Source organism: Ursus arctos, unplaced genomic scaffold, assembly GCF_023065955.2.
Source record: "Ursus arctos isolate Adak ecotype North America unplaced genomic scaffold, UrsArc2.0 scaffold_9, whole genome shotgun sequence".
Taxonomy (NCBI): domain Eukaryota; kingdom Metazoa; phylum Chordata; class Mammalia; order Carnivora; family Ursidae; genus Ursus; species Ursus arctos.
This window is the reverse complement of record NW_026623111.1, coordinates 45,963,595-46,107,773: the sequence shown is the minus strand read 5'-3', so window position 1 is coordinate 46,107,773 and position 144,179 is coordinate 45,963,595. Positions and strand designations below refer to the sequence as shown.

The following is a 144,179-nucleotide window of genomic DNA, read 5'->3' as shown; positions in this document are numbered from 1 at the left end:
AAGAATTGAGATATTTAAATTAACAGCTCTCTGTCATTATATAGTAAGAAATAAACAGCATCATCTATGTACTCTTCTTGCCAAAATGTTTAATCTAAATTTAATAAAGCCCACATCTAATGTCTAATTTGGAGAAAATATGGAGGTTACAGAAGAAAGTAAAGGTCAAAAGATGAGCAGGTTAATACTGATGTCATGACAGGGGCACCTGGGTGGCACAGCGGTTAAGCGTCTGCCTTCGGCTCAGGGCGTGATCCCAATGTTCTGGGATCGAGCCCCACATCAGGCTCCTCCACTAGGAGCCTGCTTCTTCCTCTCCCACTCCCCCTGCTGTGTTCCCTCTCTCACTGGCTGTCTCTATGTCAAATAAATAAATAAAATCTTAAAAAAAAATACTGATGTCATGACAAAAAATAAAAGAGAGAGAAACGTTCATGATTTAGATACTAAAGAGACATAATAATCAAATACAATCCATTGTTCTTGAATACATCCTGACCTAAAGAATTATGAAACACATTTTGGGGACAATTGAACAAATATGAAAATTTTCTGGGACTATTATAGTTAATTTCTTTATCAGTAAGTAATGGTATTATGTAAATTCATGGAATATACTTTAAAACATAACTCATGGAATATACTTTAAAACATAATTCATGGAATATACTTTAAAACATGTTAAAAACATTGATCAAAAACTAAAGGAATTATCAGACAAAAAATAAGGAAAAAAATCAACATTTAGAAAAGGGAGAAACTTCTGGATTTGTAATGGGCTTTCTCAGTCAAATATGGCAATGTCAGAGATTGTCAGCACCCCCATTTATACTATGACCTTACAATTTTAGTGTGCTCTAAACAATTTCTGTGACTATTTGTATCTTTGTGGATTTTTTTTTTCTTGGGAGAGCTTCTCTCTTCCTACATATAAATTAGACTGGAAGTGCTACAGAACTAAAACCTCCTGTGAGCTGCCTTCAAAACGTCAATAATGAAAATTAATATGTTAATAGCACAGTTTCCTTGACCCTCAAGATGAATAATGCCATGAGTTTTATACCAATTCCCAAAAGTTTCCTGTAGGATTGAGTTTCAGTTGCCCACTGCTTAATAATACGCTTTTGTCTGTCTTCCTTTTTTTCATATATTAATCTCCATTTCCCTGCAGGATTGCATGTGAATCATTGTCTCTAGGTCTGAATCTGTGGCAACCCAGAAAAGATTTGGTACCAGAATGGGTCCTAATAGCAAATTCTCAGGATAGGATTTTGAGTTGGATCCTGGGCTGGCCAGATGACAAGGACAATTATGCTGCTGGTAAATGGGATGGTGAGACTATATCAGCCCTGACATATTGTAACATCACAATTATTAGGACTCTCATCTACGGAGATTTGGGATGTGACACATATACAAAATGCCTTGGCTAACCTAATGTGTCTAGAATTTGAGAGGTATGGTAGCAATAGTAATGATAAGGTCTGAAGAATTGGTTGGTTATACCAGTACCATAAATGTGAAGAAAGGGAATGGCAGGGTTAAGCTAGCCAATCTTCAACTCAGAAGGATGGTGAGAAAGCCAGAGGCCTCAATGGCAGCATTTAAAAAGAACTTTACCTCCAAAACTGGAGCTCAATTTGGGCAGAAAATCAAACCCAAGATCTGATTGTGATGGTATCTTTATTCACAATTGCAGCATGTCTCTGAGACTAAATCAGGATATCATCAGGGAAAATGTGGGATCCTGGGACCTGGGGTGGGAACATTTGAGTGCATGCACTTGAAGACTTTAAATGCTCAGATTCTCCTCAGTCTATTGGGCTATTGGAAGTGGCCGCCTCCCTTTTGCTAGAAATTCACTGTTTCTACCCTGTCAACTATGTAGAGCCTTACCTGAGGAGGGAGACTTCCTCAAGGATATCCATACTTCCCTCATGGCATCTAAGTGAATAGGCAGTGAAGAGTCGAAAAAAGCTAATCATAGAAGTACTCTCCCTGCTTTGGGAGAAAAAATATTACTCGTGGAAATAACTGAAGGACCTAAACCATAAGTATGGCAGGAACTTTAAGGAAGTATCCTGGAGTGGATGTTGAAGTTGCTGAACTGGGGTTGGGGGTGGTGTGGTAGAATATCAGGCTGGATAAGAGAGATTTCACTGATGTGTTGTTATTCACAGGTATGCCCTGGCAAGGATGTCTGGAGTCAATCCTAATGTACTACTGGGATGTCTATGTAAAGTTTAAAAAAAAAATGATGACCTACAGCAAATACAGTTTTAAAGAATTGCCTTGTCAGAATGAGAAAGCATTCAAAGGACTCAGACAGGTGGGCTCACTGGGATGGATTTGTTCCATAAGAGTAGAGAACCTACCAACTGCATTCTCCAAGAGATCCCAGAATACTCTCCCTTCACTAAACCAAAAGGAAAAATGTTGGTAAGGTGGTCACTGCCATTACTGAGAAGGTCTGTGGTAGCTGACCTCTGTATGTAAGGGTTCGTATCTCTTCATCTCCAGAGGCAGGATAGAAGTAATTAATAAAATCCGCGGCAAAACCACAATAGTGGCTTTGCTGCTGACCTCCGTAGCTCTGTGTTGATGGCAGCGGTAGTTTTCATAACTGAGTGCCTTCTTGACTTTAACTCATTGCTAGAAGGGAATTTGGGGACCGCTGTGGAAGGACTTTGCAAAGCCAAAGCATGTGTACACAGTAGCAATTCTTTTACAGGGGACTCAAAATACTGTCATATTTTCCCCACATAGCTAGAGGAGGAACATGTGGAGTCCGGAAGTAAAGTCCTGGATGAGGTCTGTCTCAAAGTGGTTCAAGGGGGTCCAAGGACACACTTTATATTCCTTTACCTGATCCTGAAGGACAAAATGGGGTTAAATATACATAACAGCTTTCAGAACCCCGAAACTTGTTGTCCAACCCATCCAAGATCTATACTATAGAAAAGTATAAGTGAAAACTCCCGAAACAAGACCTTGGCCAAGAAATAAATTAGAAGCAGCACATCTTAAGTAGAATGGCAGACATTTGTGCCTCAATAGAAGACTCAAAGTAGGTAACATGATGGTCCCCATCATTACATGCCTAAGTTTTGATTATTATTACATTTCTTAGTTATACATCTGGGAGTCATTTAATTGTTAATAAGCCCTCACAACTTTGTAGAGTAAAATAAAAATTTAAATGGCTTTATATGCTCATTTTATGTTACTGAGGAATAACGAGATTCCTATTTGCAGGCATTATTTTTAACTGCTGTTGAAGTGAAAATACAAAATCTATGAATTCAAGAGTCAAGTGCCATTTCTGAAGATGGAAAATATTTTTCCATTTGTTGAATTTAAATATACAAAAAGTTGAACATGCATTTGAAAATGTCTTTGTAAGGAGTTACCCTAGAATAGAATGTAAAAATGATCAGTCTTTTCTTCTGAAGACCCAGAAACTCCTTATCTGTAGGTGATCTAAAAGCCAACTATTTTTATATGCAAGAACCAGTGCAAATGACTAACAGAGGACCATTGTGTTGGGCTGTACTTTTACAACTGCATTTTAACTTCTTGCAGAGTTCTTAAAGAATGTACTATAATGTGCATTGCCCACATAGAGGAAAAATGCATACTTCTATTCTTAGATGAGTGTTTCATAAAAGCTCTTTATTTTTTTTTTTCTTTCTTGGATCAGCTTCCGGTGGCTGTACTCCAAATCAATTGTGGGCTTAATGGTCAACTAGGCTAAAATATGTCATATACCATTTTTAGAAGTTTCCCTTTGTTCCTTAGATTCATTTGATATTTTAAAAATATCTATTACAAACAAAAACGCATACAATAGGAGCACCAGTTTATCAGGTGAATAAATGTTTACCATGTAAGAGACATGGTGGGTTGCTTCACATTTCCCTTCCTCTTTTGTATAGAGCCCTATATTGCTCAGGTAACCATCTCTCCATCACAGAGCCTTGTGCGCCGGAGGAAGCTGAGATGCTACCAGCTCTAGGTGAGGGCCCAGTATTTTATTTTTATTTTTAAATTTTTTATTTATTTGAGGGCCCAGTATTTTAAAAGTAAGTTCATTTGTTTTCCAAGATAACTTTATTTATTTATTTATTTATTTATTTATTTAATTTATTTATTTTTAAAGATTTTATTTATTTGTCAGAGAGAGAGCACAAGCAGGGGGAGCGGCAGGCAGAGGGAGAAGCATGCTCCCCGCTGAGCAAGGCGCCCGATGTGGGACTCGATCCCAGGACCCTGGGATCATGGCCTGAGCTGAAGGCAGACACTTAACCAACTGAGCCTCCCAGGAGTCCCCCAAGGTAACTTCTGCTTAGAGCTTCTGGGAATAGTTTTCTTGTCTCTAGAGAAAACCATAAGAAGAGATGGTTTCCCACCCCACCTGACCCTAAATGGTGAAATCCAGAAGAATTTTAGCTATTTTGGAAGAATCTTAAAGATTATCAATGCATAAAATGACAGATGGACAGATGAAAGATATGGAAAGGACAATGAATCTTAATCAAATCAAGTTTGCCATAGTTTCAATGTGTGTGAGGCGCTGTATTTTTTATAAAAGAAGGTAGTTTATAGCTAGATGAGCCCTGCATGTGTAATAACCACATCTTCCATACTATCACTTCTTGTATTGCTCTTCTTTCTATTTCATATCTTCCAGGGGCTTATGCATTCACTTCCAAAATCAACAGTGTCTTGATGGCATTACGCATTATTTAAGGAATCAAAATTTGTATCAGAAATCTTAGAATCCCATATTATCCAGAACTGTTTTTTTTTTTAAATAGTGAAATATGGCTCAATAGTAATTATGATGACTGATTATCAATCTTACAGTGTGACATAAAATGTGCTGGATACTTTTCACATGTTATTTTTAATTGACTATCACAACCTCATAAGATTGGTGTTATTTCCTTTATGCAAATGAAGAAGCCCAAATCCATAGAGTTGAGAAACTGGTTCAAAGTTAACTAGAGTATTAAATGGAAGAATCAAGGTTTGAACACAGTATCTGTCACTCTAAAGCCCTTAGAATTTCCTCAATGTCATGACTTTAATAAAACAGGGGACAACTCAAATTAGGTGTCATCTGGAATTCCAATGAACTGTTTTGGAGGTAAGAAAAATGTTCTATTACTCATTTGAGGAAGTGAAGTGCACTCACCTGTAGCGAAAATTATAGCATGATCTTATCTGTATTTTTTGCAATCAGGTCATAAAACAAATAAGCGTCAACATTTCAGTGGCTTATATCAACATTTATTTCATGCTCACACTAGCTTTTTATCTTTAAATTTAAAAGTGTGGAGTGGCTGAGGCCGCTCTATTCACAGCTGCAAGTTGGATTCAGATATACTCTACCTACCTTGCCTTCTGGGGCTGGTTGCAATCTGGGACATGCATGCTTTTCTCCTGGCAGATGGCAGAAGCACAGGCCTGCAGGGAACTCACCGTGCTGCCTAAACCTGCTGCTGAGAAAAGGCACACTGCTGCATTCAATTGGACAAAGCGAATCACATGGGAGCTGACAATGGGGTAGGTGCCTGTGCTACTTTTATGGTGGTGGCGGAGAGGAAGGGAAGATTATTTGCAGAGAAATAATGTAATCTACCCAAATTCCGGCATATTTTACACATTAGCTACTATGTCTAAAATCTAATGACTCACTTGCATTTTAACTATACTAGTTTTTTATAATTAGTACATTGAACAACTTATGTCTGTATAAAAAAAATCTTCAAAGAGTATAAAATGATGCCCACATCCCTATTTTCCTGAAGAAAACACTGAATTTTGTTCATATTTACTTAACCTATCACATTTATACAATATTTCTAATCTATTTAGAAATTTGATGTAGTGTATATTAATTACCAGCCATAAAAAGCCAGACAAGGGGACACTACACATCTCCTTTTCTCCCTTCCTTTGCTGTTGAATTTGAACAATAACCACCATGGCAAACCAATTACATATTATACACTTGTAATTATCTGAGTTCAGTAACTCACAATTATGCCATTTTAAGTGGAGGTTTGAGTCCAGTCAACTCTTTTTACATAAAGAATTCTCTGGTTAGAAAAGCTAGTGTGGGGGCACCTGGGTGGCTCAGTCGTTAAGCATCTGCCTTCAGCTCAGGACCTGATCCCAGGGTCCTGGGATCGAGCCCCACATCATGCTCCCTGCTCTGCTGGGAGCCTGCTTCTTCCTCTCCCACCCGCCCTGCTTGTGCTCCCTCTCTCACTGGCTGTCTCTCTGTCAAATAAATAAATAAAATCTTAAAAAAAAAAAAAAGAAAGAAAAGAAAAAAGAAAAGCTAGTGTGGCCACTCAGTTCCATTATTTTGGTGGCTTTTTCTCCTCTCTTCCTGCTTCCTGTCTGGAGCTCTCTTCTGTCATTTGGTGTGACTGAGCAGTCAGAAGGTTTGATCTTTTTCAGGGCTCTTCCATCGCTTTCCTCGAGTCCTAGCGTCCTCACCGCATTGGCACTCTGGCGGCAAAGGAGAGCCCAGGGTCCCCTTCTTATGCGAACGTAGGTGTGATAGCTGATGTTATCCCTCAGTAAAACCTCACAATGAGCAATGATCAAGGAGCCGAGATGCCCTTCAACAGATGACTGGATTAAGAAGTTGTGGTCCATATATACAATGGAATATTACTCAGCTATCAGAAAGAACGAGTTCTCAACATTTGCTGCAACATGGATGGCACTGGAGGAGATAATGCTAAGTGAAATAAGTCAAGCAGAGAAAGACAATTATCATATGATTTCTCTCATCTGTGGAACATAAGAACTAGGAAGATTGGTACGGGAAGAAAGGGGGGTAATCAGAAGGGGGAATGAAGCATGAGAGACTATGGACTCTGAGAAAAAAACTGAGGGCTTCAGAGGGGAGAGGGGTGGGGGAATAGGATAGGCTGGTGATGGGTAGTAAGGAGGGCACGTATAGCATGGTGCACTGGGTGTTATACGCAACTAATGAATCATCGAACATTACACCAGTAACCAGGGATGTACTGTATGGTGACTAACATAATATAATAAAAAAACATTTAAAAAAAAAAAAAAAAAGAACTCCAAAGCGCAGTACCAAGAGGTTCACTTTTTCAGGAAACATCTTTGTCACAACTTCTAGCATAATAAAAACGAATCTGTGTACTCGAGGCAGAAGAAATCAACAGAAGATATATTAACATTTTTATGTTACCTATAATTCATGCTGAGATTTTTTTTTTTTTAGTAGTAGTATGGATAAAGATGCTTTTTGTTATTGTCTTGGACGAAATTGATTAAGTAAGAATGGTCAGAGGAAATAAACATATAAAAGAAATGATTTTAGCTTACTAATTTGCATGTGATTTCACCTAAAATTCTAAAAGAATAATTGCAGAACAACAGGGCCTATGTGTCCATCTATTTCTCCCTGCCAATTTTTCTTAAAAAACAACAGAAAAAGATAATATGTGTAGTCTCATTTGCAAATAGATGAAACGTTAGTGAATTTTGTGATAAATTTCTCAATAAAGCTTGCTGAATAGTTCCATTTTTAACACCTGGCTCATTAGATACAAATGTACTATATGATAGAATGTAATTAGTGGATTATCTCACATAAGCCAATTAGATTCATTGTGCTTAGTATAGAAATAATTGTAATTTATTTTCAAATTCTATCCTTCAGTTTGTGCCATAGAGAGATTTTTTTAAAACAAAGTATGACAAGTAAATATAAGATTTTCAGATGGATAAATATTAAACAATTTCTGTCAATGTTCCTTGATAGAATTTTTTGTGAGAAATAGTAATGATCTGTTTATTCACAGTCGTGCTGCCACTAAATTCACTAAGCAACTTCCCTTAATTAATACTTCATAGATCTGAGAATTCTCTTAATAAAAAATATTGATATATCAAACATTGTAATTAAATTATCTTGTATTTTTTTCAGAAGGTTAAGCATCACAAATATTTATTTTATTCATCTTTCCCAAATTTTATAATATTTTGTGTATGATTAAACATTTTTACCAGTGGTAACTTGCCTTTTCATTTCTCTGCCTTTGTCCCACTAGGATTTTTAAATGGCCCAGGGTTATAACAAGAAAGTCCTATCCGGGATGTAGAAGGAAAGTGATGTGAAGTGGTGCGTAGCTGTCTTTGTCAGAAAGATGATTTTCCACACACTATGAGACATCTTCTCAAGGACTGGACACATACCTACAAGTTAAAACCATTAACAAAGGAGAGAATTTATTTGGGGGTGGTTGTGGCACAACAGGGATAGATTTAAAAGGAATAAACATCTTCACAGGAAGAGTTTTGGTCCATGAAATATCTCTACACAGAAACAAATTTAATGGAGGTATGTTCTTTTTCCTTAGAATAAAAAACTACGCCTAAATCCAAAGCCAGATATAAAACAAGATTTCCATGGTGGTAAGGTGAGAGGTTTTAGTTGAGATTTTAGGTTTCAAACCCGCACTTTAGAATTTTCTGGTAAAACCTAAGGTCATAGTCAATAGAATAAAGCCTCATTAATTGATGAATTAATGATCTGACTTCTCAGTGGTCAGTTCAAGTTCATGAATTTGCCTCATCAGTACTGCCAAGAGTTTTGCTAAGCACTACTGACCACTGTAGAACTTACTTTATTGGGAACCCCATAAATTATAGATAGAAGACATATTAGAAGCAATTTAATTGAAGTTCTAGCAAATACACTTTTTGAGAGAGTTTTTTATACATTCTCCACAGTATTTCAGTGTATATGTAATTATCACTAAGATTATTATTTCCTAGTTTCTACTCACAATATAGATTTTAATGTATTTCATACTTTTTTTTTAGGTCAGCACCATATTACTAATACATATTTAAGCATCTTTCTACCACGTTTGTGCTTCTGTGATGGCCCTTGCTTTTCTGTTCTGTGTATCAGGTGACACACATGATGGTATTATTAGCATTATGGACAGAGAATTCTTGTTGTGGGGAGCCTTCTTGTGCAATGTAGAATAATTAGCAGCATTTGTGCTTTCTACCCACTAGATGCCAGTAACCACCCCATCAGTAGTGACAAATGAAATTGTCTCTCCAGACATTGCAAATATCTTCTGCTGGGGGAGAGCCAAAATGGCCCTTGCTGAGAACCACTGGTTACATACAGATTTTCAGATTGGCCCTGGTACAGATAGTTTCCTTCTTTTCCCAACATTTATGGCACAAGTAACTCAACTGGTCACACAATCTATGCACCTAAAATGTTTGACTAAAATCCTTGGCTCTGAAGTTACAGGACCATGTGAAAGGGAGGGCAACCATTTTTTATTGACAGGCCTTTGTTCTTAACATTAAATTCATTTTTGCATATTTTGAATAAAGACATATTACAAAGCCTAATCAGGCAAGCTTCCATTGGGATAAAAGTCAAGTCAGTAGTTACATCCTTCACCATTACAGCTGAGAAACTCAAGAAAAGTGGAGAAAATTATTCTACCATGTTTAGAAAGTTCATAATCTTAGTCCCCAATGCAAAGGTTCCTACAAGCATTGTATTCCATTGATTTCAACGAATTTAATCCCTACTGAGTATCAGGTTTCAGGCTTCATAAGTGCACATCCATCTTTATAGGTGATTCTCAGAATTAGTAGCTATTTTATAGGTAATTACCATTTATGTAATTAGATTAAGAAAGTTGGTAATTTAAAAGATGGCTAGAATTGAGGAGTGACCTATGAAGCCTGACACTGCCATCATGTTTCTTAAATTTTCTTAAACCTCTTGAAGAAATGGGAAAAACAGGTGAAGAAGTCACTAAAATTATAGTCCGGTTTCAAAGATGAAGGTTCAGTAAGCATTTTACTTTGTAATTTCCCAATATTTGAGCACCAACATATGCTGGAACTGCTTCTCTTCAAATAAATGTGTGGTAGATATCAGTATTGTGATTTTATTTCTTTGGGGAGTTAATTGATGGGCACTATATACAATAATAGATCCCTGTTCTTTATTGCCCGCGTGTTGACTCCTGTCTGATGGAGCACCCCGTTGTCTCATCCACCTGTTCTAATTTGACATCCAAATGCTCTTTTCCCTGGGGCTTCTTTTCAAAATATTTGCTTAGAGGAAAGGTGATGCCTACTCCCAGTTTTGACATTCTAATAATATCCTTACTGAGATCTGGGGCCATTACAATGTCCTTTTAGAGGTGATTGAAGTTGCTATGCTATTACATCCAGGAGTTTTCTGCTAATACGCCCACCTGGAATATATAACGTGGCAAAGTAGTCATTGACCAGAAGATTAATAAAGAATTTTAACATTCATATATAATGTATGCATGATATACACTATATTACTGGTATATATTTTTAACTGAAAAGTATGTGAAATTATACTAATTAAAATTTCAGAGTCCTTGGCTTTTTCCAAGAGTAGATTCTCTTTATAAATCTAGGCATATATAAGTACAATACTGCATAAATACATGAAAAGGGGATTTTGCTTTTCAAATTTCAATAAATGAGACACCATTCTAATTAAACTGCTTAAACTGTGCTTGTGTCTAATTTGTACTGAATTTTGCATCTAGTTCTTATCAAGCTAAACATATTTTTCTTTTTAAAAATTAAGAGAGAAATAACACTGAAACAAACGGTTCTATGGACCTAACAATATTTCACACTCACTCCAGAAAGATATGAATATGAATATATGTATATTTGCTGTTGTTTTAGCCCATATTTAAAATACTATTTTAGCAATTTTATTAATTCTTTGCTTTAGTCGGCCTCCTTTCAAACTTATTTTTCCCTATATTTTGTAGGCTACCAATTTTGTTCATAAGCAAGGCCAGTTTCACATGGAATTGAAATGTAGAGCCAAATATGTAAGATGATTAAGGAAATAGGAAATTTCCCAAATATTGTAGAATATCATCCTCACTGATGAGCAGGGTGCCAGAAATCACAACTTTAGTTATTGATCTGGTCTAAAGTGCAAGCTATTGAAAATAGCTTTGAAATACAAAGATATAATGAAACAGGGCTATTTATTAACTTACTAGTGTCCATTCTTGAATAAGCAGGTATAAGTGATCAGACTCTCAAGCTAATAATCTTCCTAAAGTATGGGAGAGGGACATTTTGATGTTAATTTAAAATTGCTTGAAAATAGGAAAGGATAGGCATTGCGGTGGAATAGCAAGGGCAAATAGAAAGTAGAATGAGGTGTTTTTTTGGTAGTTTTAATGAAAACAAAGTCAATGTTGACTAAGCAAGATGATTGTTCATTTACTACCTGGTATAGGACACAGTTCAATCTCCTTCATATGGAACACGGGGTCCTCTATAACACCATTCTTTCTGGCTTTCCATTATGAAGAACACCAGGGAATCTACCTCGTCACATTTTTTTACATCCCTCCCTCAAGTTCAATTAACAAGGGAGTTAATTCCTGTGCTAGGAGTAAATACTTCCATGATAAAATGCACAGCAATTATCTTCTTTTTATTACATATTCTAATTAAATTTCCTTTATTAATATTGCAGAACAAAGGAAATAACTGAGGATTTCACAATTTTGACAGGTGATTTTATATACTGTCAATTTAAAAAATTATGACATCATGTTTCTGTCCCTGGCTCAAGCTGTGATGTAGCTGTACATGTCAGTATATATAAGAATAGAATTATCTACTCATATTTATGAAATTATACTTATTTAATATTTCTCACTTGTGGTATTGCCTTCTTGGCCTTTCCCACATTTTTTAGAGTCAGGTATTTTTACTTGGTACCTTGGAAAAGAATATAAAAGGAAAAAAAAGCTAAAAAGATGAATCACTTTTAAGACTTCAATTTTCAAAAGTCTGTATCCAGAAGGGAATAAAAAAGATATAAAACTTTTGAGAAAAAATTAAGAGCAAGGATTCTGTTACTCCTGGCAACCAGCCCCTCACATTCTCCTCCCACATACCCTACAGGAGAATAAGATTCCCTGAGCAGAAACAAAGTAGAGTGAAGCAAGTAGTATTGTTAGAGAAAGGAGCTCTATGCCCTTTTCTTTGGCCAAATCCTGGGTAAATTTTTGATTTTCAAGCATAAAGGACACCTGTTTCTCATTTCCTGTGAAGAGCCCTTGGGAGATAGTAGGAATGTAACTATCAGAAAAGTAGCCATATAAGAGCTAAAAAGAATTTCAGACTGTCCCAAAGCTTTGGCAGAAGATAGCTTTAAAATAGGAATTTGTACACCAATAATGGAAAACCAATAAGATCAGTGGTCAGGGGCACCTGGGTGGCTCAGATGGTTGGGCATTTGCCTTCGGCTCAGGTCATGATCTCCAGGTTCTAGGATCAAGCCCCATGTCAGGCTTCCAGCTCAGCAGGGGGTCAGCTTCTTCCTCTCCCTCTCCCTCTGCCTCTTCCCCCTGCTTGTGCTTGCTCTCTCTCTCTCTGTCTCTCTTGCTCTCTCTCAAATGAATAAATAAAATGTTAAAAAAATTAAAAAGACCAGTGGTCATCTCTGGAGATGCTAGCATAGACATTATTAATTGGACAATTATCTATTGAATCTCTATTATGTGCCAAACATTTTCTTTTATAGATAGTGAGGCACAGCAGTGATCAATGCACTCAAAATCTTTGCCTTTGCAGAAATTACATTTAAGTGATAACTGGGTGGCATTCAGAACCAGCTATTCATCCCTCACTCCTCAGCGTGATGTAAAGCTTCCAGAACTTGAACTGAACCGTCAGGGAAACAAGAGTCTGTGCACGTGAACACGGAGAATGGACTGTGATAAAAATGACACCACACTTGCAGACATATGGCAATTAAGTTGTTTTAGAAAATCAAGTTATCAAAAAAGTAATCGGATTATAATTCATTGAATACCTGAGTTTGTGTCCTGAGGATTATATCTCCTCCTGATTAGAGACACTATTGTGCTAGAAAACTGCATGAATAAGACATTTCTGTTAGACACTAATTTATGACACTGGTGGTGGTGTGATCATTTATTGAGCACATTCAACAAACACAGTGCACAATGTAGAAAGTAGGGTGCATTCTCCCAGTATTCATAAACTTCTTTAACTCTTTCAAAAAATATATGTGAACACTAAAAAATTCATTCATATTCAGAGTGAAAAGGCACAGCATCAGTTCTTCAGGATCATCCAACCCAAAAAGTATTAGGTATGTATCACATTAAGACACTTTAAAGCACAATAACTTCTTCCTATATCACATTTATATCAGCATAATTTTGTAATTTGGAAACATTTTCTGAAAAATAATTCTCATTTAATAAGGTTGAATTTTATTTTTGCCATAGAAATGATATTAGGGATACTATCAAGAGTCTTATATAAAATGTATAGAAATGACAAACTACTTCTTTTAATTGAGATATAATTTACATACCACAAAATTATTTATTTTAAAGTGTATGATGCACTAATTTTTAGTATATTTGACAGGTTATACAACTATCACCTTTATCTAATTCTGGAATATTTTATCACCACTACAAAAAGAAACTCCAGACCAAGTAATAGTCACTTCCCATTCCGCTCTATGCTTATCTCTAGGAACCACTAATCTACTCTCTGTCCCAATAGACTTGTCTACTCTGGGTATTCATTACAAATTGAATCACAAAATAGGTGGGTCTTTGTGACTGGCTTCTTTCATTTAGCATAATGTTTTCTAGATTTATCCCGACTGTGGCATATATCGGTACTCCATTTCTTTTTATTGCATTAAGTGTATTCATGCCATTGTATGTATTATACCACAATTTATTTTCAGATTTATCAGTTGATGAGGATTTGCATTGTTTCCACTTTTGGCTATTTTAAATACTGCTGCTATAAACATCCATGTATAAGTTCTTGTGGAAGCATATGTTTTTAATTCCCTTGGCTATAAACCTTGGAGTAAAATTTCTGGGTCATCTAACAACTCTATGTTTAAATTTTTGAGAAACTGACAAACTGTTTTCCATAGACGCTGCATCATTTTACATTTTTATCAGCAGTAGGTCAGAGTTTCAATTTCTCCACATGCTCATCAACACTTGTTATTTTCCATTTATTTGATTATAGCCACCCTGGTAGGTATAAAATAGTACCGTCCAATTTTCATTTGCATTTGCTAACAACTAACGATGTTGGATATCTTTCTATGTGTTTATTGACCATTGGTATATCTTCCTTATAGAAATATCTATCTAAATCCTTTGCCTACTTTTAAATGAGTTATTTGTCTTCTTATTGTTGAGATGTAAAAGATATTTACATATTCTGGATACTAGACTCTCATCAGATACAGATTTGTCTTTTCACGTTTTTGATAGTATGCTTTGATGCACAAAAGCTTTAGATTTCAATGAAGTCCAATTTATTTGTTTATGTTGTTGCTTATGCTTTTGTGTCATACCTCAGAAACCATCGACTAACCAAGGCCACAAAGATTGATAGATTTTTTTTTCTTCTAAAAGCTGTATAATTTTAGCAATGATTTGCTGTTTTTTTTTGTTCTTGTCCTTGTTTTTGTTTTTTAGCAATTTTATGTTAATTATTATATATGGTGTGAACTAGGGATCCAAATTCATTCTATTGTATGTTGATATGCAGGTGTCTTGGAACCATTTGTTGAAAGCAGTGCTATCGGCATTGAATGCTTTTGACTCCTTTGTCAAAATCAATTGACCAGGGGTTTATCTCTGAAATCTCAATTCTATTCCACTGTTCTTTATCTCTATCTTTATGCCAGTTCTATGTTATCTTGATTACTCTAATTATGTAGTTAGGTTTGCAACTGGAAAGTGGGAGTCCTCTAATTTTGTTCTATTACAAGACTGTTTTTGTTAGCCTGGATTCCTTGAACATCCATATGAATTCCAGGATCAGCTTTTCCATTTCTGAAAAAAAAAAGTTATTGAAATTTTTATGGGGAGTGTATTAAGTCTATAAATCATTTTTTTGGATTATTGCTGTCTTAATATTATGTCTTCCGATTTGTAGTCAAGATAAGCATGCCCATTGTTTAGGCCGTATTTAATTTATTTAAACGATGTTTTATTTTAGCTTCCACTGAATGGGTATTGTCCTTTGTTAAACTGACTCCTAATTGTCTAATTCCTTTTGATAAAATGGAATTTTCTTAATTTCATTTTCAAATTGCTTATTGCTAGTGTATCAAAGTACAACTTTTTTTAAATATTCAGCTTGTGTTCTGCAATTTTGCTAAATTTTATTAGTTCTAATAGAGTTTTGTGGATTTGAGGAAGTTTCTTATATATAACATAATGCCATCTGCAAATAGAAATAGTTTTACTTCTTCCCTTTCTTCTTTTTCTTGCCTAACAGTCCTACTTAGAACCTACAGTACATTGAAAAATAGCATAGGGGTGTCTGGGTGGCAGAGTCAGTTGAGCGTCTGGCTCTTGGTTTTGGCTCAGGTCATGATCTCAGGATTGGGAGATCAAGCCCCACATTGTGCTCCATGCTCAGTGCAGAGTCTCCTGAAGACTCTCTCCTTCTCCCTCAAATAAGTAAATAAATCCCCCCCCCCCAAATAGCATACATGTCGGCAGAGTACTCTGTTTGTCTTGTTTCTGATCATCAGGGGAAAGCCTTCATTCTTTCACCAGAAAGTAGGGCTTGACTTTTAAGAAAATTCTCTTCTAGTTTTATTATTTTTTTTAAGATTTATTTACTTATTTATTTGAGACAGAGAGAGAACATGAGTGGGGGGTGGGAGCAGAGGGAGAGGGAAAGGTAGACTCCCTGTAAACAGGGAGCCCAGTGCAGGACTTGATCCCAAGACCCTGGGATCATGACCTGAGCCAAACGCAGATGCTTAACCGGCTGAGCCATCCAGGAGCCCCTGTCTTCCAGGGTTGGTTTTTTTTTTTAGTATTTTCATCTGAAAGGGTGCTGGATTTTGTCAAATTGTGTGTGTGTGTGTGTGTGTGTGTGTGTGTGTGTGTTTTGATCTGTGTCTATTGAGATGAACTTTTTTTTTATCTCTCTTGATTCTATTAATATGGTTATTTCAGTGATTCCTTTTCTTATACTGCACGAATCTTACATTCCTTAAGTAGACCTAACTTAATCAAGGTATGTAATCTATTTTATATCCTGCTAGGTTTATAGTGCTAGCTGTTTGTTGAGAATTTTTGCATTTTTATTAATGAGGGATATTTGTCTGTAGTTTCTTTTTTTTGTAATGCCCTTGCCTAGTTTTGGTATAAGGGAGTACTGGCTTTCAAAATGGGTTAGGGAACACATTCCCTGATCTTCTGTCTCTTGAAAGTGTATAAAGGATTAAGGTATTTCTTCTCTAAGTGTTTGGTGGAATGCACCACCAAGTCATCTATCCCACTAATCTTTTTAAAATTTGTATATATTAAGATTTACTCTTTGTACTGTAGATTTCTGAGTTTTGACAAATGCAGAGTATTGTGTATCCATCAAAATAGTTTCATTGTCCTCATAAATTCCTTTTCCTCACTTGTTTAACCTCTTTGCTCACTCTCCCCAGCCCAGAACACCTAGTGACCACTAATAGGTTTATTCTTTCTATAGCTCTGCTTTTTCCAAAATTTCATATAAACAATATGTTGCTTTTTCAGACTGGCTTCTTTTCATGTAGCATTTAACAATATGCATTTAAATTGCATCCAGGTCTTTCTATACATTAATAGTTCATTTATTTTTATCACTGAATATTATCTAATTAGATGTATTCCTCACACTTTGTGTATCTATTCACCTGGACAGATATGTTGGCTTCTTCCAGGTTTTGATGATTTTGAATAAAATTGCTATAATTACTTATATGCAGGTTTTTCTGTGGAAATAAGTTTTAAATAAGTTTGGTAAATATTTAGGAGCATGATCACTTGATTCTACAGTAAGTTAATGTTTAGCTTTCTCGTTCACTACAGTGGCTGTACTAGGCTTAATGACCACCTTCGGTGAGAGTTCCTATTGCTTCATATCTTCACTAGTAATTGGTATCGTTTGATCTGTTGTTGCTATTCTGATTTATATTTTAGCCATTCTAATATGTAGGTAGTAGTATTTCATTGTGTTTACTTTGCATTTTCCTAATTACAAATATTATTGAATACTTTTTTGATATGCTTATTTGCCATTTTTATGTGTTCATTGTCATTTATATGTTCAGAACTTTTGGCCATTAAAATAATTTTTTTATTTCTTATTGTTGAATTTGAGGAGTCCTTATATATTTTAGATATGTTCTCTGGTTTTATTACTCATAAAACTGGGATAATAATTATAATCTCATCAATAAAAGGTTGGTTGAAAAATGCATGTAAAGATTTAGTAGAGTAACTGCACATATTAAGTACCAGATAAATCTCTTTGGCTGGCAAAGACTTTATTCCCATTTTACCTGCCCAAAGACTAGCACTGTGAGGAGATCAACAAAATGGATCAAATTAATTAATGAGCATGTCTGAAGTAGGTGGGATTCATGCAATGGTTTCCTCTAGGTAAGTATGGTTTCCAGCAAATGATGTGTTGGAATAGATGTTTTATATTAAAATTCATAATAACATAGTGACAATATAATTTAAAAAAACAACCAAACTTATAAATTTTTAAAAACATATTTCGAAACACTTTCTCGTAATTAAAAAAATTAAGGGGTGCCTGGGTAGCTCAGTGAGTTAAGCATCGGACTCTTGCTTTTGGCTCAGGTCATGATCTCAAGGTCATGAGATTGAGCCCTATGTTGGGCTCTGCACTGGATGTGGAGCCTGCCTAAGATTCTTTCTCTCCCTCTTCCCCTCCTCACTGCTCACTCTCTCTCTCTCAAAATAATAATAATAAAACATTATTCCCTAGCTCTGTGCAAGCAAATCCTAAATCTTAATATTTAAGCATATGCTGAACCAATCACACTCGCAATTATTTTAGAGTTTCAGGTTGCATAGTTGCTTCCTAGATAAAGTAGGGACAATTGAAAGCTTGGAACATAATATGAACCACTAGAGATCAAAGAAAATATACAATCAAAATCAAGTATCTGATTCCTAGCCTGTATCAACACAATAGTAAATAAGTATTGGGTAGAAAATGAACTGAATCAGTTTGGTGAGGATGCTGGTTCTTAATTAAGCAAGTAGTTCATCTATGTGACACACTTCATGAAAACATATAAAAACACACGTTTGGGGGCTGATAGGATAATGGGAGGTAATCTAACACAGTATCTTCGTTTGAAATATTTAGTCACATGGAATCTGAGCACTAAATTTCAATGGTGTAGTCCATGTCCAAAATTGCACAGTAATTAATTGCAGAAAAGGTAGTAGATCTGTGGTCTCCTCTTACTCATTTTGTCCTTGGAAAGATGACTTCACAATTCAAATACTCTCATTAGCCTACTCTTTCAAGTTAACAGGAAAGAAGATGTATTTCCCGAAAAGTAGTTATGTTGCTTTGCATGGTATAGGTGTTATTCCAAAAAAGGAAAGTGAAGAAAATAGCTTCTTCAGTTAAAGCAAAACAAAAACTGTTTTTTTTCCTTTTGAGGGATAAAATGCAGTAAAAATTAAAGAAGCATAGGACCGACTGCAAAGTGATATACAGGTTATGAGCATATATTCTAGACAGAAAAATTTTCGAGGGGCGCCTGGGTGGCACAGCGGTTAAGCGTCTGCCTTTGGCTTAGGGCGTGATCCCGGCGTTATGGGATCGAGCCCCACATCAGGCTCTTCTGCTATGAGCCTGCTTCTTTCTCTCCCACTCCCCTTGCTTGTGTTCCCCCTCTCGCTGGCTGTCTCTATCTCTGTTGAATAAATAAATAAAATCTTTAAAAAAAAAAAAAAAGAAAAATTTTCGAAAGAATATTGAGCTGCCAACAACAGCGCTGAGAATTTGTTCACAACTTAATCACCTTAAGCCTCAATGTTCTCATCTGTAAAATGTGTATAATAAAATTTTTATGAGCACACAGTGAGATAATGCATAGAAATCACTTTACACAGAGTCTAGGGCATGGTCAATGCTTTAAGTAACTGTTGCTTCTTAATGTGACTTAAGTTAAACAATCCTTTTTCATCTTACATGGGGTAGGAAACTCGAGGACTTATTTCTGATATGTGTGTATATTTGTGTTTGTGCTTGCAAAGTGTGTGTATGTGTATACTCACCATTTATAATCATATATTTTTCTTAAGGTGTTTTACTTGGTTCACTTCATTCAAATGTCTATAATTTGTGAACATAGATATCCAAAAAAAAAATATTGTTACGACAAACTACTTCAAATTGAATCCAAAAACCTCAGTCCTTAGAAAGTGGGTAAGACATTAAACATAAAAGGATGCACTTGTAAAAATATCTTTCTTTTGTCATATATGTTACATTTCTCAAGCTATTGGCTCTAGAAAAAAGAAAAATTGACATCATAAATAATTGAATGTTCCTTGAGCTAGAACAGTCCTTAAAAGATCATTTGATATAATCACTTGCTTTAGTCTGTCCGATAAACAAATATTTATTGAGCCTCCAGAAAGTTCAGAGGACCTAAACTGCAGGAATACAGAAGACTTTAGCTCCAAAAATAGTTTCTTATCTGTGTCATAGGTAAGGAAACTGGGGTTTGTATAAATTAAATGACTGTACTAAGTCTGAGAGGCTACAAATAATAGTAGAGACAAAACCTAGTTTCTACTGCTGTGCAATTGATAGACTAAACTGCTTTGCAAATGTAGTCTTAAGGTAACCTCAGTGCTTCATTCAATGATGTTGATATTGCATGATACTGTTTATGGATTATACTGAATTAACTCCTGTGTATAAAAGAAAAATATGTTTTACTCAAAAGCTTTTAAAACTTCTCTAAAGGCAACAGAAAAGAAAGTGTGCATATCTATGCATTTAAATTATACAACATATATATGTGTCTCTCTCTCTATATATACTTATATACACACTTGTGTGTATATTGACATACACATGCACACACACATATACACATGTTCTAACACATAGATCCTATGATACGATAGAGTGAAATTTCAGGGAACTATGCAAAGATCTACTTATCCTACTCTTCTACATGGTGATAAATGGTAGAAATACTATCAAACCACAGGATGTAAGAGCATTTACCGCAAACAGCTACTAAATGGGACAGAAGAATTGTTATGGACACTGAGAAAGTAGCAACACTAATAAATATTGTACATTAAACCCCTAAAAGGTAATGGAGCTAGACATTGCCTGTTACTCTCTTCAGGCAAGATTCAAGTTGGAAGCAAATACCTCATCATTTAAATGCGTTGTGCTGTACATTCTAAACCACGGGCAATATCCAGCAGTGAGATCATATTTAGGCAATAAAAATCATCTGAATACAATTACTTAAGCAAGTGAGCATAGGCACCTTTATCTAAATGACCAAATGCTAGAAATTGAGAAGCCAAGATGCCTTTTCTTAAAAAAGGCAAAACAGACAAAAAACACAACACAGTATTTACACACACAAAAACTGGCTTGTACCTTTCATGTTCCTTGAAAGTTGGTTTTGGTTTTTTTTTTTTTCAACCTAGTCTGTAGCTCTGTCTTTGGCTTCTGAAATAATTTGCTGTTGCAAAGCTATTTTTATCTTAATAAAACAATTTTCCAGTATTATGCATGAAACTTTGTTTAATCATGTTTTCCATAAAATGAGGCTCCTTTCCTTTATAAAATCTTTGTACACATCTTGCTTGACTTTCATTTTTAAAAGGTATGCCTGCGTATTGTACAGCACATGCTATTTTATTTAATAGTAATTTAATTATTTTTCTCAGAAAATGGAAAAAAAGACTTTTCACTTCCCAGTGATAGCTAAATCTGCTATGTTTTTGTATCCTTTTGTAGATAAATGATGTAAAACTGAAATGACTTCATAAACTGAGCTTACGCCTAAAGAATAGAAAAGTGTAGAGGATCCGGAACCTACAAACAGCAGACATTAAGTTATGCTCTACAATAGGCCACAAGAATCTACAATGATAAACATTTTTTGTACCTTGAACTTCAATTTGATACTTTATGGCATATGGCAAAAAGGAGAGAATTTGGAATTATAAGGCCAAAATCAATATATCACATTTTATTAAAATAGCTGGAAAAATCAAATAGTTAAAATATTTTTAAAAATTAAAGAAAAAGAAAATGTCAATATGTTTTGATTATAAATGAAATAACTGGAAGTCAGTACAAAACATAGTTATTTTATTCTCAAATCAAAATATACTGAATGGAGAAGGTACTTTTGAAATACTTTTTTTACAATTGTAAATGAACATTTTTTAATAAGCTAAAAAGAAATGCATCGTATGTGGAACTTGATTAGCAGGAGAGAGGATCAGATCATTCCTGGACAATATTCAGAAATAGACTATTCCAGAAAGAGATGATGGCTGTCTTGAAGATGTCCAATAAGTAAATAATTGATATGAATTCAAGCAACAGGTGCTCAGCATGAAAAATTGTAATGATCATTGAAAAGTGTAGCAAGACATCTGTATATCTCATAATTGGCCCCAAGAAAGATCCTGTTAATCATTCTAGCTTAATAGCATTCTAGCTACTGCCATGGAGACTTTGGGATGCATATTCTGGGGCAGGATTTATAACTTATGTCAAATACATTTGCTACCACTTGGTTCTGATAGAAATCATAGCTCTTAGTAGGCAAGTCATGCTGCATTCCACAGAATTCTATTCCTGGGCCTTACTAACTAGACTTATGCTACCTGGCAGGTACCTCTGACCCACAGAGTGCAAAGTTAACCTGGTATATCCTGCCTAAGGTAAGTAGGCCAACCAAGTTCTCCAGTGATATGAGATTTCTCCAGAAATCTCTTAATTGATTAAGAGATACCAAAATAACAAACTATTTATAGAAGACGTTATAACTAGAAAGAGGTAAGAAGAACAGCCATGAGGTAACATTAGGAAGTCATCATGAAAGACATACATTTTTACATATCCAGAGACACAGTAAAGGAGACGATGTGGCTTTCAAAAGAGTGAGACCCCCAGAGAAACCAGACCATCCCTGGAGTATACAAATTGAAGCCTTCTGTGTCTTAAAATTAATTCCCCTTTCATCTTAAGGCAATGTGAAAAATCTGTTTCTTTTATATAAGAATATTAACTAGAGCAAGAGTTCATGACCCAGAAATATGGGGAAGGGTCAAAAAGTAATATAAATGATGAGGCTCTTGGGAACATCACAAAGACAGAAGCTAAATACGCAAAGAGGCAGAGACAGCCAGTCCCTAAGCTTTGAGGCAAAGTTTAGAATGGAAAAAGGGATGGATTACTGTGATGTAAATCTCAGAATCATTTTATTTACTTACTTAGGCCCTTGCCCTACAAACTCTAGAAATTAAAAATCTGCTGAAGAATGGAACTGAATCTACCATCAAGTGTGTAAATTGTGCCAGACTGGCTGCATAATTTGTGGGGGCTCAACTGAAAATGAAAACGCAGGGCCCATTTTCACAAAAGCATTAGGAATTTCACAAGGGCAAGAGAAGCCCTGAACCAAAAGTGCAGTCTTTCTTACTCAGGTTCCTGTGCAATCGCACAACATTCACGAAGCTGGCCTTGAAGGGTGCGGCATTCTGAGCAGCTCACCTTGGATAAATCACTTTACTAGGATGTCATTTATGCATGCCCAGGCTTCTTCATCTAATATCCTTATTGTCAGTATGAAGTGACTTTAGGTCTAGGAACCCTTGCTTTTTTTTTTTTTTTTTTTTTTTTTTTAATCAGGTATCCCTTTTCTAACTCGAGAAGAGTCACAATAGAGTTAGAGTAATGCCCAGGATATTCTTATTAACAGATTTAAAATTCTGTTCATCAGGTTTCATAAAGTTCTCTTAAATTCACCTGAATAAGAGCCTGAGATGAACTCAAGAGAGAACATGATCAAAGTAGAATTTTGTTACTGCATTTGAAGTAAAAAATTAGAATTTCCCTCAGGTATCTATAGGTATCTATAGTCCCCTAATTTTCTGAAAATGCACTTATAACTTCACTACTCCTGGTCTTCAAAGTTCAGTCTAAAATCACTTATATGTGGCTTAAATATTTGTGAATAAATTATCCTCTAATCTGCTAAGTCTAACTGTTAGATAAAGCTTTATTTCTGCTAAGGATACCTTCCGGATCTATGTAAGTCATCGGCCCCACTGTATTTGATTTCTTAGGTTCAAGTGGAATATTAATGTATATTGTTTGATGACAATTTCTTTGAAAAGAGAGTTTTTGTAATTTGCAATCTCTATTGATTCTGCAGAGATGAATTGTCATTTTCTGTGCCTTGGTCCTTAGGAATGAAAACTATCTTAGTTAGAGATACCAAAAAAACATAGCCTAACACAAAACTCAGTTGGTAACTTTCTACTAGGGGCTGGAATACCAGAGAAATTTGGTTGAGAAAAGAAAAAAAAAAAAAAAAAGAAAAGAAAGTGAAGCTGGGAAGGAGAGGACTAAAATACAAAGTGGTACATGACTAATGTCTCTAAAGCTTCACCACAAACAGTAAACTGATTGCTTATTCACTAGGGATATCTTCAAGAGGGAGGACAAGGGATTTAAGTACATTCCATCTCCCAAATATTACCTCCAAGATACATGAATTCTTACACACTTCCTTGTAGTTATACTCTTTTGAGAAGGCACCGAAGTTGTCTCAAAACATGATACTTTATCTGGATCCAGGTGCAGAGGAAAGAGAGTCCCACAGAGCTGAGAGCAAATCTAGGAAGGTGAATAAATCATGATGAAGCTTCAAGGTTACTTTAGCCCAAGACTCATTATTTAGGGAGGGGGGAATACACTGTGCCTTGCCATTTTTCTTTGTAGGCAAAGTAACCTTTTTATCTGTAATCTGAGTATAATATAATTGGCAGTAAATACTTTTTACCATGAATATACTTGAGTCGGTTTTAATTTATTCATTTAACAAGATACTTTTGACTTTCTTCTGTGTTCACTGGATTATGGGAGTGATATAAAGATGAATAAGTCGTGGGCTCTACTCCAAATTTTAATTAGTCTGTCTTAGAATTGCCTCTCAAAGATCCGCAGGTACAAATTTACCCTTTCTCAGACTGGCTTTTTATAACGGAATGGAAGATGGAGAGGAGAGGGTGTGTGTGTGTGTGTGTGTGTGTGTGTGTGTGTGTGTGTAGAGGGATTGACGATGTTATTATTCCCTGTTTTTTTTTTTTTTTCTTGCTTGCTTCTGATTTTAAAATAGCTTTAGGGGGTATATTCATTTAACGCCAGTGACTAAGGAGAGCTATACTAAATCCAAATTTCAAATGATAAACAACATCATGTTTTCATATTATTTGAGAACAAACCTTTCATCAAGGATTCTGGGATTGTCTGGTCAGGATTTACTTTTTAAATATAAGTGCTAGAATCAACCCCCTTCCTTACAACTAAACTGGCTTTAGGCCTTACTATTTTTGGATTCTCTTCTATAAGCTTTAATCAAGGGACTATTCAGCATTGGGAATCACAGTTACAGATGCTGTTTATACTGAGTTTATACTGAAACTGTTGGGGTAGCTATTCTTTATTGTTATTCACAGTTTAAGAATCACTATTAGATTATTAGTGCATTTGGTGTAAAAAGCAGATCCTTTTTGATAAAGTGCTGGACTCTTAGTTACCTGTAGAAAAGTATTATAAAGTAAGGATAATTACTGTATTAATTTCCTATAATTCCTATTAAAACTTACTACAAGGGTGCCTGGGTAGCTCAGTTGATTAAGCATCTGACTTTTGTTCAGGTCATGATCTCAAAGTCCTGGATTGAGTCCCCATGGGCTCCATGGGGAGTCTGCTTGTCCCTTTGCCCCTCCCCCTGCTCATTCTCTCTCTCTCTCTCTGTGTCTCTCAAATAAATAAAATCTTTAAAACAAACAAAAAAATTACCACAAATTTGGGTTATAACAACACACATTTATTATTTACAGTTTTAGTGATTGAATTCCAGTATCATCTCACTGGACTAAAGTTATCTAAAGTTATAATATTGATAGCCTCACTCTCTCTGAAGGTTTTAAGAGCCAATCTGTTTCCCTGACTTTTCCAGGGTGGGCGCTGTTCCCATTCCCTGGCTTTAGGCCCCATATCACATGGCCTTTTCTCTCGCTGCTTTTGTTGGCAGATGGTCTACCTGTGATTCTGACCCTCCTTTCTCCCTATTGAAACAACCACTGTGAATACATTAGGTCCATCCAGATAATCCAGGATAATCTCCCAATCTCAAGAGGTTGCATTTATCAACATCCACAAAGTCCCTTTCTGCCTCATGTGATAGAATATTCACAGGTTCTAGGGATTAGAATATGGACATAGCTGGGGCCATTAATTAGTTTACCACATTAACCAAATTCAGACAATAAATAACTCCTAAGATTTACTGTAAGGCCACAGTAAATCCCTCTTACATCTGATTTAAGTGGCAAAGTATCAGCTATTTTCCTATAACCTCCATTTATGTTCTGAGTAGTAAGTAGTCAGCTCTTATCAGACTTCCCTTTCACACATCAATGAACTTGTGGCTCTGAACATCTCGTTTATTGGATTCATTAGCTGAAAGAGAATCAATAAAACAATCTGTAGAGTATGCTTCACTAATGGGCAAACACAGTTAGTTCTGTCATAGAATATTCTTACACTGAGAATTATATATGTAATTATAAGTCTCTACTTCTTCGAACATATAAATAACTAAATCTCCAAAATGCGATCCCACTAAATTGGAATCATAATTCACTATCGTGTATCTTCTCTCTTACCTATCTTCTGGTCTTTCTGTCTTTCAGCTCTCCTCTCATACATCCATTATCTTTTCTTTAATAAGCAAGACGAAATTCCTCCTCTAAATTGCCTATGATATTAGCCATTCAATTGAACTGAAATTTTATCCCAATGTCTCTTGCATTCCAAATTTGACCCTATAGATCTCTTCTGTTTCACTCCAGTGAAGTGAATTTTGTGGCTTGCCACTATAAACCCTAGACCAAAATAAAATCTTGAAGATTTCTTCTATGCTTGTCACAGTCCTTAGCTTAGCCATATCAGGCCACGGTTGTATGCCTTCTGTGCAATTCCTGGGACTGAAATACATTTGTCTTCTTTGGCTAGAAGAAACCTTTCAGTTTATCTCTTGTTCACTACAAGACATTCAGGTCTGGTTTGAAAGGCAAGAGTTTGTAGCTAATTTCTTAAAAATTGCACCGGCGATGGATTTTGTTTTTAGGAATTTACTATAAAATTTTAACATTTGCCTTCTTTAAATTGTTGTCTCGTGTGTTCTGAACTTCATGGGTCAGTAGTGTTGAGGAGACAAGATGGGGTGAAGTGTAGTTCTCGGTGCTGTTGCATCTTGGCCAACTAGACCAGCACCACTGAATAAAAATCTAGTAAGAGCCACGTTAGGGAGCAAGAATTTCCTGTCCCTCCAAAGTCCTTCTCATTGCTCTAAGAGTCAAGTTGACATGAGACAGATTAACAGGAGGAAATCAAATTTCATGTTGTACTTCTGGGGAATCCGCAAAGACATGGAAATTCCAAAGACAGGCAAAATCTAAGGAGAAGGAGGACTTCAAAGGAAAGAAATGTGATTCACGGGCAATAAGAAGAAGAGCAGATGTTTAGTAATTAGACATTTGCCCTGCCATACAGGTGGGTCACTCAGATAAAATTTATCTGTGGTAATAACTTATTAAGGGAAAGAGCCCCCAATTTTCATTCTTCTAGGCAGTTAAGAGAGGGGCAAAATTCTTCTCTTGAGCTCATAGGGTCTCAATTGCCTTTAGGGCAAAAAAGCCTACATGCCATAGTGGCTCATTTTGGGGAAGATTTGCTCTGAACATTTTCACATGTTATTTGACAGCTTATATATTGTTTAAAATTATAATACTTTTTCCTATATATTTTTAAGCTTTATATGATCCAAAATAATTAACCTATGCTATGCTTTATCTTAACAAACCTTGTAATAAAAGAATATAGTTATTAAAATAACCATTTTTAACTATTTAAACCAGCTCAATGTTTATTTACCTCAGGAAGCTAAAATTGTATTAGGTCAAGTATTATTGGCTCTGCCAGTGACAGTCTTGGGAATATTTTCAGTATTGCAAAATCCTTTTTCTACCACCTGTCTCATGAAAGGATGATGCCTAAGAAATATCATCATCAATTTTTCTTTGACAATAAATTCAGTATGTGATTTTAAGTTTGGTATGAAATAAGTAATCATAAACGAACATACAGAAAATGTCCCAAGTAAAACCCTATGACGATTAAAGGACTACTGTTCCCATATACATATACAAAATTTCCTTAAATTAAGGAAGGAGGTAAGCTTATAGTAATGATAGTAATGATAATACAAAATAATAACTGGCACAACAAAACCAGCAATTATTAAGCTCTTACCATGTGCCAGATTGTTCCAGGCACTTTCTTTCACTTCATACTATTAAAAGACAGAAAAAAATGATAGGGGGAAAATGGAGGAAAGAAGGAAAAGAAACACTTATTAGAGAAGAGGAAAATCTAACAGAGAGAGGAAGAGAAAGTGGAATAAGCTAAGAGGAAAATGTGAGAAAGCACATACATCTTAACGCTTCGTGAAGTTGGCGTTCTTAGATCTTGAAATGAAGACCAGCTGCCAAGGCTCCGACACAGCACTGGAGGCGGAGTATTTTTACAGCACCCTCCCACTCTGCTTAGGAGTGGAGGCCTCTGCAGCAAGCTGTGCTTACGAGCCAAACATAGCAGGGAGAAAGTCATCAATTACTCCCCACTCAACTTGCAGGGCCAGAGCCTGCCCTCTTGAATGTGTAACTCCCTGCAACTTGAAGGAAAGTTAGGTGCGTGTAATTGAGGGCAGGAATTGACCCCAGGAGGCTGAGTGAGAAATGATTGATGGTTTGAACTCCAGTAGTTCTTCCTGCGCTAATGGACTTCAATAGGGTCCAAACTAGCCCCTGGAGATTTGGGTTCCTATTTTCTCCAATCTCTGCCACTTCGTGCAACATTTCTTCCCCTCTCTCTTGTTCACAATGCCTCAGAGTTCTGGTCAATTGAGTTGTTCAGTTGGCTGAGTGTTTATAAAAGACCCATCTATTCTTAAATAATTATTAAATGTAAAGAATTTGCTTAGCAATTCAGAAAATAAAAGAAGAAGTATTATATGGGCTCCACAGTACTCGATGGATAGAGGACAACAGTATTGCTGTTATATTCAAGATATAAAGCTACGGATATCTGTCTGTGATCAGGAGTTCGGCTCTTTTCTGGAACGTCAATAAAACTTACAAAACTCCACATGGATGGTATTTAAAATATTTGCTAATTGATCTATAGTGGCAAAGTAATTATTATTGTTTTTGAAACATTAACACAGAGCATATTTTCCTAAACTTATAATTGACTTGCCATTTTAAAAAGAACTATCTTTGACGTATGTCACATTTATAGTTTCAGATCTCTCTTCCTCACAGATCAGTACGTTCCAGGAGGCAAGATTGTGTCTCTTTATACTGACCACTGGCTATATGGTACTCATTTCTGGTATTTTTTTTCTAGTACTTTTCCCTGATACATAGAAAGCACTCACTTTTAAAAATTAAATTAACCAATGGATAATGTATTATTTGAAAATCTACTACACGGGAACCACTTTTTCCCATTAATTTAAAGATCCAATTGCAATCATTTCATCATTTGGAGACAGATGAAATTCTGGGAAAACACTATATCTGAAGTCATTAGTTAAATAAGGACATGAGATAAATCTATTTCTTCTCTAGATGATAGCCATTCTTTCAGACAAAGATTCTTTTATATCAGCTGGAGCAAGCTAGTAGAAGCCTGGTCAAGGGTATGGCAATCTGTTTTAATTAATGAAGTCCAAAATCATTAGATGTGCCAGGGTTCAACACTTCAAAAAGAAAATAAATTGTGTTCCTTTATATTTGAAATACAAAGGCAATTTCAGAGCATGAGGCGTTTCTTGCATGGCTTATAGTAATATACGGGCATGGGACAATTCTATGAGTGGCTTAGAAGTAGGGACCACTTTATTTTAAAAGTGTTAGTAAATTAAAGCAAGTTTTAAAAATTTGTTTTGGTGTTTGTTTTTCTGTGGTTTACGTATTTTCCCCCAGAATAAAAACTTTCCACGGGTACTGGTACAAACGCACAAGGTACGTGTATTTTTTTATTCTATTTTTGCTCTTTCTAAATTTTGAAAAGTTACATTATCATTGTCTTTCTGACACTGGGCACTTTTCCAGGTATCTCTTTGTTCCTCATTACACGTTTTGTGCAAGCTCAGTTTCCATAGACACCATGAGTGCATACAATATCCCTAGCAACTGTTCTCAGGTTTTTTTCTTTTAACGAGACAATGTCACCATTTGCAAATGAAGTTGTGTCCCATTGTTTCAAGAGATGTATAACAGGTGCTTCTTTCTTTTAATTTTAATTTTGAAAAATTCAAGAGATGTATTGATTGTGCCAAGTTGCTGCACTTTACTACACTACGCATCCTTTTATTTTTAAATAGCACTTCCAATTTATAGAGTGTTTTGCACAGTATGAGCTGATTTTGAGCTGTGCAAATATTAATAAATGTCACTCTCCAATTCACTTACATGCAGCTAGGTTAAGAGTACATCAGCTTTCAACCACAGCAAAAACTGAGACAAATGTTGCAATTCAAGAGCAATGCATACTGAACAGAGAGAAACTCCTTGAATAGCAACCTTGAACTAATTCGGTTTATCTCAATTCAGTGTAATCCCACAAATATTTATTGAGTATCTACTTCCGGCAAAGGACTATGCTTGGCAGTGTTGTCGACATAGAAGTAAACAAGTTATGGTCACTGACCTTAAAATTTTTATTGCCCATCAGATTAAACAGGCATGGACACAAATTTAAAATATTAGGCAAATTGTGTTATAAATTGTTGTTAAAAATACAAATAATGCTTTGTAACACAGAGGGAAGTGATAGTAATGCTGATAAAAACATTTTAGAATGATTTATTAGGAAGCTGACATTGGGCTGTATCTTGAAGGATGGATACAGTTTCAACTGATAATGACACCTGTTAAGGACAAGAAATGCTTTGAATAGTGAGAACAATGTGAAAGTAGGCAAAAAGGCAGCAAATTAAAGAAAGTAAACAGTAGGGATGGAGGGGTTAAATGGCACGACTGTTACAAGGTGGAAGGCATGGTGGATGATACAATGACATGCATGGCAAAAAATGGATTTGAGATGAGATCATGGTATCTATAAACAGTCTGCAAAGAACTCGGGAGAGTCCATTTGTATATTTTAAAAATCTTAGAATAGAGTCTTATTAAAAGAGTTATAGGTACTTATCTTGATCATGTGTATCATTTTTCTTACTCAATCCACCAGGCTCATTTAAAACACAGACTTACATATTTTCAGACACACAGACACCTGTTAAGATCACTATTATTTAAGCTTTATGGCTACTTCTGTAATGATCATGTTCATTTATAAATAAACTTGGCACCCTCATTTCTGTAAAAGTCCTTCCAACATCTCACCTACCTGAAATTTATGAATCTGCAAATCTCCCTTATGAACACAGTTAAGAACCAATCAATAAAGAAAATATAGCTAGGTAAGAAAAATGGATGTCACACAGTCAATGCAAGGGATTGCCTGCTCCTTTCAACAAGGGCTGCTTTCTGGATATTGCTTGAGTTCTATTTTATCTTATACTCCGTTCTAATGTGTGTGACTACTTGGCCCTTCACCTCAAGGAGCAACACGTTAAAAGAGAAAAGAACTACATAAAGGGATCACTCAAATTTAGTGGGAAATGGCAGCAGTTGAAAATTAAACCTAAGAATTATACAAATAATTTTTAAAAATTCAAATTTGATAGTAATTTTGTGGCTAGGCAAATAGTTGGACTAATTCTTAAATGTCTAATATCATCACAGAGTATAATTAATAATATGTAATGCTCTATATCCCCTAAAAGAAATTATAGTTCTGTGATTATTAGAAAAATGTCCTTTAGTTAAATGCTTAAAAGTAAAACCATTTAATAAGTACAAAGGTAAACATCAGATACTGAAATCAAATCATGCCTACTTCCAGATAAAAATTTAACAAAAGAGCTTTAAAAAAATTGGACCAAGTGTTTCTATTCATACACTCATAATCCAGAAATACTGCTGGGTTTTTTTTTTCTCTATTTGCTTGAATGTGCCTGTTTTTGTTTCACATTGTTTCCCCCACTCATCTCAATATCTAATTTCACCATCCCCACATATTTCCAACTATGATTAGCATGGTGCTAAGACACATGACATAGTAGACCCCAGTAAACGTAAAGTGAATGAATGAGAGGATGGATGTCGCCAGCTTCTGCTCATGGCATTAGGCTGTGTTCAGATCATTGACTCTGTTAAGAGGAAACTACACAGTTGCAATACAGAGCTACTAAGTCTAAATGCATCTCCTGTCTTAAGAACATTCAGAAGTAAATGATGATAGGAGGAGCTGTTAACATATGAATCTCATCTATTATGTTCTTCAATTTAATTACTGGAAATATCTGTGGCAAAATATAATTGGTTGATTAGACCACTTACAGAATTCTTCCAACATCAGTGATAGTCTATTAGAATGTCTCTGCCAAGTTTGAATCTCAGTATATAACTTTTCTTTTCTTCTATTATTTTTTTCTTATAACACATTTTGGGGGAAAAATAGATGACAGACTGTAGGAGAGAAAAACAAATCTTTGCAGCATTAAAAAAATTTCATTTTGCTTCCTTTATGAGTATTTTGCAATTTCAATGTTTTATATTTTTAGAAAATGTGAATAATTATTTAAAATAAATGTATAGTTACCTTGTATCATCTAAACTAGGAGAGATGAGCAAATACATGACCACACATGAATTATGTGTAAACTATAGTTATTTTGTCTGTTTATTTTTGTTGAAGTATAGTTGGCAGATAGCATTATATTCATTTCAGGTATACAACATAATGATTTGATATTTGTATATATTGCAAAATGATCACCATAATAAGTTAACATCTGTCACCATATGCAGTTACAGAAATTTTTTTTTGTGCGATGAGAACTTCAAAGATTTACTGACTTAGCAACTCTCAAGTATACAATACAAACTCATTAACCTTAGTCGCCGTGTAGTACATTACATCCCCATGACCTATTTATTTTACTACTGGAAATTTGTATCTTTTGACTCCCCTCACCCTTTTTGCCCACTCCCTACCCCCACTTCTGGCAACCACTAGCCTGTTCTCTATTTATAGGCATGGGTTCCTTTTGTTTTGCTTTGTTTGTTTTAGGTTCCACATTTAAGTGAGATCATATGGTATTTATCTTTCTCCGTCGATTTATTTTACTTAGAATGATGCACTCAAATTCCATCCGTGGTGTTGCAAATGACAAAATTTCATTTTTTATGACCGGATAATGTTTCATTGAATGTATATATTACATTTTCTTTATCCATTTATTGACAGACACTTAGATTATTTTCATATTTTCGCTATTGTAAATAATGTTGCAGTGAACATGGGGGTGCATATTTTTTTGAATTAGTGTTTCGTTTTCTTTGGGAAAATACTCTGGGATAGAATTGCTGGATCACCAGAGTGGCTGTAGCAATTTTCGTCCCCACCAACATTGCACGAGGCCTCCCTTTTCTCCACGTGCTTATCAACACTTGTCATTTCATGTCTTTTTGATAGTAGCCATTCCAAGAGGTGTGAGGTAGTCTCTCATTGTGGCTTTGATTTACATATCCCTAATGATGAGTGATGTTGAGCATTTCATCACTCACCTTTCGGCCATTTGTATGTCTTCTTTGGCTTCTCTCCCTGTTTTTTTTTTTTTTTTTTAATTGGATTATTTGGTTTTTTGCTATTGAGTCATGAGAGTTCTTTATTCTTTATATATTTTGAATATTGACCCTTTATTGAATATACAACATGCGAATATTTTTTCCCATTCCATAGGTTGCTTTTTCATTTTGTTGATGGTTTCTTTTGCTTTGTAGAAGTTTTTTAGTTTGATGTCGTCCCACTTATTTATTTTTGCTTTTGTTACCTTAGCTTATAGTGTCAGATCCAAAAAAAAATCATCACTGAGACTGATGTCAAGAGGTTGGCCATCAATGTTTTCTTCTAGAAATTTTATGGTTTCTTGTTTTACATTCAAGTCTTTAATCCATTTTGAGTTAATGTTTCTTTCGTGTGGTCTAAAATAGTGGTCCAGTTTCATTCTTTTGCATTTGGCTGTCCAGTTTTTTCAGCACTATTTATTGAAGAGACTGTCCATAACCCATTGCATATCCTTTGTTGTATATAATTGACCATATAAACCTGGGTTTATTTTGTGTGTTTATTCATTTCTTTACTTTTTAATCAGCACAAAATAGTAGCAAATATTGGCAGACAGAAGAAACATCAGTGTCAGCCTGTACATGACTTATACACATGTTTTGAATATTCAGCTTATTTAAGTCTGGTTCTAAATTTATGTATGCATGCTTGATAACTAAGAAAAATGGATAAGATCAAATTATAAATAACAGAAAAAAACATGCAATTTTTTCCCCTTTTAGCTAGAGCTTCATGATATTAAGTTCTATGTACTCACTAGTACATAAATCTTCACACGTTTTGGATCTCTGGCCTGACAATATAGGTCATGGCCTTTGCCAAAAATGTGAACAGCCTTAAGCAGTGTTACAGGCTCATCGAAAGATTGCTCACAAGAACAATGTTTTCCTTTTCTTTTTTTTAAATTAAAGCCTGCCTACATGATAACATAAGTAAATTCTAAATTTCTGACTTCTGCCCATGTTTTGCTAGTAAGTGTATTTGTGCTTTAAGTGAGATGGCAGTTTGTGTTTCCTTCTGATTCTAGTCATGCAGGAACACCTTACAACTGTATTTTAAGAAAGCTTGAAACTATATAGTTCACCTTACCCAAAAAATCTTTTACTAATTCCTTATTGAACTGATTACAGGGATGTAATTTGCTGACAGGTGATATTTGGCACATCAAACAAAAAATACATACATCTTCAAGTTTTCTCTCTTAGACTGTCAGCTCATGTTACGAAGACTAGACTCTGTAATGTCTAATTTACAAATCACTAAGGGACTGAAAATCATTCAAACCCCAGCAAAGGGTTAGTGATGATATAATTATCATTTTGATTCAGAATTCCTAGATTTACAGCCCAGATCATTGTCCAGTACCCTACAGTGTTAATCTAATAACTAAAGAAAGGTTTCTTTGCACACTGAAAAACGGTAACTACAATAATTTGAGTCACCACACCCTAGTCATTGTTACAGATGGAGTGTGCGCCCATGAAAGGAGGCTAGGTTCTTGCTCCCAATTACCCTCCCGAGGACCACTTTCAGATCAACCTCATTTTGTAGCTTTCTTTTCTTTAAAAGAAAAAAAAAAAAAGAAGTACGGGCCCTAGATATTCTCCTCATGTTGCCTTCCTTTCCCGATTGCTACTTTCCTCTTCTGTACTTGAGTATCTGACTCCTACCTAGAGGTTCACACGGTGCTAAAGAATAGGAAGCGAGATAGCTATTTCGCCCTTAACGGCTATCTCTAAAAATGAAAACTCACCCTTTTGTATTTTTAAGAGGGTTTAATGTTGGTAACTAGAAGAACATAAAAAATAGTAGATAGAAAGAAATAATGGATAAAGCAAGAATCAGTTGAAGAATTATTTAGTCCTAGGAATACGGAGAAATAACTAGTTGGTTATTCCTGAAATTTACTTGGATTTTTTAAATGAATTTAGGTATAATAGGCACTGTTAGGCTCTCCTGTGTATTTATAGCACCTAAAGCAACATCTTGCACATAACAGGTGTTCAGTAAATAATTGCTTAATAGCTAAATGAAGACCTACATAAATGACTTATCTTCTCATAACTCTGTGCCTTGCTTTCCTTTCTATACATCCGGATTTGTTCTCCTTTGGGAATCAGCGCACTGAACCACATCTAAAAATATATATATTCTTTGATTTCAGGCCCATGCTGAATATAAATCTCTGTAATTTTATTATGTGTCCATTTATCTTTGTAACATTTTGCTTTCTTAAAAAGTTTTGACCGACCATTATTTTAACATCTACTTCTACTTTGAAGCAAAGCATTATTTTTTCTCCTATTGTTCCAAATAAAGCTTTTACAAACTGTGTTCTTTAGAATATTAGATACAAATGTTGTTTTATGAAAAGAGATTTTGTAGCCTAGCCATGAACAGCACTACCATAATTATGGTTCTGAAAAGACTGCAATGAAAGAGACTGTTTAACTATGTTTAAACTGGTTCCCTCTCTATATTTGACCAAAGACAACTTTTTCCCCACAAACCCAATACTCCATTCCAATGAAAACATTGCTGTACATTTTTTGCCCTGTTCTTAGGTCATATGAAGAATGCTTCACAAAGATTCATGTACAGCACATACTTTGATGGACAAGTTCATTCAAAACTTACAAGCTATATCAAAACTCTCTCCACTTTTTACCACATCCCCAAGTTTTTGAGGACCTCCAATTCTGAGTTCATTTGCAGAACAGAGATGGAAGGCCACACTCTGATTCTACAAATGATTCAGACCACCAACTACAGTTACGCCCACAGATTCTTTTTTTTTTTTTAAGATTTTATTTATTTATTCAACAGAGATAGAGACAGCCAGCGAGAGAGGGAACACAAGCAGGGGGAGTGGGAGAGGAAGAAGCAAGCTCATAGCGGAAGAGCCTGATGTGGGGCTCGATCCCAGAACGCCGGGATCACGCCCTGAGCCGAAGGCAGACGCTTAACCGCTGTGCCACCCAGGCGCCCCACTTCCACAGATTCTTAATATCATGGATACCTTCTCTATTTTTAACTCTCCACACACACATCTCAGATTTATGTAATTACAGCTTAATAACAAACTATTAAATCTATGGTAAAAATAATACTCACAATTCACCTGGAACAAAAGAAATCTATTTTCTCACAAAGTCTTAATATATTTATTCTCAAACACAATTTGTCCAGAGTTAGCTCAGGGTCACTGTGAAGAACACAGGAGGCTCATAAGCAAATTGATATTCCACAGGTGTTTCCAGGAGATTGACAAAGGATCTAACGGATTTAAATAGTTCTGTTCATTTGTACCTTGCAGATATGAGTGGAATAATATTAATACACATTTTGTGCTACAAGCTGAACTACAAAATTTAGAAAGGTTTTAGAAAGAATTTACGGAGAATTCTTACCTTTGAATTTCTACTATTTTATTTGATGAACTGAAAGCAATTAGAAAAATCCGAAAATACCTTCTAATAAGACTTGTATTGAAGTGTGGGTCATCATTAGCATTTCTTATATTAACCCTGAGTATTTTCCAAATTAGAACTTGGGACACATGTTCAGAGAAGAGAAGTGTACTTTCAAAAATTAGAAAAACCTTCTGCTATTGGAACTACCCTAGGAAAAAAGGACTACACCTATAGTGTCATAAAGTACAGATGTAATTGTGCGGTCTACAATTTGCTGTTGTGAGTTAGTCTCATTTAAAAATTAGTTATCTCCTTCCATATTTAACTCTTTATGACTTTTTTCATTAATCATTTAAAAATCACTGATAAATTTGTCAAGTTCTCTAACCACAAAATATGAATCACCTTCTATTCATTGGGGATTTCTTTTTAGTAAGAAACCATTCTTATTGGCCTGTAAGTCCTTAAAGACTCAGCGTAGCTCTGACTTACGGCATAGCTATTGTCTTTGTCTTGCTTCCCGTGCAGCAAGGTTTCGGCTGGTTATCCTACTGACCAATTCAGGAAGCTGACTGACTGCTAGCATGGCTATTGCTGTTACAAGGTATCAAAGACTTGACACTCAAAAATGATTTAGTGTGTGTGTGTGTGTGTGTGTGTGTGTATTTAATGATAAATCTGGTCACTTCTCTTTCTGCCCCACTGGAGCTTATATTCGGGTTTGGGGTTCAGACAATAACACCACACATACACATATGTATGCATGTTTGTGTGTGTGTGTGAGTATAGTAATATGTAGTAACGACAAATCCTTGAAGAATGAACTAGATTGAGAACAGAGAGTGAATGGGGCTGTTACCATGAAATCGCGTAATCAACAAATGGTCCTCTGAGGTAACATTAAAAATAAAAGCCAAAACCAAAACCCAGAAACATCGATGAATGAAGTGAAAGAGCAAACTATGTGGTAATTTTGGACAATGGTGCTTGAGTATGGGTAACAGTAAATAAAAACCCACTGAGAAAGGAGCAGCTGTAAGGAACAGCTGGAGATCCATGTGGCATTTTGATTTCCTTAGAGGAATGAATGGTCACTGCCTGTCTCCTATAGATATTATAGCACTGTTAAATCTCCAAAAAGTGTTTAGGTCCTTAAGGGAACAGCTTTGCCTTTGAAGTGAGAGACAACAGTCCTGACAAAGTCTTTTTTATGGTTCTGAATTATTTTCACATTTTATAGTGACTTGTTTAATGCCAGCATAAAAAACAGCAACAACTTCATTATTTTATTGAGGCATCTGCAAACAGCAAAACGTTACCAATGCTATTTTTAGTATACAGAACAGGATTTTTGGTCAACATACTTCCTATATTCAAGTATATATATCTTTAAATTTGTTGTATATAATGTTTATAATAAAAAATATTCTAAAATAAAAGGATGAATTGCTATAACAACAATCAAGGTAGAGGAGGAAGAGGAAGCTGAATGGCTTATGGCTTATGCACTTATAATGTAAAGTTATTATTTGTTGCCTCAATGTCCTCTGAGTTTTGGCACCTGCCTTGCTTGTGTTGAATTTTTACTTTGTTATTGCCTATCTCTGGATATCAGTCTCCAACATACGTGTTCACATGTAAGCCTCATGATGACGTCTCCATTTTACCCATTTCCTCCTTTCTATAGTGACCCAGTTACAATCAAAGGAGAAGGCTTCCTGCATTCCACAGCATCCCCACCCACCGCCCTGACTAATGGCACTTGCCTACAGGTTCTTGCTCTGCTTCTTTCCTATCTGCCATGACCAAACTCCAAGCTTTGGATGACTTTGTGGGGTTCCTTGGGCATGCCTGCCTTTGGACCCATGAGTACAATAAATCCTTTCAATGTCTCTCCAAGTGTAATTCCACAGCCATGTTGAAGTGATGCTTAAAGATTCCACAGAGGGGTCTTATGCCCCCATTTACAACACAATATTGGACCTTATTATATAAATAAAGTGTTGAAAGTGGTGTTGCTTTTTATAAATAAATGTTTACCTTTGGACATACAAACCAGACAATGACATTTGAGAACCCTAAGAACAATACATGTGTAATTACATGAATAAGCAAAAACCTCCCTCTTGATCTACAAGGGATTGAATGTAATTTGTGAGAACAGAGAGAGAAGAGAATGTTGTTCACAGGAGAGAGCAGTCTGGAGAGACAGATAGGAAGAGTTCAGGTCAAGTGGTCAAATCAGGTCAAATCAGGAAAAGTCCTGGTCCCAGGCATTCCCCAGAAGCCAGTGGTCAAGGCAGAGTTAGATGAGAAGTCAAGATGTAGAACTCACATAAGTGACTAAATGACAAGGCCATGGGGAGCAAGCCCTACAAGAATTTATGGAACCAGGCCATATGTGATACTAGAAATCCAGGTAAGATGAATATCAAAAACGAGATAAGCAGTTAGGAAAAGAGAACAGTGAGAATGAAAAGTTGAAAAAGCCATGTTGCTTACTTCACACGGAAAACTTGTAAAGACTTTGTGTGTGATAACAAAAGCCAGTCCTAAGAAATAGCCTGAATGTGGTCTGAACATAGGAGTCAATGAGTCGCTTTAGGACTACAGCAACCTGGTTGGATTGGGGGATGTGTTATAAAGAGTAGTTTCTGACAAGAGGTGAACAAGAGTGGATTTATGGACCATCACCTGAGGCTACAGGGAGTTGCGTTGTAGTCATAATGTATAGCCAGCCATACAACCTGTCTGAATTCGGTGTTTACCAGTCACATTCCCTTTAGAGTATCTTTAGAGGAATCAGGAAATCTGGCTGTTTATTTAAATGAGAGAAGATATATATTTGAAAAAAGACCTTGTAAGCATTTCTCTGTGACTTTAAAACAGTTTGCTTCTTCTCAGTCCCACATGGAATGAAATTAGACTTTAAATCTCATTATTAAGATTGAATGCTTTACCTGGATTATTTGTGTTGAAGGGAATATAAATTCTCCTCTCCTTTACTGGGTTTTGGAAAGCCCAGCTAAGGAAGCAGACCCGTGGAAATGAGGAGGTTCTAACCTCATCAGTTTAAGTGGAGACCATTTAAATAATTATGTTGCACCAAGTAATATATTCTTGTGTCCTATGAATCAATGCCACTTTTTTATGTCTTTTCTTTGCATTTGTATTGATAACTTCAATATCCCTTTATTAAAGTGACCCCCCAATATATCAAAGATTAATAATGTCATTCCAGTGTATATTGATTATGATTGGACTCTTAATATTGTTATATACTAAAAGAATGCATACTACCTAAGACAGCACTTTCCTCTTTATTCTCATTATTCATATTTGGAATATACACTTTCGGTATATATATATTACTGGGAAAAACCATAAAAATTTCCTCAAGAAAATCATAAGTGTTTGGATGATATATTAACTTCAGTTTATTCTTTAATTTTACTCTGCTGCAGCCTAATATTTCCACACTTAAAAATTGTAAGGTTTAACTCCTTGTGAACAAATTGTGGCATTGTTTTGCTTGTGAGACAAGATATCCCATAATGAAAAAAGGTACATTCCAAGAAAGCTGTGGGAATAGAGGAAATAAGTAAGAATTAAGTTTCTACTACATAATAGCACTCTCTTGGGCTACTTACAATCACTAAATCCTTACAACAGACCTATGAGATATGGACCATTACACTCACTTTTTCAGGATAAGGAAACAGACATTGAGAGGGTAAATCATCTGTCTAGGATCACGCCGTTGGGCAGCGGCTAGGTTGCAACATCCAGGTTTCTCTAAATACAAAGTTCATGCTCTTATAGCTTGCATAGGCAGCAATGACTGTGCGGCCTCTGGATTCTCAGGGAAGTGGGAAATGGAGCAGATCAAATATGAACACTTGAGCAGTGAGGCTGGCGGAAGGAGAGAAATAGCAGTCATCTGGAATAGATTGTATAGTAGTAGTTTTCCCTGGTCCTCCAACATTCAGTCTGTGTATAGGGACAAGATGTTAAGTTCATTTTGGCACAGATCTGAGCTAGTCTAAGAATTTTTAAAAACTAAAGCTAGCACATGCAGTGAATTCTTGGGCAGCCAAAGTGGTGTACTACTTGGAAAAGTGACGGCAAATCTTCACCCACTGCTCTATCTGCATCCTCTGCAATGCTACTCTTCAGGCACCTCCCTCAGAAATTAGAATCTACTCATCTCCTCAATATGGGCTGGCCTTATACATTGCTTTGTTCAAGAAAATGTATAAATAGTAATGGCGTGCTCGTCCAAGGGTTGGGCTTAGGAAGCATATGCTCCTCTGCTTGTTCTCTTGGATCTCACCAGTGCTTCGTGAATGAGCCTAGGCTAGCCTGTTCCAGCTGACAGGCAGATAACCAATAACCACTTGAATGTGACCTGAACAAGCCAGCCCCCACTCACATCTCCCGCTGACAGCAGATGCAAGAGTAGGCTCGGCTAAAAACAGCCAAGCCCGAACCCCATCATCAGGTGTGCCCAACTGATCCATGACAATAATAAATGCTTTTTGTTTTAAGTTTTGGCATGGTTTGGTATGCAGCAATAACGAATATAGTTGGTGAACCATGTGGTTTGAAAAAAAGCAACACATACTCCTATATCTCACTTTGGGGAATTCCATGAATGTCAGTGGTTATTGGGAGAAGGCAAAATGGTAGAAGGCTCATGAATTCTCTCTTCCTCTGTGAAGAATACACACGTGTTGTTTGACATATGCACTATGTAATATTTTTTGATTATTATAATTCCTAACATGACTCAGAAATAATTGTCTGGTATTTTAGTCTTTTTCAGAAATAAAGAGTAGGAGTAGGCAATGGAGTTTGGTGGTTATCTCATCTGGAAACACTACATAGAAGCTAATATCAAGAATAATTTTTGTACAAATGCAAAGATACAAGGTTTGTGTGCAAATTTTAAAATTTCACTATGTATCTCGAACAATTCAATACGATTTCTCTCACATTGTATAAAATTGATTAAATCCTAGGTGTTCTGTGGTTTTAACAGCTAAAAAAAAAAAAAAAAGCACATTCTCAGCCTTTCATTTGTGTCCTACCTTTATAGACATGCCACTCTGAATGGGTTGAACCTGTCAAAAGTGTTAGGAATTTTGAAATGAGAAGTCTGGCAAGAGAAAATAGATTCAGCTTCTGCTGAACAGAAACATTTGAGAAAGCAGGAAACCAGTGTTCCTATTGTTCGTCATGTACATGTTAGAATTTAATGAACTGTTAGATGGAATTGCATCAGTTAGAGGGATTTTGATTTTCCAAATGTCTGGTACCTAAAATATTCTGCAAAATGTACACCACTGAGTAAAGTTATAGATTTACTTACATAGTTTTTCAAACCCTGCTCATTCCCCTCGCCCAATTTTAAGACATGTGATCTTAAAAAACATATAAAACAAGATTATTGAAATACATATCTAAAAGTGACACAAACACAATTTAAAAGGAGAAAAATGTTAAATTCTTCCAGATACAGAAGACATGATTATGTTAACTGAGTACAAATTCAAATTTCCAGTTTTCTGGGAGCTCAGGCAAATTAGAGTTATCAGAGACTTATTAAGATCCTAAGGGGCACCTGGGTGGCTCAATCGGTTAAGTGTCTGCCTTCAGCTCAGGTCATGATCCCAGGATCGAGCCCCATGTTGGGCTCCCTGATCAGGTGGAAGCCTGCTTCTGCCCATTCTGCCTCCTTATGCTTTCTCTCCCTGTCAAATAAATAAATAAAATCTTTTAAAAAAAGAAGATCCTACTATATATTAAGCACTACTTTAAGCACATTATGTGTTTTCTTTCACTTAACCCACAACACAGTAATCCTATGATGAAAATACAGAAGACTGTATATTCTGTTTCGTAGCAGAAGAAATACAGGATGTATAACCATATGGTTTAGTTCATATTCTGGCTTTGCCATTTATAAGCCATATTAACATTCTCTGCTTCATTTCCAAATCATTAAAATGAAAGTAATAAATAACTCACTTATTAATTCATTCATACAATTAACATATATAGAATACTATTTTATTATAAGAAATAGTTAGTGTGTGTGTGTGTGTGTGTGTGTGTGTGTGTATGTGTGTGTATGGGTTGATGTGTGGGAATGAAGGAGAGAGAAAGAAGGCAGATTCAAGATAAATAAATGTGCCAAACATTTGTACTCATCTTCCAATAAAGAGGGGGATCATAAACAAACATATAGATAGCTCACAGCCTGGTGGCAAAGATAAGTAATGAGACAGGTAATTAACAAAAGAAAGTGGTATGGGTAGCTTGATTCTGCTGTATAACAAATTACCACAAACTTAGTGGCTGAACGAATGCACATTTACTGTCTTGCAGTTTCTCTGGATTGGGACTCCAGACATGTCTTTGGTAGGTCCTCTGTTCAGGGTCTCATAAAGCTGTCATCGAGGTATTGGCCAGACTGCTTTCTCATCTGGACCCTCCACTGGGAAAGAATCACTTCTAGGTCCATTCAGGTTGTTAGCAGAATTAATTTCCTTGCAGTTGCCTGACTGAGGACCATGGATTTTTTATGTTTCTTGCCATGTGGGCATCTTCAACACGGCTGTTTACTTCATCACACCCACAAGGAAAGGCTGTAGTTCTAGTCTGCTACAACTTTGTCTTACATAGCAAAACATAATCACAGGAGTGACACCATATCATCTTTGCCATATTTAATTGGCAAAAAACAAGAAAGTCCCAGGTCTTTCTAATAATCAAGAATGGGGGTTATTTAACCAGCACGAACACTAGGAAGTGGGTATTTGTTTCTCACAAGTGCATTCTTATTCTCTTATAAGAAATTTGCCTCCCCAGTATGTCAGAGAGAGACTTATAACTACAATAACAATATATTTGAAGCTTTATAATATTTGTGAAATTTCATCTTGTGAAGTGGAATGACAGGAAGGGGAGGAAACAATATTTCAGGTAAGTCTTGTGAAAAATTATTGAGAGTAGGGGTAATGTATTATAGATCTTATTATCCCTCATATTCCCTTTAATAGTGCCCTGTTGAAAAACATCATAAAAAACTATTTAGTTATTTACTGAAATATTTTAACTCTTAATTTCACTTATATACACATTATCTTCTTGACATTTAACATAAAGTAATATTTACAACTAACCACAATTAAAAATAAAATTTTAAAACGGCAAATAATTCTCTGATATCATAGTTTTAAAGAAAAGTTCCAACTTTACCAACGAATTGCTCTACATCAGTGTTGTTTATATTTTCGTACTTCACTTTTGCTTTCTAATTTGTACTATGTTGTGTCCAAGTTTTGTGTCCTACTCAATTCTTAAAACTTTTTGTGAACTATGTATGTCTAAGTCATATGAGTGTCTTTTTCAACTGCTTAACCCAAAGCCTTATATTTAACAATGTATTCCCAATCAATACTATTCTTGCTGAATCAACTAAGGGATGTGACAAGCAATAACGCCAGTTTTAAAATTGATGACCTGTGTTTGCCAATCACTAAGTCACTTTAGCCATGTCACAGAAACAGACAATTTAGACTTTTCTTGTGTTTGACAGATAGACTTGCACTCACTGTATCTAAAAGTTAAATCAGTTTATTTAGATATAAATTTGGGGTGGCTGGCTAGCTCAGTTGGAAAAGCATGCAACTCTTGATCTGGGGGTTGTGAGTTTGAGCCCCACATTGGATGTAGAGATTACTAAAAAGTAAATAAACTTTAAAAAATTTAGTTAGATATAAATTTAAAATAAAGGGTAAAACAGAAGTAATGAGCTGTCAAAATATTTCTAATCTTTTGGGTGGTCACAATAACATGGTACATGCTTTGAAGAAGAATTATCAACCTAGGTTGTGACAGTACAACTTTTGAATGATAAACGGAGATCCCAATTATGATCTGTTAACCTGAAAATAAAGAACTGTAATGAGAGGCATTTATTTGTGATCAAAGAATTGCAATTTGGGGAACACAGATTCAGGCAGATACCCAAATAGTGTCTTGCTTGTGGGGTAAAAGCAAGGGTTTTTTAATGAGGAAGAGGAAGAGGGGTCTCTACATGAGTTGAAGAAAAGAAAAACAGAGTTTTCTGTGGGTATTAACAAGCTAAGCTACTCTGTTTTGGTTATATATGCATTGATTGACTACTCATTCTATCTTCAGAAAGTCCACAACCATCATCAGTCTTGTAATAAGGCTGTTGATTCTCTCACTGACTTCTCAAGCAATTGCTTAAAACTGTTGTTTAGCTGTCCAGAAGTATTGGCCCAGTTAAAAGTGGGTAAAGCAGTTTCTCTGCAGTGGCCATTTGAGCTCTGCTTCAAGATGGCTCCAGTCTTACCCATATTTCACAGGTCTGATAAAAATATCAGTAAATGTAAACTATATTATTGTTATTTTCTTAATAATATAAACGTAGTGTTTGGTAATAAAGACTTCTGTGTGCTTGCTCCCAAAGGTATTAAAATATGATTGTTGTAATCAAATTAGACAAATATAGAAACTGAATCTTACAGGGGCACCTGGGAGGCTATGTCAGTTAAGCCTCTGGCTTCGGCTCAGGTCATGATCCCAGTGTCCTGAGATGAAGACCCACATCAAGCTCCATGCTTAGTGGGGAGTCTGCTTGTCCGTCTGCCCCTCCACCCAGCTCATACTCTCTCTCTCTCAAATAAATAAATAAAATTTAAAAAAGAAAGGAAGAAAGAAAGAAAGAAAGAGGAAAGAAAGAAAGAAAGAAAGAAAGAAAGAAAGAAAGAAAGAAAGAAAGAAAGAGAAAGAAAGGAGCTGAATCTTTCAATAGTAAAAGTGTAAGTCCTGGGTTCAGACCCTTTAATACAAACCATCATTCAACCATTAGGAGTTGTGTGGCCTTAAGTAAATGAATTAAACCTTCTGTTCTTCAATTTGTTCATTGTAAATTTAGGATAAAAATAATCTCTCTTGGGCACCTGGGTGACTCATTAAGCATCTGCCTTCGGCTCAGGTCATGATCCCAGAGTCCCAGGATCGAGTCCCACATCGGGCTCCCTGCTCAGTGGAAAGTCTGCTTCTCCCTCTGGCACTCACAGGGCTTGTGTTCTCTCTCTCTGTCTCAAATAGATAAATTTAAAAAAATAATATTTCTCATATGGTTATTTTGTAGTTTAAAGAGTTATTACCCATAGAGAGTTTAAATAATGCATATGTAAATCTTAGTGATACACAATAAATGTCAGTATTATCGTTATTTTGTGGAATTTTGAAGGCAGCCAATATGCTTTTATTTCTAGAGATGCAGATAATTTTTCTTTAGAAATTTCAAAAATATAACTGATTTTAACATTACCAAACTATGCCTAAAATGAATTAGAGACAAATTGGGAGCATGCTATTACATGTGTGAACTAAACATTAAAGAAACAACATATTTCTTTTGGATTTAGTAATGATTTGAATACTAATATTGCTTTATTGTGTCATCTTTGGACAACTTTTTGAGAGATATTTATAAAAACTACAGGATTAACAAAAATAAATATTCCTATCATCAAAATAATGTTATGTTTCTAGTATTAACTTTGCAAAAGTCAAAGGATTTGTGAAACATCTCCCACTTCTTTTAATGAAAACTGATCCTAAGTGTTTCTTTTAAACATAGTATATTCACTTTATCATTCATAAAATTATATATGCTTTAAAAATCAAGTTAATATTTGGGGTTACTTTGGAAATGTTAGTCTTCTCATTTATTTATTCACTTATTTTTTATTGTAGGCAGTTACCTTAGCAGAGCCAATAGATAGGGTGGCTTGTTTCTGTGTTGCCACAATGGGAGCAGTCAAAATTGATTTTGCACTTTGTGTTGATATTGATTAGAAAAGAAACCTTGTAAATTTCCACAAAGTCTTTTAATCTACCAAAGTTATTTATGAAACCTAACTGATCCTTACTATTTTCAAACATACCTGTCTGTAGTCTTGCTCTTTTAATTTATGCAGGTGGCTAACTCAAGTCATAGCAATAGTAAGATTCATATTAGTTTTATAACATTAGTTTTACAAGTGTGTGTGTGTGTGTGTGTGTGTGTGTAGACAAAGAGAGAGACTGAGAGAAAGAAAAGGAATATATTTTTAGATGAGTAAAAGTACACTGCTAATAATCAATAATGATAAGTGCTTATAATTACAATTTTCCATAGATTTATCATAGACCACTCTTAAGCAATATTAGATTAAGATGATTAATGAACATGACTAGATGCTTTTCTTTTTAATGCAGGAACTGTTCAAATCCCTTGGAAAGTTTTACTAGTCTTTTCACGTTATGAGAAATACCTATTTTACGTTTTCATAGTCACATAGTTTTTTTCCTCTCAATTTTCTGAGTCACAAATTTATTCCCTTTTGTATAAATATTTGAATGATATCTCCCCACCCCCCAGTTCTAAGAATGCAGAAAACATGTCTGTTTCTGATCCATATTGAACCCCTGCAGTCAGCCCCCCTCTGGCACGTAATAACCGCTCAGTAATTGACTGAATGAATGAATAAGTTAGGCTGTGAAATTCCTTATGGATGAAACTTGGTCACAAGCATTGCATTATCAGCACTCAAGCTCACTTTGATTAATTAAGAAGAATGATGTCGGCACATATAATAGACATTTTATAAAAAATGATTCGGAAACAAAACTGGAGGGACACCATGCAAATAACCACTATAATTGCTTCTTGTTTCACTAAGAATATCAATGATGATTCTGAAATAATTTTTTTTTCTGAATGATATTTTTGTTGGTATTGTTTTTTACTTAGAAAAAGCTGTGTATTTTAAATTTCATAATACCTCTATTATAACTCATGATCGCCTGCCCAGTGGCTCTTTTATAAAGCCATTCTCCCTACAACCTAATCTCTAACGCGGAATATCAGCGTGAAGAGCTTAAATCTTTCTATGGAAGGGAATTACTTAAAGGGTTGGATCAGAGGTTTACATTACCATCTGATTGCCCCTAGGCTCTTGCCTCAAGCTAGTGCTTTCTGACAGAGACCGGAACTTTATAACCCTACACGAAATGGAGAAACTGAGATCAACCCGGGTAAAGTAGATGTAGACACTCGCAGAGAGTCATCCGAGGTCCTGGCTTGCCAATTTTTAATATTGTATTAAGAACATTTCCTTTTATCACATATATAACCTATCAAACCATTCTTCTTTTAGGTTCATGTGACCTCCAAAGAGTTATCTCCAAATAGTGAGAAACCTGTACCTATTTTACACTTGAAGGATGTTGAAGAGTAAGTGGAAGTTTTTTCTATTTCCTGTTTATCATACCATCAGTCCAGTACTTTTCTTTCCTAACACATGAAATAAAGTCAGTTGAATACTCCAATTCATAACTTGTCATATATATATATATATACATATATATATTCAGTAACAGAGTGCCTCCCTTCTTTTCTCTTAAATTTTTTAGGGAGGCAAAAACAAAGCAATACATATCTGAGAGTAAGGAATCAGTGCTCAAGTAGTCTAAATAATGGTAGATATGTTGTCTTCATTTGCTTTCACATGCATAATTATTTATTGGGTTTTTGAGTGCTGGGGCACGTGGTAGTGCTAGGTAGGTAGGGGGCTGGACATAAAAAAACACACCACACTTTTACCAAACATTGACGCTCAGTTCGATGAAAAAGCTATTTACTTAACTATCTATTCTCGCAGTGTCTAAATGGTGTATGTCTTAAGAAGAATAAGATATTTAAGCACCACATACTGACTGATTAGGTATGGTTCTATGTGCTTTGTGTGTACTGGCTTGTTAGTCTCACATAAGCTCAATGTCGTAAGTGGACCTTATTCCCCCCACTCTACAGACGAGAAAGCTGAAATGCAAAGAATGCAAACATTTTATTCAAGGCCACACTACCAAGTGAGGAGCCAGGATTGGACAAGACAGATGGACTCCAGAATCTGGGTACTTTGCAACATTTGGATGGTTTTTAGCATGCTGACAGGATATAGTGACTATTTGATCTGTTATATTTTGTGTCTTACGCAGCCTCCTAACTACTGAATTCAAGACCATGATTGTATAGAACTACTTCCTCATCTGCAAAGGTGGTTCTTCTATATTCGATGCAGAAAGTAAGACAGAGTTGATGTGGTAGATGTGGAGGAGGCAAGTGCTTTCTAGAAGACGACTGAGAGGTAATCTCTGAATAAAAATAAATTCAGACATTGAAGCCAAGATTTTGAATGAATAAACATTTCATAGGTTTTTAAAATCTTCTATTTAAGGAGATGGTTTTTAAGGTAATGGTTACAGTCAAAGGCCATGAGCTATCTGAATTCAAATTCTGGTTAGCTCTACGGCCCTCTTATTAGCTGTGTGGCCTTAGGCAAGTTGATTAATCTCTCTGACAGCAACAGTACATAATGTTGTGAGGATTAAATAAAAATGTTTGTAATGTGCTTAGAGCATTTTCCAGCACCAGTAAAATAATAATAAACTCTTAAATATAACACAAGACTGAATATAAAGGAAAAAAATGAACACACACTGAATATATATAAAAAAAAGTATTTCAAAGGTTGCTACTTGTGTTTACACTAAGTAGGGGTTTGTAATAATTTTCATTTTTTACTTTTTTAAAGATTTTATGTATGTATGTATTTGAGAGAGAAACAGAGAGACAGAGCCCAAGTCGGGAGAGGGAGAGGGACAAGCAGACTCCACACCGAGCGTGGAGCCCAATGTGGGGCTCCATCTCACCACCCTGAGATCATGACCTGAACCGAAATTAAGAGTCAGAGGCTTAACTAACTGAGCTACCCAGGCACCCCAAGGTTTTGTAACCTTCTACCTTAAAATTCTTACATCTAAAATAGTTCACAGTTTTTTGTTTTTTGTTTCTTGTTTTTACCAGCTAAAGGAACCAGCAATTTCTATTTTATATAAATTGTATCAGCAATTAGATAAAAAGAGAAAAATTCTTAATATTCTTATGAGACTAACATATTCATGATATAAATGTCATCATAAAGAAATATTATAGATTGAATTTATGAATGTAAATTTAAAATGTCTGAAGAAAATATTAATTGAATCTTACAACTTATTAAAAATGAGTTCTAATCAAGTGTTGCTTATCCCAAAAAGTGTAAGAAGAATTTGAAGTTACAATATACAGCAATGCAGTATATCATATTAATAAAACAACAAAGTTATAATTTGAGATTAAAATAATTCATAATGACTCAATTCAACCCTATTTATGGCTAAAAAAAAAAAAAAAAACCCCAAAAACAAAAAAAAAAAGACATACAAACAAACAAAAACCTTCTCAGACAAAAAGAAAATTCTCCATGCCTGATGGAGAATCTTTATATATATATTATCTTGAAGAACAAAAATACCATAGCGATGCTTACCATGTGTCTACCTTTTAATTCAGTATAGGAGGCTGTGACCAATGCTATAAGAAAAACATCAGATATGTAAATATAAGAAAGGAAGGGGGAAATGTTATTATATGTTGATTATATAATCATTCCTTTAACACAACAGAATAAGGGAACAAAATCTTGTAACCAAGATCAGCAAGTCTGACTAAATTCTTACACATGTTTTGGGAAAACCTGCTTTCCTATACTTCATAGTATTTTTTTAAGCTGGTCTAAGAATAAAATTGACATGAGACAGATTAACAGGAGAAAATCAGATTTGATGATGTATTTATGGGGGCTCCGTAAGAATATGAGACCCACAGGCTGTGAGGCAATTACATGTCATCTAAACCTAAGAAGAAGGTGGTAGGTGTCTGGAACTTCAAAGGGAGGGAAAACAATTCACAGATGACAAAGAGTAAATGTTTGGCAAACAAAAGTTTACCTGGCCATAGAGAAACAATAGGTCATACAGAGGAATTTCAACAAAGAGACTTTGCTAAATTCCTCCCTGTCTACCACATCTACTTCATGTGATCCTGTAGTTATCTTTGGTGATATTGCCTTTCCTGGAGCAAGTCGACCCTCTAAATTCTTTAAGGCAATTAGGGGAAAGGTAAAAATTTCTTCCAAAGCCTTCTGTTTATTAAAATAATCAGCCTAAAATAATCCACATACCAAAAAGACACATTTTGGGGTAGCAAATTTTGTTCCCCTATATATATAAAATGTTTAAAATTAAACTTATAGAGGTAGCTATGTTTCCCTAGGGGAAATTACACATATAAAATGATCACCCTAAAAAGCATGGGAAATATCTCTATGGATACAAATTGAAGTTCATATTAAAGTAAATAATATAACTGAATTAACTTTAATTCATTAATCAGTAATCATGTTTTTTCCTAGAACATATTTTTGTAATGGCAACTCTTTTCATAAATTTATCCCCATGATTAAAAACTCCCAATGAAAATTATTAGCCTAATTTTTTTGGGAATTCTATACTCACTCTAATATTTATATAGCATAATAAAAGTTAAGAAATAGTTATTCAAATTTGAAAAAATGAGATCACAGAAAGAAGATTCCATAGTATAAAGTATTATGTTAAAAAGTTATAGAAATCAAACCAGTCTGTTTCTGGAAAGGGGAAGCTTCAGATTAATCCAAAAAGTAAAATATTGAGAAGCAATCCCATATATAGATCAGTATTTGATATATGATAATGGACAAATGCTGTATTTTTTAGCAGATAAAGTTGGGAAAACTAAATTTCTACGTAGAAAAACAATAAGTCTAAACCTTAGTTTTTGACCTATATATATAAAGGAGAATTCCAAAAAATGAATAGAAATACTGCAGGAGAAAAAATATTTGTATCCTAGAAAAATAGAAAACTTATTACCAAAAGTATAAACCTTTCAAAATGAAAATCGATAAACTGCATTTTATCCAAATAAAAGTTTCTGATAAAAGAAGAGCATCACCAACCAAAGATATTTTCAATGCTCCTGGAGACCACTAGGCATCCATTAGCAAGGAAATGGTTAAGTGAAATGTGCTGAATTCATGCAATTGAAGCAATGTAACAATATTCTGCAATAGGCATACAGCAAAAGAGCCGTTCAAATTGTTGAATGAGAAAAATAGGAAAAAAATACTGCTAACCTTTAGAAGTATTTGTATACACAGAACATGCAAAATGGGATTGGCTGCTTATTTTACAAAGATTCAGACAAATTAAGAGGATATCTTAGATATTTAGGTACATGCCTTTCGGGGGAGGAGATGACAGAAGTGGGAAAATGAACTGGAGAAGGGATTGACATGTACCAGGATGACAAGTGAGGTAGAAGAGTGCCGTCCCTCAGCTACCTACATGATTTTTTAAAGACAGAAATGTACAAAAGCTGCCATAGAAGGATTTATTCCCTAAGTAGGATACATCACTCGATACTTTCCTAGCACAACACTCTGCAAAATTAATAATAATAACTAATAATAATAATACAAGCATTCATTGAAAACTTACTAAGTCCACTTTACTTATATATAAAGAGTAAACTGTAATTCCCCTTATTTATTGCATATAAAAGAATACAGTCTCCACAGATAATATTATGGTGCATTCATGTCAGTTTATCCTCTAAGTAGAGAGTGATCTTCCTATCAGAAAACGATATCTTTTCTAAATTGCAAACAACAGCAGAAAATGCTAATCTTGCAGACAAAGAAAGAACACATGCACTGAACACTCGGGCTCTAGAAAAACAAAGAATGATATCACCGATTAGCTATTTCATTATTCAATAAACAGGTGGTTATTTGAAGAATGTAATCACGGAAAACAAAATCATATGTGGAAATACACTGATAGTACTCTGATGTTTAGAGACAAGTCTTGGGACCCCTGGGTGGGCTCAGTGGGTTAAGCGTCAGACTCTTGGTTTTGGCTCAGGTCCTGATCTCAGGGTCTTGGGTTGGAGCCCCGCCTTGGGCTCCGGGTTCTGGGGGAAATCTGTTTGAGGATTCTCTCCCTCTTCCTCTGCCCCTTCCATGCTCTCTCTCTTCATCTCTCTTTCAAATAAATTAAAAAAAAAAAAAAAAGACCAGTCTGTAGCAGTCGTATGCAATGACCATGGTTAGTGGTAAGTGTTGGAAGTAAAATCCCATGCATCAAGCCCAGAGCTCTATCCTCAGAAGAATATCCAGACAATGAATGTTTCCTTAAACACACTAATTACAGCTTATTATCTCCTCTAATGGGGAAATACTGAAAGAATTGTATTGGAGAACGGCTTTGTATCTTTTTTAAAGTCTGTAATTATACTCATGTCTGTTGCAGATTTTACTACAATTTTGATAATTCTGATATTAATTCATCTGTCAAATATACAAAATATTATTTTGAAACAGGTTTTTGACAATCCTATGTAGTTTTTAAAAATTTTAATATATTCCTACTTTTATAGGAACTTTGTTTAATATATTGTTAAAAAGAAAACCACAGGCCCAAAATGGTGTCAGCTAGACCAAGTCAGTAAACCAAAGCTTAATACCTCATCTAATTGCAATTTCAACCTCCTCCAGAATTGTAAATTTTAACTGGTCAGTCAAGAATTTGCTGATTAGTGTCAAGGAGGTAATCTGTCACATGGGCCTTCTCTATCCCCAGGCCCCAAAGAAAGAAGATGAGGTAATCTGCATGGTAAGACCTCCTTTTTTCCCCCTAAGGGAAAGTGACCTTGCCTGGAACAATTCTTTTCTTTTGTTTAATAAATCTTTCCTGCCCACCCTCCTTCCTATAAAAACTTTCCATCTTGTACAACTAGGAGACGCTCTCTACTTGCTAGATAGGATGCTGCCCAATTCATGAATCATTTAATAAAGCCAATTAGATCTTCAAATTACTCTGTTGAATTTTGTTTTTTAACAGTATGTAAAGTTACCTCATTCCACGGAAAATAACATCTTGTTTTTGTGTCTCATTTTCCACATTTGTTTTAAATTGTATCATTTATATACTTTTTGTATTTATTTCTGCATGGCTAAATTTCTTCTTAGTCATTTTCCACATCAAGAAGCTTAGTTGTATTAATCTGATGTAATAAGAAGTTGAAGGAGAGCAGAATTTGCTACCTCAAATTATGCCTTTTTGGCATAAGGATTATTTTAAGTTGATTATTTTTAAGAAACAGCAGGCACAGTAGATTCTGAAAACTGAGAAGTTACCCTTTTGTGTTTACATTTATAGGGGAAAGTTTTATTTGTAAGAGTGTCTTCTTGGCTGTACCAGGAAGAGGGGAATGACTAAATCCCTAAACCTCATCAATGGAGAAGGCAGATATTTAAATCTGCGTAAATATCCTCACCCTGCTCTACCATGCTTTGCTTGAAAACCTTCCATAATTGGCTCCCCCTCCTCCACAACATCTTATTTTGTCTTTAACTGGAGATGTTATTTAAGGTGATGGTTTGGGACATTTGGGGGAATTACTCTTTTCCTAGGTATCCTCCATGTATACAGGAGGTACACATATTATTAAACTTATGTTTTTCTCCTATTATCCCCCCTCTCTTTTATTACAGTGGTGTCTCAGCCAAGAATCTAGAAGGGTAGAAGGAGAATTATTTTTCCTCCCCTACAGTGTTTTGCTATACAGAATCTATTTGGTATCAGACTTGATTCCAGAGAACTTAATGTTGTTTAACTTTTGGATATCCTAATCTGTATCCTACTTCTGTTGCTTTATTTATATTAAATATGCTATTTATTGTGTACTTAATACCATTTTGTATAATTTTACCATTTTATATCATTATGAAATTTAAAGTGTCCCAGTTTAGTAGTTCTCACAAGTAAAGAATGTTGAAAAATCTTTTGAAAAATAAATATTTCTAGGAAATTTATATAATAGAAATGAGTTTTTTATTTTTCCCAGTTATATTTATAATAAACTTTAATCAGAACACCTCAGATATTTCTCAGTATTTTACCTCAGGTTCCTTTCACTCTGTTTCATGATTAAATATGTTTATCATATTTTTCTTGGAACAAGTTCATTTCTTCAAACCTTTCCTCATAAAGCAGACTTCCTATCCCTGATAAATCTCATAGCTCTCCTGTATACTCTTTTAGGAATTTGAATCATTGTTCTTCATTAGAGTCTAAAACTGGACATAATATTTCAAACCTGATCTTATGAGTGCTTTGAGTAATGGAAATACTAGCTCTCCCGATTTATTTCTAATTCCTGTACTTCTGTAAAATAGGAATCTGCAAGGTGTTCACATTGCTGACTTGCATAGAGGACTCTTCATGTTCTCCCTTCCACCAGAATCATTTTCAACTTTTTAAAATGCAAATTGAGCATCCTAACAACATGTTAATGAGAAACCAAAGCAAGTGTTGGCAGTCCTCTTTCACAACACTGTAGTGTATGAAAATGGAGTTTCCTTTTAGTAAGCAACTCCCTTGAGAAGTCTAAATCTTAACCTTCACTGAAGCTGATGTGGAAATCAATCAACTGAATGACATCTTTAACAAATTTGTTATATTTGAAAACACTGATTGGGAGTACTCATTTGATTTTTTTTCTCTGTTGTTAAAATTTCAGATTGTAAAATCTAACAATAAAAATATTTTATTTGTTGATAAGTTCCTATAACAAGAGTCTAACTTAGAAAACTTCTTGTCAATACTGCTTCTAGTCACAAGTTCAAACTCTTTTTGATTATAATAATCATTTTCTATCTCATTAGAAACCCATTAATTTCTATAGACTCTCCTTTTTTTTGACTCACTAGCAATTTCTCTAACAAAAGTAATAAAGTAACAATATGAAATATCATTATCAATTATTAGACACTTAACTGCTAAGTTGACAAACACCATTGTATTTTTAAAATGAAACGTCTGGAATAAAATTTGTTGCAAAGTTTGCCGGTTTGTAATCAAACTAACAAGAGTTCCCTCCTTGATGAATCACAGATAGGAACTACACGAGATAGAGTTGTCCCAAAAAAAGAAACTTTATATTCAGCAAATAAGAAGATCACAGGAATAAGTCCTAAAGCTGTGACTCTCCAGACAAAGGTGAATGAGTTCTTTCTATTTAGGGTTAGGATGAATATTTAGATAGGGGAGCCTTGCCATTGCATGTGGAGGAGGGCATAAGTTTGCACAAGAACCTTAAGGAAACATGCCCATACAAATGTTGTATGTAATGTAAATGAGGCTTGTGCTCCTCTTTGGGCAGATATTGTAGTATGAAAACAAGGTAGAGGTAACTGTCCTTACTCCATGGGTTACTCCATGGTCCATCTACACAGGTGTTAAGAGATAAGCTGGAAAAAAGAGCTTAAGGAAAAATGTGGGACGAAATTCGGTGGGTACAAGCAGGAGGGAAGTAAAGGTCAGGTCTTGGGGTCTAGCTGGTGACAATTGCAAATGAAATGTGTTTTTTATTTACTAGGTAAAAACATGTTCAACAAAAATTGTAATGTGGATTTTTTTCTGTATTATATCATTATTATTTAGAATATTTGAAAATTTTATTTAAATTTATTGTGCTAGGAAATTTTGAGAACATTCAGATTTTGGATGATAATTATTCTGACCAATAATGTCACCATAAAATAAGAGTGCTTATGAAATATGTAAATTCTACTATTAGGGGAAACAATAGCGATGCTGAGTGGGTGATCGTATTTTTGAATGATGCTCTCTGGAAGCGTATGAGGACTGAGGAGTACTAAATTCTTCATATGCTATTTATAAATGCTCATATTTTTGTTCACAATAGACTAAATATAATTTGTAAATCCACTATTCATATACACATTTTATCTCTACCTCATATCAAGAAAATAAAACAGTTTTAGGTTTAACATATGGAAAACACTTGATAAAAGATTCCAGTGGAATTCGTTGTCATATTTAAGAGTCAAATCAGTAAGGTCTTCTGGGACAGAAGGCATTATTCTATTTAACAGTATTGACCTGGATAAAATAAGGTGGAAAGAAACATACAGATTATCTAGTTTAACCAACTTATTTCACAGATATGAAAGCTGTTAGCTGAGACTGATTGAGGTTAGTTTATCTGACAGAAGTTGTTTGGCTATTTATTGGCAGAATTACACCCAAAGCTAAGTTTTCTGAATTTCAATCTGGTATTCTGTCCATTATGTCATGCTGGACTTCCACATAATAAAAAACATAACATTAATTTTTTAAAACCCTCTAGTAAAACTTTTAAAAATATTTGGCTTATTATGTTAAAATAATTACAATGATAATTTTATTTACATAATTAATATAGATTTGTAAATAACTTCATTTAATGAGGAGTATCAGATATTTGCCATTTTCAAGTAAATTTCCTGGTTAATTTTAAGTGAATATTTGAAATACCAATAAAAGTAAAAGGGAAAAAAGTAGGTTATCTGATTTTTAAGAAACCAAATAAATTTTCTGCATTTTTATTTGCACACGATACGCAGCAGGCACTGCACAAGACAAAGGACAATGAAGCCAGAGATAAGTGAAGTTTATGCCATCAGTGGTTTTGTGAATTATACTAGGGAGATAAAAATTTTTCTAAAATTATGAAGTGCCATTTTATGCAGAGGCACAATAAAGGCTAGTTAAAGCAAGAAAATAAGCAGAATTAACAACCAGAGAATTAACATGGAAGTTTATAAGAAGTCGTATGTAAATAACAAAGCAATGATGGTGGAAACAGAAAGAAAAAAAAGGGTTCGAGAGCTATGAAACAAATAAAATACTAGACTTCAATGAGTAAAGGAGAAAATGAGAAGGAAAAATCAAGAATGAAGCACCGATGTCTGGCTTTAACTTGTGGGTAGTAGTACGTTTAGGAAGAGAGAAAATAAAGAAGGAGAATTAAGCATAATTGAAAGTAAAAATAAGTGTCATTTTAGACATTGAGTTTGAGGTAACTGTGAGTCATTCAAATGTTGATGACAAGTTAAGTACAATTTACAAATATGGATCTAGAAAAACAAAGTTTTGGTAGCCATCAGCATATAGGTGGTAGCAGGAATTTTAGATGTAGATGAGATTTCTTAGGATTTAGATATAAATCAAGAATGACATAAAGCTAAGATAAGAATGAAGCTTTGCTCTACATTTATTTTTGAGTGTCAAACGGATGAATGGCAACTTGAAAATGAAAGTAATTGAAATAAGGATAAGCAAGGAAGCAGTGATGTGGGCATTTTCCAAACCCTAGGTGCAGCTCCAAGTTCCTCTTTACTGATACATTTCCATTAAAATTGGGGCAAAGAGAAACGTTATTTTTCTGCACAAGATACGGGCACAGTCTCTTCTTTAGGATTTCTTTCCTTGAGTTTTCTTTTCATTTCCCAGGAATATGGTTTTAGGGCTAAAATGCTATCTATAAAGCCAAAAAGGGTTGGAGTATATGATACCCACATAAGCTCTAAGCATTAAAGCAAACCAATCTCCACTCCCCACCCCACCTTTGTTCCCTATAACTTCCATCACCATTGCTTTCTCAGAGTGTGATTTGCACCTTAATTACCTAATCGAACTACTAATCTACTGAATCAGAATGAGCTGAGTGGGTGGTGTCCTGGTAAACTGCACTGACAATAAGAACCCATTTTGATCGTTAGGGATCACAAAATTTAGAATAATTACTTTAAGTGTGAATGGGCTTAAGAACACAGGGCCATGAAATCCATAATCTAACTCTTCCCCATTTCAATATGGTAGCTAGTAGCCATTACCTAATGAAGCTATTGAGTACTAAAATTATGTCTGATGTGATGAACAGAATTTGCAATTTTATCGAATTATAATGAACTACTTTTTTCTTTTTTTAAATTGAAGTATAGTTGACGTACAATGCTATATTAGTTTCGGTTGTACAATAGTGGTTCAACATTTATATAAATTATAAAATGCTCACCAAATAATTAACTTAAATTTTTCTTAATTAACTTAAATTTAAATTTAAAAAGTAATATAAAGCTTTTAGGTATATTTTATAAAACTTAAATACAGAGTAATCATTTATGATAAAGATATAGTACCTGAATTGACATATGCTATGTGAGTACACACTGGACTTTGAAGTTTTGATATGAAAAAAATGTATGTATATATAACATTAATAGTATTTATATTGATTACATATTGAAATGATAATATTTTGACTATGTTGGGTAAAATAAAATATAAATACATAATATATGAATAATACTAAACGTATGATCTATTATATCTTTACTATTATAATCAGATTAATTTATGTAATATCGAAAATGCTATATCAACATATAAAACAATATAAATATATAATAAACAAATGAAATGCATTGTTAAAATTAATTTTTCCTCTTTGTATTATTTTTGTAATTACATATGTAGCTGGAATTTTATTTCTCCTGAACGGCACTTGTCTAAACAAAGGTATATCACGCGTAGTTTTCTGTAGCTGTATAGCAAATTACCAGAAACTTAGTGCTTGAAACAAATCAGGTTTATTTTCTCTCCATTTCCATGGGTCAGAGTGTAGGCACAAATTAGTGGTGTTCTTTGCTCAGGGTCTCACAATCGTGGTGGTATTCTTATCTGGAGGCTCACCTGTAGAAGAATCCTCTACCAAGCTCATTCCAGTTGTTGTCAGAACGTATGTCCTTGTGGCAGGAAGACTGTGAGCTCCGATAGGTGACCTACAGTTCTTTGCCATGGAGGCCTCTCCATGGGCTGTTCACAACCTGTCTGCTTGCTTCTTCAGAGGCAGGAGAGAGCAAGAGTAAATTTAGCGAGATGGAGATTCATATAACATGATCACAGGAGTGACATCCTATCGCTTTTGTCATAAAATGTGACCTAATCATAGCAGAGGAATCCATTGCTCTATTCTATGTGTTAGGAGCAAGTCATAGAACCCAATTACACTCAGTAAGAGGGTATTACACAAGCATGAACATCAGAAGGTGGATGTCATTGAGGGTCATGTAGAGTTTGTCTGCCACATAGCTGTGGTGCCACATAGCTGTGGTGTCACATGTTCAATTTATGTCACTAGGAGACCACATTGTCAGTCAGCATATGGAATTCTCTTGTCACTGACTTTTCATCATATTAATTATATTTAACTTTAGCAATCTCATTGAAACAACTCTACATTACATAGAGTTATGAATGGAAATTAATTAATACTAAATATGCAGAGAAAAAATAAAAGTTATTTCTAGCTATTTCACTTGTTGGTTCACAACACTCTCGGGAACTTCCTGGGTGTAATTTAAAACTGTCCCCCAACATGGAGGGGAGGGAGAGACCAAAGAAGAGGTAGACCACTCTAGGTTGGTAGGTGGCAGTTTTAATAAGCAAATGAAACTTATATAGTGAGGCTTTCCAGGCAGCAAGACCAATGGATCCCCTCTCCTGCCTGCTAAATCTTACAATTTTATGAAGAAGTCTTAGCTGGGTTATACTGTGCAGTTGTTCTCAATACCACGTCACCATCTCAAAGCTAAATCCTTGGAGCAGCCTCTGGGAGCAGGAAAGACAAGGGAACCACAGTCCAAGGACAGGGGAGGGGATGAGGAGCCTCCAAGTGCTGTGGTCCAGCTCATAGGTCAACTGGCGGTCACATCTTTTCAATTATATTTCCTAACACTTGTTCATAAAATGACATTCACTGCTAAAGACCATAAAGGCAAATATGAATATGTAAGAGGTTCTGAACTTAAAATCATATTGCTATTGACAGAAAACTACAGGCCATGTCTCTTTGGCAAAACTAAGTCAACTCAAATAATGGATATATTTAAATTGTATTGCTACTCACTTTAACTCACTATTTAGCTACACTAAATTTAACAGAACCTTAGAAAAATTTTGTAGAAAAATTAATTTTGGTGTTAAGCCATCTATGTTTTTAAACCCCTTTTCCTAATAGGTATTTTGTGCTAATATAAATTTCCTAAGAGCAAAATTGTATTATTATAAAAGAACCATGCATAATAAATAAAATGATTTTACATGTAAATAGATCATATTTGTTTAGTAAAGATGAGCAAATAATCTCACTACCTGAAATTATATTATGGTGCAGTGTAGAACACTGTAGAATATAATTTTTTTATGCTGTTATATAACATTATATTATAAGGCAAGCATACCTCGGAGATATTGTGGGTTTGGTTCCAGACCACTGCAATAAAGAACATCACAATGAAGTGAGTCAAATTGATTTTTGTTTATTTCCTACTGCATGCAAATTTATGTTTCCACTATACTGTAATCTATCAAGTGTGCAAGAGCATTGTGTCTAAAAAATGTACATACCCTAATCTAAAAAAATACTTTATTGCTAAGAAATGCTAACCATCATCTGAGTTTTAAGGGAGTCATAATCACTGATTACAGGTCACCACAACAAATACAATAATAATAATAAAGCTTGACATATTGTGAAAATTACCAAAATGCAACACGGAGACACAAAGTGAGCAAATGCTGTTAAAAAAATGATGTCTTTAGACTTGTTTGATCCAAGATTGCTACAAACCTTCAATTAGTAAAAAAAAAAAAAAAAAAAAAAGTGCAATATCCGCAAAGCATGATAAAGTGGAGTGCAATAAAATGAGGTCTGCCTGTACAGGTTTACTGTTGCCTTTATTTCTGTGTAACTAACCATCCCCAGATTAAGTGGCATAAAACAATTATTTTATTACTTTTTATAATCTGGTTTGTCAGGACTTTGAGCAGGGATTGACTGGGTGGTTATGTTTTAAATCTTATTAGCGGGGGCTCTTCAATTAGCTGCATTCAGCTGGTGACTGAGCTGGGCTAGAACATGGCAGAGAGCTTTACTTTTATGTCTGATGCTTCAGTCTTCCTCTATATGGCCTCTGGTTGCCAGGGCCTCCTCACAGTGTCATGCTCTTAGGCAGTTCGACTTCTTACATGACAACTGGATTCATGAGTGACAATAGTAGTCTAAAGTTCTTAAGGCCTAGAGCTAGAATAGGCACAGTATCATGTCTGTTGCATTCTGTTGGCCAAAAGGAGTCAAAAGTTAGTTCAATTCATGTGCTTCGATCTTACTAGAAAACCAAACAACACAATCCTGAATGACTTGATTTCTGTCTAACTACATCCTCTTCTGTCTTCTTTCCCAGTAGACTCTGGAATTGGTATCTTTCATCTTTCTTTCTTTCTTTCTTTCTTTCTTTCTTTCTTTCTTTCTTTCTTTCTTTCTTTCTTTGAACTGTAGCAAGAATTACTATCAAACTCCACTCATTGGGCCGGAGACCCTTGTGATGTTAGCGAAATACTTGGCCCTCTCGTGGTGCCCTACCTACACTTGTGAGTCATCGGCCAGCCAGTGGCCTCAACTCTAAGCTCTAACCATGTGCAGTGGAATTGGTATCTTTTTATAGCTTTCCCAAAATAAAGCTTTTGCTGTGTAGGACTGTCATGCTTGCTTCCTTTGCTTAGATTGCTCCTACGTGACACTGCATACAGGTTGCTCTTTCTTAATATTTCAAAGCCCAGCACAAATGTCACCTGTAAAATATCATCTTTAGCCACCTTATTTTTGTAGCTATTCCATTCAGTTCGTGATTATCTTTTATTCGTAATTTCCTTAATTATTTGTAATTATGCCCACATAAATACACAGAAATATATTTTTTTAGTTATTTCTTCAATTGTTCTTGTTCATTATCTGTCTGCTTAATCAGAATAAAAATTCCACAAGGGAGTAACTATTACTGTTCTATAAATTTTTGTTTACAACCTAAGTAGCATTGTTGTGGCAAATGATATTTGTTATGTAAATATTTGTTGCATGAAGAAATGACAGGAAAACATCTTAATAAGTTCATGTGAAATGAAAAAAAAAAAGATTATAAAACTGAGTAAGTGGAATGAACATTGCATGTGTGTGTGTGTGTGTGTGCACACTTTTCCCTACAAGAAAGTCTGGAAGAAGAATCACCAGAGTATTACTCTTACTCTTTATCTTTGGATGATGGTATTATTGGTGAATTTTTTTTTTTATTTCTAGTTTTCCATTTGTTGAAAAAACTAAATATGGATACTTATATAAAACGTATTATATAACAGCAATTTAAAAACAATTAGAATTTATTATTATTTTTGTCATTAAATAATTTTTCTATAAGAACATTAGAATTTTGGTCTCCTGTTGCTCGTACATTAGATATTTTGTATGCCAGATGAGACTGAATCCTAAATTCGCATGGCTTATTTTCACTTAAACCTTTTATTTTTCTAAAGCATACTAGTAACTCATGCTATGGTTTTATGTAAATTAAAGCTAATTAGGTTTGATCAATATATTAGTTTTCTTTGGGGATGCATTCAAGTAATTGTATAAACCATAGAGAAAATTAATACCCACATTGCCCTTGGCATAACACTTTCTCCTTTTGCTATTTAGTAGAAATGGATCACGTAAATGTTAAATTTGTGCTGTTCTGCTGACAGTGAAACTTAACGAAAGCCCCCATGCTATTAAGCTAAAGTTAAAAGAGTAGAGCTAAAGAAATTTCTCTATTGTAAGAGAAATGTGAGCTTTGCAGAAAGTAAATTGGCTAGGAGAAATTCAATGAGGTGCCATCTAAAATGAGTAGATAAAGTAAAGAGAGTGCTTTGTAGAACCTGTGAGAAAGCAATTTAGATATTCCTGGTGATAGCTCAGATGCCTGGATGCCGAGAAGCAATCTAAATCTGCAACTACTTGGAGGAAATTGAACAGGAACACTCTGTCTTGTATCATTTTTGTGTTTATCTTTGCCTGTTGATCTGCCATCACTGTTAACCATTCATTATTTATCGTATCATTCCATTAAAAAGGGTAGTAGAACAAAGACTTAAGACTCCGAAGTCCAGAGTTGCTTTCATGCACAGGAGGTTTCTCTGTATATCCAGTGTTCATGAGCACTGCTTCATTTGCCTTTCTGTTCCAAACGGGACTGAATGTAACGAAATTACTTCCAAGACTTATTCATATATGTTTGACATTGTGTATGTCTTGACTGCCCAACGAATTAAATTTCTACATTTAAACAAGTTTTTGGTAAATTATAGCTTTTTGGGTACATACATGATCTACATGTACTTATGTACGTTCGTATCATGTATGAACCCATAAATCCTCTTCCTCATTATTTATTATATACTATCAACAGGAAGTATGCTAAACTACATAGATGCATTATCTAATTAATCTCTATAAAAACCTAGAAGTTGGAAACTACCAACATCCTTTTAAAAGTGAGGTAGTGAGCCTCAAAAAACACTGAACTTGTCCAGACCTTGAATGAGTAATGGACAAAGCTGGTACTTGAAACCAGTTCTCCTTAGTCTGAAAGCCAAATGAGTAAATAACTTAAATGTTAAAAATAAGATCATAAACATATTAGAAAATAGATAAATGTTTCAAATTTGGGGGGTTAAATGGCTTTCTAAAGCACAAAACATTGCAAGAAAATGTGATGATGGATTTGACTGCAAAAATATTTTTAAATGATTGGCAAAAAAAGCAAAACAGGGGCGCCTGGGTGGCACAGCGGTTAAGCGTCTGCCTTCGGCTCAGGGCGTGATCCCTGCGTTATGGGATCGAGACCCACATCAGGCTCCTCGCTATGAGCCTGCTTCTTCCTCTCCCACTCCCCCTGCTTGTGTTCCCTCTCTCGCTGGCTGTCTCTATCCTGTCAAATAAATAAATAAAATATTAAAAAAAAAAGCAAAACAATAAAATCAGCGTCATATGTGGCAAATAGCAACATTTTCCAGGTAAGGAAACCAATGTTACCAGTTAAAAAAACACTCAGTAGGAACAGAGATAGAGATGTATAAAACACATTGCAAGAGAGGAAATACAAATGAAGCATTGATCTATAAAAGGATGTTGAAATGCCTAGTAATTCAGTATGTAACCTGCTTTAAACTTAAAAAAATCATTTTTTTTAACCTACGAGATGGATAAACATCTGTGAAAGAAAGATACAGAGACCAAAACATTTATATATATATAAAAAAAGTTTGCTTTAAAAATCTTTTTTGAAAAGAAGTTCAAGCTTTAAAAGCATGTGTCATTGGGGCACTTGGGTGGCTTAGTCAGTTGAGTGTCTGATTCTGATTTTGGCTCAGGTTATGATCTCAGGGTGGCGGAATCGAGCCCCTTTTCAGGCTCCATATTCAGCATGGAGTCTCTTACCCCTCTCCCTCTGCTCTGCTTCTCTCTCTCTTTCTCTATCTCTCTCATAAATAAATAAAATCTTAAAAAAATAAAAAAAATTAAAAGCACTTGTCATCAAACTAAAAAGAAAACAGTTATTGAAAAAAAATTAAAGTACAGCAGAATTATCAAATACACTGAGTTTATAGTTAGCTTGTTGAAGATAAAAAAAAAAAAACAAAAACAAAACACTAATTTTCTCACATTGTCATCATCATATCCACAAAGGTAAAGTTTTTTCTTCAAATAAGAGCTGTGTGAAAATCAAGGGTAGAGTTTTTTCATTAGAGAACTAGAAATTTATGGAAAATGCCTGGGTTTTATTGAGTTTAGAGGCTACAACTAAACAGAGTGATCCAATTATTTATAGTTTATCTCTCAGTGCGAAGTGTTTTGTTTCATTTTGTTTTCTGGCTGTGGGTCGTAATGTACATGCTATTCATAATGGATTCAGGACTTAATCTACATTGTTTCCACAATCTAAACACCTGGAATAGGCTGCTGTTGTAAAAGAGGTAAGAAAGTGGACAAAATCATTCACAGTCAGAATAAAAGCAAATCAACACACTTTTCCCAGATTAAAAAAATATAATATATATATATATATATATATATATATATATATTCAAAGTAGGAATGTCTTTTAACTCAGGAACTTCCTTCCAGAAACATGCAATAAAGGTTTGAACAAATAAACCATAAATTATATATCAAGATTATCTTATTGACATTGTCTACAATATCTGAATATTGAATACAACTTCTTCATGTCACGCTTTTTAAAAATTTTTATTTATTTATTTTATTATTTTATTTTTTATTTTACAGAGAGACAGAGGCCAGGGAGGGGCAGAGGAAGAAGGAGAGAGAGAATCTTAAACAGGCTCCATGCCCAGCAGCTGGATCTCACAACCCTGAGATCTTCGTCTGAGCCAAAATCAAGAGTTAGACGTTTAACCGACTGAGCCAGCCAGGTGCCCCCTACATGTCACTCTTAAAGAAAGCGATTAAATACATTTTGGCATGTCTTTTAAATAGAATAAGCTTTACTGATTCAAAATTATAATTTCAACCTCCCTACTGGAAAAAAATATAAAGTCATCGAAACATGTTGATCATAGTTTTAAAAATATTTATGTATCAGTATAGATAGAAAGCCTATACACCAAATGGTAATCATAATTAATACTGGATAATCTTTTTTGACTATTTTATATTAAGCATTAATTTCTTAAACATATAGGAATAAAATATTGATTCCAAAAATATTTTGTTGGAAGTGTGACAATAGATTGAAATAACACAAGATTAGAGATTCTAATCTTGCTAAAATTTAAGCTAAAATTTTATTCTCTAAGTTTAAATAATGAATTTTATAATTTCCAAGTATTCCTTATTTTATTCAAACCATTGTTTGAAAATTTCAGACTTAAAATGAAAGTATCCCTTAAAAATGAAAGAATCTTAGCCAAAATTACTTCTTTTGAAAATAAAATGTTAAAACTTCAAATTTTTCTTATGCTCCATAAAAGACGCTGCTTTGCTTTTTGCCAGCCTAATAAGAAGAACAATAATAATAGTTTTTTAAGCATTAGTTTCTCTTTTTATGCTTATAGAGAATAGTGAATTGGCATGCAAAAAAATTGCAGGTTTTTAACAAACAATATCCTACATTTACCATCAGAAGTAGGAAAAATGAAGCTAAAATGCCTAATAGGACTTGATAGAGCAGTATTTTATTATAGCAGAAACATCCTATATGACAGCATGAGGATAGGTTCTTCTAATACTCTTTCAAGAATAATCATATGCTTTCACTCTGCTCTACTCTGCAAATTACTTCCTCTCCAGCTGTCCAGCTATCTTTTTGTTGCTTATATTCACTTAACCTTCCTGGACAAATACAAGCATTGTGCCATAATAGAAAATGAAACACATCTTTTTATAAAAGTATTTTAAAGTATTTTGTCCTTTTATTTTCAGTATTATGTTCCTAAAATCATAGACACCCCAAAAAGAAACTAATTATATTCTTTCTGAACATTGTTATTGATGGGTAGCTAATAGTAATACATTTTCTGATTTCTAGCTCTCCAAATCTGCTGCTTACTTTTATAAAATAGTTGATGCTGTTATAATACATCTAACTGTCCAAACCAGAAAGACTGGAGTGCCTAGGATAGAAGTCTAACTCATCCTCCCAGTAGATCATCAAAACATTTCCCATTGGGTTTCCTTTTATTTCAACTGTCATGTCATTAGTTGAGACCCTGTTCACTTCACACTGAAATTTTGTAATAACATCATAACCCATGTATATGTGCCTCTGTGTGTGTGTGTGTGTGTGTGTGTATCTACACATCTGTTTTTCAAGTATGTAAATCTGATATCACTATTCCCCATTTAAAAATCCCTTTATTCCCAGTGGAAAGTGAAACAGTTATTCTTTTAAAAATTTTATTATTTATTTATTTATATTGAAGTATAGTTGACAGACAATGTTACGTTAGTTTCAGTTGTACAACATAGTGATTCAGTAAGTTTACACGTTATACTGTGCTCACCACCAGTGTAGCTACCATTTGTTACTGTAGTATGCTATTATAATACTATTGACTGTAATCCCTATTCTGTACCTTTTATTCCCTTGACTAATTCATTCCACAGTTAGAAGCCTGTATCCCTTAATCCCCTTCACCTATTTTTGCCATTTCTCCCACCCTCTTCCTCTCTGGCAACTATCAGTTTGTTCTTTGCATTTATAGGTCTGTTTCTGCATTTTACTTTTTTATTTATTTGTTGTTGTTGTTTTTTTTAGATTCCACATATAAGTGAGACCACATGTATTTGTCTTTTTCTGTCTGACTTTTTTCACTTAGCATAATATCCTCTAGGTCCAGCCATGTTGCTGTGAATGGCAAGATCTCATCCTTTTTTTATGGTTAAGTAAATTCCTGTGTGTGTGTGTACCACACCTTCTTTATTCATTCATCTATTAATGGACATTTGGGTTTCTATCATATCTCAGCTACTGTAAATAACATTGCAATAAACAGGGGTGTGTACATCTTTTCAAATTAGCATTTTTATTTTCTTTGGGTGAACACCCAGTAGTGGATGAACTTTCTTGTTCTGATTCAAATATCTTATTCCCTTCCCTCAAACTTTCCATCCAACAGGTCATCATTTTACTGTTAATGATATCTTTTACATATTACTCCAGTGCTCCTCCTTTATATCTTCAGTGTTCTCAAGGGGAGGGGGGAGAGGAGGAAGAAGGTGTTTGCCCCAGGGGACATTTGACAAAAAGACTTGAGATATTTTTGGTTATCAGAATGGGGGTGGGAATGATTGTAGCATCTAATCGGTAGTAGCCACCGATGCTGCTGAACGTCCTACAAGGCACGGGACAGCCCCTACAGTCCAGACTTTTCCAGTCCAAAACAGCAGTAGTGCTGAGGTTGAGAAACTCTTCCTCAGATCAAACCATCATTAACTGTCACCTAGATAACTACAACAACATGATAATTGATCTCTTTCCACAATCTAGCTGCCGTTCGCATTTTCTAAATGGCAACCAAAACGGTCTCCTACAATTTAAATATGAGCCTGTATTTTGTACTTAAGATTTCAACTGTTCCTGAGCATAAAGTCTAAAAAGTCTTACAAGATTCTTCATGATTTGTTTTCTGATTAGCTCTAGTTTCTTCTGTCACCCTTTTCTTTCTCCTACAAGGCTTTAGTCCTAGTGAAGTACTTTCTATTCTTTGAACAGACACCTTCTCTCTTTTCACTGTCTGGCTTCCAGCATTTCGCATGTTGTTTCTTTGGTCTGATATTATGACACTCAAGTGTCAAGCCTTGTTCCCTTAGGACAGGTGTCTGCCTCTGAAGAAAAATGGAATGTAATCAAGAATAAGTACAATAACCATTGTATCACTGGAATTTCTAAGAGAATGATTTGAACTGCTCTGAAACCTAAAACTTAGTCCATTTTCTACTTTAAGTGCTCAATAAATGTTCATTTTCATTGTTATTGCTGCTACTATTACTGCTTTATTTAACATGTTATGAGCCTGGGTGGCTCAGTTGGTTGAGCGTAGGACTCTTGATTTCCACTCAGGCCATGAACTCAGCACGAGGTCTGCTTGTCCCTCTCCCTCTGCTCCTCCCCCCACTTGCTCTCTCTCTCTCTCTCAAATAAAGAAATAAATGAATAAAATCTTTAAACAATTTCTTTTTTGAGGACAAAGATTTCTTTACTTTTGTTTTTGCCTTGGAGCCTTGTGTTATCCCATCAAGGCAGAGCAGCTAGAAAGATGTACTTCCCTTTATTTGCAGACTCCTTGGGATCAGTGTGGGTGCCAGCCTGCAAGTATATATTGAGTCATGGGTGCATTCCATCTATTTAATAGCCAGGAAGTCACAAAATAATAGAGAAAAAGATGGCAGGTCTTGAGACATCCAGGAATTCCTCCTGCAAATTTAAGGGGCAGAGGGAGAAGCAGACTCCCTGCTGAGCAGGGAGCCTGATGCAGGGTCTGGATCCTGGGACTCAGGGATCAGGACCTGAGCCGAGGGCAGACGCTTAACTGACTGAACCACCAAGGCAACCCCCCTTCTGCAAACTTTGAGCCAGAAGGAAACATCAATATGAACAAGATTTCTGGTGACATTAACTGGTATAGAAAGGGTAGGTAATAAAGTTTTTCCTTTTACCTTGTTTTCAAGATGCTGCCATGGGAAACAAGTCACTTAGATATCAATGTTTCTATTTTAAATTTTTAAGTATTTTTATGACAAAGAAAAATCAATTATTTTGCTAATCTCAAAGATAGAGCTTTGTTATTAAGAATAAAAATATCTCACTGACTACACAAATAGAACCCACATTTTTCTTATATCATACTACTTGATTTTTTTTGACACTACTGCCCACCTTCTCTTAGATTATTTCTAAATCCTCTTATCCAGTCTATCCAAGTAAGTTCACAGCAGGTTGGACACATTTTTGTTTTCCTTTTATGGTACTATGGAAACAAAGATCATGAAAATATACATCAGCAATATCCATGAAATTTTTTAAAATAATTACCATTTTCATATTTAATTTCCAAAAAGAGAAAACTCAAACAGATGTTATTCCTTATAAAAAGACTTCCCACATTGGAAATTTGAATTTCTATGATTCTGCTGTTTCTTTCAGTTATCCACAGTAAAAATAGTCATTTCTAAAGGGGAGAAAAAATAAGCTTTTATCTTATTGACATATTGAAAAGAGAAAATAAAATGAGTTCAAGTTTGATAAAAAAAAAGTCATTTTCAGAAAATGTGTAAGTTTAGTTCTTCTAAACACTAAAACCAAGCATTTCTAAATGATTGCACTTAACTCTTCTATCTTTTAAAATTATTCCCTAGATAAAAGTAGGCACTTGCAAAGCACTCCCCAAATCCACAGAAACATTATTTCTCACTTATAAAACTCAAGTACTTTGTATTTCTTTTCATTTTTTTTTTCAATTGCCTATTAGAGAAGGATAGGGATATTAGCTTTGAGAAAAAAGGAACTATTAGGTATATGTTATGTGCGGTAGAAGTATTTAAAATTGCATTTCTGCTTGTCTTTAAAAAAATGCCAATTTAAAAAAGTACCAAGTGAACTTCATTCTAATTGTATCCTATTTAAGCAGAAATTTATTCAAGGATATTCAGGAATGATCTGTCTAATGGGAGGTTAGATTAAATTGGTTAAGAAAGAATACATTACAGAGAAAAATAGTTTTTTTTAAAGGTGTGTGTACTTGCAATGTGGAATTACAGAAAAAGAGTACATTGTCAGAAAAGTATACATAATAAAAGAAGAATATGATAGATTTTATCTTAGATATGACAGAAAGTAAATATAATTATAATCATGAAGGAGTTCATAACATAATGAAGAAGATGTCAATTGTGAAACCTGAGAGAAGGTGTGCAAATTTTATAAAGTTTTTATGAAAGATGGTGGAATGCAGATTAAAGAAACTATTACTTTTGTCAGGATGGAAAAAGAATGGTGGTACTGAAGGAATTTTTTCTAGTGAGATAGAATTAAAGCCATCACTTAGATAAGGTGGAGGCATTATGGAGGCAATATTGGCTGAGGTTAAGCATGCACAGGGGCAGGGGGCAGCAGAAATCTGGGTGGGAAAGGAGTTAATGAAAGAAGCAAAGGGTATATTGTAAGTGGAAATGTGGTGGGACAGAATTTGTTACTTGAGAGAAGCTGGAAGTTTATTTGAGATCATGTTTGATGGGTTTTGAGGTCCATACAAATATTTTGGAGCTTCTGAAATGAATAATAGAGTGCCCCTTTACCTTTTTAAGTAGGGTGTAGGATGACTAAACATTTGTTTTAGAAATTAACTTTTTTGAGATGGGGGTATGGGATACTGAACAGAGAAGCTAATACCAAGGATAACAGTAGGAGCCGGTCACTATTATTTAGACCAGAAATAGGAGGAGGACTGGCTGGAAGCCGTGGCAATTATAATAAAAGGGGAACATATTTGGAAAGCAGGAAAAACAAAACGTTGGCTTATTAATGTAAAAGACAGATGAGAGAAAGAGAAGGAATTAAAATGTCACTAAATAGTCCAGGTATTTTTGACATCTGGTCCTGGAGAACTACATATTCTAATCTCAGATAGTTCCTCTGACGAAAGTTGTATGACTTCACTTTCTTTACAAACAATTCAATTCCTCCTTCTCCTGGGTTATGTCTATACCTTATAGATGATTCAGTTGTCCTAAACACATTGCAATGCATTTGTTTAGACCTCTCTCAGGAGGGATGAAGGTAATAATAAGTCAAAATAACCAAAATTACTGAAAGAGTCAAAGTGAAATTATCTAAACTATTATTAAATAAAAAATTACTTAATACTATAGACAATTCTACAGCAACCAAACTCAACGTTATGGAAGATTGGAATCCAACAGACAGAGAATTCAAATAGGTGTTATGAAAGAAATTCAGTGAGTTACAAGAATACTCAGAGAGATGCTTCAATGAATTCAGGAATAAAATTAATGAATAGAAGGAGTACTTTACGAAAGAGATTGAATCCTAAAAAGGGCCCTAAACAGACATTCTGAAGAACTCAATAAATGAGATGAAATATGCATTAGAAAGCACTGGAGATAGAGCAGATCAGTTGGAAGAGAAAATTAGTTATCTGAAAGATAAGAATCTAGAAATTATTGAGATGGAAGAGAAGCGATTACTAAGATTTAAAAATGTGAAGAATCTCTTTGAGAGCTATCAGACTCCATTAGGAGAACCAACATAAGAATAATGGGTATCCCAGAAGGAGACAAGAAAGAGAAGGGGGCAGAGAGGTTTATTTAAAGAGATAATACTGAGAACTTCCCAAACCTAGGGAAAGAACTAGACATAAAAGTCTGTGAAGCTAATAGATCACCATACTATCACAATGCAAGAAGACATTCTCCAAGACACATTATAATGAAGTTGTCAAAAGTCAATGATAAAGAAAGACTCATAAAGGCAGCTAGGGAAAATAAAAGAAAATAACCTACCAGCAGATTTCTCAGCAGAAACCTACAGACCAGGAGAGAGTAGAAGCTTGCCTTCAAAGTATTGAAAGATTAAAAATTGCCAGCCAAGAATATACTACCCAGCAAAGTTATTTTTTTCAGATAGGAAGGAAAAATAAAAGCTTTTCCAGACAATCTAAGGCTGAAGGCATTTATCAAAATTAAACCTGTATTACAAGCTATGGTGAAAGAAGTTCTTCTACCTGAAACAAAAAGATAAAAGTACATGAAACTTTGAATAAGCTGATAAGCAGCTAGAATTAGAAAACTGTACCTGTATTTTAGAATAGGATGTTGAATACCCAGTTATAGCATACAGGTTGAAGGAAAAAGCCATTAAAAATAAATATAGCAGGGCTCCTGGGTGGCTCAGTAGTTTAAGCCGCCAAATCTTGGTTTAGGTTCAGGTCGTGATCTCAGGCTCATGAGATTGAGCCCTGTGTCAGGCTCTGTGCTCAGTGGGGAGTCTGCTTCTCTCCCTCTCTCTGTCTCCCTCTGCACACACACTCTCTCTTAAAATAAATAAATAACTATTAAAAAAATAAAAAATAACTATAGCTATTATAATTTGGTAACAAACTTACAACATAAAAAGGAGTAATTTGTGACAAAAATATAAAAGGGAAAGGGGAAATGACAGAACCTAGAAAGGTAAATGGAGATACATTGCTCTCAACAAGAAAAGGACCATATGCTAACCAAAAGAAAGTGGGTTAGCCATACTTATATCAGATAAAATAGACTTCAAGCCAAAAATGGTAATGAGAGACAAAGAAGGTCATCACATAATGATAAAGTGGTGTATTGCATAGATGGAGTTTTCTGCAATGGACCACCCCGACCTGAATGGCACGCGGGCAGGCTAAATAATGTTGTTTGTGAGACTTGTGCTACATAACTGACCTTGGGAGCCTTGTTAGTTGACATTAGCTGGACTCTAGGTCAGAATTGGCCCTTTTGGTCTGGATGCCAAGAGCTGTCAATCTTGCCTTACATCCTGTCTGGCCCAGGCTTGGCTGGCCCTCCAGAATGGAATCCAGGAGGCTAGGCAAGCACACCTAGCCCAGGCTCCTTGCATTATGTAAAGACGTGATAGCATAGAAATACAGCTTGCTCCAAACTGCACATAGGCAAACATATGTTTAACTTCAGACCCTGTCATTTGCCCTATAAATATGGCCCTTATGGGGATGGTCTGTTGGAAGTCTCACCTGAGTGCGGAATGCTCTACACAGACCTCCCCATCAGTACTCCAGCCTGGTTGTCTCCATGGGGCTTCCCCAGCTAATGAGGTTGGATGCTGTAAGTACCCGATTTGATGTAACTCTGTCTTATTCTCCTTTACTGCTTACTATTGCCCGCATCTCTGCATAGATATTCCCTTTCTTCTTTCTGTTTCTATTAGATTCTTATAATACCTATAAAGTAGGCTTTTTTTCCCCTTTGAAACTGAGAGTACAGCTGCCAAGAATCTTTTCTTCAAATAAATGGTCAATACATCCAGAAGATATAGAAATCATAAATATATGTACTCCCAATATCTGACCAAAATATATGAAGCAAATACTAATAGATATTAATGGAGACATAGACAACATTATAACAATAGAATAATATTAGGATTTCAATATCCCCTATCAGCAATGGATAGATTGTTCAGACAGAAAATCAACAAGGAAATGTTGGAATTGAACCACATTGTAGAACAAATGGACTTAACAGATATATATACAACATTCCATCCCGAAAGCAGCAGAGTATGCATTTTTCTCAAGCACACATGGAATGTTATCCAGGATAAATCATATGATAGGCCACAAAACCACTCTTTACAAATTTAAGAAGACTGAAATCATACCAACTATCTTCACTGAATGTCATGAAATTAGAAATCAACAAGAGGAAAGTAGATCTTCAAATACATGGAAATTAAACAAAAACTCTAAACAACCAATAGGTCAAAAAAGAAGTCAAAAGGGAGACAAAAAATTTTCTTGAAACAAGTGAAAATGAGAATACAACATATCAAATTTTGATACAGCAAAAGCAGTTCTGAGGGGAAAGTTTATAGCAATAAGTACATATATTAAAATATCAGAAAGCTCTCAGATAAACAACTTAACTTTACATTCAAGAAACCAAAAAACAAACAAACAAAAAAAGGAACAAACTAGCCCCAAATTAAGCAGAAGGGAGGAAATAATAAAAATCAGAACAGAAATAAATGGAGAACAAAAAAACAATAGGAAGAATCAGCAAAGCTAAAAGCTGATTCATCAAAAAGATAAACAAGATTGACAAATCTTTAGCTAGAGTGAGTAAGAAAACTGGGATAAGAATCAAAGAAAATTAGAACTGAAAGAAGAAACATTATAGAAATACAGGGAATTATAAGAGACTTCTGTGAACAATGATATGCCAACAAATTCCATAACCTACAGGAAATGGATACATTTCTAGAAACACACAACCTACTAAAACTAAATCAGGAAAAAGTAGAAAATCTGAACATACCAATAACAAATCAAGAGATTGAGTCAGTAATAAAAAACTGCCAACACAGAAAACTCCAGGGCCAGACAGTTTCACTGATGAATACTACCAAACATTTAAAGAATTAATACCAGTCATCCTCAAACTCTTCCAAAATATTGAAGGAAAAAAAAACACTTTTCAACTCATTCTATGAAGCCAGGATTGCCTTGATATCAAAATCCCTTAAGGCTATCACAAGAAAGCAACAGACCAATATCCCTAATGAATATAGATGCCAAAATTCTTAACAAAATACTAACAAAACAAATTCAAGAACACACTGAAAGGATTATACACCATGACAAATGGGCTTTATCTGTGGGATACAAGGATGGTTGAACATATGCAAATCAATAAATTCAATTCATCATTAGGAAAAAAATGAAAAACAATCATGTGACCATCTCAATTGACACAGAAAAAGCATTTGACAAAATTCAACATCCTTTATTGGAAAAAGGCCTTAACAGATTGATATAGAAGGAACATACCTCAACATAATAAAAGCCATATACAACAAACCCACATCTAACATTATTTTCTTTTTTTTTTTTTAAGATTTTATTTATTTATTTGACAGAGACAGCCAGCGAGAGAGGGAACACAAGCAGAGGGAGTGGGAGAGGAAGATGCAGTTTCCCAGCATTGGAGCCTGATGTGGGGCTCAATCCCAGAACACTGGGATCACGCCCTGAGATGAAGGCAGAAGCTTAACGACTGCTCCACCCAGACGCTCCTAACATTATTTTCAATAGAGAAAAATTCAAAAGGTTTCTTCCAAAATCAGAAACAAGACAACGTTTCCTACACTCACCATTCCTATTCAATATAGTACTAGAAGTCCTCACTAAAGCAATTAGGCAAGACAAAGAAATACAAGGCATCTAGATTAAGAAGGAAGATATAAAATTGTCACTATTTACTGGTGATATGATCTTATATTTGGGAAATCTCAAAGTCGATCAAAAAACAGTTGGAATTAATCAATGATTTCAGTAAAGTAGCAGGTTAAAAATCAACTTACAGAAATCAGCAGTATTCCTTTATACTAGTGATGAAGCATCAGAAAAACTATCCCAATCACAATAGCATCAAAAACAATAAAACATGTAGGAACAAATTTAACAAGGAAATTAAAGCTCTCTACAATGAAAACTATAAGGTTTTGCTGAAAGAAATCAAAGAAGACACAAGCAACTGGAAAGACAACTTGTGTTCATGGATGAAGAATAATTATTGTTAAAATAGCTGTACTACCCAAGGTCATCCACAGATTCAGTGAAATCTCCATAAAAATACCAAAAGCATTCATTACGAAAATAAAAAGAAACAATCTTAAAATTTGTGTGATACCACAAAAGACCCCAAATAGCCAAAGTAATCCTGGGGTGGGGCGAGGGTGAGGAAGAAACCAGAGATATCACAGTTTTTGTTTTAAACTATATTACAAAACCATAGTAATAAAAACAGTATGGTAGTGACACAAAAATAGAAACATAGATTAATGGAACAGAATAGAGGGCCCAGAATTAAATTCTGGCATATATAGTCAACTAAATTTTGACAAGGGAGCCAAGAAATCCAGTGGGGAAAGGATAGTCTTTTCAAAAATGGTGCTGGGAAAATTGGAGAAACACCCAAAACAATGAAATTGGACTCCTATATCATACCACTTACAAAAATTAACTTAAAATGGATCAAAAACTTAAATGTAAGACCTAATACCCTAAAATTCCTAGAAGAAAGCATAGGAAAGAAGCTCATCAATATTGTGCTTAGCTGTGATTTTTTGGACGTGACTTTGAAAGCACAACAACCCAAAGCAAAAATCAACAATTGGGACTACATCAAATGCAAAAGCTTCTGCACAGCAAAATAAACAATTAACAAAATGAAATGCAAGCTTACAGAATGGGAGGTATTTGCAAACCATATATCAGATAAGGGGTTAATATTTAAAATATATAAAGAACTGATGTGGCGCTCCTGGGTGGCTCAGTCAGTTAAGCGTCGGACTCTTGATATTTGCTCAGGTCATGATCTCTGGGTCATGGGATCAGGCCCCATGTTGGGCTCTGTGCTCAGTGGGGAGTCTGCTCTAGATTCTCTCCCTCTCCCTATGCCCCTCCCCATGCTCACTGTCATGCTCTCTCTCTCTAAGTTAAATAAATAAATCTTTAAAAAATAAAAAAAAACTAATGTGATATAATTAAAAATGTGATTTAAAATGGCAGAAGAAATAGACATTTTTCAAAATAGACATTTTTCAAAAGAGGACATCCAAATAGCCAATAGGCACATGAAAAGATGCTCAGCATCATTAATCATCAGGGAGAATCAAATAAATAGCACAAGGTGAGGGATATCACCTTACACTTTTTAGAATGGCTAATATCAAAGACAAGAGACAATTGCTATTGAGAATGTGGTGAAAAGGGAACCCTTACACACTGTTAGTGGGAATGTAAATTAGTCCAACCACTAGTGAAAAGGATATGAAGATTTCTCAAAAAATTAAAAATTGATTTACCATGTAAGCTAGCAATTCCACTTCTTTGGTACATAGCCAAAAGGAGCAAAATCAGAATTTTGACAAGACATATAAATTTCCATATTTATTTCAACATTATTCATAATAGCCAAGATATAAAAACAACCCAAATGCCCATCAATGGATAAATGGATAAAATAGATGCAGTATATATACACGGCAGGATATCATTCAACCATGAGAAAGGAGGCTCTCTTGCTATTTGTGACCATATGGATGGACCATTATGCTAAGCAGCACAAATGAGACAAAGACAAGTACTGTATGACATTACTCAAAAGTGGGATCTCAAAAGGTTAAGCTTACAAAAAAACCCAGAAAATAAAATATTGGTTACTAGAGGATGGGTGATGGGGAGATAAGACTGATGGTATTGAAGGGTATAAACTTGTAATAAGTTATAAAAAGCAATAGAGATCTAATGCACCACATAACGAATATAGACTATAATATTGTGCTATGATATGATGTGCTAAATATTGCTTCAATGGCAATCATATCATAATATATAAATGTTTCAAAGGAACGTGGTGTGTACCTTAAATTTACAAAATGCAACATCAAATTTATCAAATAATTTTTTTTAAATTTTACTATGGAGGATTTAAATTAGAAATTAAAGGCTAGATTTATATATGACATTCAGTTTCTAAGTCTATAAGGCATAAAAAAATAGAAAGAATTAGCAATAGGAATTTGATTTTTAGCAGGAATATTGTGAATATGAACAAAATTTTGTATTCAATGCTATCAGTTGAATGTCCAGAGATTAAACACTCATGAAACTATTTTCTTTCTTAAAATGTAATGCTTATGTTTATGATTATAAAAGTAATACATATTATAGAAAATTTTAAATTAAAGAAAAATAGAATTTGACATATATTCCCACCATGATAGCCATTAACAATGCATTACTAATTCTTATTGATCTCTCTATATATTTATGTTGCCTGTCTTCTTGTATATGTATACATGTATGTATGCATATATGTATTTATAACATATATATTTCTTCTTATATATATATATACATATATATGTTTCTTTATTGATTGATCAATTACTGAGAAGAATTTGTCTACTGTGTAGGGGTACATGCCAGTAAAATAGTGTCTCTTATAAGATTCTACATTATGTATGAGAGTATGTTTGATTTAGAAATTTCTTAGTTAAAAATGTTTACAGACAAAAGTTCCACAAATACAGGGACTGTTTATGAGGAGGATTTTTGTTAGAATCTATACTTTTTTGTGATGGTAATATTTATAACATATACAGATAAGAAATGGAGATCCACACTTAAAGTTAATTTGGGTAATGGAAATATTTCAAAACCTTAGTTTAAAAGTTAGTGAAATGTTAATTTAACATTTATTAAAATATTTAAGGGTTGTGATGTCTAGATTGAAAAATAAAAGACCTAAAAATGGATGTGTGCAATTTCCAAATTGTTCTGATAAGTGGGAAAATTGCCATTAAAATTTATAGTCGAGGATTGGTTCCCTGGAGAGAGGCTCTTATAATTGGAGCCCTTTTCTCTTTAACAAACTGAGCAAGAAATGACACTATTAGGACATCATATTTTTTTATTATAGTTGTTGTTTTCAGAAATTGGGGAAATGTAACAATATTTAACTTTTTGCAGCAATTCTATTAAAAATTATTAGTATTATTGATTTTAATTGTTGGAGAAATGAGCAATAATATAATATTTAGCTCATGACCAAAAAGTAAAGAATGCACGGGACTTTATCCCCCCACGTAGTTTTCCTCCACAGTCAACTTTAAGCTAATTGAATTCTTCAAAAGTGTTGAATGATATTATTTATATTATGTTTAATTATATCATTGAATTTATACATAAATTGCTATTTTATTTTTATTATTTTTAAACCCCTCATTTATTATTGCTGTTAGACTAATTTCAGTGTTAACAGCACTAGCAAGTCATGTGTGAGAAATGTCAGGTATTAGACAGGTTGGTTTAAAAAAAAAGGGGTGGGGAGAGAAAATTGCCTTTACCATGAAATTTCTAAATAGAACCTACCACTTCGTGCTTTAATTAAATTGCAAATGTGTTTTTCCTTTGAGTATTAAGTATTAACAGCTGGTGAGTTGTTGGATTAGCAGAGCTATGCATGATGGGGGAGAGGGAAGTTAGCCATTTTTCCATAATGTCTCATTAATTTTCAATACTTCTTAGGTCACTTAACACACATGCACATAAACATATGCATACACCGTGTACTCATATGCTCCTCTCTTTATTGGAACAGGAGTGCTAGATATACATTTTGAAATTGCCCAGAACTAGATCTCCTGTAGAAAATGGCCAGTAGTTTGTGGGACCTCCCTGAGGCTTTTATTAACCCACTGCTCGATCTCTATAACTGCATAGGGAGATGTTGCTGGTGGTCCAGCTGGCCAATTTATTGAAACCAGGACAAAACCCCAGTTTCTATTTAATTATCTGTGACATTGCTACAACCCTAAGAAATTGGGTTGCCTGGTAATTTTGCTGCATTGCTGAATCTGTTACAAGGTGAAAATGGTGAATTCAAGAAATTCATTCAGTTACAGGCCTGGAATTAAACTTTAATGCCTACTTCATTCATCTCCCCGGCTTAATCCTAGGTCTGCAGTAAAGTAATCCCAAGAAGGTAGACATCTTATTTTTATCTTTAAGGAATGAGAATCTGCAATCTTATGGGGAACTCAAGTCTCACATCTCTCCATCATCCCAGCCAGAAAGTTCTTTCAGGCATCTGTATAAGGTTTAGCCAAAACACGATTTGTTACTTCTCATTGAAAATGGATTGAACTTTCCTGGTGCAACAGCCTGCAGACTTAATGTCTATTAACAGAATAAAGGCTACTGTGTCTATTGTTTTTCTTATAGTCTGGCTGTTTAAACTCCTGTATTTGTGATGTGGGAAAGTTCCAAATTCCACTGATTCTTTCCTGCACAGTGTGTTTTAGCAGAGGCCCCTTTGTTGTCAAGATGGAGAATTATGTGAATAATCTAGGTTGCATCTCAGTGCTAGTGTTGTCGTTTCTTAAAATACTACCAAATGATTCAGTGGTTGAAATATTGTTTTACCTAATTGAAATACCAGTCATAATTATATCTACCTTTTTAATTCATCAAACTATTGAACTTCAATTGAATTCCCTTAAGTGTCAATTACCCTGCCCAAATTTGGCTCAATTCATAAATACAGTGAGCACATCTATTTAAAGTCCATTTAAAAAGTCTTTATTGTTATGTTTTGCATTGAATTGAGATGTGAAATTTGAATTGAAAAGCCAGAGCACTTAATAATAGCTATTACTTTCTATTTTGTAGAACAGGGGACTGAAACTCAGAGTGATTAAGTAAATTGCTGAATGGCTGTATCAGGAGAACAAAATCCTTCTTTTACCTTTATATCACAATAACGTTTTCTAAAATTTAGAAATGTAATGAAAAATACCATTCTAATTAAAGCGGGTGTTAGTTCACTTTTTGAAAATTCAGGTTCCCCTCATCCTCCGAGAGTAGAATGGTTCTATGAAAAATTTCATGAGCCAAAATGGTGTAAAGAAGCAGTTATCAGTAATTTAGATTAAAATTTCTTAGCATTCCTAGATCCCCCCAAAATAACATCTCATAGGCTTTTCTGATACGTCAGGACACTCCTTGCTAATAGATTCACAAAATAAATCAAGATAAAACGCATAGGCTCACAGACGGGGTTCAAAAATCTGGCAGCTTGACGCTGAGTTCCCAGGGAAGGACTTGGCGGCTCCACTCCGACCGCTCAGGGTAGGCGCTGCCTCTGTAATTGCTCACCGCGAAACAAACCCTGAACACTGCTTTCGGTTTCCCCCCCTTTTTTTCCCCCCACAAGTGAAACTTCTCTACAGATTTCTTTTGGTTAGTGGAAACAGATACTAATAACGCCTTTGTAAAAGCAAAGTGTCATAACAAACTTTCCAAAAGTGAAGTATACCTGTACTTGGGTTTAGTAAGAATAGACCCCCTTCATCCCCAGGAGGCACATACGCCATGACGTGTATTTAAAAATTCTCTTTTGTAGGGGCGCCTGGGTGGCTCAGTTGTTAAGCGTCTGCCTTCGGCTCAGGTCATGATTGGGATCGAACCCCGCATCGGACTCCCTTCTCGGCAGGAAGTCTGCTTCTCTCTCTCTCTCTCCCATTCCCCCTGCTTGTGTTCCCTCTCTCGCTGTCTCTGTCAAATAAATAAATAAAATCTTTAAAAAAAAATTCTCTTTTGTAGAACAGATTTAGTTGTCTCATTGGCTTCTCTTGCCATGAAAATTAAAGTGTATAGAATCCAAGACAATGTACTAGGCTAAAATTATAGCAACAACAAAAGCAACATGAAATAATGAACCAAAACCAGAGACATGAAAACAAAAATTGTGACTTGACCTGTATGTGTCAGTAGCATGGTCATCTCCTCCCGCACTAGTGAGTATGGGTCAAGGAGCCGAACTGGATCCAGAGAGAAGCCTGAGATGCTTGCAACTACTGTGAGGGAAACCACGCAGGCTCCTGATGTTTGTTTTAACCAGTGTTTGCTCCATTGTTGTTCAGTTTCATCTAAACTCTAGAATATTGTAGAGGGGACCTTTCTAGAAAGTCAGAAATGAAGATGGAGAGTCACTAATTACAGGAAAAGCAAAGAAACAAACAAACATTGGGCACAAACGCTGCTTTCCTGCCCATTCATAAGAAGGTAGCTATGCTTTGCTAGAGAATCTGGGGTTTGGGTCAAAGAAGTGGTGATGCGATACACTGTATCAAATGCTGCTCTGTGGGGCCACTGCATGGATACTAAATTTCTCTATCTTTGGCTAAATTAATTGAGACTATGTAATTTAGGGTATACTCTTTTTAACCAGTCTACAGAACAACAATTCTATACCTACCAAATGAAAATCTACATACATGTATATACACACTGCATATCAATGATAGTATATAACATAGAAAATGTAAAATGAACGTTCTAAACACTAGGGAATACATGCCAGTCCTGTGTGTATGCACTTAAAACAGTGTACCTAAAACTAAAATCCAATGCTAAAGATGGAAAATCATTTGACGTGAGAAACTAAGTGTGACAGATTTGTGAATTCCTTGAAGAGAAAGTATAAATTTCTTATAATTGTAAGGAAGTTATTTTATAGTATTAGCCATTTTCCTTTTTGCTCAATTTATACTTTTTAAAAGTTGACTAAAATAGTTTGACCTGATAGGTTATACCTTTGGCATTAGTAGTGAATTTAATAAACACTACAAAGGTAAAAGAGACTCATTTAGCTATTATATCAGATGCCTTTATAAAAGTGCAAACAATACCCAGAACTGTAGTCACCAGTAGTTACATTCCCTGGATGGTTTAATCATTAACTCACTTAATTCTAACTACAACCCTGTTGGAGGAGGTCAAGAGGACATGACCTCCAATTGACCTAAGAGCTGGATCCATGCCATGGGAGGAGCTGGATCCACGCCATGGGAGGCTCCTCACCCTTCCCCTATTCTTGGAATGTATATTCTGCCCGCTAGGCCCACAGGGGGAGCCGATTTCAAGAATGCAGCCTTGAGAGAACAATATGTTGTTGAGGCCATTTGGATAGTCTGACTAAACCTCATTAAGCCCTCTACATAAATTTTCAGATTCTGGCAGGCTGGTGCAGAGGTCGACTTGTCTCAGGGCTGCTCACGAAAAACCTCTTGTGTAAGTTCCCTTGTTCACTAAACCTGCCACCTGCTCATCTGAGGGCTGGCCTCTCCCTTTACTTTAGCCTCTCCTAGCCCTCCATGTGTGGGGAGCGGTTTCCAAATTAACAAACCCTATGTGATATGTAATAATATTATCTCCATTTTACAGATGAGCAAACTTGCTCTATGAGGTTAAATAATTTTGTTTCACAGCCAAGGAACGTAGAGCCAGCATAATATACTAAGCAGTTTGGCTTTAATGTCTCTTTAATCACTTCAAAATAATTCATTCCACTGGTGAAAAATCACACCCCTGCATGGATTAGAGACACTGTAACTATATAATAGTTAATCTAAACTGTGCCTTTAACCTTGTCAGGAAAATCTGTGTGGAACTGCTAGGTTGAAAAGAAAAATACAATAGAACGTAATGATAAAGTGACTTTATTCCTCCCACAACTGTCCTTTTAAACCTGTTATGTTTGGCCAGTTTCTCCCTGTCCCTCAGATGATATCTGGGGCAAGATCTATGACTTTTACGCTCACTCTCTCAGACAATAAAATGTACTCTGGTTACTTTAGACACAATTAAGTCTTATTTCTGTATGACGGGGTTCGGGATACGCTCCTCCATAATATGACACCTTGGCACAGTGAATATTTAAGCTGAAGGAATCTGAGAAATGGCAGATGCAGGAAGGACTCTCTGATGCCCCTTGTCTCTCCATGTAGGTTATAAGACCCCCGTGTTCCCGAAGGAGGTCATAAGGCCGTTGTGTGGGATGTGGCCCACCCTTTACCAGAGGAAAGGGGTATCCTTATTTCTAAAGACTAAGGGATGTTGAGAGAGGAGTTCAAATTAACAGACCTTGCTAAGTTTCCCCCAGTTTATCACCCTTAGCTCATATCCTTTTGTCCTATTCCATTTTTCTATGACTTTCCACCCTTCATCAAACTTAGCAGTCAAATGTTGAGGTTTAACAGCTCCATTGGGTTTTCATTTCCTTATGAAGGCTCCCTTGTGACATATTAAATAAATTTGTATGTTTTTCTCTTGGTAATCTGTCTTTTATTACAGTGCCCCAGCCGGGAACTTAGAAGGGTAGAAGGAAAAGATTTTTCTTGACCCTCCTATAATTATTAGAATATTCATTCTCATGTAATAGTGAAAACTAAACTTTTTTAAAAAAGATTTTATTTATTTATTTGAGACAGAGAGGGAGGGAGAGGGAGAAACAGGTTCCCCACTGAGCAGGGAGCCTGATGTGGGGCTGTAACCCAGGACCCCGGGATCACGACCTGAGTCGAAGGCAGACGCTTACTTGACTGAGCCACCCAGGCGCCCGTGAAAACTATACACTTTAAAAATACATGTACTTTCTCCATTTCTCCATATTTCAGCTAGATGCCTGCCATCGTTGCAGACAGTGGTCAGCCTCTTCCACATTTCTTTTGTTTTCCGATTTTTATTATAGGAACACTAAAATATGTATCCAAGTTGAAAATATTGTATAGTGAACATTACACCTATATTATACTATAAACCTCCGCTTCTCTTGCTTTGTCAGACAACCATCCCTTTCACCCCTACTCCTACCCATCAATCAATTCATCTTATTTTTTGATGAATTTAAAACGAAATCATGGACATCAGAACACTTCTAAATATTTCGGGGTGCATATCTTAGAATTCAATATTTACATGCAGTTCTTTTCTTCTAACATCATTTTACACACAATGAACTGAATTGTGTACATATGTATATGTAATAGTGTATGCTTTCAGAGTTTTGACAAACGCACATAGCCATGTAAAACAAACCAAGATATTACCACCACCCCCAAAAGTCTGGCCATGCCATTTCCATTCAACTCATATCTCCTGTAAGAGGTGACTATTGTTCTGATATTTTTAGATCATATATTGCCTGAGTCTGTTTCAGAACTTGAAATACATGAAGGCAAATAGTATAATCTCTTTTTACTGGTGAACAGTATCTCATTGTGGGGATACACGCCAGTTCACTACTACATTCACCTGTTCGTGGACTCTACTGTTCCTAGTTTTTAACCCTTATGAGTAGAGCTGCTTTGGGACACATCCTTTTGTGTACATGTTTTCACTTTTAGGGTTAGTCACTAGTACTGGAATTATAGGATCATTTGGGTAAGTGGATGTTTAGTTATACAAGGTACTGCCAGAACTTTTCCCAAAGTGATTGATTGTACAAGTATGAGAGTTATGCTTGCTCCACACCAGCTTTTGGCGATATCTAGATTTAATCATTTAGGAAGGTATGTGATGGTAGTTTATTATGGTTTTTTTTTTCATTTTCCTAATGATTGATGACGTTGGACACTTTTACATGGGTTCACAGCGTATTTTGCTTATGTAGATTAGAATGTTCTATGAACATCAACTGGGGCAAACTGCTGGATTGTTTTTAACAGCTGTCTGATATCTGAGTCTGGTTCTGACACTTGCTTTGTCTCTTCAGAATTTGTTTTTCCTTGCCCTTTTTTATGCTGTAGAATTTTTTTATTGGAAGCTTGAACTGTTGTTGTATGAGACAGTGGATACGGAGGTAAATATTTTGTTTTGCTTGTGAAACCGAACTCCTGTCGTTCTGCTAGGCCTGTGGCACGTGGGCTCGCAGTGATCTCGTCAGGGTTCAGCTGGGTTGAAGGCCCTTTGTTGCTACGATCACTCTCCCTGCATCACAGTCTTCAAGTTCCTCTGGTGATAAGTTGGCTTTGGGGGTACGTTCATTCGCAGAGATTTTTGTTTGTTTCCTCATTTTCTGCTCTCTTCTTGCCCGGGGGCTTCCTTTTTTGCGGTTGGCCTAGAGAGACGCTTAACAGTTCTCCCAGCTGTGTCCCATTATTGTATTTACTGAGTGACAGGTGAGGGTGGAGGCGTTGATTGATGTTGTGATTTCACCTCAGTCTTGGCTGGAACTGCGTCGGCGTCTGGGTTGCACAGACCTCACGAGCGCCCTGTGCCCTGTTGCCGCAGCAGAACCATGCCTGGTACGTATTCCCGTACATTCCCCTAGCGACTGTGCGGGGTTTTGTTTTTGATTGTTTTGCTTTGTTTTCTGTTCTTTCCCCGGCTGTACTGGGTTTTCTCTCACGTTCTGAGAGCCCCAGGTAACAGTGTTTATTGCTTTTCCCCTACAGTTTAAGGTTTGTGATGTGTAGGGAAGATGGGGGAAACTCTTCCCTGCACCTTTCCACGTCAGCTGGTGTGTTCTTCCCTTCCGCCACCACGGGAAAAGCTGCTGGTTTTCCTTCGGTCTTCTCGGCGAGACCCTGGTAGGGTTCCTGGAGGAGAAGTCTGCAAAAGGTATGACCCCACAACTCCATATATGTCACTTCCAAGGGCTTCACACTCTTATTCGACCCCACTTGACTCTTAGATAGTCTTTAAAATGCTATAGCTTTTTATCAGTTTACGTTGTGCTACATGGCATCCATCCCAGGTAAGCAAAAGCTGGAGTACTGATATCTTCAGGTACCAGTGTTTATGCAGACTTCATGTTATTAGTTTGCCCTGCAATTTCTGTTCTTTGGTGGGTCCACAGGAGTTGTTAAATTGAATTGTGTACAGTGTTTGCCTTGTTGTGAAGGCAGGAGGGATATTTATAGGCCCCTCCACAACTCCGAACTGAATCTAGAAGTCTCCCAATTTTATTTTGATTAATTATATCTTTCTCAGAATGGTATTTCTATCAAACTGTGTCATTATGCTTTAAAGAGATTTTTTTGTAGGTAGCATATAGTTGGGTCTTGCTTTCAATTCCTGACAATATTGTGTTTGTTTGTTTTAATTGAGGAGTAATCATTTGCATTAGTGCCATTATTGATATAGTAACGTTTACATCTACCATCTTGCTGTTTGTGTTTTATCTGTACCGTCTTTTTTTTTTTTTTTTTTTTTTTTTACCTTTTTCCTCGTTCTGCCTTCTTTTGGATTAATATATTATGATTCCATTTTACTTTGTTTATTAGATGCATGTCTTTAGGATTGGTACAACTCTTTAGGTTGCCTTGAGGTTTATAGCATGACCTTTTAAAATTATCACCTTCAATTGATACTGTGCTGTCTCACATATAATGTAAAGACATTATTACAATAGTACACTTCTATTTCTCCCCTTATGGACCTTATGCTATTGTCATACATTTGATTTCTCTCTATGAAACCCACAATACATTGTTACCTTTGCTTGAACAAGCAGTTATATTTTGAAGAGATTTTAAAAATAAAGTCTTTATTCATGTAGTTACCAATTTTGACACCGTTACATTGTATACATCAGGTTTCCATCTAGAATGATAATCTTTCTACTTTAAAAACTGGCTTTCACATTCTTGTAGTGCATTTATGCAGGCTACTAATTGATTTGGCACATTTGGCATTTTGTATATCTTTATAAGCCTTTATTTCTGAAAGCTATTTTTTGCTCGTTAAAAAAATATTGATTGACAGGGATAACTGTCCCCCCCCCCACAGTAATTTAAAGATGTTTCTTTACTTTCTTCCAGCTTGCATTTTTTTCTATATCTTCTGTCATCCTTATTTTTACTTTTCTGGATTGTGTCTTTTTGCTCTAGCTGCTTTTAAGGTTTCTCTTTTTTTTTTTTAAAGCCCTTCAGGGCAAAGGCCATGTCTATTGCTCCTTACTGTTTCCCCAGCGTTATCATATTGACTGATGTACAGTAAGTAAGTAAATACTTATTTAATGGATAGAAGGCATATAATGTTTAGTATGGTTGTTTGCCCAGGATAAGCTCATGAAAGAATAAGATGCCACTGTATAAATAAAGATGAAGTTCCATTGTGAGTGACCAAAAACATAAGCTAGAAGTCTATATCTCTCTCACAGTAAGAAAATTCAGATATAAGCAGCCCAGGCTTGCTATTGGCATCTCCAAGATCAACAAGAACCCTAAGTCCTTCTATTTGTTGCTTTACCTACCATTCCCAAAATGTAGTTCACACTTCCTATCCAAGCTGGCTGCTTTAGCTCCAGCCATCACCTCTGCATTTTAATCTGTGGGATGAAGTAAAAGGGCTAACAAAAAGGGAGAAAAAATGAATGTAGCTATTTCTTAGAGAAGGTTCCCAGAAACTGTCACATGATACTTTCCTTTACGTGCCATTGTTCAGAACTTAGTGACATGGCCACACCTAATAACAAGATGGGAGCTAAAAATGTAGTCTTCATACAGATAGCCATATGACCAGATAAAAATCAGAGCGATGATTTCTAAGGGTAATAGATGTGTGGGACTGGTGTTGAAAGACAATTAACTGTCTCTGCCACAGTCACCAATGACCAATATCTGTCCTCTTGGGGTTGTGAGAGGAGGTGAGGCAAGTAGGCATCCATTAGTTAGCTATTGTCATATTAGTGCTGCAGACAAATGACTTCATAGCTCAGTCATCTAAAAAACAATAATTTATTCTCTGTTATGTTTGTATAGTTCAGCTAAACCAGAAGGATCTGGGAGGGACTTGGCTCCTCACTGTGGGCTAGGCTCAGATCTACTCCATGTGACCCTTTCTCTTCCTCCCTGCACCAGGCAAAAGGGTCAGCATCTACCTGGGGAAGGTTCTCACTGAAATGAAAGCAGTTTTAGTTTAGTTTTTTTTTTCTTCAAATTTTGAAATAATTGTATAGAAATAAGAAATTTCAAAGATTGTACAGAGAGCCCATGTACCCTTAACCTAGTTTCTCCCAATAGTTGCATCTTTCATAATTAGAGTACAACATGATAACCAGAGTCGGTCATTGGTAAGATGCATATGTATAGTTCTGTGTCATTTTGTCCCATATGTAGATTCATGAAACCACTGCTGTAGTCAAGATACAACACGATCTCACCACAAACCTTTCCCTTTACATTCTTTTGTAGTCACACTCATCCCCTATTCCCACCATCTCTAACCCCTGCCAACCACTAATCTGCTCCCCATCTTTACAATTTTGTCATTTTAAGAATATTATACACATGGAATTCTATAGTATGGGGTCTTTTGAGATTGTCTTTTTTACTCATCATGCTGCCCTTGAGATTCATCCAAGTTGTTGTGTTTATCAATATTTCAAAGCTGTCTATTGCTGAGTAGTGTTCTATGGTATGGATGTACAACAGTTGGTGTAACCATTATCAAATGAGGGACATGTTGTTGTTTCTAGTTTTCGGATATTGTGTATAAAGCTGCTATGAACAATTGTGTGGACAGTTTTGTGTGGATGCAAAGTTTCATTTCTCTGGGATAAATATTCAGGGTTGCAATTACTAGGTCATATGAAAAATAGAGGTTTAACCTTTTAAAAAACTGCCAAACTATCTTCCAGAGTAGTACCAAGAGAGCTCTAGTTCATCTGCGTCCTTGTCAGCATTTAATGTTGCCCTTATTTTTCATTTTCACTGTTCTAATAGATGTGTGAGGATTTTCTCTTTATCATTAGTTTTAAGTAATTTATTTGTAATGTGGCTGGTGTAGTTTTGTTTCTTATGTTTGAGACTGTTAAACTTATTTGTGTGTGTGTGTGTGTATATATATATAAATAATATATATATAATATTTATTTTTTAACAAAGTTTGGAAAATGGTCTTTAGTGAGATGGTTTTGTCATCCCTTTAATTCAGTAACTTTAACATACATATTTTTAGATGCTTGAAGTTATCTCAGAGTTTCCTGAAAAACCCTCTTTTTTCCCCAGAAATTTTTCTTTTTCTTTTTTTTTTTTAATTTTGGAGAGTTTCTATCATTATGTTTTCAAATACAATAATCTGTAATGTTTAATTGACCATTAATTCCATTAAGTGTATTTTTGATCTTGGATATTATGTTTTCTTTCCAAGCTTCATTTTGGGTATTTATTTTTCTATAATTTGGATGTCTCTACTTGCTAATTCATTCTATATCCTTCAATGAATAGAATATTGTTACAATTACTGTTTTGATTTCTTTTTCTACTGACTCCACCATTTCTTTATTTCAATTTTCTTTTTTTATAGCAGCTTTACTGAGATAATTCAGTTATTACAAAATTTGCCCATTTAAAGCATGTAGCCCAAGGGTTTTAAGTATGTTCAGAGTTATGTGAATGTAAAGTATATTTTTAGTATATTCAAAGACTTATCAGCACAATCTAATTTTAGAACATTTTCATCACTCTAAAAAGAAGCCTCACTTATGTCAGCATCTGTTTGCTTCCTTTAACATAGTGTTTTCAGGGTTCATCCATGTTGTAACATATAGTGACTTATTCACTTTTATTGCCAAATAACATTTTATTATAGGAATATATAAAATTTTCTTTGTTTCAGTAGAAGAGATTTTGGGTCTTCTACTTTTTGGTTTTATCATCAATGCTGCTATGAACATTTGGTACAAGTTTTTACGTGGACATATGTATGTTTTATTTTCTAGGTAGATACCTAGGAGTAAAATTGCTGGGTAATATGGTAATATGATGTGTAACATTTGAGGAACTGGCAAACTATTTTCCAAAGTAGTTGTACCGTTTTCCATTTCCCTCACCAGTCCATAAAAGTTCAAATTTTTCCACCTCCTTATCAACACTTGTTATTGTCTGACTTTTTGGTTATGCCATCCTAGTGGAAGTAAAGTGATATTACATTGTGGTTTTGATATTTTTCTAATAAATAATGACGTTGAATATCTTTTCACATGATCTGTTTCTCAAGGGGGAAATAGTCCTACGTTGTTTCAATGTCCCGAGAATCATTTTTCCATATAGTAACCCGATTTTCTTAGTTGTTTCAGGAAGGAGGAAAAACCCAGTCTTTTTTAGGTCATCTTCCCCAAAAGTGGAATTACTATAATTTTAAACAAAGTGATTCTAATGACTCACAAAGGTCAACTGGAGTTACATTACCTTTGTGATTGTTTTAAAATAAACCTAACAACTGTATGTGTGTCTCGCAGCCCAATCCACAGCAAACAAGTACTATTCTGATGGGAGTGATCTGAATTACAGATTTAGGGCAAAAGATAAAGAGGCAGACCCACAAGATTCACCTTTAAATCCAAATTTACAAGTGCTTCCAAATGTCTCATTAACAAAAATAGGGTCGCCATTTTGACCAATATTTTTTTTTTCACATATGATTAATACAGTGTTAACTGTAATTTTCTTGGCTAATTACTTAAATTGCATACATAACATGAATATATTGGTAAGAGTGACCTATTGAAACTATAGTTTTCAGGAAATTCTGGGTAAAATATTTCTTAGTGTTTCAAAGTGCTATGGGTTGAATTGTGTTCCCACCAAATTTGTATGTTGAAAACTTAACCCCCTGGTACAGCAAAATGTGACCCTGTAGGGATAGGGTTTTTATTGAGGTAATTAATCTAAAGTGAAGTCGTTAGGGTGGGCCCTCATACAATGTGACTAGTGTCCTTATAAGAAGGGAAACTTGGACCTAGGCAAAGGTATAGAGGAAGACAATAAAGAGTTAGGAAAAGATGACTATCTGCGAGCCACGGAGAGAGACCTGGAAGATTCTTCCTTCACAGCTCTCAGATGGAACAAAGCCAGCTGACACCTTAATCTTAGACTCCTAGCCTCCAGAACTGGTAGTCAATAAAGTACTATTGTTTAAGCCACTTTGTTATGCAACCCTAACAAACATATACCATGGAATATAAAGTGGATTAATTTATTTCAGGAGCCCAGCACTGATTTCCTCTCCATTACTTTGTCCTCCTTTGCTATCACTCTACTAGACTTGCCTTTCATTTTTGTTAGTGTTGCAGTGAACTACAGAACAAATGTTGACTTTTCCACAATGCTGACACCATGTTAAGCCCCCATCTGCTTCTGACAGGTATTTTCTTTCCTAGACAAGAACATTTTACCCAGTGACAGAACCTAACACAAAGCAGTAACCTGCCAGAAGCTTTAATATGTCTATGGCAACAAGATTGGAATGCCATTTACTGCTAAAGTTCAAATCAACAATTCTGTGGAGGGAGAACAGGATGCTAAAATCCCAAATAGCTCTTTAGCCAAAGAAAAAGGAGCCACAGCTCCCCCCTTTTTTTTCTTTTCTTTTCTTTTCTCTTTTCTTTTCTTTCTTTCTTTTTTTTTTTTTTTTGTGATGACTTTTCTTCAATGAATTTTTGAAAGCATCTATATCAAAGGCTGTTTTAACATGTCTTTCTTGAGTAAACTGCCAATATACTTCTGCTTACCAGAAAAAGGAGACATAAATTTAATAAAATAGATTAAAAAGGATTTCAAAAAGAGTAAATAGGAAAGCACATATTACCTTTTTCTCTCACATATTTGTGTGTCTACTTTCAGTTCATATGTTTGTTATCTCTTAAATAATAAATTTTTTTTCAATAATTCAAGTTTAAATAAGTGAATATAGGAAGAAACAAAAAGTTCTTTTTCTTAAACATGTTAAATATTTTATTCTTGTTTGTATGATTTCTAAGAAATCCATTGTAATTCTCATCCTCTTCCTCTAATGGTAAGGTCAGTCTTCCTTCCTTCCTTCCTTTTTTTTTTTTTTTTTTTTTTTGTCTTTTTTCAAAATTTCCTCTTTGTCTTTGGTATTAAGCAATTTGAATATGGTATGCCTTGATGTGCCTTTTGGTATTTATTTTGGTTGGTGTTTTTTGAGCTTTCTGGATCTTTGCTTTGTTTTCTGTCATTAATTTTAGAAATTTCTGGGCCATTATTAATTCAAATATTTCTTTTTCTTTCTGTCTTCTCCACTAGTATTCCTGTTAAGCATATATAACGTATTTTGAATGTGCTCTGCAGTTCTTGGATGTTGTCCCCCCCCCATTTTCCCCCCATTCCTTTTACTGATTGAATTTCAGTTTGTTAAGTATCTATCAGCCTATATTCAAACTCAGTCATTTTTCCTCATCAGTTTCGTCAATTGATAAGCCCACCAAAGGCATTCTTTGGTCTCCATTACCATTTAAAAAATATTTCTAGCATTTCCTTTCAATTCTTGCTTAGAATTTCCATCAGTCTCCTTACATTGCCCATTTGTTTTTGCATGTTGTCTACTTTTTCCATTAGAGCCCTTAACATATTAATCAGGGTTACTTTAAATTATGGGTCTAAAAATTTCAATATTTGTGTCCTAGGTGTATGTTTCTGATGCTTGTTTTGTTTCTTCTGACTGTTTTTGCTTAAAAGCTGGGCATTGGAGGTCAGGGGAGTTAAGATGGCGGAGGAGTAGGGGACCCCTTTTTCAGCCGGTCCCCTGAGTCGAGTTGAATAGGTACCAGACCAGCCTGAACATCCATGGAATCAGCCTGAGATGCAGGAAGATACATCTGGATCTCTACAAATGAACACTTCCAGCGCTGAGTATTGAGGTACGAAACGGGGAGCCGTGAAACCGTGCACAGATATTGGAAGATAAATGGAAGGGGGAGGGAGCCACCGCATTCAGGCGCCGGGAAGCGGTAGCCACCTGCATGGGGGAGCGGCCGGACTCGCGGACCGGCACCCGCGAGAGAGCAGACTGACCGTGAGCTGGGGAACACAGGCCACCAGACTTTTCACTGGACCCAGACTGAGACCGGGAGCTCCGGGGCGCGCGGGGGCGGCTGGTGGTGTTAGAAACACAAAGGACAGAGACGCGCCAGCCCTGGAAGTGTGGGCTGGGATGCCAGGTGTGGGGCGCACATCACGGGACGCTTCAGGGTTGAGCAGCACCAACAGAAACAGAGTTAAAGTGGCCAGAACATCAGTGGAGAACAGTCTGCGATCCCTCTGTTTTGAGACAGAGGCTGAGATTTGGCCACTGCTGCTCTGACTCTCAGAAGAGGCACAGCAAACCACCAGGGAAAGCCGCCAGAGAACAAGAGCCTGGAAAGACCGGGTCACGGTGTGCCCACCCTCATCCCCCTCGCAGGGGACACGGAGACTCTACCCAAACAGGGTTGCCTGAGTATCAGCGCGGCAGGACCCTCCCCCAGAAGGCAGGCTGATAAATCAAGAAGCCTACATCCTTAAGGTCCCTATAAAACAAGTATGCACGGCCTGGGTCCTGTTCAATAATTTGGGCTCTGGACAACCCCACAACCTCTCCTCATCAGAATGAGGAGAAGGAGAAATCCCCCCCAGCAAAGAAAAGACAATGAGTCTGTGGCCTCTGCCACAGAACTAACGGATACGGATATAACCAAATTATCTGAAATGGAATTCAGAGTAACAATAGTCAAAATGATGTGTAGACTTGAAAAAAGTATTAATGAAAATGTTAATGAGAATATAGAATCTCGGGGTGGAAATGAGAGCGAATCTGGCAGAAATTAAAAATTCTATGAGCCAAATGCAGTTAAAACTAGCGGTTCTGACGGCCAGGGTGAATGAGGCAGAAGAATGAAATGTTGAATTGGAGGATGGGTTAGTAGAAGAGAAAACTAAAATAGAATCTGGACTTAAAAAAATCCATGCTCATGAATATAGGTTACGGGAGATTACTGACTGACTCAGTGAAATGTTCCAATGTCAGAATCATCGACATCCCCAAGGGGGTGGAGAAAAACAGAGGTCTAGAAGAGATATTTGAACAAATTGTAGCTGAAAACTTCCCTAATCTAGCAAGGGAAACAAACATCCGTGTCCAAGAAGCAGAGAGGACCCCTCCCAAGCTCAACCACGACAAACCTACACCATGTCACGTCATAGTGCAATTCGCAAATATTAGATCCAAGGATACAGTATTGAAAGCAGCCAGGGCAAAGAAATTTCTCACGTACCAAGGCAAAGGTATCAGAATTATGTCAGACCTGTCTACACAGACCTGGAATGAGAGAAAGGGTTGGGGGGAGTACTTTTAAAAATCTTTCAGAGAAAAACATGCAGCCAAGGATCTTTTATCCAGCAAGGCTGTCATTCAGAATTGATGGAGAAATAAAGACCTTCCAGAATCGCCAGTCATTGACCAATTTTGTAACCACAAAACCAGCCCTACAGGAGATATTAAGGGGGGTTCTATAAAGATAAAAAGGCCCCAAGAGTGATACAGAACAGAAAGTCACAATCTATAGAAACAAAGACTGTACTGACAACATGGCATCATTAAAATCATATCTCTCAATATTCAGTCTCAATGTAAATGGCCTAAATGCTCCCATAAAATACCCCAGGGTTGCAGATTGGATAAAAAGACATGACCCATCCATTTGCTGTCTACAAGAGACTCATTTTGAACCTAAAGATACATTCAGACTGAAAATAAAGGGATGGAATACCATCTTTCATGCCAATGGACCTCAAAAGAAAGCTGGGGTAGCAATTCTCATATCAGACAGATTGGATTTTAAACTACAGACTATAGTTAGAGACACAGAAGGGGACTATATTATTCTTAAAGGATGTATCCAACAAGTGGATATGACAATTATAAATATCTATGCCCCCAACAGGGGAGCAGCAAGATACACAAGCCAACTCTTAACCAGAATAAAGAGACCTATAGATAAAAATACGTCAATAGTAGGGGACCTCAACACTCCACTATCAGAAATAGACAGAACACCCTGGCAAAAAATCGACAAAGAAACAAGGGCTTTGAATGTCATACTCGACGAGTTGGACCTCATAGATATATATAGAACACTACACCCCAGAACAAAAGAATACTCATTCTATTCTAATGCCCATGGAACATTCTCAAGAATAAACCATGTTCTGGGACACAAAACAGGTCTCAACAGATACCAAAAGACTGAAATTATTCCCTGCATATTCTCAGACCACAACGCTTTGAAATTGGAACTCAACCACAAGGAAAAATTTGGAAGAAACTCAAACACTTGGAGACTAAGAACCATCCTGCTCAGGAATGATTCGATAAACCAGGAAATCAAAAATAAATTTAAACAATTTATGGAGACCAACGAGAATGAAAACATAATGGTCTAAAACCTATGGGATACTGCAAAGGTAGTCCTAAGGGGGAAATACATAGCCATCCAAGCCTCACTCAAAAGAATAGAAAAATCTAAAATGCAGTTTTTATATTCTCACTTCAAGAAGCTGGAACAGCAACAGAGGGACAGACCTAATCCACGCACAAGGAAGCAGTTGACCAAGATTAGAGCAGAAATCAGTGAATTAGAAACCAGGAGTACAGTAGAGCAGATCAACAGGACTAGAAGCTGGTTCTCTGAGAGAATCAATAAAATTGACAGACTACTGGCAAGACTTATCCAAAAGAATAGAGAAAGGACCCAAATTAATGAAATTATGAATGAAAAAGGAGAGGTCACAACCAACACCAATGAAATTGGAAGGATTATTAGAAACTTTTATCAACAGCTTTATGCCAATAAATTAAGCAATCTAGAAGAGATGGAGGCCTTCCTGGAAACCTATAAACTACCAAGACTGAAACAGGAAGAAATTGATTTTTTAAACAGGCCAGTTAATTATGAAGAGATTGAGTCAGTGATAAACAACCTTCCAAAAAACAAGCCTGGACGGTTTTCCTGGGGAATTCTACCAAACATTCAAAGAAGAAATAATACCTATTCTCCTAAAGTTATTTCAAAAAATAGAAACAGAAGGAAAGCTACCAAACTCATTCTATGAGGCCAATATTACCTCGATCCCCAAACCAGGCAAAGACCCATCAAAAAGAGAATTACAGACCGTCCAAGCCTGGACGGTTTTCCTGGGGAATTCTACCAAACATTCAAAGAAGAAATAATACCTATTCTCCTAAAGTTATTTCAAAAAATAGAAACAGAAGGAAAGCTACCAAACTCATTCTATGAGGCCAATATTACCTCGATCCCCAAACCAGGCAAAGACCCCATCAAAAAGAGAATTACAGACCGATTTCCCTAATCAACATGGACGCCAAAATCCTCAACAAGATCCTGGCTAATAGAATCCAACAGTACATTAAAGGGATTATCCATCATGACCAAGTGGGATTCATCCCTGGGATGTAAGAGTGGTTCAACATTCACAAATCGATCGGTGTCTTAGATTTTATCCAGAAAGAAAAATTCAAAAATCATATGATTCTCTCAATAGATGCAGAAAAAGCATTTGACAAAATACAGCATCCTTTCCTGATTAAAACCCTTCAGAGTGTAGGGATAGAGGGTACATTCCTCAATCTCATAAAAACCATCTATGAAAAGCCTACAGCAAATATCATTCTCAATGGGGAAAAGCTGGAAGCCTTTCCCTTAAGATCAGGAATACGACAAGGATGCCCACTCTCGCCACTATTATTCAACATAGTACTAGAAGTCCTTGCAACAGCAATCAGACAACAAAAAGGGATCAAAGATATCCAAATTGGCAAAGAAGAAGTCAAAATGTTTCTCTTCGCAGATGACATGATACTCTATATGGAAAACCCAAAAGAATCCACTCCCAAACTATTAGAAGTTATAGAGCAATTCAGTAATGTGGCGGGATACAAAATCAATGCTCAGAAGTCAGTTGCATTTCTATACACGAATAATGAGACTGAAGAAAGAGAAATTAGGGAATCTATCCCAGTTACAATAGCACCAAAAACCATACGTTACCTTGGAATTAACTTAGCCAGAGACGTAAAGGATCTATATTCTAGAAACTATAAATCACTCTTGAAAGACATTGAGGAAGACATAAAAAGATGGAAAGATATTCCATGCTCATGGATCGGAAGAATTAACATAGTTAAAATGTCCATGCTACCCAGAGCAATCTACACTTTCAATGCTATCCCGATCAAAATACCGATGACATTTTTCAAAGAACTGGAACAAATAGTCCTTAAATTTGTATGGAAACAGAAAAGGCCCCAAATCTCCAAGGAACTGTTGAAAAGGAAAAACAAAGCTGGGGGCATCACAATGCCGGATTTCGAGCTGTACTACAAAGCTGTGATCACAAAGACAGCATGGTACTGGCACAAAAACAGACACATAGACCAATGGAACAGAATGGAGAACCCAGAAATGGACCCTCGGCTCTTTGGGCAACTAATCTTTGATAAAGCAGGAAAAAACATCCAGTGGAAAAAAGACAGTCTTTTCAATAAATGGTGCTGGGAAAATTGGACAGTTACATGGAAAGGAATGAAACTTGACCACTCTCTCACACCATACACAAAGATAAACTCCAAATGGATGAAAGACCTCGATGTGAGACAGGAATCCATCAAAATCCTAGAGGAGAACATAGGCAGCAACCTCTACGACATCGGCCAAAGCAACCTTTTTCATGACACATCTCCAAAGGCAAGAGAAAAAAAGATAAAATGAACTTTTGGGACTACATCAAGATAAAAAGCTTCTGCACAGCAAAGGAAACAGTCAAAAAAACTAAGAGGCAGCCCACAGAATGGGAGAATATATTTGCAAATGATGCTACAGATAAAAGACTGGTATCCAAGATCTACAAAGAACTTCTCAAACTCAATACCCAAGAAACAAATAAACAAATCATAAAATGGGCAGAAGATATGAACAGACACTTTTCCAATGAAGACATACAAATGGCTAACAGACACATGAAAAAATGTTCAAAATCATTAGCCATCAGGGAAATTCAAATCAAAACCACACTAAGATACCACCTTACGCCAGTTAGAATGGCAAAAATTGACAAGGCAGAAACAACAATTGCTGGAGAGGATGTGGAGAAAGGGGATCCTTCCTACATTGTTGGTGGGAATGCAAGTTGGTACAGCCACTCTGGAAAACAGTGTGGAGGTCCCTTAAAAAGTTAAAAATTGAGCTACCCTATGACCCAGCCATTGCACTACTGGGTATTTACCCCAAAGATACAGACGTAGTGAAGAGAAGGGCCATATGCACCCCAATGTTCATAGCAGCATTGTCCACAATAGCTAAATCATGGAAGGAGCCGAGATGCCCTTCAACAGATGACTGGATTAAGAAGATGTGGTCCATATACACAATGGAATATTACTCAGCTATCAAAAAGAACGAGTTCTCAACATTTGCTGCAACATGGACGGCACTGGAGGAGATAATGCTAAGTGAAATAAGTCAAGCAGAGAAAGACAATTATCATATGATTTCTCTCATCTATGGAACATAAGAACTAGGATGATGGGTAGGGGAAGAAAGAGATAAAGAAAGGGGGGGTAATCAGAAGGGGGAATGAAGCATGAGAGACTATGGACTCTGAGAAACTGAGGGCTTCAGAGGGGTAGGGGATGGGGGAATGGGATAGGCTGGTGATGGGTAGTAAGGAGGGCACGTATTGCATGGTGCACTGGGTGTTGTATGCAACTGATGAATCATCAGACTTTACATCAGAAACCAGGGATGTACTGTATGGTGACTAACATAATATAATAAAAAAAAACATGAAAAGAAAAGAAAAAGCTGGGCATTGGATAATAGGATCTCAGGTGAATTGGCCTTTTGTGTCAAGTTTTCTACTAATCTGGCTAGAATTTGACTTGTGTTTAAAGTTTGCTCAGTATATATATACCAAAGGCTTCAAATTTCTCTAGTGTAATCTTCATTTTTCTCCTCCGTTGACTTTGGGTTTTCCAAAGTACTTTTCATCAAGAATTATGCTTTTTTTTTTTCCTTTTCTTTCTTTCTTTCTTTTTTTTTTCTTTCTTTCTTTTTCTATCTATCTATCTATCTATCTATCTATCTATCTATCTATCTATCTATCGTTATGCTAGAGCCCTGTTGGTTTGGTAGTGAAGTGGAGAGGAAAGGACACTTTCTCTAATTTTATATCTAATTCCAGCAGACCTGGAATGTGAAGTTGACAAGACTTTCTTACCCCCTCTTCCCCACCTTTAAGAGAGACAGGAAGTAGAAGCTGGAGTGGGAGAACTGACGTTCACCCAGGTAGAATAAGGCTCTGATGAAGCCTTCACTCCTGGAGAGGTAGACCTTTTGTATGAAGTGTGCTCTGGTCCCATTTCATGATTACTGTCCCATTCTCCCCTCAGAACCATAGGGGATTTTTCTTAGCTCTTTACTGTGAAAACTCGGCGTAGTTCCTCAGAGTAAAAACCTATGAAAGTGTTAAGTCTCCCCTAAGACTGTGGCCCCTGGAGTTTTCCATTTATGCTGGTACTACTTAACCTCCAGCAATATGTCAAACTTACTACTCATGGCTTCTGCACCAGATAAGCAGGTTTTAGTCATGACTCTCTGATTCACCTGCCTCTTCAGATTTCCAGGTAGTGGTTTGACCTGTGACATCAGTTCTCTAATGTGTTCAAGGAAAGCGTTGGTTTTTACTTTGTTTCACTTTTTCTTATAAAAATGAGAGTGATAACTTCCAACCTCTTTTCATTTCAGAGTTGAAATGAGAGTTTAATTTAAACATTGAGAACCATGGAGGTTTTCTTTCTTTCTTTCTTTTTTTTTTTGTCTCAGAGTATCTTTGCAAATTATACAGGCTATGCTATTTAAGTTCAGATTAGTGTACATTTAAATATAATCAGATAGAAGGGTTTCTGACACTAGACAAATCTATAGGTTAACTATTCTGATATTTTTTAAATGTCTCCAAGCATGAGGTTTCGATAATATTAATGCAAAATATTCTGAGTCTTTTTGGAAAAATATGGTCTGTTTTATTGCAGAGATGAAATATTCCCCTAAGAGACAAATTCATAGATTACCTCTATAATCTTGAGCAATTCTGACCAGTTTAATTTTTCCTTTAGTATAACAAAAATTTCCCCTGATTATCAGTAAGAACTTTATTAATATTTCAGAGAACATAAACATACTTACAACATTTTTTTTAAGGTTTTGCCCACTTATTTGAGAGAGAAAGAGAGTGCGCGCGCACACACACAGGCACACAGAGTACAAGCAGGGAGCAGGAGGGGCAGAGGGAGAAGCGGACTCCCTACTGAGCAGGGCTGATCCCAGGACCCATCACAACCTGAGCTGAAGGCAGACACTTAACCAACTGAGCCACCCAGGCACCCCGCTTATAACTGTTTTCTAAATAAAACAATCTTATGAAACAAATATATACAGCTTCTTTAGTTATTACTCTTTCTTTGTGTATCCCTATTTATGTTTCTATCTCAGACAATACTGTCCCAGTTTTATTATTTTTTACAGATTTGTTGTACCTATATATAGGAACAATTGTGATTGAGGTGACTATCCTTATTTGCCAAGTATACTATTCATAATGCCCCCCATCTTTTCACTCAAGACTTATTCTGGTTTGGTTGATAAAGTATTTGCTCACTGTCTTATGATTCATATTAATAGTGATACTCAAATATTCCCTGTATTACTGTGAATATCATTGTTAATAAGATAGGTATTAGTCATCAATTTGATTGAAAATAATAGGACAAATTGGAGATGTTGAAATGGCAATTATGGTTTTTCAAAATTCCATTTGGCAAACTAATCTGTTCATTTAGACTGTAGTGTGACACTTATAGGATTTTATATTTCAAAAATAAGACTTAGACATAAAAATGAAGGGTTCCTCTATTAAGTCTTCACTGGATAAAATATTTGCTTAAGGAGGGCACGTGTTGTGATGAGCACTGGGTGTTATACGCAACTAATGAATTGTTGAACACTACATCAAAAACTAATGATGTAGTATATGTTGATTCACTGAACATAAAAAAATTGGTTACATAGAATATCAATGAAAATAATTATAAATATAATTATCCATTGTGATTGAAAAATCAAATTTAGGCTTAAAGAGGTATCAATCTCCATAGCCACAGTTTTAAAAAGCACAGTAATTTATCACATGGAATATTTAAAAAGTAATATGTATTTTTAAATCAAGTATTTATTACAGAATATCTGCTGGGAACATAGAAATTCTACAAAATGACAAAATTATTTAAGAATCTGAAATATAAGCTTTCTATGTATGTTACTATAAATGATGCAGTATAGGGTGCCTGGGTGGCTTAGTCTGTTAAGCATCTGCCTTCGGCTCAGGTTGTGATCCCAGGGTTTTGTAATTGAGTCCTGCGTCGGGCTCCCTGCTCAGCCGGGAGCTTGCTTCTCCCTCTGCCTGCTGCTCCCCCTGCTTGTGCTTCCTCTCATTCTCTCCCCCTCTCTGTCAAATAAAAAAATAAAATTGTAAAAAATGGTGCAGAACTTATTTATTTTTAAATAGTTACTTTGTAAAGAAAAATTTAATATCACTTGTATTCTAGATTACTTAGCTGTTTATTAACTTATTCGATAGATTTGTTTTAGTCCAAGATTCTTCCTGGGTGTAAGATATTCATTCTTCATGCACTTTGTGCATTAACAAATTTACAAGTTGAAATTCAAATGACGTTGCAATCAGAATCTCACCATCTAAATATCCAACTGTACAATTTCATTCTAGCAGCAGTTCTTTTCTTTTGACTGCCCATGCTTATGTGGTTCTGTGGCAGGGGAGTTGTACCCTGTTGTTACTACGGTTGCTTTCTGCCTTTTTTGACTCTGTTGACCACAACCATTTGTCTCACAAATTAAGTGCTGTATCTGCATTGATTTATCTGCTATCGCACTTCTGGTTTAAATTTAATCATTTCTTATGTATGCAGCTTGTTGTGTTAGGTTTTATGTATTTATCCATCTAAAATATATTTCACCATGTATTGCTGGAACACCTGGGCACTCTAAAGTGAATGAATTAAACAAATTTATAAATAAGAAACCTATCCATTTAGCCAGAAATCTATTTCCACACTAACAGCTGTACCCACCTGCTAAATAAGATCACACTTACTCCTGACTCTGAATCAAAGAACTCACAAAATAAAATTTATTCATATTGTTCCCAATTCAATTTACTTAAAATCCTAACTTTCAAGTCATTACTTTATCAACATAGTTGTAAACCATGTTTTTCAAGTATTTTGAAGTGAAACCATAATGTTTCTTGGAGTACAGCTGCTAAATAGTGGTTTAAGAAAGTGCCTTGTGCTGAACATCTTCTGTGATTGGTGCTTTCTAAAATACAGAGATTGGTGTTATAATGGCAAAGAGCTCAGTGAGTTGTTTAATCCTGATGGGAGTTTTATGGCTTATTCTCACATACAGCTGTTGTAGGTTTGCTGTAGCGTGATGATGAGGCTAAGATTATGGCTTTGATAGGGAGTTCTCAGGACAGGTATGGGCTTTGTTAACTCCCAGATGTTGATAGTCAAAAGCCTGTTAGCTTCAAATCACAGATACAGCTTATCCCGGGGGTCCCATGTAAGGGCTTAGATAGGATCCATCCTAGAGGGACTATATGGTAGAGTACTTCTTGCAGTGGGGATTTTTGTGCAACTAAGAGAAACTCGCTTTCAAGTTTGAGCTGGGAAGCTATGTGAATCAACCAGCTTCACATGACATATTCTATTTCTTGATAACAGGGATGAAAGAAAAGTTTATAACATAGGTTATATGTTATCTTTAATTTAAATGAGGAAGTGCATAAAACAACTCAGGATAGGCCTTCCTGGTATTGACGCCAGGCCCTTTCTCCCTGAAAACATTCTGTCCAAGAGGGTTAATGCATTTTCAGAGAGATTGCAGGTGACTGCAAAAAAACACAAAAAAACTTATAAGTGTACTTGATTTGTGGTTATAATTTATAATTTCACACATAAGCTGATATTCATCAATTTATAAATTCATTAGTTGTTTTCAAAAGTTTAATCATGTAAAACTTACCAAAAATGTTGTAACAAGACTTTTGGGAAAGTTGAGAATGATATTTGTAAACTATGCATCAGACTCTGACAATTATACATCTATTGCTTTATTTTTTAAATATAGTACTTGCATTTTAGGTAGATGATTGGTACACGTTTAGGCCAAGATATAGTTTTGTCAATTAATGAAAAAAGCTTTCAGGATATAACAGAACGGCTCTTTCTCAAATTTGTTTGAGACCCCCATAATAATAAATGAAAATTGAGGTGATAGATTTTTCTAAGAATTAAAAAAAAAAAACATGTTCAAAATCTGATTTGATAACTCTTAGCCTCATTTCAAAGGCATAACGCCATTCAAATAGAAAGAGAAGTGGTAAAAATTGAGGTGGGATTTATTTGCAGAATTTTCTCTGTGCTCCATTCCCTCATCTTGAATGACATAGTTCTTTCCTCTTGTCTTGATCTAAGAGAGACTTTAAAGAAATTATTTGGGAGGTCATATTTTTCCCCTGTAATTTTAGTACACATTGAACTGGTTTTAAACTATCAATTGTAAAAAGAGCCTCCAAAGTGGGCTAAAGTGGCTTGAATCTGCCTGGCTTTGGTCATGTTTGGAAAATAATTGCAACCCTTCATGCACTTGGTCAAAGGTGCATGATTTCCAGGAACTAGCTCTGGAATCCACAGTTGGACTAATAGTGAAAAGTCGTTTTTGAAAGATTATGGTCAAGAAGGCTATGACAGATGCAAAACAACTTGGCAGAATGAAGGTAGATACAAACTTTCAGATGCAGGAAAATTAAGATGACAAAAGAGTTAGAAGTATTAAACAATGAATTCAAGGAGAAATACTGTCTCCCATCATAAGAGTTGCAGTTGGAGGAATCCAGGGAACAGACTAAAGCACTCAGGAAGGAAAAGATAAGCTATTAACGTCTGCCAAAGTAAGAGATTTTATGCATATATTTTCAAATGACCAGTCTTGATTGGGAGTATATCAGTAATCTCTTGATGTATAACAAACCACTCTAAACTTAGCAAGTTAAAACAATAAGTATTTATTTATTGTGACTTAAAATGTGAGCCTAATAGTTCTTCTTGTGTAGCTGACAGGTAATATTAGAGTCCAGCTGACAACTCTGCTCAGACTGGATGATCTAGGATGGCCAGATTGATTGGTAGTTGGCTTGAGGTCAATCAGGACAAATGGGATGGCTTGGCTACACATCTCATTATCTAGTAGGCTATTCCTGACACATTCACATAGAGATGGTCACAGTGTGCCCAAAGCATCAAGAGGGGACAAGCCCCAGTGCATAAATACTTTTGAGTCTCTGTGTGCATAACCTACTGTCCTATTGCCCAAAGAAATTCACATGGATAACTTCTAGGGTCCGGCAAGTCTGTGGACACAAGGAGAGATAATATTGTGACAAATTTTGCAAACATTCTATGAATATTTTTGAAACAGTTTAAATAAGCAGACCAAAATGGGGGGAGGAATCTTCAACTTTACATAAAATATATACTGTTGACTATTTTTGCAGGACTGTACTTTTCTAGTGACTAAAGCGACTAGTGCTAGTCGCTAGTTATCAGAGAATAACAAGAAAAGTAAAGGCACAATTGTCAGATTTCATTCAAGCTTTAGAGTTAAGTACTAGTCTACCAAATGCATTTGAGTAGGTGTGGAAAGGAGTAACAATATTGTTTTATGACTAACTGTGTTATTTACATTCTCCTTGTTCAACGTATTGGTCAGAGCTGAGTAGCAATCTTATAATAGAGTAGACCCTTAAAACCATTGGATCTCGCCCATCACTACGTTTCATTTAGTCGACTCAATGTTAATAAAAAATATGAGTTGTCCAGATATAAAAAGGAGATTAAAAAAACCCTGAATATTTGGCATCATTGAAAAAGTGGAACATCTGGCTTCATACCTCAAAACAACTGTGGGCTGAAAGTATCAGCTAGAGAAGTTTCATTTTCATCACTTCTTCCTGTTGAATCTGCACTCAGCCTCCTCAAGGTCACACAACTAATGGTAGTAAATACATACATACGTATATGTACATTTCTGTATGATTGCAAAATCCCTTACTTCTCTTGCGATACCTAAACCATATATATTCCACCAGATTATAGCTATGTTTTCTCTGATTTTATTCACTTTTTCTCTTTTTAAAATTTTGGTATTAGGGATTTTTTTGTTAAGATAACAAATTTATGATAGCATTTGACCATTTGCTTTGTATATTTCCTACAGTATTTTCTGGATGTTTTTTGTTTTTGTATTTAAGTTGTACATACAAAATAATTTTTTTCAAGTGGGTCTTTGGTACATGTCCTGAGGTCTTGTGTTTCTGAGATTTTTGTGGATTCAGTTGAATGCTAATATGTTTGTATCTAATTTAAATGTTCTTATTGGTTAATACTTTAAAAACAACAACTTACTGTGTTTCATCTAAAATTGCAATTGAGAAATTTAATATCAACTGATTCTTATTTTTTAGTAGCGATCTATTTTTCATTTCTGGAAAACTCATAACTTTTTATTGGTATTTTTGCATGCACTACAATTTTTTCGAAGTATTTTGAGGTATGAGATTTTCTTAATTTAATTTGTTTGGTAAGCCAAGAATGATTTCAATCTAATGTTATGTATAGATCCGTAGGTTTTAAAAATATATATCCCATTTCATAAAACAGCTCAGCTTCCCTCTTTTAATTTTTTTTAATAGTCATGTATTAATGCTGCTAATTCTATATTTTATATATCTTAACCCATCTTTTATTTACTTTTCTTTCTTTTATGCCTTCTTCCCTTTATTTTTAAAATATTTCTTCAGGGAAATTTCCTCAATCTAGTTTTTCATTTGTACTTCAGACAATTAATTACTTTCAGTGTTCACTTAATTCAGGTAATTTCAGTGATAACTGAAAAAATCAGATAAATTTGAATAATTTGTAAACTATTTTACAAAATTTATTCTGCAAAAAATAGAGTATTCATAAATAGATAATGGTCAAATGGTACATTTACCTTTTTTAACAATTATTCTAATAATAATAAACAATACATCTATAAAATGAGATGATCCCCAAACTTATGTAAAAGATTTGGGTATTAAATGAAGCACATAGAATAATTCTGTGCACATATTAGGAACTCAATGTGAATCACTATTATAATTACTATGTTATTATATGATTATGAAATATGGTAGTGGCATGTTTATAAAATTGGGAATATGTTCAGGCTAAAATTTTAAGTATTGATATCACTATCATATACATTTTATAGTCTCTATATTACCACTTAACAGACTTACCCCTTAATTTTAATCCATTTTCTGCACTATTTTCTGTGTCTGGAAGACTATTTCCTCTATTTAACAAGTTATTTGCTTCTCATCTTTTGCCTAGTTTTCATTCAAGGAGTGTCCTCTAGGCTCAAAAAATGTAAATTAAACTGCCTATGTAAGTTTTCTTATTACTTTATAATAGCTTGTCATAACATTTACTAATGATTGGATACTAGTCCATTGATTTATCTGTGTACAAATGGAACATACTCAAGGCTGGGAGAAGAGTCAGTACGGATTTTCAATTATAAATATAAAGGAAGAAGGGAGTGGAGAAAGAGGAGGAAGGAAGGATCAGATTATAGGAGATTTTCGTTTTCCTCCTTGTAGATTTTTTTTTTTTTAACCTATGTTCTCTGGGATTGTATTTCTTGTGCTGTGTTATTTCTGTCTGCTTACCATCCATTTGATACTGTGAGAATAAATAAAGTCCTTTTGGACTTCTCTTTGGAGTAGTTGATAAATATGTCTAACTAAGAAATATGTTGAATGTCATAATAATTTCCTAGGCAGTACTTTGAATTTTTATTCTACCTGTTCTGTAAGAGTTGGGGGTCATACTGTTTAATCATTTTAGGATCATCACTGTTCTATTATTTTGTCTGATATAGTCTGATTGTATTAGGTGATACCAGTATACAGATTAATTCCTAGTACTATTTTATTATAACATTTAAAAAATAATATTAGAATTTCTTGGCTTATTAATTTTTTATTTATCATATTTAATGACATCATTAATAAAGACATATTTTACAGAGATGTTGAAATCTGATAAGACTTAAAACTATGATTAAAACAAATTAAATTAAAGTTATGAAAATATTTAAAATATTTTATATGCTTACAATATTTAACAGGAAACTATAGAAAATATTGTGCATTTAAAACATTGTTTTGTAGGTGGAATATGTTTACATTTATTCTATCCATATGTGTGAAAGAGATAATGCTCACATAAGCTTCAAAAAGTAATAGACCAGAGGCTTTCTATAGGAAATGAATTAATGGGTCCATTGTGCATGAAATCCCATTTTGTTAAATGAAACAAGCTCATCGGTCTTTATTGATCTTGTTGCTTTTAGATTGGTTATGCCTCCTGGTTTCCCTTTATTTAATCAAAGCTACTATGTGAATGTAAAAAAATAGTCCTGAAAACTTGCAGTGGTCAATTGTCTTAAAATTAATTTCAAACTCTAACTGCCCCCAGATGTCAACACATCTGTACTTGATACAGATATAATATTGAAAACAATATAATAATTAGGAAGGAATAAAGAAATGATGTAGTCTCTGATTACATAAAGCAGTGAATTGGATTGAATTTTACAGGGTTGAATTTTTAAAACCAGGATTACACATAGAGAAACATTCATGGTTTGGTTACATGAAAATTTGTCACACATGTGCTCACACATAAACATATACATGCACACTTTCCTTATACATTTTAGGCCTTAACAGACTAAAATAAGGAGAGAGGACATTATACTAATTTTTAACTTTATACTCAAAACATGATAAAAGGCACTGTTGAATGCAAAAATGTGGCTTGCTCATAATTCTGCACCTTTTTCAAAATATTGTAAACTTCTAAGAACAATCTTTACTGGACACTTTTCTGGACTCAATAAGTTGAATAAATTTAACATGGAAATATAGTTTCTCCTTAACTCTTTCTAAGTCTAAATTTATAAAAAATATATACACACATATATTCGTACACACATACATATTTCAGTCTAAAGAATTTCTCCATCATATCGGAAAAACAAAAAAGTCATCATATTGATTATTTTAAATTACATACTTTTAAGGCAATATTTAATCCTATTCCAGTCTTCAAAAGGAACAACACAGTAGGAAAAATTACAATCATAATTTGGACCCACAGTGTAGAAAATGATCAGGAAAATACATCTATCTTTTATTGGGTTGTTTCTTTCTCTTCTTAAGAACTAACTTAAATTTCAGTAGTCCTCTTTTTATGTTGCTGTTGTACTAATTCAGTTGTCAAAGTTTTGTCATAATGTGGTATTATTAATTTAACCTCTTAACAAACATATTATAAAAACTGTGGGGAGGTCAACAATTTCCATGCAAAATTCTTGGGAAATTAAGTGTGACAAATCTGACTTGGTCTTAACCGTGAAGACGTCGTCTTTATATTAACCATTAACTAAGTTCAATATACTTCTGTAGTATTGAGTAAAGTTTTTGAAGAAAATTTTAGTATATTTTAGAATTTTTACTTTTATTAAATCACACATCTATTATAAGTTTCCTGTTTCCTTACACATTTTTTTAGTTAACTTTTACTTTAACTCTGAATTGTCGAATGTTGTACAAACACTATATTGAATCTTTGAAATGACCAACTGAAAGAGACACATGAAAACCTATTTCAAAAATTATTTTTACTGTAAATATGAAGACCAGACTGATGGTTATCAGAGAGTAGGGGAGTAGGAGGATGGACAAAATGGGTGAAGGAGAGTGGGAGATACAGGCGTCCAGTTATGTAATGAATAAGTCATAAGAATAAAAGGCACAGCATAGGAAATCTAGTCAATGATAGTGAAGTGGTTTTGTATGGTGACAGATGGTAAGTACACTGGTAAGCATAGCATAATGCACAGAGACATTGACTCTATGTTGTATACCTGAAACAAATGTAACAATGTTATGTCAACCATATTCAAATAAAAAACTATTTAAAAATGTTTTTGTACATAAATCATTTGAAGTATTATTTCCCTAAAGTGCAGTTAAAAAAACTTTAAATCTCATGACCAATTTGAGTATGAATGTGGGGTGTTTTTTTTGAGTCTAAGCCTTGTATATAGTTTCATTTCAATATAACATTTATATAAGCATTTGCTTTAATTAGTTTGAAATCCAGTGTTAATTTTGACAAATGGGTATTTTCAAAATAATCCCTTTATCACTATTAATGCTCTTAAACATGATAAAATCTTTATGATATGGGTTCTAGTACACTATTAACTCTGCAATACTTGCTATATAACCATCAAACCTAATGTATGAGACCTGAAATGCTTATTCTTTTTTAAAAATCACATGTATACCATCATTTATCCATCAAATGAGAGTGGAAAAACTAGGTAACATTAAGTAATCAGAAAAATTGATTCTGAAAGTTAACTCTTTTTCTCAATTGACTTACTTGTAAAAAATATTTAACAGATCTATTTTCCCTTATCACTTCTGATATTATTTTATCAAGAGTGCAGAGATTCTTTAGACAAAAAAATAAGATTTTTACTTCAAAATTCATTTTTCTACAGAAATATCCAATATATGTGACTTAAAGGCTAACAAGTATACATTTATAGATCTTGGAGGAAAAAACAAATTTTAGGTCAAAGTTCCTAAATTTTTAATGTATTAGACATTTTCATCAAATATTCATAATTAAATCTGATGTTGTCTCATGTCATGACCTTCATGATTGGGAACACCCTTTTATAGCTCTTTCTTTTACATGTACATGTTAGCTGGGACTTGTCCTGTTGTAAGGGGAAAAATCCCTTCTCCAAATGAGCTTATTCATAAAAAGTAATTTACTGCCTCATGTAGTAAGAATGGAAGGGTGGATATAGCTTCAGGCATAGGTTTATTTAGGAGTCAAATGGGTCACCAGAATCCTCTCCCAGGCTTTTCATTTCTTACCCAGATGTCCCGGGTTTAAATCATCACAGTATCCAGTTCACTATGTGATACAGGATCTGATGGCTCACACACAATTCCTTCTTGATTGCCCCAAACTAGGTCACATACCTATCTCAGACTTTATCCCTGTGGCTCCAAGAATGGAATGATTTGATAGGTTTAGCATAGGTCAAAGATTACTCTCTTGGCTCTTAGCGGTACAGTCAGGTTTATCCTTAAGACATGGACCAAGAGGATAGTTTCCACTGGAGTGATACCAGAATTAGATGTCCAGGAGGATAAGAGATTTCAGGAGTTAATGACAATAGTCAAGATAGTCTTGATTTTCATTTTTATATCATTATCAGGAACTTAGGTTAAATATCAATGTATAGCCATAAATCAGTGTATATAATTCAAGTTTTAATTATATTAAATTAACTTTCCATTGATCTCCAGTGAAGACATTAAATAGGCATGCCATGCTCAAGGACCAAACATATTCTCTTTCATTATAACAATATTAAAGTACTTACAAAAGTAGAAATAGAGGAATACTCATCTCTCAGTTTCAACTTTTAAAAACTCATAGCAAATCATGGTTCATCTCCACCCCATAGCTCATCATCCCTACTCCAACCTCAGGACAATTTTCATGAAAAGCCACAGAATAATTTCATCCACAGACATTGCATAATTTATATAATTTGGCCTATAATAATAGTGAAATTTTACTTTTAGGGAATTTTTAAATGCTTAAATATGGTTATTGAATATTCATGATTAATATTAAACAAAGCTGGAAACAGACATAAATTTTATACTCTTTCTTCAGATTTCACTATACTCTTTTTAAAATGAAGCCAACTCTGATTTCTGATCATGAAACATTTAAACTGGAAAGATACAACAAACAGCATTAATATTTACTTCCCCTTTATGATTCTTTTTGTTAATGGATTTGGAGTCCTAATGTCTGGAATAAATAAGTGTTGCCAAATTCTTAGATGCTGTTTAAATTTCTTCGAGCTAACAATTGCAGTTTAAATATATGTTCATAGTGATCACTTGAGATGTATTTTTAAATATTTGTTTTGAAAAATTAATATAAAATACTTCATCTTTATTATAAGTAAAGTGGTTATTGTGATTCACAGTTGTAATCCCATTAGCTGTGTAGTCCTAGAAAAGTCATATAAAGTCTCTGAGCCTTGGGCTAGTCTTTTAATAGAGGAATATTATGAGGATTGTCTGTAGAACTAAGAATATATAAAGAAACTAGAAAATTATCCAATTGGAAGCAGTTTATGAAACAAAATGTATTTCCAAACACAGTTGTTAAATCTCTGGGTTCATTAAAATATTAAGTAAATAATAGTTCATTTATTATATAAATATTATATAAGATGTTAGCTAAATAATTCATTGGGAATAATGCATTAAAACACTTATAGAACTGGGTGGAGAAGACAGTAGTGTTGAAATGGTCAAAGTTCTAACCATCCTTCTCATTTTCCACAAAACTATTTAATTTGGAAATTCTAACGTAAAAATGGTAGACAGGAAACTTTCTGCTTTCAGCTCAGCTTCTCCCAATGTGAAACTCAACCATATGCAATATTTCATGAAGTGAATTATTTGAAATATTTTTCAACAATAAGGACAAAAAGGGGAAGAACCATGAAAGTAAGAATATCTATTTCTATATGTATATTTGCAAATATGATCCATGGTACTTGATCAATAGGAATGCATTCATAAATATTCAGAACTGGGAGTGACCTTAAAATTTTAGCTGCTACCTAATTTTGTCAGTATAAAATGCAAAGCTCAGAGAGATTAATTTGCCCTCAATCATGTCTCTAGTATAAGGTAAAACCACAGTCAATCAACTAACTAATTAAAGTAAACCCTTCTTCTAACATGTACACTACAACCAGTTTACAATGAGAATAATATTAGCCAGTACTAGAGAGTTCTCGTTAAGCTCAATTGAGTTAATTAGGACGTACTTAGAAGAATGCCCTGCTCATAGGAAAATCTTAATATACATTTGATTTGACAATAGAGATGATGAGGATGATGATCAAAATGCGGCAACATCAGCAACAATCCCTTCGAAACAGAAATCCCCGTTATTACCAGTGTACATAATGCCAGTGTGTGTGGTAGTTTGCTTCATGACCACAAATTCCTTCCAGCCCAGTATGCATGGTACTTGGCAAGGTGGTGTGCTGATCTTCCCACCCAACAGGCAAGCCTTGTAATTTTCTTTGATCAGCTAAATGTTTGGAACTAATACCATGTGAGTTCTAGAGTCTAGGCCTCAAGACACCCCTTGGAGCCCCCACATATGGTATTTTTAACATTGCCCTGAGATGGCTGCATATGGAAGGCCACTAGCTTGATGAAGAATAAGACATGTGACACCCCAAATAGCAGCCAGTTCCACCTGTCAGTGTGATTGAGTCCATCTTACATGTTCTATTACTCCATTCAGATGCCTGCAGTCACTCAGCCAACCAACAGAATTAATGAGAAACATTTTCATTGTTGTATAAACCACTAAATTTTATGGTAGTGTGATATATAACAATAGATAATATACACAAGACAAACTTGATTTTCATTCATTTTACTTTGCTTATTTTAATATGATTCTTAAAGTCTATGCATTTTAAAGCAGGAAATTATGTTTATCTCTTCTAGATATCAGTGACATAGTGAGCTGAATAAAATTCTATATTTTTAGCAAAATATTCATTCTGGCATGAATATGTCAATAATACATGTAATGTAGTACTTTCTAAAAATCACTTTTTCAACTAAAAAATTAATTGAATTAAACTTTAAAGTTTTTCTACTATATCACATAACTCATACCCAGTTTCCCATATTATTAATATGTTAGTAATTTATATCTTTTAATTAATGAATCAATTTGATAAAGGAAAGCCCATACTTTATTCGGATTTCTTTCACTCTATCTAATTTCCTTCTGTTCCAGGATTCCATTTTGGATATTACATTACATTTGGTCCTTATATCTCTTTAGAGTTTTTGCTTTTTGACCATCTCTCAAACATTAATTGTTTCTGAAGTTTTGAGAAGTACTGGTCAGGTATTTCTATAGATTGCCCCTCAATTGGAATTACTCTGATGTTTTCCTTCTGATTAGTCTGGGGTTATGTGTTTTTAGAAGGAAAACTACAGAGCTAACCATTTCATCATATATCAAGAGTAAATATTCTCAAGATGACCTATCACTGTTGGTGCTGAACTCGATCACCTAACTAAGATAGTGTTTTTCTGATATCTCCACTGCAAAGTTACTTCCCTGCCATGCAACACCCTCATGCCCTTTTATATTGTACTTAGAAAAAAAGTCACTATGCCCAGGCCAAATTTAAGGAGTGGAGAATTATGCTCCTCTATCTTGAGGGCAGAGAATTCAGACAAAATACTTGGAATTCTTCTTCTGTACTTTGAAATTTGTTTACTCTGCCTCATTCATTCATTCGGTCACTCATTCATTCATTATGGTTCATCAGTATGGACTCGTATATTTATTTTACACTTTGGGCTATAATCCAGTGCAACTTTATTCATTTGGTTGCTCAAATTGTTCCAGCTTTGGCACTGGGAGCTCTTTCAGTTGGCTTTTGCTTCCCTTTAATATACCTACAATAATATAAGGTTTTTGTTTTCATTTGGTTTTTTGAGTATTATCTTATTTTCTGGTACTATAAGATATTTTAAGCTCATCTTGGTATTTCCTGTTCTAATCCTAAAATCATCCATTTTGCAAGGAGTCCTGCTTTCTTTTATTGGAGGATGTTATTAAAAACCAAGTTCTGGGCTCTAGATGTATTTGTTGCTACTATAGGGTTGTCACTTCTAGGCCCTCTCAGGTGACAGAACAAGGAAGTATACGTGCACGTACTAACCTGTGTATGCGCACACCTATATAAATATTTTTATATGTAACTATGTTTTTCTATATCAAGCTAAAATGAATTCATACTGATATCTCCAACTCTAACTCATTTCTGCATAGATCATCCTAGCCTTTTCTTACTTTTTTTTTATAAATAACTACCACCCCAATAGTGAGAAAAGTGACTCTCATCATCCATCATTCAGTTACATTCAGTTACAGAATATATGTATAATCATATCAGAATTGTTAACCTATACCCTTATGAGAAATAGATTTATCAACTAGGGTACAGTGGTTATGATGACTGTCTTAATTAACTTATTTATTGCCTTTGGTCTTAACAGACTTAACTCATTCCAAAGTGACTTAGACTTAAGTCTGAAGCTTTTCTGCCACCCCTCTTAGTTGGCGAGTAAGAAATTTTCTCTGTTCTTTAAGGTGCTCTAGCTGGACTAATCAAATTTACATGAAACAGATTAATAGGAGAAAATAAAATTTAATATTGTACATATGGGGAATCCACACAGATGTGAAATTCCAAAGACGTTCAGGCAACATGAGGCTTATATGACATCTTGAGCTAAGGAGAGAGGCAGCGTGTGAGGATACAAAGGAGAGGAAGATGATTAACAAGAAAGTGAAAGAGGTTTAAAAAGTAAATGTTGTTGTGTTGTGCAGACAAGTTTCTAAGTAAAGTGAAATCTCTGTTAATAGCTCTCTTTCTGCTACAGACACTCATTTCTAGTGTAAATTTAGGCAGTTAAAGGGCAGGTAAAGAGCCTTTCCTGAATTTTCTGGGTTTTGATTGCTTTTAACTCAAAGTAATCTTCATGCCAAAGGAGCCCATCTTGGGTTGGCCTGGCCTTGGGCCCTACATATTGTATCATACATTTGTAAAAGAACATTTTGTCACATACTGCATTTCCTACTGAGATCCTCCAAACTCCTCACTGACTTTTTTTTTTTTTTTTTAATTTGGTATACGCAGAGGTTCACCCTTTGTGCTGTGGAGTTCTTTGAGCTTGAGAAATTTATAATGAAATATATCAACCATTATAGCATCCCATACAGAATAGATTTACTACCATAGAAAAAAATCCCTTTGTACCTGAATAACCCACTCTTCTCCTTTGAACTACTAGTGACTTCTTATGTAACTACTATTTCTGTGGTTTTGATTTATCTAGAATCTCATATAATTGAAATCATACAATATATAGCATTTTCACACTGGCTTCTTTCTTATAGCAATATGCACTTAAGACTCATTCATGTCTCTTTGTGAATTGATAGCTCATTTTTAATCATTTAATACTATTCCATCATTTAGATGTACATCCTACATGATAGAATATTATTTATTCTTTCAACTATTGAAAGTTGCTGGATAAGAAGAATTTCTTGTCCCCTTTAAGCCAGACTAAGAATCAAATTGACATGGGACAGGTTAACAGAAGAAAATCAAATTTAATTTTGCACATATGGGGAATTCACACAGACATGGAAATTCTTTTTAATAATTTTTTTAAAGATTTTACTTATTTGTGAGAGAGAGTACAAGCAAGGGGAGCAGCAGGCAGAGGGAGAAGCAGGCTCCCTGCTGAGCAAAGAGCTCAATGCAGGACTCAATCCCAGGACCTTGAAATCATGACTTGAGCCAAAGGCAGAGGCTTAACCTACCAAGCCACCCAGACATCCCAGACACAGACATGGATAGTTTAAAGACGGGCAAAATAGGATATATACGTCATCCTGAATTAAGGAGAAGAAGGTAGGGGTTTGAGACTTCAGAGGAATGGACTGCAATTCACACAAAGATGAAGAGGGGTAAATGCTTGGTAAACAAGTGTTCACTGGGCCACTCAGAAACAATTGGGCATAGACGACTTTTATCAAACAGATCTCACTAGGTTCCTCCCAGTCTATCATACCTAGTTTATATCATAATGTAGTTATCTGTGGCAATAGCTCTCTCCCTGGAACAGTTTCTAAAATTCTTTTTAAACAGTTGAGTGTAAAGGTAAACAGCTTTTCCGCCTCCCCCCCCCCCCCGAATCTGCTGGGTTCTGATTGCTTTTTAACTCAAAATAATCTTTATGCCAAAGTGGACCATCTTAGGGAGGTCTGACCCAGCGCCCCTCATCTTGATACCTTTGGTTTTGGGTGGTAAAACCATCATAGATATCCATGTGACAGTTTGTGTATCCAAGGTTTCAAATCTGTTGGGTTATACCCAAAAGCATGGTTGCTGGATTATAGGGTAATATTATATTTATTTTTCTAAAGAGTTGCCAAGTTGCTTTATAGAGTGTCTCTACTATTTTGTATTTACACCAGAAAAGAATAAGTGTTCCTGTTCCTGTACAGTTTTGCCAGCAATTGGCAATATAATTTTAAAATTTTATCTTAACTATTCTACTGGGTTTTATTATAGTACTATCTGACTCTTATACAATTCTCTCATGAAAAATAATGTCGGACATATTTTCATATGCATGTTATCTTTCTGTGTATCCTCCTAGCTGAGGCATCTGTTGAGGTTTTTACTCTTTTTTTTTTTTTTTGGTACAAATAAGTGGTTGAGTTTTTTGTCTTATTTTTGAGCTTTTAAGAGTTTCTTATTTGAGACAGGATATCTTGAGCTGTCTAGAGTGGGAAAAATAGATTTCATGAGGAGGGAAAAGTCTGTGGTGAAGTCCATTCTCCTGGAGAGTAAGACGTTGCTTTCAAGAATGTTTTGCTTATATCACAATAATACTTTTCTCCTCTTCCAGCCAGGGCCATGAGGGCTGAGGGAGCAAGAATCTTTCTTTGCTTCCTACCATCTTACACTTGTAGGGTTACTGGAAGTAAAACCCATGAAAGTAAAACCAATGAATCTGTTGGAGGTAAATCCCACAAAGTATGGGGGATTGTATCCCCCCAGGGTTTTCTCTCTCATACACTAGTCCATACTAAATCTCCATCAACTTGTGAAAATTACGATATAAGTATTTGTGTTAGTTTGTGGCTCCAGTAGCTTCTGCTTCAACTAACCAGATCTCTTCTGTGAATCTCTAGATTTGCCTCTCCCTTTAGAATTTGAGGGGGGTTTCCAGTGCTATCAACTCAGTTCTCTGAGTAGTCCGAGAAAATTTGTTGAATTTCAGTTTGTCTAATTAATCTTGTTGTAAGGATGGGCTTGATAACTTTAGAGCCTTTTATATATTACAGCTGAAATCAGAAATCTAGTGTTGAAATTTTGAAGAAATACTGATACCATTTACCGAACTGATAAAGAGAAAAAAAATTAAAAAGTATCGTTAGGGTACAAAACATTTTTTTCTATCTATTAAAATATATAATCCCATTAAAATTGTTCAAAATGACTTTTGCGTTCATAAGGCAGGTTATATAGTTTTTATTAGATTATTTGCATTTGGACCATGGAAATGATTATTCATACAGTAATCATTAATAAGCTGAATTTAAAGAAACTGATTCTTTTAAGACTAACTAGTAATTATATCTACTTGACTAGCCAAACTGCATAAGTAAATTCATTTCAATCTCTTTTTCATTTAAGGGATCCATTTGTGACAGGAGTGCAAGGCTAAGATATGTCCTTGTAGTTTGTGATATTTTAATACCTTATCTCCATGTTGTCAGAGCCATTTCAGTACCATAATTGTTTTTTTCTTAAATGTATATCTTGTGGAAGAATTACTGTGGAGAACATTTAGAAATGCATTGCTGATATTTACAGATTTATTTTTTATTGTAGAAATTATTAGTATTCAGATGTTCTAACCTTGTGCTGTAAGCTTTACACAGATAATTGCATGGGTTGGAAATTTTACCAATTAGGAAAAATCCAATGATCATTGGACATCTTACAAGAAGCAGAAAGACTACACAGGTGAATAAACTTTGGCTTAAAAATTGAAGCTTATAAATTACAGCTTCAAAAAGATAGTATATGCTATTCTTGAAATCCTTACTATAACAAGTTCATAACATTTTTTAATTAATTTATTCCCTGAGGTAGAAATAGGTTTTCTTCAGGCATTTATCAATATCTTTGGTAAAGTGTAAGAAGAATGAATCAGGGTAACAACTTACATGAAACAGTTCAGATTACTGTGTGAGCTAAATGAATACAGACCAAATCTTTAATCTTTGAACATTCATATCTACTGAATCATTCTTATACGGTATGTCTTTAATAAATGTTGATTAGATAAGAGAATGAACCGATTGAGCTATTAGAAACCATATTCCCTTTTCTCTATCACAAATGAGGAAACTATTATAGCAAACTTAGAGCTCCTAAATAATATCATTATGAAAGTTAAAATACCCAAACTGTGCTATAATTATGAGAATATATTAAGAGTCATGTTTCTCTAGAAACCATTAAATTGGTTCAAAAAATTACCTTTAATGCAAACAAAATGAGAAATATTAGATTCCAAAAAGAATGGAAAATTAAAATTTTAATAAGAAAAATCATCAAGCATATGAAGATTTTCATATGTAAAACAATATGGTGAACAATAGAAGAAAATGATTCATATGGAAAGTTGAAACTTTAAAATCTCTTAGCAACTAAGAGAGCAAATACATAAAAAATGAGCTAAGAAAATATTTTTACGTTTTCTCTAAGGTGTAAACATATTTAACATCTTTCTTTTACTGGAAATAAAAGGAAATGTCTTCCTGTGGCCACATAATCATAGATTTCTCTTATGGTAAAATATTCCCATTGTCCATTTAATGTTATTGAGTATCATAGTATGTGGTCACGTGGGAAGAAAGTATGACCCTTATCTGAAATAACAATTAGTATATCTGATACGATATTAAAATGAGAAATTCAGAGTTTGAAGTGAAGATATTGGTTTAAGTAAGGAAGGTTGAATGGGAGAAAAGAAGGCACAGAATATCCTATTATAATTCTTATTTTGTAATATTCTCAGTCTAACTCCTATTCTAACTACTATTTGGTATAATACTGTTGTAATTGATGGTATAAATTTGATTTTGGTAAAACTATTAATACTGCTATCAATGATCAAGTATATTGGAGAATTGAATTAAAGCCTTCACATAAAGTTTTTCAATAGAAGTTTATTGGGCAGTAGAAGACCTAGAATTAGTTAATAATAGATTAATTGAATATAATAATTGATACCTTTCATAAAATTAAAAAATTATAATAAAAATTGTCAAGCTTTTATATGATTATGAAAAAAATTGTACTGGTGCATTGAAATGTTTCTTTAAAGCAATATATGTACCTCATTTGATGATGCAAAATTATTTTCTTTAGTATCCTTTTGCTTTTCATATTGTATAAATTGTGCAAAAGATGACAGAAAAGAAGTAGTTCTGAGTTAATGAAAATAACAGAGTATTGACCAAGAGTCAGGCTTGAATTGTAGAGATAATGTTGATTATCTTTATAGGAAAAATTCTGTCTTTATCTTTGGACATGTCTAGATGTCTGGTTATTCTTATTGAAGGTAAGGACAAAGGAATTTATGATGTGCTGCATAAGAAGCCAAATCGCCCTGGTGACCTCAAAGGTCAGTTTCTTTACTAATGTTTGCAACTGGCCTATGTTCCAGTTGTACCCATGGAGTTTTAACTTATGGGGGCAACCAAGTGGTAACATGGGTGAATGCCACTGAAAGAAGAATTTATGATTTATAGTTCTCCAAAGAAGGGAGGACACCATGCCATGCAGGATGGACTGCATGGGGAAGCATAACATGTGATCATAAGGCAGAAGGAACAAGAGGGAAAGCATGACCTAGAACTTTACTATTTTTCATAGGAAAGGAAAGGCAAGGCAAGGCAGGGCAGGGCAGGGCAGGAAAATAGTTTAGGATTAGCTAATCTGAATAATATCTGTGGGTTCTGGGCTAAGTGGTGGTCTCTAGTATTCTGGTTCCTGGCCCTGGGTTGGCTTAGGGCAGGGGAAGTATTGGTGTGGTGTGTGAAAGTTGGATAAAGGAGGCGGTTGAGGATAATGATAAAAACTCAGGATTGGTTGGTTTGCCTATGAAAGACCTGGCCAGAGGAAATTGGTATCTTGAGAATTAGCTGGCCTTTGGATGGGCAGTTTCTTCACAGACAACTAGACCCATCAAGGTATCAAAGTATCATAAAATACAGAAAATACAAAGTGTGATTAATACAGTCTAACCTTAAGCTTGGAAAGACTGGCTTGATCAGGAGGCCAAGAGAACATAAATGTACCTTCTGAAAATTTTTCCTTTGAGCTCTCCCAAAGCTAAGATTCCTATAACAGATATTGATATAGATAGTGCCACAGGCTGAAGACAGTCTAGTCTGCTCCAGTCCAGCCCTTTGGGTGCATGCATATTGATGTCTCTTAGTTCTCCAATACTTCCCTTTACTCTCTATTCATGCACCGTATCATTTGCCTTTAAATAAAGCCTTATGCAGGTATGTTTTGTGGAATCTGGTGGGTCATATCAAATATATGAAATAAAGTCATTGCAGCTCCACAGCATATTAAATAATGTATATGAAAATATAAGTGAACTTAAAAATACAGAATTGGAAAAGATCCAAACTGAGGCTCAAAGAAAAAAAGAAAATTAAAGATCCTCAGTCTCATGGAAAAAAAAAATCAGGCAATAAATGGAGTAATTGTGTAATTGGAGACCTAGAAGGAGAGAAGAAAGGAGTAGGGGGATGGGGTACAGAAAACAGCAACAAAAGCAACGTAAATACTGTTCAAATTTTTTGCAAGTTTAATGAAAAACAATATGCTGAAAAGCAAGAAGCTCATTGAAACTGAAATAAGACAAACAGCAAGGCACAATATATTTGAACTATGGAAAACCAGTAATAGAGAAAGTCTTAAAGAATTTAGAGATAGATTTACATAATCCTGGAAATGAAAGATAAATCTCACAGACTTCTCAGAACTAATCAAAGACAGAAGAAAACAGAATTGTGTCTTTAAAGAGTAGAAACAAAGATATAAACCAAAAAACAACATTTAACCTGAAATTCTATATCCGGCCAAATAATCTTTGGAAAATGAGATGAAATAAAAATTATTTTTGGAAAAAAAGAGAGCTGTTAAAATTCATCATTAGCCACTTCTGCTATAAGAAATAACAAAGATAGTTCTCCAGGTGAATGAAAAAGAATACAGGTGGAAAATTAAGTATACAAAGGAATAAAGAGTACTAAATTAAAAAAAAATACAAGAAAAGATTTAAGAGGAATTTTTGTAATTTTTGTTATTTTCAAATGGTAATTGACTATTTAAAGAAATTAAAACAACATGTGATTTGTAACATAAGTAGAAGTGACAACACAAGACAGCAGGTGAAAACTGAGGAATACAGGCGTAGCAGTATTAAAACAGATTCTGTTAAGTTAAAGATGCATCTTGCTGATCCCTTGAAGAAAATCACTATAAAACAATGAAAGAGATATAGTAAGCAACTCTAAAATGGAACACTAAAATTACTCAATCCAATGTTAGGAAAAGAAAAAGAACAAAGAATGGATAGGGAAAATAAGGAATAGCCAGATGGTAGACTTGAACCCAAAACTAGAGACAAATAAAATTTAAATGGTCTGAACACTCCAAATAAAGAGTAGATGTTCAAATTGGATAAAAAGGTCAGATCGAGCAACATTCTGTATAGAAGACACATACATTAAATATAAATATGTAATTAGGTAAAAATTGAAAAAAGTATAGGGTGTTAAAAATGATCCTAAAAAGACTGGAGGGGCTATACTAATATTGGACCAAGCATTCTTCAGGACAAAATGTATTTGTAAAGAGAGCCATTTATGATTATAAAAGGGATAATTCATCAGTAAGACAAAATATACTTAAATATGTAAATAAGTATATACTTCTTAAGAGTTTCATAACATATAAATCAATTACTAATAGAACTGAAAGTAGATATATGCACAATTATAGATGAAAGTCGGAATTCCTATTTCAAGTAGACAGACTTTAAATACACATGGAATATTAATCTATACAGATCATATTTTAGGCCATAAAAATATTTCAATAAATTTCAAAGAATTAAAATCAAATAGTTTATATTCTCTGACCACTGAGGAGTAAGTAGCCTAAAATATCCAAATAATCATCAGTTAAATAATAATTATACATAGCCCATGGGCCAAAGAACAAATCACAATGATAATTATAAAATATTTTTAATTGAAAATTAAACATCAAAATTTGTTGGTTTCACCGAAAGCAGTACGTCAGGGGTAACAGTGTGTATGTATCTGTGTATAACATATAATTTAAAAAGTAAATATACAAAGTTTAAAAATTAAATACTGGAAGAAATATCTAATGATATCAAATCATATCAATGACTTAAGTTTTACCTTAGAAAGGCAGGATAAAAAGAAAAAAATAAATGCAAAGTACATAAAAGGAAAGAAATAATAAAATAACAATATGAATAAAAAGAGAAAACTTATTAAACCAAATGATAGTTTTATAAATTTCATTAAAATCGATAATTTTCTGGCTAGACTATTTCATGTTACCCAGGATCTTTGCAAGATTTAAGCCTTAATTTTTATATATTTTCTATAACTACTCTCATACATCTATTATTTTACTAACTGTATGTTATGTTTGGGAGAAATACTTAGTTTTTGTAGGCCTTGATTCTCTTAAACATGTTTGAGACAGTCTGACTTAAATTAATGGCAAAAAACAGTAAAAAGTCACACCAGCAAGATCAGAAAGAAGTGAATCACCTAATTGGTCCTTCAGATACAGTGAACAACTTCTTGCTAGTGACTTAGAGAAATGGACGTAGAAATGTAAATTGGTCCAGCCACTATTGAAAGCAGTATAGTGATTTCTCAAAAAATTAAAAAGAGAACTACCATATGATCTATCTATCTAAATCTATATCTATCTACCTATCTATATAGTTAATAATTACAGTGGTAATTACTCAGCCATAAAAAGAAGGAAATCCTGATATTTGCAGCAATATGGATGGACCTTCAAGGCATTATGCTAAGCAAAATAAGTCAGAGAAAGACAAGTAGTGTATGTTCTCACTTATATGTAAAATTTAAAAAAAATAAAAAAGCCAGATACAACCACAACATCGCATAAATAGGAGCTAGTAAATAATTATGTGTCAAAAACTACAGTCATTAGAATAGAGAAAGACCTCCTAGATACACTATTTAGTGGAAAAAGCAAAGTTCAGAACAATGTGAAACTATTTGTGTATAATTTTTAAAAAGGATATGTATCTTTTCCTTTTTTTCCTTTTGGACCCATATTTAAGAAAGTACTAACAGTTACAGGGGTGCTTGACTGACTCTGTTAGGAGAGCATGTAACTCTCAATCTTGGTGTTATGAATGCAAGCCCCACATTGGGGGTACAGATTACTTAAGAAAGTACTAACAGTTGCCACTTTTGGAGAGATTGGAGATTTGGGAAAAGAGTGTATATTGTATTCTATTTATATGAAATTCTAGAACAGACAAAGTTAATGTAATGTGACAGAAAGTTAAGTACTTGGCTAGGACAAATTGGGTGACAGTTATCATGAAGGAAAAATAAGGGAATTTTGGGGGGTAATGAATATGTTGTATATCTTATGATGGTAGTTACTTGATTATGCATATTTGTCAAATACATCAAATTATAAACCCAAAACATTTGCATCTGACTGTGTCAATTATACCCACATGAAATTGATGGGCAGTTTATTAAGGATGTCCCATATATTGAAGAAATTTGATACTATTTATAAATGTCATAATATCACCTTGAAGACTGATCAATTGTGGACAATCCCATAAGGTAAATTATAGATTTATCACTTAGTGTCAAGTTAATTGCATTTTTATGATTTCCTAAGGGTGTAGGTATGTTTCTTTTTTTTTTTTTTTTTTGTGCCCACTAATAGATATTTTTATGTTCCTCTGAAAACACAAGAAACGCAAGAGACTATTTCAGAATCTCAGAAAAACCTCCTACGGTAGAATAGTACTTATTCTGTTTTAGATAGAAAAGGACACCACAGCTGTTCTTACAATCCTTTCAAGTTGCCATTCCTTTAAAAGTTGCTATCTGTTGTTTCATACTCCAGTGACTTGGTCTTAATTATTAGTCAAGTCCTCTTTGAATCTGTTTCTTTGTGCATTTCCACCACTCTTGTCTTCTAGTACTAAGGGCTTCTTCTACATTTGCTTATACCTTTTGTTGTCTATATCTCATTTTTAAAATACCCCAAATATATAATTTTATTGTTTAAAATTATTACTTAATATACTTATTATTGTTGATGACTTATTTATATTTGTTTCATTCCATAGATTATGAGTCTCAATGTTGCCAGCATTGTCACTGTATGATTTATGTATATATTAATATATACATATGATTTTATATATGATACTCAATACAAATGTCTGTGTAATTAGTAAGTTTAGAAAATAGCATAGCCTATTTGAAAATTCTCAAATTTTATGTAACTATTTGCATAGTATTGAACTGATTTCACTTTTGAAATTCTCATAAGGTTTAACTTTTGTTTTATTTTTAATGAGAATTACAAGTTATCCTGAGATACATCCACACAATACAGACAGATGCACGTAGATAAAACTCATAAGCTTGCATAATTAAAAATGTCATAAAGGTATTATATATATATATATATATATGTATACATATGTAATAGAAAAGTATATTTAAAAATATCTATATATAGTATAAATATATACTATATACATATAGTATAAGTAAATGTATGTGTGTATATATATATATAGTATATATAGTATAAAATAGAAAAGTTATATAGGTTAATATATAAAAGAACAGAAAGAAAATTGAGTTTCCCAAATTAAAATAGTACTTGAATGTCTTGTGGAGGACTTTTTCAGTTAGCATGTATTATATTTTCAATTAGAATGGAGTCTCTAGCCTGAAAGGAATAAAAATCTTTTTCAAAATATCTCTTAAGAGGATTTCTATTTGTATTGGATAATGCAACATCCCAGAAGCAAGTTGTGCTATTCCTCCCACCTTCTGCAATTTTATTTCAATATAAATTATTTTTTCATTAGAATGTCTTCTCTCTCTTTCTAGTTTCCATCAGCTCCTGTGAGTTTTGATGATTCATACATTCCTTCCAATCCATGGAGCAAACACAAAAAGAAATTAAACATCAGAAGCAGGCTAAACCCCATATAAAGGGAACATCACCTTTGTTTAAGTAAAAGTTCATTATCACTCTTCAAAGTACTTCAAAGACGTGACTCGGTAAAAAAGCCATAATTTGTATGAGGAAGTATGGCTAAACCCTTAACAAACTGAAAACTAAGGCTGAGAGTTCGAATCTTTAAAATAAAGAAAAAATGTAATAAAACTTGACTGTATTAACAGACATCTCAAAGCTTATGTTCTTCCTGAGTATGATACACAGCCTCACAAAATTTTGTGTAAGTGGTAGAGCTTTACATAAGTACATATTCTTTGATTTATCTTATGCCAATTAAACTCAACAAACATCTATTGAGTCATAATATGTGTCAGACACTGTGAAAAGTGCTAGGGATAAAAAGATAAATACGGAGCACTATTTGTTCTCAAGGGCACACAGTCAAGGGATGAAGATAGTGATGTAAGTAAATCATTGGAATAAAATGTGATAAATGCAATTTTTTAAGTATTTCCAAAATAGAATATTGACACAAATCACAAGTCATCAACTTGAATGCATAAGGTATATTTTCAAAGAAGAAATGCTTTATATGGATCATAAAATAGGAGTAGGTTTTTTTCCAGATGGGAGCAGAGTGAGATTGGGAGGTTGGTGAGGAAAGAAAAGTATTTCAGGAGGCAGAACAGCATGTGCAAAACTAGAAATATATTAGACAGTGAAGGGAACTGCAGAGTTTTGGTCTTAATTGAAATGTAGACTATATTTATGTAACAGGCAAATTAGGCAAAGGAGAAATTTTTGTGCATATCTTATGATAGTCTAATAAGCTCTGACACAGTGGAATCCACTAACATTAAAAAGAAACAAACAGGAGTAATATGGTCATATTTATATCCTAGCTCTTGAAGATATGGATCAGAGAGAAGAGTGGAGCTTACTTTGGTTCAGGTGGGAGATGATGAAAATCTGACTTAAGTCCTTAATAGTTAGGCCAGGGTTCATAGTTAGAGACACTAGCATAGTAAAATCGATAGGCTTCAATAACCTATGAGATGAGGTAGGAGAAAGAAAGGAGGGAGGTCTTGGGGGTCTCCTGAATTTGTGGGTTAAGTGGTTAAATGGTTCATTCAAATGGCAATATAGAAGGATGAGCATGTTGCAAAGAAAGATTTTAAGTTGGATTTTGAACATGTTGACATGGAATCTATGCATTAAAAATCATTTTGATAATTGGCAATTAATGTTTGCTGTGCATTTGTGGATGAAATGCTTGAACAGTTTACTGGATTTGAAAGCTTTAGAGTATTGGTCTCAGTTTCATTAGTTTAAAATAGTACAATTTAATAAAGCAAATTATTTTAGTTTGAATTATTAGTGCTGTTTAATGTAGGTATTTAGATGATTGTACTGACCTTATCAAACAAGATTTTTATTGTATCTACTGTTTTTATCGTTTAATTTTTCTTTTTGATCTGTTATAGAAAACAAACTTTGTGAAGGAGAATAATATTTGTTTTCAACAATTTTGAAATTACTTAGAGTGAAATTATCTCAGGTTGGATTTGAAATAAAAGTAAAATTTTAGAAAGCCTGATGCAAGGGAGAAAAAGGAGCATTTTGTTTCCATTAAAGTCAGAAACGCTAGTTTTTAAAGTTTGATATTGGAATTATCTTCTCTCTTTCTTCCCAAAAGGCAATTACATTGCATCCTGTGAATGTAGAGAAGTGCTGATTTCATTAAATTAAAATGTGACATTGAAAGACTTTACATGTAAATGCATTGCTGAATATTACTATTTCAAAAAGCAGAACTAAAGAAAGAAGTTGCCTGTATCTAATATGGCCACGCTCCCATTGACCATAATATTAACACCTCATTGAACTGACAAAGTTAAGGAAAGGCTGAGTTCACTCCATTGCTACTGTTATTCAGCCAGATATGAGTTTCATTAAAATCATTATTGGTGAATTTTATTTATATAAATCATTGAAAAGTAGGCTTTCTCCCCATGTACAATGTGATTTCCCTCATCTGCCAACACATTATAGGCCAAGAGCAATAACCTCTCTCTTGACCTAACATCAGGGGGGAAAGCACAAATCTATTTTCATACAGGATTTTTTAAGATAAAAAAACTATGTCGGGGCGCCTGGCTGGTGCAGTCGTTAAGCGTCTGCCTTCGGCTCAGGGCGTGATCCCAGGTTCTGGGATCGATCCCCACATCAGGCTTCTCCACTAGGAGCCTGCTTCTTCCTCTCCCACTCCCCCTGCTTGTGTTCTCTCTCGCTGGCTGTCTCTCTCTGTCAAATGAATAAATAAAATCTTTAAAAAAAAACCAAACTGTCAATAATTTGTCTAAAATTCTAAAAATGTCTTATTTTCCCTATGATACATTGTTTTAAGTAATTGATGCTATATTAATAGAGAAACAATCATTTGGTTCAATAAAATAGTTTCATTTTTAATTTTTAGTTTTTTAAGTTTTTATTTAAATTCAAGTATTTGTACAGTGTAATAATAGTTTCAAGTGTACTGTTCAGTGATTCAACACTTATATACAATACCTGATGCTCATCACAAGTGCCTTCCTTAATCCCCATCACCTGTTTAACTCACTGCCTACCCAACTCCGCTCTGGTAACCATCAGTTTGTTCTCTATTTAAAGTTAAGGGTCTGTTTCTGGGTTTGCCTCTCCCCCACACTGTGATCATTTGTTTTGTTTCTTAAATTCCACATATGAGTGAAATCATATGGTATTTGTCTGTCTCTGACTGACTTCTTTCACTTAGCATAATACTCTAGCTCCATCCATGTCCTTGTAAATGGTAAGGTTTCATTCTTTTTTATAGCTGAATAATATTCCATTGTGTGTCTGTGTGTGCAGTATATATCATTATATACTGCATCTTCTTTATCCATTCATTAGTCCAGAGGTAACTGGACAGCAATGTGCGAAAGAATGAAACCGGACCACTTTCCTATACCATACACAAAAATAAACTCGAAATGGGTTAAAGATCTAAATGTGAGACAGGGAACCATCAAAATCCTAGAGAAGAACACAGGCAGTAACTTCTTTGACATTGGCCTTATCAATTTCTTACTAGATATGTCACCCCAGGCAAGGGAAACAAAGCAAAAAATAAACTGTTGGGACTTCAGCAGAACAGAAAGCTTCTGCACAGTGAAGAAAACAAACAAAACTAAAAGGCAACCTATGGAATGGGAGAAGACAGTTGCAAATGATGTATCTGATAAAGGGTTAGTTTCCAAAATATATGAAGACTTAAAAAACTCAACACCCAAAAAACAAATAATCCAGTTAAAATAAGGGCAGATGATATGAATAGAACTTTTTCCAAACAAGACTTACAGATAGCTAACAGACACATGAGGAGATGTTCAACATCACCCGTCATCAGGGAAATATAAATCAAAACTACAATGAGATATCACCTCACGCCTATCAGAATGGCTAAAATTAACAACACAGGAAACAACAGTTGTTGGTGAGGATGCTGAGAAAAGGGAATCCTCTTACATTGTTGGTGGGAATACAAACTGGTGCACTACTGTGGAAAATAGTATGGAGGCTCCTCTAAAAATTAAACACAGAACTACCCTATGACCCAGCAATTGCACTAGTAGGCATTTATCCAAAGGATGCAAAAATACTAATTCAAATGGATACTTGCACCCTGATTTTTATGGCAGCATTATCAGCAATAGCCAAATTATGTGAAATCATTTTAAATCTATGAATTTTATGTTATATCACTGGAAAGTTACATCTGAGTGAATGAAAGTAGGAATGCGAAAAGTGCCTTGTGGTATCACCTTAGTGCTATGACTGTGATTGAATTTCTTTAAGCTTGAGACCTGCTTAATACTCTATCTAGGTGTATCTGGTACTCTTGAGTCATTGTAGGACACTTAACACTCACGGTTGAAATCTGTCTGTAGGAAGGAGAGTGGCTTCCTTCTCTACAGCCTTCCTTGAGGTGGCACTCATTCTTCCAATTACAATGAATCTTAAAAGTGTTTCCTTTGGTTTGTTTTAATACTTTGACCTACCATAAAAACTTTGTAACTTGTACTGCAATGACTCATTTTTAATATCTATTGTTTCTTCTTGGTAAGTAAAACTGTTATCCAAATTATGGAAAGAGCCTTAATGTTGACTGATGAATGGATAAAGGAGATGTGGTATATAAACACAATGGAATATTACTCAGCCATCAAAAAGAATGAAAGCTGGCCATTTGCAAGAACATGGTTAGAGCTGGGGAGTATTATGCTAAGTGAAATAATTAGTTAGAGAAAGACAAATACCATATGATTTCACTCATGCAGAATTTAAGAAACAAAACAGATGAACACAGGGGAAGGGAAAAAAAGAGAAGAAAGCAAACTATAAGAGATTCTTAACTATAGAGAATAAACTGAGGGTTGATGGAAGGGAAGTGGGAGAAGGATGGGCTAAATAGGTGATGGGGATTAAGTAGGGCACTTGTCTTGAGAAATGGGTGTTGTATGTTAGTGATGAATCACTGAATTCTATTTTTAGGCCAATATTACACTATATTTTAACTAACTATAAATAAAAACTCGAAAAAATGAAAATAAAATAAAAATATTCGTGTAAAAAATGAGTAAAACTATTACTATTCATAAAACTCCCACATTCCTCAGGTGAAATTAAATAATGAGATATCTATACAACAATTGCAGATCTTTGAAAAAGGACCCAAATAAACCCATTCCTTTTTTTAACCAAAAAATATAAAAACACTTTTAAACTATTCTAGGTTGTAAAAGCCAAAGAAACTCAGTCTACACTCATGTCACTATGTGGACATTATTTTTTTTTCTTTCCCCTCCATAAAGCAATGTCTACAGTTTCTTAAGAAATCAGCAAGTATATCCATAGCCTAGAATAGAATCCATGAATTGCCTTAAATGTCTTTATCTAAAAACCACTCAAACATTGTCCAAGACATCCAATCTTCTCTTTAACAAAAGCACAAGCAACCAAACAAAAGTTGATACAGAAATCCACAATGAAAAAATAAATCTATTAGAGTTGAAAAGAGCTCATCATGCATTTTCTAGCTTCTATGGTAAGTTTCAAAATAGCAGAAATTAAAGAGAACCAAAAAAGTCAAAATTCTAAGACACAGATCATCTAAACAGAAAATCAAGAAGGAAACAATGGTTTTCAATGACACACTGGACCAGATGGATTTATCAGAAATATTCAGAACATTGCATCCTAAAACAGCAGAACACACATTCTTTTCAAGTGCACACAGAATATTCTCCAGAATAGATCACATAACCCACAAAACAAACCTTTATAAATTCAGAAGATTGAAGTCATACCATGCAACTTTATTTGACCACAACACTATGAAACTAGATTTCAAAAAGAACTAATCTAGAAAGACAACAAATGCATGTGGGTTAAATAACATGCTACAAAACAATGAATGGGTCAACCAGGAAATAAGAAATTAAAAAGTACATGGGAACAAATGAAAATGAAATAATAGTCTAAAACCTTTGGAATCAAGCAAATTAGTTCTATGGGGGATTTTTATAGCATTGCAGGCCTACCTCAAGAAGCAAGAAAAATCTCAAATAAACCAAGCTAAAGAAGCTGGAAAAAGAACAACAAACAAAACCTAAAACCAGCAGAAGAAAGGAAATAAAGACTACCATAGGAGACATAAGGAACTATGACTATAGGCAACAAACTGAGGGTTGCTGGAGGGGATGTGGGTGGGGGAATGGGGTAATTGGGTGATTAGCATTAAGGAGGGCACTTGGTGTAAATAGCACTGGGTGTTAAATGCAACTGATGAATCACTAAATTCTACCCCTGAAACTAATAATGTCCTATATGTTAACTAAATTGAATTTAAATAAAATTTTTTAAAAAAGATGCATTCTAAACAAAAAAAGATTAGGGAAGAAATGATATAGAAAGTAAACAGCAACAACAAAAATAGATCAATGGAATGAGGAGATGGTTCTTTGAAAAAAATCAATAAAATTTATAAACCTCTAGCCTGACTTATCAAAGAAAACCAAGAGAAAGCATCCAAATAAATCACAAATGAGAGAGGAGAAATAACAAACAATACAGAAAATAATTATAAGAGATTATGAAAAACTACATGCCAACAAATTGAACAGCCTAGAAGAAATGGATAAATTCCTAGAAACATGTAACCTACCAAAACTGAAATGGGAAGAAATAGAGAATTTGAACAGACCAATAACCAGCAAAGAAATTGAAACATTGATCAAAAAACTTCCAAAAAACAAAAGTCCACAGTCAGATGGCTTCACAAGTGAATTTTACCAAGCATTTAAGGAATAGTTAATACCTATTCTTTTAAGACTATTCCAAAAAATAGTAAAGTAAGGAAGATTTCCAAATTCATTCTATGAGGCCAGCATTACCCTGATACCAAAATCAGATAAATAAACCACAAAAGAGAGAAATATAAGCCAATATTCAACAAAATATTAGCAAAATTTTCAACAGAATATTAGGAAACAGAATCCAACAATGCATTAAAAAAATCATTGACCATGATCAAGTGGGATTTATTCCTGGGTTGCAAGGGTGGTTCAGTATTTGAGAATCAACATGATACATCATCTCAGTGAGAGAAATGAGAACCATATGATCATTTCAGTAGACACAGAAAAAGCAATTGACAAAGTACAACATCCATTCATGATAAAAGCCCTCCACAAAGTAGGTTTAGAGGAAATATCCCTCAACATAATAAAGGCCATATATGAAAACCACAGCTAACATCCTTAATGAAGGAAAACTGGGAGATTTCCCCCTACGGTCAGGAATAAGACAAGGATGTTCACTCTTGCCACTTGTATTCAACATAGTACAAGAAATCCTAGCCATGGCACACAGATAACAAAAATAAAAGACATCCAAGTTGGTTAAGGAGGAAGTAAAGCTTTCATTATTTGCAGGTGACATGATAATATATATAGAAAACCCAAAAGACTCCACCAAAACCTGCTAAAACTGCTTACGAATTCATTAAAGTTGTAGGATACAAAATCAAGGTACAGAAATATGTTGCATTTCATATACCAATAATAAAGCAGTGTTAAAGACAGAGTAGACAGAGTAGACAGAGAAATTAAGGAAACAATCCAATTTACAATTACACCAAAAAAACAACAAGGTAACTAGGAATAAACCTAAGCAAAGAGGTGAAAGGCCTGTACTCTGAAAATGATAAAACACTGATGAAGAAATTGAAGATGACACAAAGAAATGGAGACATTCATGCTTATGGATTGGAAGAACGAATATTGTTAAAATTTTTCACAGAACTAGAACAAATAATCCTAAAATTTGTATGAAACCACAGAGGACCCCAAATAGCCAAAGCAACCCTGAAAAAGAAAGCAAACCTGGAGGCATCACAGTTCTGGACTTCAACTTATTTTACAAAGCTGTACAATAGGTACTGGTACAAAAATTGACACATAGATCAATGGAACAGAATAGGAAACCCAGAAATAAACTCACAATTACACGGTCACCTAATCTTCAGCAAAGCAGGAAAGACTATCCAATAGGAAAAAGACAGTCTTTTCAACAAATGGTGTTGGGAAAACTGGATAGCAACATGCAAAAGAATGAAGCTGGACCACTTTTTTACACCATACATAAAAATAAATTCAAACTGGACTTAAGACCTAAAGATGAGACCTGAAACCACAAAAATCCTAGAAGAGAACACAGGCAGTAACTTTTTTGACATTGGCCTTAGCAACTTCTACCTAGACATGTTTCCAAAGTCAAGGGGGAAAAAAAAAGCAAAAATGAACTATTGGGACTTCATCAAGACAAAAAACTTCTGCACAGTGAAGAAAACAATCAACAAAACTAAATGGCAAGCTATGGAATAGGAGAAGATATTTGCAAATGACATATCTGATAAAGGGTTAGTATCCATAATATATAAAGAACTTACAAAACTCAACACCCAAAAAGAAATATCCCAATTAAAAAATGTGCAGGGGGGTGACTGGCTGTCTCCCTTGGTAGAGCATGCAACTTATTTTGTTTTTAAAGATTTATTTATTTATTTATTTTGACAGAGCAAGCACAAGTAGGCAGAGCAGCAGGCAGAGGGAGAGGGAGAAGCAGGCTCCCTGCTGAGCAGGGAGCCCGATGCAGGGCTCGATACCAGGACCCTGGGATCATGACTTGAGCTGAAGGCAGACATAACCGACTGAGCCACCCAGGTGCTCTGATCATGCAACTCTTGATATCAGGGCCATCAGTTCAAGCCCCACTTTGGGCATACAGCTTCCTTAAAAAAAATGGGCAGAAGACATGAACAGACATTTCTCCAAAGAAGACATACAGATGGCCAACAGACACATGAAAAGATACTCATAATCACTTACCATAAGAGAGATGCAAATCAAACAACAATAAGATATTGCCTCATACCTGTCAGAACGGCTAAAATCAACAACACAATAAACGACAGGTGTTGCTGAGGATGTGGAGAAAAAGAAACCCCCTTGCGTTGTTGGGGGAATGAAAACTGGTGCAGCCACTCTGGAAAACAGTATGGAATTTCCTTAAAAAGTTAAAAATAAAACTACCCTGTGATCCAGCAATTGTGCTACTGGGTATTTACCCAAAGAACACAAAAACACTAATTCAAGGGGATACATACACCCCTATGTTTATTGCAGCATTATTTACAATAACCCAGATATAGAAATCCATCAATTAATAAGTGGATAAAGAAGTGGTGTATATATATATGCAATGAAATATTATTCAGCCAAAAAAAAGAATGAAATCTTGCCATTTGCAAGGATATGGATAGAGCTGGAGAGTATTATGCTAAGTGAAAGAAGTCAGTCAGAGAAAGACAAATACCATATGATTTCACTCATATGTGGAATTTAAGAAGCAAAACAAAAGATCATAGCTGGAAAAAAGAGGCAAATCAAGAAACAGACTCCTATCTAGAGACTACAAACTGAGGGTTAACAGAGGAGAAGTGGGTGGGAGGGATGGGTTAAAGACGGGATAAGGATTAAGGAGTGCACTTGTGATGTGCACTGAGTGATTAACATAAAAACTTAAAAAAAATCGAAGACAGACTCTATGGGGTGAATGGTGTGTCTGTAACCATAAGACAGTGTTTTCAACCAAATAATAAGTGTCTGTAAACACAGTAATGAAACATATTTCTTTTCATAGAAAAGCAATGAACTGTGGCCATCACCTTCCCATTCCCACACCCCCCCCACACACACATGTCCACAGAAATACATACTTGGCTACTGACTCTACTTTTACATGAGTAAAAATCCTTAGAGGCATCTTTTTTTTTTTTTTTTGCTAATATTTCATAGAAGTTCAGTAAGATGAGCAAGTCTCCCTCCATTCTTCCTGTTTATCTTTCTTGAATTGAGTAATTAATCATCAGTACAAAATATATCCTCTAAACTAACAAAGTCCACAAATGCATAGACATTAAAGAATAATTTTTGAAAGAGGAACTAACACTCTTGACACCAATAGAAAAAGATTTACAAACAATTTGAAAAAAATATGTATTTTTGTTTTAAGCTGTCCTTAGACAAGGTAAGTAATAACTTTAAGTAATAACTTTGAAATATCTGTAACTCAAAACAAGTCCTTATCAGTTGGAAGAGAATAATTAGCCAGTAAAACCATCTTCCTGAATGTGGAGTCTAAAAGATTTTAATGTGGATAAGGGAAAGCCAAATATGCTATTTCATAAATGTGTTCTATTCAGAATGGATATAGATACTTTGTCATGGGGAAAATAGTTGGATCAAAGTGGAAGATTGGGAAAAAAACTTTTGACTTATGTGTCTCTGAGGAGGAGCTGTTGGGTGGTGGGATACCTCACGCAATTCAGAAAAAGTTCACCTTTGAACAATAAGGCCAATTCCAGTCAGACTGAAGAAAGAATGGCCAAAAAGTCTCAGAGTGCGTGACATCTGGAGACAAAGTACAGTGATCACACAATCTACCATATGAGTGCAGGTTGTCTCATAAAGCAAACCAAATGAGAAAAGGTTAGGTAGATAAATTCAAATAGTGTCAACAATTAAATGAAATGGAAAGTTCTGGGTAAGTGATTTTCGTGTTTAAGAAAAACGTTGAACACGCAGTTTAAGCATGGTGGAAGCCAATGGTTTGGATAAATTATGAAAGTTGACCTGAATTTTTACTTTGTATCACAGTAGCTACTTTTATGTAGGAGAACTGGATCACATCATAATGAGAAGTCTAATTTCAACCTTATAATCTGTTTTTGTTTTTACTACATCATTTGGGTGTGAATCATAGATTTCTGCAACTCACACACACTTGGTACAGATTTTACGAGGCAACCAGATTTGCAGGAGTATAAAGATTTTGAATTAGGACAATATTTTTTTTTTTTCATTTCAGGTTTTTAATGGAAGGTGGGAGAGGTGACTGGTACTATTTTAAATTTTTCATTTATAAATATCCAATTATTTGAGATCTTTTACTTTTTAAAAAAATTCCCATTCAAAATGTGGCCTAATTCATTTCAGCTGCATGAATAGCGTAGGGAAAATGATTCAGACTGTCAAGTATTGGAGTAAGTTCAAAGAAGCAGTTTTACAAAGGTTCTAGATGAATAAGGCCACAGCCTCGCAGGGAAGCAGAGTTTAAGTACAGGCTGCGGTTAAGCCTAGAATGCACAATAGGTCCCGGATCCTCCTCGGACAATAGGCTTGCACTATGTGGATGGGACCTGTCATAAGCAGAAAAAGGGTGCCTCCCCTCCCCCATCCCTTTCCTCCTCGCTGCAAGATTTGAAAGTGATTCTGAGTGGTTGCTACGGTCTTGCTTTCTTATTTAGGGGTGTCATAATGGTGTGCCTCTCATGCAGGGGGGCTTGAAGGCAGGCAGATTGAATAGCAGTCGGAGGTTGTGCCCACATGGCCAAATAATACAAATTATTAAAATCCCATGTAAACGTCAGACTTGCTTAATTTATACCAATCCCAGGGAGTGCTTCACGTATCAATCTTTCACTAGAAAACTTTTTGTATGACTGAGATATAGTTATGCTCTAATACATTACAAGCAAAATGTCTTTCATTCTTTCTTTCCTTTGTAATTTCCTTCCATGCTCAGAAAAGAACGGAGAGAAAGTGTATTTCCTTTTGACCAGCATGGTGGCAATGGTATTCAGTTAGTGCCACTGAGGGAAACATAAACTTTATTGGAAGAAATTAGTACTAAGAAAGCTAACTGATCCTCTTCTCAGAGAGCATCCTCTGTAGTGACAACAATAAAGACTTTAATATATTTAGGGACACAGAATTTCATTACAGCTTAGTGGTTTTGTGTTTGAGAATTTAAAACTCTCTAAACTTATTTAGCATCTAAACACAGATTAGTACTGTATAATCATCACTGGTACAATTTAAACAGCACTCTCAGACATTATGTAATTTGATCCTCAAAAAATATTTTTTTGATAGGGCAGATGGAGAGAGCTATATTCTCAGAGGTGATTCAATATGGTTACGCATATAAGGCCTTTTTCTCTCATACCAGATCTCAACTAGATGAAATTTTCAAATAGAATATCCTAGAGGGAGGAAAGTTTTTCTAAAAATCAAAATCAAACAAAGACAACTCATTTTCTTTGGTTTGTGTATCTCTAAGTGTATAAAAACAGTAAATATCAGTGAATATCTAACAGGAAAAATATCTAACAGGAAGGTATTTTTCTTGTAGATATTACTACTTGTGGTTCTTTTTTTTTTTTTTTAAATAAGACCCCTTTTTTTCCTACTCCTTTTTTCTTTTTTTGATATGCTGTGGAAAAAAAAAATAAACCTGCTAATTTTAGCTTACATAGCCTAAGACTAAGACCCAGTAGTAAATAGATTGTGGAGGGAAGTAGCAACGAACAGCTATAATGATATATAAATTGTTCATATGTGATAATCTATGAAACACTCTGCAGGTAGGGAGGGTAACAAACACTGCAAACAAAATAAAATAAAATGTTTCAAAATAAAAATACTAAACAACCAGTCACAAAAATATTAATAAACTGAATTAAGAAAATGTTCTTAGGAAAATTAAGCTTAGTATTTCAATTTTCTGGTCTTGATTTAAATTCCACAAATTAGGCTGAAAGCAACAAACCAAGCTGATATAATGAAAAGTCATTTTGTAAAGTTCATACTGAGACTTACAAATATTATTTTTTAAATGCAAGTTTACTCCAAAAGGAAATTAATTTTCAAGAAAAAATGGTACTGCTATTTACAGCATACAGGCATATTTTTTAAAAAGGAGGAGTCCTGTAGAAGAGTAGCAGAGAGAACTATGAGATAGTCCCTTTCTGCCTCATCGTCTCTCCTTTCACTAGTTATTTTTTCCCCCAAGAGAGACATAGTGTTGTATATATGATAAAATGTGCAATTTCCTAGAAAGTATTTATTTTCCCCCATAAACTTCATCAGTATTTCCACATGGTAAACACTGTAATTGTAATAAAATATAGTTGAAATACAAATTTTATCAATCACTGCAAAAAATGTGTTTGGATTGTATATGGTCTGTGTTTAAATAATTTCTGTTAGTAATATGGACTTGGATAGGTATACCCATTTCAGTAATGCAGGGTGTAGGCTGTTCTTTTAGAAGTAAAATAATTTATATGAAGTTACTTCTAAAACATTTTAAATTATTTGTCTAAAAATATGCACATTTGTTGAAATAATTTGGGTAATAAAGTCCTAGATAAAGAAAAAAACAATCTCAAATTCTACCTATCCGAATTAAGGGCTGATTACATTTTGACTCATCCTGTTGCATTCTCTTACTTATGTTTATATTAACATATTAATTTTTACAAATTAGGATCCACGTATATAGTAGTTGACCCTACTTTTTTACCTCATCTTATTTCGTATATTAATTTCTATATAAGAATTACAGAGTATTTCATTACATAATTGTAGGGTTGTGACATTGTATTTTTAAAATCTGACCTAATAAAGAATCATATCTTTGAGTAATTTTTTTCCATCATAAATGATGGTAAGATAAAAATTCTTATGTGAAATTGTGACAGCAATCATGATACACATTTCAGTGACAGTGATCAAAAACACAGATACTTGGAGGTAGACTACATGCATTCTAATTCTAGCTTTACCAAATAACTAATTGCATGATCTTGGATAAGTTCTTTATCATCTTTCAGCTAACAGAGCTTTTTACTAAGTAAAATTGAACTGATAACAATCCTTTCTTCATGGGCTTGTTGCAAGGATTCAGTAAGTTTGTGTTTATATCGTACATAGAACGTTGCCCAGTGTATTGTGGATCATATATGCTTCATACACAGAGCATTCTGTGTAAACCTTACCCTGTTAACTCTGCTAAAAATCTTGTCCCAAAGACTTTTTACACATTCAAAGCTTTTTGATATATTTTATTAATCTCTTAAAGTATTTAATATAAATGTTCACCAGCACTATTTGAGAATGTTCAGAATTCTGTACACGTATCAGCACATTCTTTTAATAATTACTTCCCTATTTGTTATTCTGAAAATATCCTTTTTTTCCCATTTTCCTGATTGCAAACTAGTTTACCATTGTATCATATATTCTTTTGACATTTGAATTTATTCTCGTGTTTTCTAGGTTGGAAAACAATACATTTGTTATCATTTTATGTTTTCCTTACCATTTACAAAAAGTTCTGTATTTCCTTAGCTATAATTTATAGAACAGTATAAAAAGTAGACTATATTTTAGAAAAATAAATGGAAATATCTCTCATTTCACAATTAGGGACTATTTGTTGCATGATGTGCTAACAAAATACGCTTCCGTTATCCATTTTGTAATTCTTCTGAGTTTTTATTAGGTAATTGTAGATTCACATGTACTTGTAAGAAATAATATAGAGAGGTCTCAGTCTCCCACTATAGTAGTATGCTGCAGGATTACAGAATATTATCACAACCAGTATACTGATTTTGATACAATACATAAATCATATTCGTATTTCTGAGCTTCACTGGTACTTATTTGTGTGCTTGTTTTGTGTGTGTGTATCTAGTTGTATATTATTTTATCTCATGTGTGTTACTGTATCCACCGCCAGAGTCAGGAAACTGAGCACTTCCATCACCATAAGGATCCCTATTGTACTGCCCTTTTATAACCCCAACCACCTCCTTTCCAGCTCCTTCCCTCCCAACCTCTAAAAACCTCTAATCTCTTCTCCATTTCTAAAAATTTGTCATGTCAAAAACGACTTATAATTGGAATCATGGAGCATGTAAAATTTTGAGTTTGTTTAAATCATAATTCTGCAGATGAATCATCATGTATCAATAGTTTTTTATTGTTACGTGGTATCCCATGGTATAAATGCACCAGTTTGCTTAACCAATTGTCTGTTGAATGACATCAGAGCTAATTCCAGTTTTTCATATTACAAATAAAGCTGCTATGAATATTTGTAGACAGGTTTTTATGTGAACATAAATCTTCATTTCTCTGGGATAAATGTTTAGAAATGCATTTGCCGAGTTTTTTGGTAATTGCACATTGACATTTATAAGGAGCTCCAAGACTTTTAAAGAGTGGCTGTACCATTACACATTATCACCAGCACTGTAAAAAGTGATTGTTTCTCTGCATCTTCAATATTAAATTTTATTAAAATATTTTTCAGGTCACCTGACTGGCTCAGTCAATAGAGCATGCAACTCTTAATCTCAGGGTCGTGAGCCCAAGCCCCATTTGGGTGTAGAGCCTTCTGAAAAAATAAATACACAAAATAAATAAATAAAATAAAACAATTCTCAATCACTGAAACTTCTGTAATTGTTTACATTTTTAATTGAATGAATATTCATTTTCCTTATATTAAACAATCTTGCATTCTGCAGGTAATACTACTTGGTTTGACTATACATTATTTCCCTCAATTGTTTATTTTCTAGCACAAATATGTACGTCTTTTTTGGTATGGGTTTACTTTGTTAAGTTAGGCTAGGCTATTAATACATTCAACTTCTTTTTCTATGCACTTGAGTGTCTTCATAGAACAAAACCCATCTGTTTATTAAACTCTACCTATAAAACTGGAGCATTATTTTAGTAGAGACAATATTTTACAGTTTTGGGTAACCTTTTTTCAACTTACTTAATGGACATTTGTCTAATTTAGTTGCTATTCTTTGTTGTATATTGTTTATATGTCTGATACATTTACTTACCATGTGTAATTTATTAAATTCAATTATGTTATTCCAGAAAATAATACATTTCACTGAGCTTTGAACCATGAAGATAATTAAATCTTCAATTTTTAGTAATTTACATAAACACCAATTTAAGCCTGTGGTGTTTGATGAAAAATTTGTCATTAGTGTATTTTTCATGTGGAATCCATTTTCTCTTATTTAGAATTCTATTATATTCACAGTTTAGCCTATAATTTTCCTCTTGTCATAATTTTTAAATGTCTAAAATAAATTGGAGAGCAATCATTTTTGTGGTCTGCAACAATTTCAATTAAAATTAGAGTTACCAGTCCTCTACAATCTAGTTGAAAACATAAGTGTGACTACATCAAGTTCTAATGTCTCTTTCAATATTGACCCAGGCAAATGGTCTTCTTGGGTTTATTTCTGGAATTTGTATTTTGTCAGAAAACCATTTTCTCTAAGTTTTCAACTTCATGACCTAGAGTTACACGTAGAATTATTTTTTATTTTTTCCACTGCCTTTTTCTTTAGTTATGCCATCTGTATGATTCATAAATAACTTTTCCTTAGTCCTAAGAGAAATATGTTAATTATTATTTTTGATATTTCCAAATAAACAGGTTTTAGATTATTAATTGATTTATATATGTTTGTATATTAATAACTGATTTTACTATTTTTTTATTTTTAAAGGTCTTTCATTTTATCATTTTTGAGTGACATATCATGTTTATAATCCATTTATTGCATGAAGAAATTATCTTAGTTTTCTCAGTATTTTCATGACTTCATTTACTTTCAAACAGTTTGGTCATTTGGAATTTATCCAAATATAAAATAGATGGCATGTGCAGTAATTCTTCACAGTTCTCCCAACTATGGAATTATTAACTGATGATTCATTTTCCCCCATTTGAGTAGCCATATATATCATATATTTTGTTCCCATAAATATTTTTTATTATTTCAGGGTTTAAAGCTCTCCCAAATATCTCTATATCTATTTTTTTTTTTTTGCTAATAATGCACTGTAGTTATTTAGGCATTAGATATGTTTTAATACTTCTTAGTTATTTTTCATTATTCTTATTTTCTATACAAATTCTAGAATGAAAATTTTAAATTTATCAGTTTTCTTTTTAGTTTTTTAAAAGGTTTTACTTATTTATTTGACAGAAAGAACACAAGCAGGAGGAGCAGGAGAGGGAGAAGCAGGATCCCCACTGAGCAGAGAGCCCGATGCGGGGCTTGATCTTAGGACCCTGGGATGAAGGCAGGTGCTTAACTGACTGAGCCTCCCAGGCATCCCAATTTCTGAGTTTTAAAAAAATATTTCAAAGTGATAGAGCTGTTTTTTGAAAAGATAAACAAAATTGATAGACCAAGAAAAAGGACTTAAAGTAAGAAAGAACAGATATTGTAACTGAATAATACAGAAATACAAATGATCATGAGACAACTATGAAAAATTATACTACAAATAATTGGATAACCTAGAAGAAATGGATAAGTACCTAGAAACACACATCCTACAAAGACTGAACCATAAAGAATTAGAAAATCCAAACAGACCATGGTAAGGTTGAATTAGCAATCAAAAGCCTCCCAACAAAGAAAAGCTCAGGACCAGAATTCTACCAAACATTTAAAGAAGAATTAATATCAATCCTTTTCAACTCTTCCAAAAAGTAGAGGGATCAGGAACCCTACTGAACTCACTTCACAAGGCCAGCATAACCCTAATAAAAAAGCCAGGTGAGGACACTACAAGAAAAGAAAGCTATAGGCCAATTCACTCTAATGAATATAGAAACAAAAAATCTCATCAAAATACTAGCAAACTAAATTCACATTAAAAGGGTCATAAACCATGATTAAGTGGGATTCATCCTTTGGATGCTAGGATGTTACAATATAAGTAAATCAAAAAATGTTATATACCAAATTAATAGAATGAAATATAAGTGTTATGTAGTCATATCAATATATGCAAAAATTTCACAAATTTCAGCATCCTTTCATGATGAATCAACAAACTGATACAGAAGGAACGCATCTCAACAAATAAAGGCCATATGTGACAAGTCCACAGCTAATACTCAACGAAAAAAGATTTAAAACTTTTTTTCAAAGATCAGAAATAAGACAAGAATGCTTACTCTCACCACTTTTATTCAACATAGTACTGGAAGTCTTAACCAGAGTAAATAGGCAGTTAAAAAGAAAAGAAAAGAAAAAGAAAAGAAAAGGAAAGGAAAAAAAGGTATACAAGTTGTGAACGAAGATGTAATTTTTGTTTGTTTGTTTGCAGATGGTCTTACTTTAGAAAATCCTAAAGACTACACTAAAATAAAAACAAAAAGCTGTTAGAACTAATAAAAGATTTCAGTAAAGTTGTAGGATGCAAAATCAACATACAAAATTCAGTTGTGTTTTATACACTAGCAATGAAATATTTGAAAAAGAAAATTCCATTTACAAAAACATCAAAAACAATAATATACTTAGGAATAAATTTAACCAAAGACGTGAAAAAAATGTGTACACTGATTATTATAAGACACTAATTAAAGAAATTGAAGAAGACATAAATAGAATGATATATTCACAGATTAGAAGAATTAATATTGTTAAAATTGTCTATACTACCCAAAGCCATCCACGGATTTAATGCAATCCATATCAAAATTTTAGTGGCATCCTTTACAGAAAGAAAGCAACAATTATAAAATACATATGGAATCACAAAAGACCTAGAGTAGCCAAAGCAATCCTGTGAAAGAAAAAAGCTGAATTCAAGCTATATTACAAACCTATGGTAAACAAT

The 144,179-nt window shown here is 34.6% G+C and overlaps 1 non-coding gene across 1 annotated transcript; it reads right to left on the bottom strand.

The window, feature by feature from the left end:
- Positions 1–61,726: 61,726 nt before the first annotated feature.
- On the bottom strand, positions 61,727–61,879 carry LOC113262578 (small nucleolar RNA SNORA62/SNORA6 family). The gene has a single exon (XR_003318859.1). It is a non-coding gene; the product is annotated as a small nucleolar RNA SNORA62/SNORA6 family (small nucleolar RNA).
- Positions 61,880–144,179: the final 82,300 nt, after the last annotated feature.